General features: G+C 44.5%; 2 protein-coding genes across 7 annotated transcripts; both read right to left on the bottom strand.

Moving 5' to 3' along the window:
* Positions 1-33,756: 33,756 nt before the first annotated feature.
* LOC148517603 (cocaine- and amphetamine-regulated transcript protein-like) lies at positions 33,757-51,818 on the bottom strand. The gene is made up of 3 exons (XM_088478543.1): positions 51,678-51,818; positions 44,169-44,252; positions 33,757-34,224 (listed from the first exon to the last, which is right to left on the bottom strand). Exons 1-3 carry the CDS (start codon positions 51,807-51,809, stop codon positions 34,117-34,119), a joined length of 324 nt encoding a protein of 107 aa, XP_088334669.1. The 5' UTR covers positions 51,810-51,818; the 3' UTR covers positions 33,757-34,116.
* An 11,463-nt stretch (positions 51,819-63,281) lies between these two features.
* Positions 63,282-103,212, bottom strand: LOC148517602 (survival motor neuron protein 1-like). 6 transcript variants are annotated; one of them, XM_088478537.1, is made up of 9 exons: positions 103,126-103,212; positions 94,591-94,662; positions 93,580-93,813; positions 92,329-92,523; positions 91,225-91,419; positions 90,481-90,663; positions 87,070-87,138; positions 86,836-86,985; positions 63,282-63,356 (listed from the first exon to the last, which is right to left on the bottom strand). In XM_088478537.1, the coding sequence occupies exons 1-9, from the start codon at positions 103,177-103,179 to the stop codon at positions 63,291-63,293; spliced, it is 1,218 nt and encodes a 405-aa protein (XP_088334663.1). In that variant the 5' UTR covers positions 103,180-103,212; the 3' UTR covers positions 63,282-63,290. The 6 variants fall into 6 exon arrangements, with proteins under 6 accessions (XP_088334663.1, XP_088334664.1, XP_088334667.1 ...); XM_088478538.1 differs by lacking the exon at positions 103,126-103,212 and adding an exon at positions 102,677-102,791; XM_088478541.1 differs by lacking the exon at positions 91,225-91,419.
* Between the last annotated feature and the right edge of the window lie 33,799 nt (positions 103,213-137,011).

The raw sequence follows: 137,011 nt of genomic DNA, 5'->3' as shown, positions 1-137,011 counted from the left end.
TTTATTTTAATACCCTTTATTTTACGAGGGTTGTTAAAAAAAGTAATGCCTTAATGCTCACATCTCAAATTTTATTATAGATACAGATTTGAAAATTTGCAGTAAAATACTTTGAAGTCTTAGTAACAAAATGACTCTACTCAAAAAATTCACCATCTGCCCTCAAACATTTTCTCCACCTCTCAACCCAAGCTGTGAATTCACTTTGGAAAAATTCCAGTGGTTGGTGTTTGACCCAGGAACGTATGGTGTTTTTAACAACCTCTATAGCTGCATACACATGCAACGATTTTTTTAATGATTATCGTTAAACGATATCGTTTAATGATAATTGATGGCAAAAATCGTTCACTTTCTGAGTCAAACGATGAACGATTATTGTTCATGCGCGTTCACGTTTGTCGTTTGTAGTTTGTCGTTCAGTCAGACTTGTCAACTCAACGATTTTCATTAAGGGAATATGCAAAAATCGTTTGTAGTTCATAAAAATCGTTCATGACATTTAGTAAATGAACAACTTTAGTAAACGATTTTAGTAAATTTTTTCAAGGGAAAAAATCATTTACTCAAATCGTTCATTAAAAAAATCGTTGTGTGTGTATGCAGCTTAAGTCTTCAAAATGTTGACCCCGGAGACAGTATTTGAGAGGGCCAAACAGATGAAAGTCAGAAGGGGCCAAATCAGGACTGTATGGTGGATGTGGCATTATTGCCCACCCCATTTTGGCAATGTCCGCAGATGTTGCCATCGAAGTGTGAGGTGTGGCATTTTCGTGGTGTAAGATGACATTTGACAGTGGAATTGTTGACCTTTTTTTGCAGATGGCTTCTTTCAGCATCTTAAGTGTAATAATGTATCGATCACTGTTGATTGATTGGTTTGGTTCCAAGTAATCGATGAGAATAACACCTTGGCAATCCCAGAAGAATGTTGCCAGGACTTTGTTTACGGATCGCTATGATTTAAACTTTTTTGGCCTAGGTGAACTTGGGTGTTTCCATTGTTTTGCTTGGGCCTTTGTTTCTGGGTCATAAAGGAATACCCAGGTCTCATCTCCTGTAATTACATATTCCAAAAACGTCTCAGGGTTGGCTTCAAAGTTGGTCAAAAGGTCATTGCACACTTCCACCCCCTGGGCCTTATGATCCATGGTTAATTGCTTTGGAACCCATTTAGCACACACTTTATGATATCCAAAATCATTGATTAGTGCTTCTACAGTGCCATGGCTACATTCAAGTTCATCACTGATGTCTCTGATGGTCACAGAATGTTTTTGAATCATGGTGTCGACTTTGTGTTGGTTCTCTGCTGTCACTGCAGTTGATGGTCTGCCAACACGAGGTTTGTCGCACACGGACAATTCTCCCAATTGAAAACGCTTCATCCACCTTCTGACATTGCTATAGTCAATTGTTACCTCACCATACACTTTTTTCAGTCTTCTATGGATTTCTGTAGCACTGCAGCCTTCTTTTTCCAGAAATTCAATGACGGCTCTTTGTTTCATCTTGGATTTCATGGTATTTCTTGGACTACCTAAACAAAACTATATATATAGCTAGCAGACATATTAAACTACAAACTGACAAAGTTTCAAATAAATATTGCATATTATTTCAGAGTTATGAGCATTTAGGCATTACTTTTTGAACAACCCTCGTAATTTAGTGTGGCCAGCATGTGCATTAGTTGCAGATACCCAAATAAATGGGATAAGATCTGTGAATTAAAAAAATAACATGGCTGTGTCGCCTCCTCATATTTCTCAATCAACCCCAGGTTATACGGCCTGGACTGGTCCATTAAGGTATGGGGTCACTTTGATAGTGTTGAAATTAGCCCCAGACAGGGCTGGACTGGGACTAAAAATAGGCCCTGACATTTAAAGCACACAGGCCCAACTCGCGTCAGCATCTAGCTCCTGGCGTAGACTCTTCCCCTTACTATTTCTGATTCCAACCTCTTATCATTCACTAGGAATTTTTTACGGCAGGAGTGCTGAATACAGAGGACAACATCTGTGTAGAAGAAGCAGAGCCTTAACAACATTGCTTAATTGATTGATAATGAAATAACGAGGGAATAGCCACACCTGTCCATGAAATAGCTTTTGAGTTGATAGTCCCATTACTTTTGGCCCCTTAAAAAGTGGGAGGCACATATAGAAACCGTTGTAATGCCTACACCGTTCACCTGATTTGGATGTAATTACCCTCAAATTAAATCTGAAAGTCTGCAGTTAAATCACATCTTGTTTGTTTCATTTCAAAACCATTGTGGTGGTGAATAGAGGCCAAAATATGAAAATTATGTCAAGGGCCCTCATTCAGAGCCATACGCTCTGAGCAGAGCGCACGCTCTGAATGAGGGCCGGCCTCCATGAAAATGGAGCGTCCTTCTGGACGCTCGTATAGCTGTGGGTCACCACCCACAGGCTATACGAGCGTGCATTTTGATGGACGCGATGGTCGAGACCATCGCGACCATCGAAATTGCGAGCCGGAGCCTGCGGTTGAGGTTTTCAACCGCAAGCTCCGGAGTGATTTCGGCTCTATCAGAGCCAAAATCACTCCCACTGACATCACTAGTGATGTCAGTGGGCCGGCTTTTGACGGGAGGCGTTCCCGTGGGAACGCCCCAGTCAGGGAGGCACGCCCCCGGCACGCCCACCAAAGGGGGCGTGATGTCAATCAACATTGACAGCACGCCCCCTTTGATCGGACACAACAAGCGAAGGACTTTCCTTCGCTCGTCGCGTCTGGCGCATGCGCACGACGGAGCTCCTTCCGTCGTGCGCATGCTCAGTCCAGAACATCGACCCACTTGCGAGCGGACAGCCGCTCGCGAGTGGGTCTGAATCAGGCCCAATGTCCCAATATTTATGGACCTGACTGTATGTTAGAAGAATGGTCCTAGTGAGACAAGGATTAAAATTCACAGCTTAGAAATAATATAACCATTGAGTAAAATGATCATATTCTGTCACTCCTAAGTGGAGCCAGAGTTTCTATATTGACAATGGTGTGGTGTCACCCTTGATAGGTGGATGAATCAAAACATAAATGATCACAAAACAATACTATATTAAAATAAAACACTCATCTGTTCATTCAACATAATTAGCAGGTTGGATATATAATGTAAATATAGTCAATATAGTCCAAGTTGATTGCAGCAAACGTGTAAAAAGTCCAGGAATGTCTTTTAATAAATTTGTTGTAGATAATAGAATCCCAGTCTAATAAATGTCTTATGGATCCTTGCTGCATAGAAACATAGAAAAAAATCATTTCCCGAAGACTGTTAAAAAACGTTGGTCGGTGCATGCACCTCCTACCTCCGTGCCAGTAAAGACAGTGATAGCGGTCTTTACTAATGTGTTGTGTCCTGCCTCCTTGCGGTTACTTCCCGGGTCCTGTTGGAGACCCGTCCTATGTGGGTCCCGTGATGTAGCAGCCGGGGCGGTGGAAGTCTTCAGCCGCTGTGGAGGGATTGTTACCGGCGGTGTGCGTGCACGTCTATGTCACCGTCGGGTTCCCTCTTCCGGGTAGTGTTCCATACAGGGGGCGTGGCCTACGCATTTCTCCCGTCCAATCAAATGCGGGCTTCGTCAGGGCTAGCGAAGATGACGTATGATGCGAACAGCCGGGGGAGCTTTTGCAAAATAGCGAGCGCATATTTCGTTCGCTCGCTCAGACATAGAGGCATCAACAGACCGCAAAGAGCGAGCTCTCTATTTAAATATCCGGCCCCTTTTTCTGAACGAGCGAGCGCAAATAGCGTCCGGCTCTGAATCAGGCCCCCTGGCTCCACTTAGGAGTGACAGAATATGATCATTTTACTCAATGGTTATATTATTTCTATGCTTTGAATTTTAATCCTTGTCTCACTAGGACCATTCTTCTAACATATATGTAGTTTTTAATAATTAATTCTTTTTATCACCTTTTACATATGACCTAATAAATATCCTTATTCTATTTGCGCCCTGTACGATCCATATTATTTATTCTAAACTGAGTGGTACAGGAAAGCCACAGGTATTTGAGGCAGCATTAGGATATAGATAAAAATTAGATAAACAAGTATCCAATATAAATCATCCCACATATAAGCTTACTGTTTAAGAGCGCACCGGACCACCTACATACTTTCTCTATATTTGTTAAAACAAATTGTATTTTTATAATATCACCCACTGGGACATGGCAATTTGGAAACTTCCTAAAGTTGGGAGGTTTGTAAGCCAACAGTGATAATTCCTTCCACTTCATAGGACACCTGCTCTACAAATTATAATTGTTGTGGATTAGTAAGTCACTAGAGTGCTGCACAACACCAGACAGCGGGGAAACAGGACACAAATAAAACAGGGTGCACAGAATACAAAATAAATGCACACATGACAGCAAAGGGTTGCGAGGGCCCTGCCCATGAGAGGTTACATTATATTTAGATAATACAATGACTTCGTGAACACTGAAACTCTATATAACTTTGGGCCAACCTATCTGTTGCCATCTTTTTTCAGCTGCTCATACATACATCTACCTATAATCTATTTATTTAAAAATCCCTCAACCTCTTTTCTAGCTCACTTGGACATTCAGAGCACAAGGCAAAATCATATGTGTCATTAACACATCAATACCCTGTCTGGCTTCAGCAACTGATTATTCTAAAATAGCCCTGTTCTAGATGTGAAGACACTCAAATATCCAATGTATAAACTTATGAGGAAAAAAAATGTGTGAGGTAGGTGTTGAATTTGTAAATAAACCTTTTAATACATTCCTGCCTATAAACCTCTAAGATTCACCTGCCTAGAACCTCTAAGACAAAACCTGCCTATAAACCTCTAAGATTCACCTGCCTAGAACCTCTAAGACAAAACCTGCCTATAAACCTCTAAACACAACGCTAATTGCGTACGCAGTATGACCGCAAATAAAGACAGGAGTGGAATCTGTGGTTCCAACGCCCAAGTATTATTCAGGTAAAAGTACAGTCAGTTACACGCAATCTATACATACATAATTTAGGCGTAAAAAGGAAATAATACAGACCCAAGTACGGTTATACATACGCTGCGCCTCTGGACCCAGAGATAGACTTCTGACTAGATATCCTCAGTTCACCCAAAATTCAGCATGAACTGGCAAACCAGTGTTCGGACACATGTATTTATTCCCCCCCAGACTGAAACAGGACAAAGGGAGAACTTCCTGCTGATCTCATTGGTTCCCAGAGGAGAAGCATATGTAACGACACATTTAACAGGTTGTTTCAAATAGACTTTCCCTGCCTCTAACAGCCGGAGTCTTTCTGGTAATGCCTCCTTTAGCATCCTAACAGTTGAATCTAAAATATAAATTTTGGTTGCTTGTAGGTTCTGCGGTCCATAACTCGAGAATGCATAATGCGATCTCCTCACCGATAGCACCGGGAAACTGTGGAAAGAGTATGCATCAGAACAACTCCAAGAATGACATGTTTATCTTGTATAATTCCTTAGTTAACAAATATCTTTATTTCTTAACATTTAAACTAACCGAACCTTCTTGAATCATACATTTTGATGCTTATGGAACCTTATGTGCGAATATGTAGTGTGTGGGTTTTCGGGGTTTGGTATAAGGACGCTAGTTATTAATGAGTGAGATTTAAGTGCATAATCTCTCATACACGAAGTGAACATCCAGCAGTGTGGATGGCTGAGGGTTGTAGTTCTACATGCCCTCTGTCAGCAGGCCCCCACCTGTTGTGTGTTCAAAGGAAAACAAAACCTCTTTTGTTCTCACAGACTCTTGTGTGAAATGCAAATGTATTATCACCTCAAACTGTGGGATTTGGGGCCATTCTGTCTAGGATTCAGAGAAATCCAATTGTGTAGATATTATATTACAATTGCCACAACTATACTTTATCTGCATCCAGGGATTCCCAATTTGTATGTAAAAATACCCATTGTCTCTTCTTATTTACTTTTACTCAGAAAGCTTGTTTTTTTTCAGTTGCCCTTGGTAGGTTAACAAAAACATTGCCATCTGTTCTTAGCTCCTGAGTTATAACTTGAATTTCCAAAATGGAGTCTTGCGGCCATTCGCAAGATGGCGTTGCCGCGATTAAATTTTAAACTGAACTTGTCTCACTCAGTTATTCAGCTTCGACAGTCCACCCTTTGATAGCAAACAACATGCTATCACAACCTACTTTGAATCTGTTTAGCCATGCATGAGAATATACTGTTCAATGTTATTATGGTATGACACAGTATGGTCATTTGAACCATTCAGATAATGCGTTTCCGGGAGGGACATAAAACTGCCCTTATACGCACACCACGGATCCTTAAGGGATCATGGGAAAGATGTGGGGTTGCACCTATCCTATAAGGAGAGCCTTGGAAGTTGTTGGGACTGCATTACCTAAGATGATTTAAAACAACATAAACGTTATATCCATGCACGACCACTCAAACTCAGGCTACATTGTTATACACTACGTCATAACTCAGGATTGAATTACAGTTCTTCCTTATTATTGTTATTCACATTTTCACAACAATTTACTGTACTGAAATTGGACCGGCACTCCCCTGATTTGGTATAGCACTCCTCCTCCTGACTCCACTCCATCAGCTCCGCCATCAGCTCACATCTCCTTTATCGGTCCCCCATCACAAACACCGAGCATCCCCAAACAGATCATCATGACAAAAAAAATAAAACTCTGGAAAAAAAAAAAAAGAACTAGGATGACCACAGCAGACCACTCCATTGCTTGAAGCACTGATCTACACATTTCTTTAGCTCAGATATCTCACCGTCACCTTTTTAATCCTTCCGGCACAAGCTCGCAATCGACAGGTCCACGTTATCGGCCTTGTCTCTGCCTTGTATCTACATCGGTTGGTTAACCTCCCTATAGTGAGCGGAATGGACCCACGTATCTTCCCTGGCCACCCTTTGAGGATGCTGTATCGTCAGATACTGACCTTTCCACCGATCAGTCAAACAACCTGAGCTAAAAAAAAATTTGGATCATAACAAATTCTTCCAGATTTGACATCATGACAGTTTGCATTAGACATGTTAGTTAATAACACTTCCAATTTCGGTTATTCTCATTCATCTTCGTGAGACCTTGCACAGTAACCTCATTATCATATTTTCACATGAGGCTGCCTGTTTGGACAGTATCTCAAAGGGGGGGCAAATAAAGGAAAAGACAATCTGGGATAATCTCAGTGTTGTTACCCATCATCTTACACATGTTCTTGGAAACGTCACCTATAAAATAAGTCCCCCTATCATTTTTAATAATTCTAGGGATATAGTATCTGCATGCAGGTTCCTGCAATTAAATCTTGTTATTAATAGCTACTGCTCTAAATAATGCCTGTGCCGCTGGGTTGGATAGTTTTCCGAGTAGTCGACCTCAGCCTGGCATGGCTGCCGTTTATCCTTAGCAACCTTGTGTCCTATGAGTGGGAGATAAAGCACAACAGTTTAATATCATTTAAACATTAACCAAAATACAACAATAAATCATCCACATTTTACATTAGAACAGATCCATTGATAGGTTGAAAAGATTATAAACAGTCATATAAGGCCTGGGAGAAGATACTGGGGTTACCTATGAACTCATGGGAAACTCGTGTTCCTGTGTGGTGTTCTTCGCTTTGCAGTACTTACTTATGTGTCCCACTTGGTGACAGTTAAAACATAATTTTGAACGTGGTGGATGAAAAGATTGTTGTGGGATTTGAGCAAGAGGGAAAGGTGGTGGGTATGGGTAAGGATAGGGAGGGTAAGGATATTGTGGGGAATATGAGTATGGGACCTGTGGTTGTGTATGATATGTGGGGTAAGGATGTGTTTGCTGTGGTGTGGGATTGGTGAGGACGTGTAATTGTTCAGGTGCAGGTGTGTGTGTGGGTGCAGGTGTGTCGGTTGGCTGTGATGTTAACGTCATTCTCTCCAGAGCTTGTATACTGACAGCCATTAATTTTTCACTCTGGGTCTCCCTCTTTTTTGAGATGTTTTTGTCATGTTCTATGGCAGACTCTATGAGGTTATCTATTGTAAGTCCCCGCCAGCCAGGCTGTGAGGTCTGAACCCGAGTCTTTAAATCGTCTTTCAGACCATCCATGAGTACCGTGACTATCATTCCCCTGTGGTGAGTGCTATCTTTAATATCTTCTATCCCAGTGTACTGGGTGATAGCCTGCAGAGCCCGGTCGCAATATTCTTCTGCAGTTTCACTCTCTTTTTGCTTAATTGTAAAAATTTTGTTCCAGTTAACTACTACTGGAAAATATACACCCAATTGAGTTACAATGCGGGAAATGTTACCTTGGTTTACTTGGTCTGTTAAGGGAACGTCACTATCCAATACACAATCCGTGATAAATTTTGTCACGTTGGTGTTGCGTGGTAGACAGGCCCTTAACACCACACGCCAATCTTTATTAGTTGGCTCATGTGAACTACCTAAATTTTGCAAAAATCTTTGACATTTGGCTAGTTCCTTTTTGGGATTGGGGAAATCATTTATGATGGAATTTAGTTCTGCTCTTGTCCATGGACAATGCATTACTACTTCCCTCGTGGGCACTACACCGTTTGCACCTGCATTTCCATTTGGAACAGTTATTGTCCGAAGGGGATGCAGACCGGCAGCGTTGCTACTTCTGACCTGGTTACCAGGCTGGGGGTTTAATCTGCTGCTGCTACGTATGGTATTAACAACTTCCTCAATGGGTGCACAGGGTATTAACACTTCCCTTGCTGTTACCGATGGAGACGGCGGCACCACTCGTGATTGTGGTGATGCAGCATCTATCATTTGTACAGCATGGGAAATAGCAGCCATTACAATAGGCTCATCTTCTACATCATAAACATTTTCTTTATGGTTACTTAAGAGGGGGTACAAATTACTTGTTACATTTTTATTGGTATTTTTGGTAACCGTACTTGCACCTCAATCCACATAAGGTGGGGGAGGTGAGCGTGAACTGCTGGCAATACTCTCCACGACACTACTTTGCAGCACGTGCGCGCCAATTTGCGGCTCGCCCGTATTGCATCTCAGCGTCGTGGATGTATTTTCTGGCAATGCGTTCGCAACGCTAGTTTGTGTCGTTTGCACATTTTTAAGCCAAGCATCCCCTTCATGCTGCCATATTTTTAAACATTCAAAATACTTAATATTTTTCTCTCGGGATCGCACCATACTGATGTGATCCTGGACATTATCTAACACATTTTTATCAAAACTACCAATTCTGGGAAACGGTCTAACACTCTTCCTCGTCATATTAAACCATAAATCACAATACCTTATTGCATAAGTACCGTACTTAGTATGCATAATACGACGGGCTGATCCAATTGGAGCTTTCATTAGCAGCACATCATTGTCTAACATTTCTACTGTTTGCGTGGCTCCCATTCTGAGACAAAGTCCTACGCTTTTCAATAAAAATTTAAACTGGTGAAAGACAATCAAGATACTTTCACTTACCTACGGACGAAATTTCTAGATGTGCCCGCTCACCTACGGAAGAAATTCTAGATGCTCCCCGCTCACCTACGGAAGAAATTCTAGATGCTCCCCGCTCACCTACGGAAGAAATTCTAGATGCTCCCTGCTCACCTATTATCTCTCAGCTCACAATCACACCTAGTGCGGCTCAACTACAATGCTCAAATATTATTGAACACTGCAGTCACACTGAGAGCCGGTCCCTAACAAAAATAACAAACCATACACCTGCTCTGTGTACTGACCGGTAAGCTGCTTACCGAGCGGCTAGGCTAACCCTTGCACCTAGCCCTTAAGGATCATACGATACCCTAAACTGTCCAACACATACTCACTGTTACACACTTTTTCTCTGCGCAGAAAATAAACGTATAACCCAGATATTGGTAGATAGAAAAAAAATGTAAACCTTAATGGCTTTTGTTCAAACACGTGGCAGCAGAACCGGAAGTGCGTATACGCTTATTGTGCGACCGGCCGCATACACAATTATGCGACTGCCACACAAGCGTATAATGACTTTTTAACTGTGTACACAAAAATGCATCTCAGCCGCATACTCAATACTGCGGCACCCCTCTAAACGTAAGGTTCTATCAACAGAGAAAAAAAACTTTTTTTTTTTTTTTTTTCTCTCTTGTCCCTGGATTCTGATCAGCGCTTCCTCTACACAATAACCGACAGTACGCTCTCAGCAACACTGTGGTAATGAAAGACTAATGCGTCTCTCAAAAGGCGCCTCCACCCTTTTGCTGAGAGAGGACTGACCGAGTGTTATCGTGTATCAGATAGTGTGATAAACCGATGAGCCCCCACTGTTGAATTTGTAAATAAACCTTTTAATACATTCCTGCCTATAAACCTCTAAGATTCACCTGCCTAGAACCTCTAAGACAAAACCTGCCTATAAACCTCTAAACACAACGCTAATTGCGTACGCAGTATGACCGCAAATAAAGACAGGAGTGGAATCTGTGGTTCCAACGCCCAAGTATTATTCAGGTAAAAGTACAGTCAGTTACACGCAATCTATACATACATAATTTAGGCGTAAAAAGGAAATAATACAGACCCAAGTACGGTTATACATACGCTGCGCCTCTGGACCCAGAGATAGACTTCTGACTAGATATCCTCAGTTCACCCAAAATTCAGCATGAACTGGCAAACCAGTGTTCGGACACATGTATTTATTCCCCCCCAGACTGAAACAGGACAAAGGGAGAACTTCCTGCTGATCTCATTGGTTCCCAGAGGAGAAGCATATGTAACGACACATTTAACAGGTTGTTTCAAATAGACTTTCCCTGCCTCTAACAGCCGGAGTCTTTCTGGTAACGCCTCCTTTAGCATCCTAACAGTTGAATCTAAAATATACATTTTGGTTGCTTGTAGGTTCTGCGGTCCATAGCTCGAGAATGCATAATGCGATCTCCTCACCGATAGCACCGGGAAACTGTGGAAAGAGTATGCATCAGAACAACTCCAAGAATGACATGTTTATCTTGTATAATTCCTTAGTTAACAAATATCTTTATTTCTTAGCATTTAAACTAACCAAACCTTCTTGAATCATACATTTTGATGCTTATGGAACCTTATGTGCGAATATGTAGTGTGTGGGTATTCGGGGTTTGGTATAAGGACGCTAGTTATTAATGGGTGAGATTTAAGTGCATAATCTCTCATACATGAAGTGAACATCCAGCAGTGTGGATGGCTGAGGGTTGTAGTTCTACATGCCCTCTGTCAGCAGGCCCCCACCTGTTGTGTGTTCAAAGGAAAACAAAACCTCTTTTGTTCTCACAGACTCTTGTGTGAAATGCAAATGTATTATCACCTCAAACTGTGGGATTTGGGGCCATTCTGTTTAGGATTCAGAGAAATCCAATTGTGTAGATATTATATTACAATTGCCACAACTATACTTTATCTGCATCCAGGGAATCCCAATTTGTATGTAAAAATACCCATTGTCTCTTCTTATTTACTTTTACTCAGAAAGCTTGTTTTTTTTCAGTTGCCCTTGGTAGGTTAACAAAAACATTGCCATCTGTTCTTAGCTCCTGAGCTATAACTTGAATTGGCTGACCACAAAAATGGTGTCTTGCGATCTCATTTCCAAAATGGAGTCTTGCGGCCATTCGCAAGATGACGTCGCCGCGATTAAATTTTAAACTGAACTTGTCTCACTCAATTATTCAGCTTCGACAGTGAATATAGAGCTAATGTGCAGCCAACATGCCACACTGATTGATCTAGATTGGTTTTACTGCCCTAAACATTTCACTCACCAAGATCTCAAGGTCTCCTTGCCCAACTTCTCTGGTCCTCCAGAAGAACTCTCACTTCTCTGCGACTCATTTCCTTCAGATGTTAGTATAGAAAATAAATAAAAAAGTTCAGAAAAAGCACAAATGTTATAGTGCATGAACGCAGTTTGGACATTATTGTGGAATGATGTTATCAGTTATACCTTGGATATTATATTCTGGAAGAGCTCAGATTGTGTCCCTATGTATGGCACGTCACAATGTATATTACCAGCTTCAGTTGGGGTATCCACATCATGACATAACCTCTGGTAACTGTCTCAAGCATTAGAATTTAGGAAGGGGAATGAAAAGTAGACAATTCACTTACAACAAATTCTTTACAACAAATATATAGAAGTAAAAAAGTCTACCTTGTTGTAGCTGTAGTAATGACTGACTGTAATAAAAAGCATAACACAAATAACAAGTAATGTGAGAGAAGATATGACTGCTCCTGTACCTCATACATACATTCTAGGATTTACCTCCTCCAACGTTATTTAGGGATGTAACGGGGAGTGTTGGATAAAAACACAGGCATGTTGTGACTCACAGATTGTGGGGCATATCACATCCTGCATCTGCGATCCTGAATGTAAGTAATAGGGCTCCGGCGTCTCAGTACCTGCAGCCATTCTGTGTGACCATAGAGTTACTTAGGACTGCTAACATCGAGGAATCTGTGACCGATGCTGTGTCTTTGTATGTAGATACTTGGATTTGCAAAGATGTCTGTGGATGTCTCAGTACATATCCCAGCGTCGTCTGTGACATTTGCATATTTTTGCACAGCAGCTGCGTATGGGACCGGGGGGCTGAATCAGCTTGGATCGCAATTTTGCACTTAGTGCGTACATATGCAAATAATAGCGTACGCTGGTCGAGCACTGTAAAACAGAAAACCATCCAAAATTGAATGAATCCGCCGACCTCCCCTTACATGCGCACTTAATATAATAGCATTTGCAATCTGAATCATGAACGAATGCAATTGACCACAGGTTCTGTACTGGAAAGGGGATCTCAACCATTCTTTATACAGCATTCGATGTTAGGTTACTATTGATTGCTTGTTGTGCGCAGGCAACTGATGCTAATTGTAACTTTGAACTTGACAATTTACCAATTTATAGTCTATTGCTCTACATGACAGTCGTTTTCTTCCACTTATTTCCATATTAATCTGTTGTTTGTTTAAAAAAAAGAAATAAATATATATATATATATACATATATATATATATATATATATATATATATGCAACAACGGCTTGGCACTCTTCCTCTTATGTATGAATGGGTGCCCTCTGCAGATAATCACAAAACAGGCAGCAGTGGCAGCGGCACTCCTCAGTAAAGAATATGAGACTGGTTACAAAGAACCTAATTTACTTCTTCAACGTTTTAATCACAATAATGATTTTCATCAGGAAGGTCTTCCTGATGAAAATCATTATTGTGATTGAAACGTTGAAGAAGTAAATTAGGTTCTTTGTAACCAGTCTCATATTCTTTACTGAGGAGTGCCGCTGCCACTGCTGCCTATATATATATATATATATATGTGTGTGTGTGTGTGTTTCCAACATATGTATGTGTATATATTTAAATATATATATATATATATATATATATTAGGGGTGAGCGGGTTCGGATTTCTGAAATCCGAACCCCCCCGAGCCCCCCCGATCCGAGGCAGATCCGAGTCAGGCTCGACTTTTCCCGCCTGACTCGGATCTGAAATCGAGGCAAAACGTCATCATCCCGCCTTCCGAGTCTCTAGGGTTTTGGATCCTATATAAGGTACCCGCGTCGGCGCCATTTTCTCACTCGGCTGTGGACAGTGAAGAGGGAGGGTGGGAGTTAGGGCTGGCTAGGCTGTGTAGTGTAGTGTAGTGTAGTGCAGAGTAGTGTTGTGCTGTGCTGTGCTGCGCTGTGCTGCTGTTGTCCACTACTTCAAAGTCCATAGGGGCTGGCTGTGTTGTGCTGTGCTGCTGTTGTTAATAGGGGCTGTGTCCACTACTTCAAAGTCCATAGGGGCTGGCTGGACTGTGTTGTGCAGTCAGTTCTCCATAGGGGCTGTGTCCACTCCAAAGTCCTGTGCAGTGTCCCAGTCCTAAAGGGGTGCTGTAGTGTTGTCCAGGGGGTGCTCTGTCCATCAGGGGTGCTCCCCCCAAGTGCTAAAAAAATAATATTTTCTGTGTGTTTGTGAATTGTGTGCGCAGTAGCCGCACGTGCATCAGCAAAGTAGTGCCAAGCGTGCGCCTGTGTCATAAGTAAAGGGCCAGCTGGCTTGACCGTTAAAGGGTGCTGTAACCCCCAAAGTACACTCCAAACCAAAAAAATATATATTTTCTGTGTTTGTGAATTGTGTGCGCAGTAGCCGCACGTGCATCAACAAAGTAGTGCCAAGCGTGCGCCTGTGTCATAAGTAAAGGGCCGGCTGGCTTGACCGTTAAAGGGTGCTGTAACCCCCAAAGTACACTCCAGTCCAAACCAAAAAAAAAATTATTTTCTGTGTTTGTGAATTGTGTGCGCAGTAGCCGCACGTGCATCAACAAAGTAGTGCCAAGCGTGCGCCTGTGTCATAAGTAAAGGGCCAGCTGGCTTGACCGTTAAAGGGTGCTGTAACCCCCAAAGTACACTCCAGTCCAAACCAAAAAAAAAATTATTTTCTGTGTTTGTGAATTGTGTGCGCAGTAGCCGCACGTGCATCAACAAAGTAGTGCCAAGCGTGCGCCTGTGTCATAAGTAAAGGGCCGGCTGGCTTGACCGTTAAAGGGTGCTGTAACCCCCAAAGTACACTCCAAACCAAAAAAATAATATTTTCTGTGTTTGTGAATTGTGTGCGCAGTAGCCGCACGTGCATCAACAAAGTAGTGCCAAGCGTGCGCCTGTGTCATAAGTAAAGGGCCGGCTGGCTTGACCGTTAAAGGGTGCTGTAACCCCCAAAGTACACTCCAGTCCAAACCAAAAAAAATAATATTTTCTGTATTTGTGAATTGTGTGCGCTGTGGCTGCACGTGCATCAACAAAGGAGCAGCGCCAAGCGTGCGCCTGTGTCCCATAAGTAAAGAGCCGGCTGGCTCATTTCTTAAAGGGTGGTGTAACCCACAAAGTGCACTACTCTCCAGCAAAAATAAAAAAATATTTTCTGTGTTTGTGTGCGCTTTAGCCGCACGTATATATCAATATAACATAAATGGAGGACCAAACTTTCTCCGATAAAAATAAAATAGGGAAAGATCAAGAACCACTTCCTCCTAGTGCTGTTGCTGCTGCTGGGAGTTGTTCATCATCCCAGAGAGGAAGTAGGAACACCACTACTTTTACTAAACAATTGACCCTCCAACAGTCCCTAGCGATGAGGATGAAGTACGACAGCAGTCATCCTGAAGCAAAACGTATAACTGAGGCCTTGACTGCTATGTTGGTGTTAGACGTGCGTCCGGTATCCGCCATTAGTGCAGTGGGATTTAGACAATTGATGGAGGTAGTGTGTCCCCGGTTCCAAATCCCGTCTAGATTCCACCTGCATCCTCAAAGCAGCAGCGACAAGCGTGCGTCTGTCTGTTAAAGGATGGTGTAACCCTCAAGGTGCGTTCCACAAACAATAAAAATATTCTTCTTTTTTCTGTCTTTGTGAATTGTGTGGGCTGTAGCCGCACTTGCATCCTCAAAGCAGCAGCGACAAGCGTGCGTCTGTCTGTTAAAGGGTGGTGTAACCCTCAAAGTGCGCTCCACAAACAATAAAAATATTCTTCTTTTTTTTTCTGTCTTTGTGAAATGTGTGGGCTGTAGCCGCACCTGCATCCTTAAAGCAGCAGCGACAAGCGTGCGTCTGTCTGTTAAAGGGTGGTGACACCCTCAAAGTGTGCTACACAAACAATAAAAATATTGTTCTTTTTTTTTCTGTCTTTGTGAAATGTGTGGGCTGTAGCCGCACCTGCATCCTTAAAGCAGCAGCGACAAGCGTGCGTCTGTCTGTTAAAGGGTGGTGACACCCTCAAAGTGTGCTACACAAACAATAAAAATATTGTTCTTTTTTTTTCTGTCTTTGTGAATTGTGTGGGCTGTAGCCGCACTTGCATCCTCAAAGCAGCAGCGACAAGCGTGCGTCTGTCTGTTAAAGGGTGGTGACACCCTCAAAGTGTGCTACACAAACAATAAAAATATTGTTCTTTTTTTTTCTGTCTTTGTGAATTGTGTGGGCTGTAGCCGCACTTGCATCCTCAAAGCAGCAGTGACAAGCGTGCGTCTGTCTGTTAAAGGGTGGTGACACCCTCAAAGTGTGCTCCACAAACAATAAAAATATTCTTCTTTTTTCTGTCTTTGTGAATTGTTTGGGCTGTAGCCGCACTTGCATCCTCAAAGCAGCAGCGACAAGCGTGCATCTGTCTGTTAAAGGGTGGAGACATCCTCAAAGTGTGCTACACAAACAATAAAAATATTCTTCTTTTTTCTGTCTGTGAATTGTGTGGGCTGTAGCCGCACTTGCATCCTCAAAGCAGCAGCGACAAGCGTGCGTCTGTCTGTTAAAGGGTGGTGTAACCCTGAAAGTGCTCCAAAAAATAAAAAACTATTTTTTTAATGTGTTTGTGACTTGTGTGCGATGTAGCCGCACGTGCATCAACATAGTAGCAGCACTAAGCGTGCGCCTGTGTCATAAGTCAAGGGCTGGTTTGGACATCTGGTCCGGACTGAAGGACGTGCCAACAATTTCTGACAAGTCTACTGTCACTGCATATGATACTGTCCTCAAAGCAGCAGCGACAAGCGTGCGTCTGTCTGTTAAAGGGTGGTGACACCCTCAAAGTGTGCTACACAAACAATAAAAATATTGTTCTTTTTTTTTCTGTCTTTGTGAATTGTGTGGGCTGTAGCCGCACTTGCATCCTCAAAGCAGCAGCGACAAGCGTGCGTCTGTCTGTTAAAGGGTGGTGTAACTCTCAAAGTGCTCCAAAAAATAAAAAACAATTTTTTTAATATGTTTGTGACTTGTGTGCGATGTAGCCGCACTTGCATCCTCAAAGCAGCAGCGACAAGCGTGCGTCTGTCTGTTAAAGGGTGGTGACACCCTCAAAGTGTGCTACACAAACAATAAAAATATTCTTCTTTTTTTTTCTGTCTTTGTGAATTGTGTGGGCTGTAGCTGCACTTGCATCCTCAAAGCAGCAGGGACAAGCGTGCGTCTGTCTGTTAAAGGGTGGTGACACCCTCAAAGTGTGCTACACAAACAATAAAAATATTCTTCTTCTTTTTTCTGTCTTTGTGAATTGTGTGGGCTGTAGCCGCACTTGCATCCTCAAAGCAGCAGCGACAAGCGTGAGTCTGTCTGTTAAAGGGTGGTGTAACCCTCAAAGTGCGCTCCACAAACAATAAAAATATTCTTTTTTTTTCTGTCTTTGTGAATTGTGTGGGCTGTAGCCACACTTGCATCCTCAAAGCAGCAGCGACAAGCATGCGTCTGTCTGTTAAAGGATTACATCGGTGACAGCATCCAAGTAGGCATGTCAGACAGTCCGTACCTGTACTGGCAGGAAAAAGAAGCAATTTGGAGGTCCCTGTACAAACTGGCTCTATTTTACCTGAGTTGCCCCCCCTCCAGTGTGTACTCCGAAAGAGTGTTTAGTGCAGCCGGGAACCTTGTCAGCGAAAGGCGTAGGAGGTTGCTTCCACAAAATGTGGAGAAGAGGATGTTCATAAAATGAATTATCAACTCTTCCAGGGAGACCAGCCTCCAGAACGTACAGAGGGACCTGTGGTTGTGGATTCCAGCGGGGACGAATTAATACTCTGTGAGGATGAGGATGTACACAACACTGAAGAGGGTGAGGAATCGGTGGATGAGGAGGATGAGGACGACATCTTGCCTCCGTAGAGCCAGTTTGTGCAGGGACAGATTAATTGCCAGCTTGTTTTGTGGGGGCCCAAACGAACCAATCATTTCAGCCACAGTCGTGTGGCAGACCCTGGCGCTGAAATGTTTGGTTTGTTAAAGTGTGCATGTCCTGTTTATACAACATAAGGGTGGGTGGGAGGACCCAAGGACAATTCCATCTTGCACCTCTTTTTTTTCTTTGCATTATGTATAGTTTGGGGCCTAGTTTTTCAAACTGCCATTCTGTCTGCCACTCGCCCACTCGTATCTCTTAGCATAGTCATCCAGCTACCTCGGTGCAACCTTTTGGACATAAAAACACTATTGTGAGGTGTGAGGTGTTCAGAATAGACTGGAAATGAGTGGAAATTAAGGTTATTGAGGTTAATAATAGCACAGGAGCAGAAAAACCCACAAATTCTGTGATTTTAGCTGTTTTTATGCTTTTTTTAAAAAAAATACAGATCCAAAACACAAAACCCAGAACCCAAAACACGGAAGGGTGGTTTTGGCAAAACCAATCCAGATCCAAAACACGAAGAAAGATCCAGATCCAAAACCAAAACACAAAACACGAAAAGTGGCCGGTGCACACCCCTAATATATATACATACATGCACGCCTTTTGGAATTAAATTTAGATTATGACCAATCATGTTACATCAATAATTTTTTTTCTATTTACTTTACACCACAACAGCAAGCACTACATCAAAGTGTTTGTGGTGAGATGGAGTGGCTATCTGTGCCTCCCCTGAACCCTGATTGTAAATGGAATAATGTTTACACATGTAAACTTTATTTTGTAATGGAAAATAATTACATCCCCCTCTGAGTATGCTAAATGCAGAATCACAATTATTTTGAAGTTGCACATGTACAGGACCCATTATGCGACTGTGCAGAATGGGTCATGCTCACACATACATAGGCCAGGCACCGTACACCATTGCAACCATCGCACACCGGATGGTCATGATGGTTGCAATGGTGATCCCAACCTGCAACCTCTGTCACTGTGCTGACATCACAAATGTAGCAGGGGGTGTCATACACCTCCTGCTTTATTGCATAATAGCAAGGATTGCAACTGCAAAGCTGCCTGCGTGCGTGCAGCTTTACCATTAACATCCTTGATGAATATGCCCCATAGTATAGAATATGCAAACCTAAGTTACAATATTGACACAACACATCGTATATATAAAGCAACTTTTTTTGCAATTATTTTAAACACAAGAAAAAAATTTTAATAAATGTAAAATTTGGTCAACAGACCCCAACTTCTCCACAATAGTTTCACGCAAATTTAGCCCTTCTCCCTGAAGAACCACATCCCTATCATGCCTCTGTAGTTCTGCATCTGAAATGTAAAAATACAGATAATAAAAACATTAGATTTTGCACACTTTTGAATCATGTTGCATAAGCCAAAATATTACATTTTGTAGATGATTAGCAGGAGCACCGTTGTCAACAAGTATCAAAATTTCTTTTTCAAATAAATGATAAATGAGGGCCTTACAATAAAATTAGGACTTGACTAAAGACTAATTCAGAGATGTATGTTCATCTCAGGGTATGTTATATACATTAAGCACATGTACAGGATGCTTTTTGCATTCTCCCTTGCAGACCAACCAACCTGCAGCATGATTGACAAGCCAAATCTTCTGTATACTAGTCCAGTGTCGCCCTGGAAACATGACAGGTGGCATTGTTGTCCTTATAAAAACATTTGTTGTATCCAGAGAACTGCAGGTGCATGGGCCGCCCTACAAAATGTTCTTATCGAAACCGCCATATTAGTGGCCATTTGGAAATTGTGTGCAAGGGTGGACATGATATGCATTTCGCTTGCGCGGAGGTGTCCAATTACTTTTGTCTACATAGTGTAAATCAATGGTGGCTAAGCAATTGAATGGTTTTCAAACAATAATCGTATGCCATTGCAAGGCATGTTGCAATTGTGGCACTGTCGCACCTACAGTATGTGATAGCACCCTTCAGATAGCCATCCCTAGGCAACCCTAGGCTCTTGGTAGCAGTGTGAATAAGTCACATAACTTATGCCTAAAAAGTCAGTGAATAATGTTGAAGTGTTTGATATAGACAAACATGTCCATGATGTAAATCAAACAACTGTGCAACTTGCTAATGTGCTTAGTTTAGATCTTGAAGTCTAAGATATTGAAGAATTAGTGGAATATGTCGAGGGAGAGCTATCTAACAAAGATTTAAAAGAGTTGGACGCGCAGCAGCACCTGGAAGAGGAGGAAGAAGGAGAAGAGGAAAGAATGGTACAAAAGAAAGTACAAAAGAAGTTCACAATAAAGGGGTTAGCTGGTGTGTTCTCGAAAGTGAATGTGGCTATGTTACAACTAGATGGTATGGATCCAAATGTTGAAAGCTTCACGAAAGTGGAATGGCAAATGAATTAACTTTTACGATGCTATCGTGAAATTTATGAAGAAAAAAAGAAAATTACAAAGCAGACCACACTAACAGCAGTCTTTTCGAAAGCTACACCCAGTACCCCTACAAGTCCTTCCATTTCCTTGCCGTCATCTCCCTTACCCGAGCCCTCTACAGATCCTGATAACACCAATGATGACGCATCACATGATAAAAGATTTGTTGGCTAAAATGTCTGTTTTTTATAACTTTATTTTCTACTGCAGGGTGCATAGGGCTTCACAGGAGGGGTATAGGCGATGACGTAATCGGACACCTCAATAGTTAATTTTCAGCCTCCCAGGATGCACCGGGGCCCCTCTCCTATACCCCGCCCCCAGGCCAAGGCATCCTCAGTTTCATAGGTGGCTGGCCTGAGTCGGGTCACTTCAAGAGGGGCTGCGTTAAGCAGCCCCAGAAATAATTTTATCCTGCAAGACAGGTCAGTATGGGCAGTCCATGGGACGCTTATGCTGCCACTCCGACACCCCACTGGTGCCGAGACACCGGCACTGTGCTTGGTATCGCGGCGGGTGTCTGGGGGTTTTGGCTAGCAAAAGCCCCTGGACGCCCAGGACTGTGGCCGGATTGCACGGGGGATGTTGCAGGTAAGCAGCGGGCTGTCCACGGTGGGCACCTGCTGATAGCACAGTCCAATTTACTTCACAGGGATGGGGACCTTGGGAAGTGGCTGCGTGTGACACCAGGCACTGCGCCTGCGCTGCTACTAGACCACCAGGGTTGTAGCACCCCAGGGGTTAATAGCATGCCAGGGGAACGAGCTTTCCCTGTACGGCACAGCCAGTCTCTCCCCCGCTGCACTATGTGCCTTTCCACTGCGGTCTGGCAGTTGTAGTCAGCGCTCCTCCCACAGACACGTCTCCCTTGAGTCCTCCGGCGGCCATTTTATTGTGCATAGACGCTGGTCTCACCGGGAGCTGAATTGCCTGGGTCCCGATACATACCTCTCCTCCAGCAGGTCGGTGTATGTAGCACTATTCCTACTAGACTTTAGGTCTAGTTAGTTGATAGTGCAATATAGTGCAGGTTGTATGTCTTGCATTGTATGTGTCTGTTGCTAGCGCTACCTATGTTTTCAGCTTCTACTGTCAGCCATTTTTGCTATCCCTGTACTTTCACTTTCACTAGCCCTTGTGGTGTCAGTGCTGGCAGGGTGTTAGTTTGCTTCACAGTTCAAGTTAATTGATCTGGAAGTGTGACACATACATTCAACATGTCTGGTAGTGAATCTGGACAGGCTGATTTCCCTCTACAATTGCAGTCCTGCACTAAGTGTTTTGCAGGTCTTGAATTGATTGTGGGAGGACTGTGTACTGCATGTACCAGAAATGCAGCTTCACCTGCTGGGCCTAGCTCCTCACAGGAGCCACCCTGGGCTTGTTTTGCACAGGCTCTAAATACCCTGGTGGGACAGCTTGTGGCACCTCCTCTAGTGTCCCTACTGTTGGGGTATGCTCCGCAGGTTGCTATGCCTTCTTCCTTACAGGGTACCCCCAGACAGCTGGTTGTGGCACAAAATATGCCTATACAACCTACACCTTGTCAGGTGTCCACTAAACCCGTGTGGGTCAATTCTCTTTCCACCATGGTGCAAAACCAGACGGAGATATTACATAATGAATCTGTCCTACGCCCTATGGCTAGGAAGGAATTGCTGTCTTCTCAATCCACGTATTATGATGTGTCGACTGATGAAGGGGAATTTCAGGACTTATCGAAGTCAGTGCTCCCTCAGAAGGAGGCTGGACCTAAGTCTAAAATCTATGTACACAGCCTCATCCACGCGGTCCGTGTGGCTATGGATATTGGGGATGAGGATACTCCGGCTGCTAAATCCAAACATGCTTTCTTTAAGGAAGTTAAGAGTTCAGCTACAGCTTTTCCCCTGTCGGATCAGTTGGTGGAACACTTAGAGGAAGCCTGGAAGAGACCAGGCAGGCGGTTCCAGCCGCAAAGATGTTTGGAGGCCACTTACCCATTTGAGGAATAGTATTTCTCAAAATGGGAAACTCCTTCTCAGGTGGACTCTCATATTACTCGCCTTACAAAGAGTGCGACCCTTCCTATGCCGTCCATGTCATCCTTAAAGGATGTTACGGATAGGAAAGTGGAGGCCAGCTATGGCTATTTGCTGGGAGGCTAGAACCATGGAACGTTGGGCAAATTCCCTGGAGGCATCTTTGCCTGCGGAGGCTACCAGTGAGCAGATAGAAGTGGTAGGTTACCTCAGAGATTCTGCCACATATATTAATGAGGCGGCTCTGGATGTTAGTCTCCTAACATCTCGTATTTCTACAGCTGTTATGTCTGAAAGATGCTCTCTCTGGCTGCGGTCTTGGAGAGCAGATGTGGAGTCTAAGAAAGGGCTAGAGTGCCTCCCTTTCAATGGACAGGTCTTGTTTGGGCCAGATTTGGACAAAATAGTGGACACCTTGGTGGCGGCCACGTCTGCCTGTTTACCCTCGGCTCCGGTGCCTTCGTGTTCTGGGAATTCGTCCTTTAGGACTTACCGACCTCAGGGTAAACCTAAAGTCTAGTCCTTTCCAAGACCCTCTGGAAACAAGAATGTCGCAAAGTCCAAGAAACAGGCTTGGAGTACTAGACGTCCTGCTGCTAAGCCCGACCCTAAACCTTCAGCCTGATGGGACGGGCCTCTCCTTGGGGAACTCCAAGGTGGGAGGCTGACTTTTTCAGTTCGCCCAGTGCTGGTGTCACACCACCACAGACACTTGGGTAAGGAAAGTGGTCTCTCAAGGGTACAACCTCTCTTTCCGCAGCAGACCTCCTCATCAATTCTTCCCTATGGGACTTCAGATGGATCAGGAAAAGGCATTGGAACTTCAGAAGGTTATACGTTCTATGCTCCGGGCAGGAGTTATAGTTCCGGTTCCTACTCCCCAGAGGGGTATGGGATACTATTCAACCTCTTTCTGGTTCCAAAATCGAATGGTTCATAAGGGCCTATCCACAACCTCAAGTCCCTGAACAAGTTTCTCCGAGTGCCTCGGTTCAAGATGTAAACCCTGCAGTCTATTATACTGGCTATGCAGCCTGGGGATTTTATGGTGTCTCTGGAAATTCAGGATGCATATCTACATGTCCTGATAGCTTCAACTCGCCAGAGGTTCCTCTGGTTCGCAGTGTTTCACCAACACTTCCAGTTTCAGACCCTGCCGTTTGGTCTGTCCATGGCACCCAGGGTATTCACCAAGCTGATGGCAGTTATGGCGGCCCATCTGCGGCTACAGGGACATCCGTCTATTGTCTTAACTGGATGACCTGCTGTTGCTGGGCAGGTCTCTAGAGATACTTCTGCAGCATTTGCAACTGACAATCTCAGTGCTGCAAGCTCACGGATTGTTGATCACCTGGAAGAAGTCCTCCCTGACACCCTCACAGAGGATGCTGCATCTCGGGGCACTGTTGGGTTCTCAACAGCAGAGGATCCTCTTAACCAGGGACAAGATCTCCAATTTACAGATACAGGTACGCAGCTGCCTGCACAGTCACCGGGTGTCGATTCACTCGACAATGCAGTTACTGGGTTCCATGGTGTCGACATTCGACATTTCATTTTCATTCCGGTCTCTACAGACTCTGATCCTCTGCAGGTGGGATGGATCTCCACACCGGATAAGAACCCAGGCATTGGTGCTTTCTCTGCAGATGCATCTGTTTCTGACTTGGTGGCTTCACACAAGTCATCTCACCAAGGGGTGCCCCTTTTAGACTCCGGTTTGGGTCCTCCTGAAGATGGACGCTTGTCCCATGGGTTGGGGTGCAGTGACAGGTCCACACTTCTTCCAGGGTGGACGCCGGAAGGGTCCATCCTCCAATAAATATATTGGAACTCAGGACGGTCCTAAAAGCTTTTCAGCAAGCAAAGCTACTGCTTCATGGAAGACCCGTGCAAGTCTAGTCAGACAACACAACCACGGTGGTTTACATAAACCGCTAAGGAGGAACTCGAAGTCAGGCAGCACTGGTGGAAGTATCCCGCATTCTGACTTGGGCGGAAGCCAATCTCCCAGCCATCTCGGCAGTGTTCATTCCAGGAGTGCTCAACTGGGAAGCGGACTTCCTCAGCCATCAAGATGTGCATCCAGGGGAATGGTCCCTTCACCAGGAGGTGTTTCAGCTCCTAGTGGACAGGTGGGGTCTTCCAGAAATAGACCTCATGGCGTCCCGACACAACCACAAGTTGACGGTGTACGGGTCAAGAACAAGAGACACGGAGACTCTACTAGTGGACGTGCTGTTGGTCCAGTGGACCTTCAAGTTTGCGTACCTATTTCCTCCATTCTCCCTTCTTCCTCGAGTGCTTCGAAAATTCAAGCAAAAAGGAGGCACGCTCCTGCTGGTGGCTCCAGCGTGGTACTCAGATCTTCAGAGTCTCTCCATTGCCTCAACGTCCGGACCTGTTGTCTCAAGGTCCTTGCCGGGCTATAGGAGAGGGGCCCCGGTGCATCCTGGGAGGCTGAAAATTAACTATTGAGGTGCTCGACGACTACATCATTGCCTATACCCCAAGGTCTCCTGTGGATCCCTATGGACTTCGTAGAAATAGAGATAATAAGGTAAGTTCTTACCATATCTCTTATTTTTTTTATGCCGATTGTCCTGTACATGTTTTGTAAAGGTACAGTACGCAACAGTTATGCTAAGTCTAACTAGTTTTGCAAAGTAATAAAAAAATATTCTAAGCAAAGTTATGCAAAATAAAACAAACGAGTTCTGCAAAGTACTGTACTGTGCTGTAAAGAGTTATGCAAAATTACTGTATGCAAAGTAAAAACAGTTATTCAAAATAAAAGTTTTGCAAAGTAAAAGAAAAACCAAAATAAAACTAACAAGTTATGCAAAGTAAAGTTTCCTTTTCTTTATTCATAATACAGTACCAGTAAATTATTGCTGTGCATACTTTATACAGGTACAGTACAGTATTTTGTACTGTACTACTGTACATGTATTCAATACTGTACTGTAATATAAGTATGCATATACATATCCTGTTGATGCTTTCACTCTATTTTTACCATTCAGAATTGTTGAATGTGCCAGCTTCCTTGCAGCTTCATTTTATAATTGCTCGTTTAACGACCAATTCGTTGAACGACCGAGTCGTAGGAATGGAGCTTGGTTGTTAAGTGAGGAATGTCTGTACTGAAGTGCCAGAAATCATGGGATAGATGCCAGGTATCGTATACGACCCCCTCTAGCCTGGCAACGAAGTGCAGCAACTCGACGTGGCATTGATTCTACAAGTGGACAAAAGACCTTTGGAGAGATGTTGACCCATGCCATCTGGATAACTTCCCACAGCTCCCTGAAATTTGTAGGAGCAGGATCTTGGGTACGAATGGACCTCTTCACCATGTTCTAGAAATCTTTCATTGGGTTCATGTCAGGCAAACATGGTGGCCACACCAATTCTGGACAACTTGGGACCGATGACACGGTGCATTATCCTGCTGGAATATTCCATAGTTGTAGAGGTATGTAAAGTCCATGAAGGGCTGCAAATGCTCATTAAGCAATGCGTCATCGCTATTACCAGTCAATGACGTGTTCAGACGGACGAATGCATCCTGATGGTTACTGCCGGGAGTTGCATAACAAATTTGAAAACAGAGGCATGCATTTTTAGTAGGCGTTTACAGGTGGTAACAGGGGGTGTATGGCTAGCCAGACAAGGACGTGTTGCAAGCATGTTGCAGTCAGCGACTGCATCTTAAGTCGCAGTTTCACTGACCCCCAGCTGCACTGTTCAGATGAAGAAATTACACCTGCCGTGGGGCTGGTGCAATCTCTGTTGGTGCAACTGATGCAACCAATGGTGCATCTTAATGCGCACACTGGCGAATTAGCAGCCATTGGGCAACTCTGTACAAATCCCATCAGTAGCGGCACTAGCATAAAGATTCAGTTGCGATGCTGCAAAAGACGCAGTCGTGGCTGTAATAGCGTGCACCTCTGAATCAGACCCATAGTCTCTTTCAGCCATAATGCTTCTTTGGCTGTTTCTGTAAGAGTCGTTTATTCTGCCTCGGTAGTAGATAAGGCAACGGTTGACTATATTCTACTCTCACAAATGGGGATAAGTTTAATATCCCGACAGTGGTGATTCCGGCAGTCACAGTGCCAATGCCGGAATCCCAACACTTAACGCAATACCGATGCCGGCATCCTGACCGCCAGAATCTCAAAGGTAAGTAGTGGGGATTGGGGAGGGTTAGGGTCAGGCACCAAGGGTAGGGTTAGACACTAAGGAGAGAGGGTTAGGTTTAGGCACTGGGGAGGGTTAGGTTTAGGCACGAGGGGGGAGGTTAGGTTTAGGCACTGGGGAGGGAGGGTAAGGGTTAGGGTAGAGTTAGGGGTTAGATTAGGGATACTTCATTTGAGTCGTTGGGATGCTAACCTAGTCAGGATGATGGCATCGGGATTCTGACAACCAGGGTCCCGAATGCCGGCATCCCGTACCCAACCCCCCAGATGACAGCTGCCATAGCAAATAGGTATTCAGTGTAGGATCACCTGGTTTTTTCATCTGCTTCCCAGTCTGCGTTCGAGATTCTGTTTTCATGTACTTTAGCTTTTGGAATTGTTCCCCACAGGTATCAAAAGATACGCCTACAGCTGTCCAGTGCTCTTTTCCTGGATTGTTTGCAAATTGACTCACACGGTTGTCAGCTTGGGTTATGTCTGGTCATATGTCAATGCTTGTATACAACAAAGTTTCAACACTTTGGTAAGGAATATTTCTCAATTCTTCAATTTCTGTGTCTGTTGTTGGACACATAGTTTTTTAAGTTTACAAGCTTTTGTTTATTGGTGTGCTGACTGCTTTATCATCTGTCATCCCAAATTTGTTAAGCATAGCTTCAATGCAGCCTTGTTGAGCTACAGTATGGTAACAGTGGCACTTAGTTTTTTTGTTTTGTATAATTCTCAAACCTAACAATTGGTGTGCAAGCCCAATGTCTTTGGGACAAATGTAATAGGGTGAGAGTTTACAAAATGTAAGAGTTTAGCAGTAATCTCTCACATTGGTCAAGTTTTATCTTCAAAATGAGAAAACATCTGTATGAAAGTTTAAATCGTGAGTTTTTTTTATTCTAAAAACATGCTAGTTTGCATGTTCTTGGACTCTATTACATATTTACTGCTAAACTCTCACATTTTTGAAACTCTCACCCTATTAAATTTGGCCCCTTGAGTTTGAATCTGTCACTTAGTAACTGCTTAACATTTGCTATTTGGTTCTCAAGTCCAGCTAGCAGTAGGTCATCTACAGTATATAGACAATTATGATGAATAGTTCTTTATCTTTCCGCTTGTAGTATATCAACTTTTGACCAAACAAAGTTCATTTTCAGTAGTATACTGTTTATTATGATGTACCAGCAATGGCCACTTTGTTTAAGCCCATACAATGATTTCTTCAGAAGGCATTCTTTCCCCCCTTGGAATTTATCTGCATTGCAATGTTCTGGTGGTTCCATGTAAATTTCCTCTTCTAGTTCACCACTTAAGTAGGCAAAGTCAAAGTCAGCTGATATAGTAGTAAATCGTACATACTATATATGGCAATGACCATGAATAGTATAATTTATCTTGCAATAGACAAGAAGATCTCTCCAGAGTCAATGCTGGATTTTTAAATATATAACTTTGCAAAAAGTCAGGCTTTGTAACGTGTTAAGCTTCTTGTAGAAAACCCACTTGTTTTTGACAGTTTTTATGGTCACTCTGTCTGTCTACAATGTGTGTCATTGTTAAGCTGTCAGCTCTTTATCTATAGCTGATATTCTCTCTTGCCAGTTGATTCTTGACTTTGCTTCTTGGAGTGTTCTTTGGCTTATTGGACAGTTTGCAAATTCTTTTCTGTCCCTTCCATGATAGTGGTTTCCAAAACTTTCTTGAATCACTTCACCCTAGTGTATCAGCATGTTTTCAGGGAACCCCTGGGCCATTAGATGCTTACCTGTCATCCTTGGGTTCAGTTATGTGTTGGTCGAGAAGGTTGCCTTTGTTTGTTCACACATACCTCTTCTGACTAAGCTCCTCTTTTACTCTCTTTTTGCTAATTATATTTCGTTGGTAATTTTTCTTTTACCTTGTTCCTGGTTACCAGTCAATATTCAACCACTATCAATCCCTTCATAGAAATGATGGGTCTCATTTAGTGCCCGTTACAAGGTTTGTGAATTTTATTTTATAATCGTCCCATTTATTATTAGGGGCTTAATATTCAGCAAACTCCAAAACAAGGCTGTAACTATGGGTGTGCGAGAGGCTCCCTGCATCTGGCTATCAGGGTGCAGGGGAGTAGCGTGGAACCATGGCACCCGGAGGAAGAGCATGTCATAGCGCCCCCCAAGGACTGAACTGTGCCAGTGGGGTATGGCCAGCCTGTGGGGGAATACTAAAGTGATGAAAAATCAGCAAACAGTGGCAGTATCACGCTGGGCGTTGAGGTACCATTGGCAGAATGGAATGCTTCTGACATTAAGGAGTAGCTCCTTTGGCACTGCTTTATTTATGTATAGCACCTAGGATCTGACTTTTAGCTCCTTAGAATCATTGTTATTACTCAATAGAGGAGATTGTATTATATATCCTGACCATGTAAATTAAATTGACAGAATACATGTGTAAGAGTGAAATGTCACAGGATGCAAAGCTTATTACTGCAATTACTGCCCCGAGCAGCTATCACTGATGTGGGAACACCTATCGGAAGTTCCATTCTCAGCTATGCTCCTACTTAGCAAATATACATTGCACCTATATTAATGAGAGTACTACTAATCATGTTCTGTCTACCACCATTATTATTATTTTAGGTCTCCCAATATTGTTTAAAATACCTTTCAAATAACACTGTGTGGTCATGTGGTCATCCCTGGGAACACCTCATTACTTTAAATAGCAAAGCAGTGACTCTTTTTAATCTCATACGTTATAATTGAAATTCGAGATTTTACCTCAGATGTGTAACTATTAAGACCATTGAAGCACAATGAACGAATGAATGAATGAATGAGGAGAGAAGGAAGGAGGGAATCAAAGAGGAGAGGGGAGAGGAAAGTGCCGATCAGAGACGGGAGGTGACAGAGGCCAATAAGAAAGGAGAGGGGAAGGGCAAAACCAATCAGAGAGGTCCAGTGACAGAAGCCAATAAGAAAAGGAGAGGAGAAGGGCAAAGAGCTGATCAAAGAGTATAGAGGGGAGAGAATTAAAGAGGTGAGAAGTGAATGTAATCAATCAATCTTGACTCAGTGAACATATTTGTGTACTTATTTATATATCTATTGGGAAGCAATATCTGTAAGGTATAACTGCCATACTGTACCACTCATAGGGGGGCAATTGAATCCCTACACATCTTTTCTGTTATTTAATTACCGGTATTGAGTGCTGATCAATATTTTTTGCCATCATATTAAATGATTACAGGTTACTGAGCTTAAATTATTATATTGAAAATAGGGGAGACTCACCCATGTGTTTAATAAAATGTTGAGTCTTAAATATATCACACAATTTTTTACTAATATAACAACAATAAAGGTTACATTTTAATTTTATTATCATTTCATATCATATATTTATTTAAGAGTGCCCCAAAAAGGGAATTTCTTTTCTAGTTCTAATCTAGAGGTTTTTTAACTGTATGATGTATACTTTTCCCAGGGAGCACCACCAACAAAGTGGATTATTCTATTACTAATATATTGTGATCATTGTTGGTTCCAGAATTATCACACTACGGTGCAGGTTTGTTTTTACAATGAAAGGGGAGGTGACAAGATGATCACAGAGGAAGGAGGGCCAGAGGGGAGGCAATCTGGGAAGCTTGAGGGAGCATGAAATGTAGAAACGGATCTCAGATCCGTAACTTATTTAGGATATAGAGCAAACAAACCGAGAAACTAACATGTGCCCATCATACTGTGCAGCACCCCATGAATTCTGGAACCCTGGATGGCGCTCGGAGCTCATACTCCACTGGAGCCACCCTTGCTACACCCCTGTCAGGATGCCTAGAATGGCACCCTGCAGCCAGAATCTCTGCAGCAGTGCCGCCTGGAACATCCTTACAGCCCTTGGAGCATCCTGGGGATGCTCCAAGCATTGCTGAATTCACTAGCAATCGTGGCCCCTCCCCCTCTGCATGACATCACACAGAGGGGCGTGGCCTGCACAGGGAGCACTAGTTACGGCGCTGCTCCAAAAATTAAAGCTTTCGGAGTTTGTTTCCGGGAATCAACATCATCTTCACATGGCTCTGATTTCTGGCGCTCTGTTCGGCAAATTCGGCAAAGTGACGTCAAGGCAGGCGATCGCACGGCAAGTCATAAGCACGCCCACTATGTCTTGGCGAGCGATCACTTTGTGTATGTAGATGTCCCCAGCCTGTCTTAAGACGCCCACTTGTGCACGTCATATCCAGGAAGTGAATGCAAAACATCGGTACGTCGGGTACCATCGGATGCGATCGCAGCGCTTGTGGCAGATCATACCCTACAGCAAGCACTGCGAGCACTTCAGTGTAAAAACCAGCCAGGTGATGTGTCCTATGACGCTGGCTGTTAATTATGCACGCCTCTGAAAAGGTGTTAAGAATTTCAGGCATGCCTGCGTTCACACCTCCACTCCCCCGTTTCCTGCCCCTGTTGCAACCGAAAATCTGCTCGCAAGGACTTGGCCGCACATGCGCATAACGGACCATACGCATGTGCGGTTGCATAACAGCGGCTGCGTACGAGCAATCGGCCTCTTGCGAGAGGGTCTGAATCAGACCCTTGGTTTGCAACTAGTCATCATCATCAGTGCACATTTGCATCTCCCTATACATGGTACAAGGGAGTTACATGGAAACAGATATCTATGCTTATGTGCCCACAGTTCCATCAACACACCCATAGGCAAACACAGGGGGGGTTTCCGTCTGCCTGGAAACCCCCCTCCCCAGCCCACACCATGAATAGTAATATAATGGAATTTTACTAGCGCTGCATGTTCTTCTTAGTATCATAAATGAAATAAATAGCACCACCTATGGATCTTTTAACATGTATCAGCCAGTAAAAAATACACCTGTGCACCAATTAGGGGATTTCTAAAGCATGCACCATTAGGGATGCACTGCTATAGAGTCCAATATTTACATATATGTCCAGAGCAGTGCTAGGTTCTTCTGCTGCTCCCCCAGACTCTCTGACTTGCTCCCATGACCTGGAATGGTGCTCACATCTAAAATAAAAACATTCAGCTCAAGCAGAATGGCCCTACTGCCGCATTTAATGGCTAACTGTGATCTCTGATCCTTTATATGCTGGAATTATGACACACAATACACTTTGTATGACGCATATTAAAGCTGGATCAGTGCTAATTATGCCCTCTTCATGGATTGGCCACACTCACTCTAAAATCAAGCATTTCCCCTCTAGAAATCCTGCGTTTGCCACTGACACCCTCATTCACTTTCCCTATGTGAGAGTGCCTAGTTGCACCATGTTCCATAAGTGAAAATGCATTTGAAATGCTCATAACGCTGCATCATCCGTACTTGCATACATCTGGCCCATGCAGTTCAAAAACACACAATATCCACTCTGCAAATAGGTGTGGGCTGAACTGCATTACCCACTATACAGTATGTTTGTTTTGTCTGGTTTGTGTTTACCAAACTGTCTTATTTCCTTTTCTACCTATCCTATGCCTTCTTAAACTATTTTATGTGCCTATAGTGATTTTTATTTGATTTCCCCTCTATTACTATCTCTTTAAATTATACCCCTTTTTACCACCACCAAAATGATCTCCCAATCAGACCTCACTTTCACATGGTTGACATTTACCATGTTGACATTCATAATATCAACACCAGAATGTCAACATGGTTCAACATGTCAACATACACCAGGTCGACATCTATCATGTCGACATGCCATCTGTGTAGACAAAACTGTTGACATGGTCACATTTTGACCATGTCGACATAGGAACTATCGACCTAACGTACCAACCCCATGCACAGAACTAAGGGCCTGATTCAAACCCGTTCGCTAGCAAGTGATCACTCGGAGTGAGCGATGTTTTGAAATCTGTGCATGCGTATGCATCGTATTGCGCGTGCGCCAACTAGAACAAGCGATCGGGAAGCCCTTGCTCGCCCAGCATAGTCAGCCCAGCTGAATGAGTGACAGGTCAAGCCGTTTGTGGGTGGTAACAGGGGCAGGCCACTGGAAACAGGAGAGTTGAGGTGCGAACGCACGCGTGCCTCTAAATCTTTACGCCGTTTCAGAGGCACACATAATTAACAGCCAGCGTCATAGGACACGTCACCTGGCTGGTTTTTACATTGAAGTGCTCGCAGTGCTTTTGGTAGGGTATGGTCTGACACATGCGCTGCAATCGCATCCGATGGTACCCGATGTACTGATGGTTTCGAACACTTCCTGGAAATGACGTGCCAAGTGGGTCTTAAGACTGGCTGGTGGGCATCGGCATACACAAAGTGATCACTCTCCAAGACATAATGGACGTGCTCATGCCTTGCCGTGCGATCGCCTGCCTTGACGTCACTTAGCTAAATTTACATATGCTGGGAGCGAGAGTCCGTATCTTGCGAACGGGTCTGAATCAGGCCCTAAATGTGGATATTCACCCATATGCGGAGTCGTACACATCTATGTAACAGCGCCGCCCCAACCCATACACCTAATCAAATAGCTGTCATCATTATCAATGTACTCTTATACTAGCCATTCTCCTGGTACAAGACATGCGGCTGAAATCAGAAGTATCTCTTCATATAAACAACTGTATAGCCCATTAGTCCGACTCCACGCCTTTACACAAGCTCACTATACTTAAGGGGCATAGACATGAGACAATATCTTTGAATGATATGAGCGATGATATTGTTCAACGATATATCGTTCCTATCATTCGGTGTGTATGCAATGAACAACCAACGATGCGCTCTCCCGCTGGACGATAACAATATCTTTAGTCCTCGTACATGCAGGCCAATCTGACAATATCGTCAAGAATTGGCTGTTCAGAGATGTGGCAGGATGACTTCACTGAAAGATATCTTTCATTGTGTACACCCAATATCGTTTGTCCTGCACTACAGAAAGTTCAAGAGAAATCTTTCACCAATATCGTTCAAACAGTACATTGTCCCATGTGTATACGGCTTTAGCCTACTTGCAAATGCCCCATTACCATACAGTTATGTAAGAGGAGATGCAATAGAGATGTATGCGACATGGAATTGCCTACAGATGTGTACGCTTGGCTATGTAGCATGTGCAGTGCTAAAAATCGCAACATCCATCCGTATAATGGACCTGTGTGTATTATTACCTACCTAGTCATTTTAGTTGTTGAATTTCTGTGTTATCAAGAGATAGAATGATGCAATCCTTACTAAAGGATAATATCACACAGTCTTAAAGAATTCACTCTGAAATGTCATACAGTACTTTTATTTATTTTAAAAAGGTGTATGAGCAAAAACAAGGCATACTTCCAATACTATTCCATACGTCACATCCCCACACCAGGGGGAAACCCATGCTCCGCACAAATAACACATACAGAAGGGCAAAGAGTATGCAGTAGGAACTCACAGCAGAGATTAATGTTTATGCATTTACTATATATCCCCTTTTGGGTTTAAAGTATGAATTAACACCCACTGATGTTTAATAAATTGTATATAGTCTCTATTCTTTATTTGAATACATGAAAAGGATGGAGTGAAAAAGGGAACACTGGATAGGTCAACACATCTCCGCTGCTTGCTTCATCTCTTCTCTCCTGATCTCATCACGTCTCACTTTCCATCTCAGTAATCTCTTCTGCTTACAAACATTTGAGGATGTAGAAGTTACAAGCAGTCCCTCTTGGACAGTTACACAGCTTCCCAATCCGTGCTCCTTTTCTTATAGCACATTGCTCACCGGCATCACACTGCAGAGGATGAAAAGAGAATCAATGTACAAACAAGCACAAAACATCCGTTAGTCCTAAATAGTCCTAAATTACTGAGGCATGGCCTAAATATGATCACTCAGTATCAAAGGGTTGTCCAGTAATACACCCCTCCCCCCCACACACACACCTCTCCATGTACAAATCCTCCAATAATAATCATTACTAATATTTTATTTGTAACTAACCAGTGATTCGGCACCTATCAATAATGGTGCATACACACGGTCAGATTTTTCTTCAGATCTGAACAATAACGATTTTAAAAATCGTTCAATCGTTCATATCTGAAGGAAAATATGACATATCTGACATGTTTGAACGATGAACGATGCACGTTCCCGATGGTCAGATAACGATATCTGACAGCTGATGTGTTTGCAGTCAGATTTGGACGATTCCATTCATTCTAATGCAGTCAAAAATCGTTCGTAGTTCAAATCGTTCGTCAAATCGTTCAATCGTTCATCTGACAAATCTGACCGTGTAAAAAAATATGGTAGTTGCTCAAATCAGCTTAATTGCATAACACAGGTGCTTGTAAAGGGCGGGGTTGCACATTGCCTGTCATTTTACTTTTTCTTTTGTATTTACAACTGGGTTGTTTTCAAAACAGAGGGGACTGAGGAGCAGCAATTACCAGGAAGTCCTCCGGGGGGATCTCTATACTACTGGTCAGGGACATGTGGTCAGGGTAGGCAGCATTCCCTGTCATACTCCCTCCCCTATCATGCTCCAGAGTTTTGATATAAAAACTGTGTTTTCATACATCTTTGCCTCCCCAGCCATTGACCTCACTGCATGTCATTGCTACTGGTACATAATAGCATAACCCCAAATATGTACCCTGAATTTAGTTGTCAAGAAAGCTAATGGCAGTGAGATTAAAGGGAGGAGAGAATGCTGTTTACGGCATGTAAACAATTCCGTTGTTGGTGGTGATGACTACATTTTTAATGTGTAGCAACATGCTTTGCACATCAGTGTTGTACTTTGGGGAATAAGCACATTGTTATTACATAGCTCACAGAGTACCTAGCAAACACATAACAGTGTCACGTGAAAATAAAGATACAGTAGTCCCCATGTCTCTGTCTTCTTATGATTACTATACACCAATGCTTTCCAAACTTTTGAGCTGTGGCTCATCATGGTTCCGTGTGGAACTCACAGCTCTAGTAGTTCATAATTTCTCTGTAAGCGGTCACTGATTGACAGCCAGGAACAGTGAAAAGTGCATAAGTATTAGGGGTGAGCGGGTTCGGATTTCTGAAATCCGAACCCCCTCGAGCCCCCCCGATCCGAGGCAGATCCAAGTCAGGCTCGACTTTTCCCGCCTGACTCGGATTCTGAAATCGAGGCAAAACGTCATCATCCCGCCTTCCGAGTCTCGCGGGTTTTGGATCCTATATAAGGTACCCGCGTCGGCGCCATTTTCTCACTCGGCTGTGGACAGTGAAGAGGGAGGGTGGGAGTTAGGGCTGGCTGGGCTGTGTAGTGTAGTGTAGTGCAGAGTAGTGTTGTGCTGTGCTGTGCTGTGCTGCGCTGTGCTGCTGTTGTCCACTACTTCAAAGTCCATAGGGGCTGGCTGTGTTGTGCTGTGCTGCTGTTGTTAATAGGGGCTGTGTCCACTACTTCAAAGTCCATAGGGGCTGGCTGGACTGTGTTGTGCAGTCAGTTCTCCACAGGGGCTGTGTCCACTCCAAAGTCCTGTGCAGTGTCCCAGTCCTAAAGGGGTGCTGTAGTGTTGTCCAGGGGGTGCTCTGTCCATCAGGGGTGCTCCCCCCAAGTGCTAAAAAAATAATATTTTTTGTGTGTTTGTGAATTGTGTGCGTAGTAGCCGCACGTGCATCAGCAAAGTAGTGCCAAGCGTGCGCCTGTGTCATAAGTAAAGGGCCGGCTGGCTTGACCGTTAAAGGGTGCTGTAACCCCCAAAGTACACTCCAAACCAAAAAAATATATATTTTCTGTGTTTGTGAATTGTGTGCGCAGTAGCCGCACGTGCATCAACAAAGTAGTGCCAAGCGTGCGCCTGTATCATAAGTAAAGGGCCGGCTGGCTTGACCGTTAAAGGGTGCTGTAACCCCCAAAGTACACTCCAGTCCAAACCAAAAAAAAAATTATTTTCTGTGTTTGTGAATTGTGTGCGAAGTAGCCGCACGTGCATCAACAAAGTAGTGCCAAGCGTGCGCCTGTGTCATAAGTAAAGGGCCGGCTGGCTTGACCGTTAAAGGGTGCTGTAACCCCCAAAGTACACTCCAGTCCAAACCAAATAAAAAAATATTTTCTGTGTTTGTGAATTGTGTGCGCAGTAGCCGCACGTGCATCAACAAAGTAGTGCCAAGCGTGCGCCTGTGTCATAAGTAAAGGGCCGGCTGGCTTGACCGTTAAAGGGTGCTGTAACCCCCAAAGTACACTCCAGTCCAAACCAAATAAAAATATATTTTCTGTGTTTGTGAATTGTGTGCGCAGTAGCCGCACGTGCATCAACAAAGTAGTGCCAAGCGTGCGCCTGTGTCATAAGTAAAGGGCCGGCTGGCTTGACCGTTAAAGGGTGCTGTAACCCCCAAAGTACACTCCAAACCAAATAACAAAATATTTTCTGTGTTTGTGAATTGTGTGCGCAGTAGCCGCACGTGCATCAACAAAGTAGTGCCAATCGTGCGCCTGTGTCATAAGTAAAGGGCTGGCTGGCTTGACCATTAAAGGGTGCTGTAACCCCCAAAGTACACTCCAGTCCAAACCAAATAAAAAAATATTTTCTGTGTTTGTGAATTGTGTGCGCAGTAGCCGCACGTGCATCAACAAAGTAGTGCCAAGCGTGCGCCTGTGTCATAAGTAAAGGCCCGGCTGGCTTGACCGTTAAAGGGTGCTGTAACCCCCAAAGTACACTCCAGTCCAAACCAAATAAAAAAATATTTTCTGTGTTTGTGAATTGTGTGCGCAGTAGCCGCACATGCATCAACAAAGTAGTGCCAAGCGTGCGCCTGTGTCATAAGTCAAGGGCCGGTTTGGACATCTGGTCCGGACTGAAGGAGGTGCCAACAATTTCTGACAAGTCTACTGTCACTGCATATGATACTGTCCTCAAAGCAGCAGCGACAAGCGTGCGTCTGTCTGTTAAAGGGTGGTGTAACCCTCAAAGTGCGCTCCACAAACAATAAAAAAATTCTTCTTTTTTTTTCTGTCTTTGTGAAATGTGTGGGCTGTAGCCGCACCTGCATCCTTAAAGCAGCAGCGACAAGCGTGCGTCTGTCTGTTAAAGGATTACATCGGTGACAGCATCCAAGTAGGCATGTCAGACAGTCCGTACCTGTACTGGCAGGAAAAAGAAGCAATTTGGAGGTCCCTGTACAAACTGGCTCTATTTTATCTGAGTTGCCCCCCCTCCAGTGTGTACTCCGAAAGAGTGTTTAGTGCAGCCGGGAACCTTGGGCCTGATTCAGACCCACTCGCGAGCGGCTGTCCGCTCGCAAGTGGGTCGATGGTCTGCACTGAGCATGCGCACGACGGAGGGAGCTCCGTCGTGCGCATGCGCCAGACACGACGAGCGAAGGACTTTCCTTCGCTCGTTGTGTCCGATCAAAGGGGGCGTGCTGTCAATGTTGATTGACAGCACGCCCCCTTTGGTGGGCGTGCCGGGGGCGTGCCTCCCTGATGGGGGCGTTCCCACGGGAACGCCTCCCGTCAGAAGCCGGCCCACTGACATCACTAGTGATGTCAGTGGGAGTGATTTTGGCTCTGATAGAGCCAAAATCACTCCGGAGCTTGCGGTTGAAAACCTCAACCGCAGGCTCCGGCTCGCAATTTCGATGGTCGCGATGGTCACGACCATCGCGGCCATCAAAATGCACGCTCGTATAGCCTGTGGGTGGTGACCCACAGCTATACGAGCGTCCAGGAGGACGCTCCATGAAAATGGAGCCCGGCCCTCATGCAGAGCGTGCGCTCTGCTCAGAGCGTACGGCTCTGAATGAGGGCCCTTGTCAGCGAAAGGCGAAGGAGGTTGCTTCCACAAAATGTGGAGAAGATGATGTTCATAAAATGAATTATCAACTCTTCCAGGGAGACCAGCCTCCAGAACGTACAGAGGGACCTGTGGTTGTGGATTCCAGCGGGGACGAATTAATACTCTGTGAGGATGAGGATGTACACAACACTGAAGAGGGTGAGGAATCGGTGGATGAGGAGGATGAGGACGACATCTTGCCTCCGTAGAGCCAGTTTGTGCAGGGACAGATTAATTGCCAGCTTGTTTTGTGGGGGCCCAAACGAACTAATCATTTCAGCCACAGTCGTGTGGCAGACCCTGGCGCTGAAATGTTTGGTTTGTTAAAGTGTGCATGTCCTGTTTATACAACATAAGGGTGGGTGGGAGGGCCCAAGGACAATTCCATCTTGCACCTCTTTTTTTTCTTTGCATTATGTACTGTTTGGGGCCTAGTTTTTCAAACTGCCATCCTGTCTACCACTGCAGTGTCACTCCTAGATGGACCACGTGTTTGTGCCGCCCACTCGTATCTCTTAGCATAGTCATCCAGCTACCTCGGTGCAACCTTTTGGATATAAAAACACTATTGTGAGGTGTGAGGTGTTCAGAATAGACTGGAAATGAGTGGAAATTAAGGTTATTGAGGTTAATAATAGCATAGGAGCAGAAAAACACACAAATTCTGTGATTTTAGCTGTTTTTATGCTTTTAAAAAAAAAAAAAAATACAGATCCAAAACACAAAACCCAGAACCCAAAACACGGAAGGGTGGTTTTGGCAAAACCAATCCAGATCCAAAACACGAAGAAAGATCCAGATCCAAAACCAAAACACAAAACACAAAAAGTGGCCGGTGCACACCCCTAATAAGTATATGTATTGTCAGTGGTTCTCAACTCCAATCCTCAAGTACCCCCAACAGGTCATGTTTTGTGATTTCTATAATCATGTACGGATTCAGTATGATTGAATCCGGCCAGCGGCATCCCGTCAGTTGTAAGTATTCACTAACCTAATTCTACCCCTAACCTCCCCACCAAGTGCCTAAACCTAACCCCCCCCTTCCCCGCCGCCTAAACCTAAGTCCCCCAGGGGAGTGCCTAACCCTAACCTCCCCCCGGGGTGCCAAACCCTAACCCTCCCTTCCCCTAACCTAACCCTAAACTCCTTGGGGAATGGGGGGGTGCCTAACCCTGAGTCCCCCCGGGAACCCTCCCCCCGCGCGGCTGTCCCCGCCCAGCTTACCTTTGATCGGTAAGCCGGGTGCGGCCTCCCGGTGTAGGTAAAATGACGGGCGTCAGGATTTCGATTCCTGTCATTTAACCCCCTGCCAGGATTAGACAGTAGGGAAGCCAAAGGTTGGGGTTCCGTCCGTCGTCTTCCCGACTGCTTCCCTCATGTACAGGTGAGTTAAACTATTTTGCTGGGTCAGTAAATATCCCACCTGCTTCCACAGACAGAAATCCTTAAAACATGACTAGTTGAGGTTGAGAACCACTGCTCTATGCATTGGAACCTGGTAAACAGGGAATGGCACAGGACTCTGGAGATAAAAAGTGATTGCATTATATGCAGTAAATCAGTCGTGTGTCTTTACCCGCAAGTGCTACAGCAATTTTTATACATGCCTGTCATTGTCTTGGAGAGACTCTTTCATATTTGTACTACTTGAAAATATGTTGGACGTAATAAAAAGGGTTTAAAAAAAAAAGTAGTAGTTAAATAAAAATATTGTATTTTCTATCTATTTTTGTGTATTATCCTTTAAAATGGCTACTAGCACAAAAATAGTTATTGTAGTGTTAAGCTGTTTGGAACTAACTACTTAATAAAAGTGTGGCCTCCCACATTTTGTGCAGAACCTGTATAATTCACATGTGTTCCAAATTAAAGGGATGATATGGCAAGCCTACGCCCTTTGGTACTGCCTTATTGTAAGCACGCACCCATTTTTTTAAAATTTTTTGCTATTAAATATTAACACTATGTTGGCCAGGTATGGCATGGGATTTATTATAAGAAGGTTTGCCATATCATCCCTTTAATTTGGGACACGTGAATTACACAGCTTCTGGGGCTGATTAAAACCAAGTGAAATGGAGACGTGAAGTAAGCTATCACAGAACCTATGTAAAGGCCCCTATACAATTGCGACAAATTGTCGCAATGTAGCGATCCTGCAACCCGGCATCGCAGGATCGCTGAAATCCAACATGTTGGATTTCACAGATATACCAATAACGATAAAAAATTGATCGTGATTGGCAGATTGGTGAAATTTTGCATGTAGAATTTCACCGATCCTACGACTGATCGCGGAAAAACGATGGCCGCGGGTCGGCATTTCCGATCCCATCGCAACATCGCGGCTGTATGGGATCCTTAGTTCATATGTGTCCCGAATTATAGGGATGCTATGGGCAAGCCTATAAGCCAGCCCTTGTTTGAGATAGAGACCTAAGCCTCAAATCTGTTATATAGTGATGAGTAAATTGATATGCCCTTTTTCCACAATATTCTTGTACATGTACTAAAATACTATTCCTAGTTAAATATGTACATACACAAATATACACACTTTTTTATTTTACATATTTGTATTGTTGTATTTTAAATAATTTCTTGTGACGTTATCGATGGGTGTAAGGGTGCCAGTAATAATGCTCATGTTGGCTGGGGTTTTATTATTGAAGTGCCTGAAAACTAAGTGAACTGGCCAGGCCTGAAACTAAGGTCTTTTGTCACCTGGGGCAAGGCCATAATTTGGCACCCCAAACCCCCCCCCCCCCCAAAAAAAAAAATACAACATAGAGGACGAAAAGGGTGTGCGGTTTTGTGACACAGTAATGTTATAACACATTATGCCACATGTTAATGACCCTTATAACACATTAATCCACAGTAATGCCACTTATATATTATGCCACAGTAATGCCCCTTATACTTTTCTGTTACAGTAATGCCCCATTTACATTATGCCACAGTAATGCCCCATATACATTATGCCACAGTAAGGACCCTTACACATTATGCCACAATAAGGCCTCTTTTACATTATGCCACAGTAAGGCCCCTTACACAATATGCCACAGTAAGGCTCCTTACACATAAAGGGGTCTATGTACTAAGCAGTGATAAGTCTGTGATAAGTGCCCGCCAATCAGCTCCCAACTGTCATCTCACAGGCTGTGTTTGAAAAATGACAGTTGGGAGCTGTTTGGCTGGCACTTATCACTTTTCACTCTGTCACTTATCACTGCTTAGTACATAGACCCCAAAGCCACAGTAAGGCTCCTTACACATTAAGCCACAGTATGTCCTCTTTTACATTAAGCCTCAGTAAAGTCCCATCTCCCTTCTCTTACCTGCCAGGGCCGTGTGTGAGCATGGGGTGGAGTGGGATGGGGCTGCCACAAGCTGGGGAACTGTCAGTACTGCCATCATTGTAATGTGGCACTGCTCGCGTACCAATTGGAGCTCATGGACCGGCAGCCTCTGCTGATTGGCTGCTGGTCGATGAGCACCGACACCACATTAGACTGAGGGGGTGCCTCTCAAGGCCGGGATGCGGCTCCAAACCTACAAGAGCAGCAACCTAGCCTCCAGGCAGCCTCTCCCCGGCACCCCCTCAAGTCCGGCACAGGGTCTCGTGCCCTCTTAGCTTCCCCCCATAGTTGCGGCCCTGAATTGGCTCTTGGCATTGCACTACAACCAGAAACTATTGGTCTACTTCCAGCACAGTCTACATAATGTACTTGATGGGTTAGGGTGTTTAATATTGCCCATTTTGTGCATCATCTATCTATGTGCTCTGAGACTATATCGTAGCTACAAGGTTAACAGGTGATTATAAATGTGTATGTTATAGTAAAATATCATTGTCTATTTTATGGTACATAAACATTCTGCTTTCGGTAAAAAGCTGCTTATCCCAGTTATAACCATGTATGCCAACTTTGCTTTAGTTATTATCATATTCTTCTGCCTCCACCTCTGCGGCTGGCAGTTCCTGCCATAAAGTACACACGTGGCATTCTACTCAAGTAAGAGAAATTCAAATCAGAAGAACCCAAGGAGTTTAAAAGGAGAGATTGTCTCTGACATTATAGCCTAAGGAAACTGAATTAAGAGATCATTTGTTAAATCCTTTTCTATATCAAGCAGACATTCAGTAGAAGTAATTCATTTAACCTTTTTTTGATAAGTTAATGGGAAACTAAACCCGAAAAGAGGAATGTGGACATATCCAGTCTACGTACATTAAAGTGAAAGTCAATGCTTAACTCAACCGGACTTTGTAAGAATGCAAAGCCCTAGTTGCTGCCATGTAGAAATCAGTTATAAACTGATAGATAAATATATCTTCTGGCCATATGTATTTTCCATTTCAGAATGTATTGGCTGGAAAAAACCTTGCAGTAAAAGTTCCACTTCTCTTCCTTATATATCTTGGACAAACTTTATGCCAAAGATCCTACAACCCTTATGTAGTAATAGTTAGAATTTATATGATTATCCTTTATTTATTTACTCTATTTAATGCATTATTCCTTTATCTGATTTTAGTTGTCTAGTGACATATATATGGCAGGAGCTTGCAAGTGGTTGTGATTGGGGAGATTATGAAGTAGGGGTCGCCATTGATGGTTAGCAACCATCGATAGTCTGATGCCAATGGTGAGTGTTTTCACCATCGATGAGAGGCCACCAGTGGTAAACCATCAATGGCTGATCCCCGATGATGACTGCCGATCCCGCTGTGTGCATGTGCAGAGCACAATCTGAGCTTGCACATATCCTAACCATGGATGGCTCACCATTAATGGTTAATTATCGATGGAGAATGCCATCAATGACAGAGCCATCTATGGTCATCACTGTTTTGAAGAGAAAGCAGTAAGAATGCCAGTAAATAATAATCCACACCCATAGAGGTGTAACTATAGGCAGGAACACAGGCCACAGACTAAATGAATGTGACATTGCATCCACTCTGCAACTCACCTAAAAAATGTAATCCAATGGGGTCTATACAATGTGTCTTGCTTTGTGACTGTAAAGAAAAGGTGCAACACACAGAGGACCTGATTCAGACCCGGTCGCAAGCGCTGAGCGCTCGCAACTGGGTCGATGGTGGCCCACAGCGCATGCGCACGACGGAGCCGGCTCCGTCGTGTGCATGCACGAGACCCGGCTAGCGACGGGCAATCCGTCGCTCCTGGTCTCACACCAAAGGGGGCGAGCTGTCGATGTTGAGTGACAGCTCGCCCCGTTTGGTGGGCGGGCCGGGGGGGTGGCTGCCCAAACGGAGGCGTTACCATGAGAACGCCTGCCATTTGGGGGCGGCCCCAATGACATCACAATTGATGTCACTGGGAGAGCTTCCGGCTCTGTTTGAGCCGAAAGCTCTCTGGGGCTTGCGGCCACGAGACCCTACCACAAGGGTCTCGTTGCAAGCCCGATTGTCGCAATGGTCTTGACCATCGCGACCATCATCCTGGCTGCTCGCAATAGCTGTGGGTGGTCACCCACAGCTATGCGAGCGGCCAAGAGGCTGCTCCAAAAAAAAAAAAAAGCCCTGCCCTGATTCACAGCGAACGGCTCTGAATCAGGCCCTGAGTTCTTTTTTCCTCTTTCTCCTAAATAGTAAATGCATGATGAAATGTAACTGAGGGGTAATGCAAAACTCAACAAGATTTCCAGCTGCATCTCTGAATGCTTAGCATATGAAGAGGGTAGCAACACATGAATATATAATAACCTATGACATGAACATTATACTATGAAAGTAATGTGGTGAAACTATGTGAATACACCATAAATAAAATAAATAAGTAAATAGTAGACATTATGTGCTTGGGTTAAAGTGTGAATTCCCAAACTCTATCTGATACCCACTGGAGCCTGTATCTCCCAGCAAGTGTTACCTTACCGAAGGCACCCATCCCAACTTCTTGTCAAGAGGAAGAATTCTTTTACTTTTGAGTTTCTCCAGGACTTCCTGTAACGCTTCTATCTGCAAAAGTAGCACAGAACATTTTGTAAGTGTATTAAACAATTTAATTTAAGAAATACTAATACAATAGATTAACTTAAATTCTTCCATTTGGTTTAAATCGAACAGTAAAAATAACCTCATGAAGCATTGGTCTTATTATGTGACATGGTTTAAGAACACTTGTTTACACATAGGGGACGCTAACATTTCTTTTGGTCTGAGCCATATGGAGCTTTGTCAGTTTAAGGACCCAATGGGCAACATTACTGAGACACTGGTTTCCATTCATGGGTTAATTCCTCGAAGTGCACCTCCTGGTCGTCCTATAATTTCTGGTAAGTGCACCTCCTGGTCGTCCTATAAATTCTGGTGTTGGGTCCCTCACAGTTAATTTATCACATTTTTGTAGATTATTTTTTACAACCTTACGCAGCCTCTCAATGTTCTCATATCAAGGACACCACTACTTTTTTAAATCTTATTTCCAAAATTAAATGGAAAAAATCATATTTTTTTGTTACAAGTGATGTACAAGCACTCTATTCAAACATTCCGCACTGCAAAGGTATTGAGGCTGTGAGGAATCGCTTGGTGAGATCTGATAGTGTGACGGAGGGGCTGCGTAAATTTATTTTGGATTCCATCACGTTTATATTATCACATAATTATTTTATTTTTAATCACGTATATTATTTACAGACACTTGGGACGGCGATGGGGACGAGGTTCGCGCCTAGCTTTGCCAATATCTATATGGGTGCGTTCGAGGATGCGCACATATGGGGGAGGAGCTTGGGCGCGGACCTCGTCCTATACGGCCAATGTATAGATGATTTGTTTTTTATTTTTGGTGGAGATACACATGATTTCACATCATTATTCACTAATACACTTAATAAAAATTATTTTAATTTAAAACTCACTACTTGTGTGCATAAGGAATATATTTCGTTTCTTGATATCTCATTGTCCATAATGAATGGTAACATAGTCTCTAGAACCTTCAGGAAAGAGGTAGATAATTTAAATTTTCTACATTTTGATAGCTTACATTATAAGCCATGGATCTATAATATACCTCATGGTCAATTAAGACGCATTCGTAGAAATTGTACTGACAACGAATCTTTTGAAGAACAAGCAAGAGAACTAATCAACAGTTTCAGATCCAAAGGATATCCTGAACATCTTTTAGAAACAGCTATAAAAGAAACTAGGAATTTAAATAGAGAGGATCTACTAGTCTATCGGAACAAGAAATCATCTTTTAGTTTGGATCAGCCTATGTCTATCTCTAAATATAATGCTACGTCTAGTAAGATTAAGACTATTGTAATGAGGAACCATAGTATCCTACAAACCGACAGATAATTGAATACTTGTATTTCTAATAAACCACAAGTAGTTTTTAAAAAAGCAGATAATCTTAGGGACCGACTAACACAGAGCTTGTTTACAGATAAAAGGAAACCCTCAACATCTTCTGTGATGTCTCATTTATCCTGATTACCAAGTAAAGTTAAGGGATGTTACAAATGTGGGTCTACAAACTGCATCACCTGCTCCTTTATTAAGAACAATACACATATTTTTAAAACCTCTGGAGATGATGAATCATTTGAGATACAGTCACATATAAACTGTAGGTCCACGTTTGTGATATATGTGCTGATATGTAAGTGCAAATTAATAGATGTAGGCAGAACTTCACGTTGTCTGAAAATAAGATTCCTTGAACACAGGAGGAATATTCTAAGAGGTCTTTGTACACATGGCTTTTCTAGACACTTTGTAGAACTACATGGGAGAAATCCACATGGATTATCCCTGGTAGGAATAGAATGGATTAAACCCACACTTCGGGGAGGCGATAGATTTAAAAAACTATGTATTAGGGAAAATTTCTGGATACATAAACTTAGGACTCTCGTTCCCAAGGGACTGAATGAATGTATAGAAATTGACCCCTGAATCTATTCTTCTCCCCTCTCTTCCTCATTAAATCATCTTTTGGAATTAATTAGATCTACTAGTTAGATTTATGTCTGTCTTTTTATCTTTAATTCCCGATTGTTCTTCTATATAATAGATATATGTATTTTTTTTTTATTATCTGATTGTTCCTTTTTTTTATGCTTTAGATATGTAATGTGTTTCACCCTCATATTATGCCTATTACTTAGTAATAGGCTCTCTGTGGAGCTATACATTTTAATGTGTTTATTTTTTCATTATTTATCAATTATCTGCATGATTGATTCTTTATTTGAATCTTTTTTGTGATCAAAATAGAATTCATATTCTGCTATATTTAATTGTTAATATGTTATTATTTATTTATTTTATATCAGTTGTATTTATTTTCCTTTTTTATTTTATTTTATATCTCCTTAAAATATTAAGGTGATTTTATCTAGCCAATTTTGCACCAGCTAGCATTTAGCATCTTCTGTTTTACTAATTTTGCACCTGTTAGCACTTAATGGAGGCCGTATATAAGGTACATCTGAGGTCTGGAAATACACCTTTTGAGAAAGTCACGTGTGAGTGACGAAACGCGTTAAGGGTTAATCAGCACTCGACCTCCATTCGTACTGGAAGAACCCGGCTGCCTTTACTGCTCCCGCTTACAGCTATAGCTACCGCTGCTTCCGCCTACAGCTACTGCTGAGACTGGCGGTCTGCATGGTTTAACCTTTATTTGACTCCCATCCACACTGGAAGAACCTGGCGGCTTGCACTGCCCCTGCTAACAGCCACTGCTGTTCCTGTTTACAGTCACCGCTGGTACTGGCGGTCTATACTACATACAGATAGAGCGGAACATATTGTCCTATTGAGAGGACCTCTTTCCACCTGCTGCTCCATCTCAGGATCAGTGCCCGGAATCCCGGATAGGCGCTTCCCATCTAGCTACAGCTGCAGGTGGAGCCTCGGTTCCTGCATCATTCCGAGGACGCTCAGAAGAAGTAGACATCCACCTGGACCTAGTCTATTGGATATTTTTCATGTGCACACGCTATCTATTGGGCAAGGATTGCCTCTGGCCGCAACCTGCCTAGGTTATTACGGCATACACCAGAATACCGGAATAGTCCATTAAACCGTGAGTGCATTATACCAGCTGGTATTACTCAAACAGCGGGATCATCCAGTATTTAATTGAGCTTTTTACTCTATTTAAGGAACTTATTCATACCTTTAATAGACTCTGTTTGTTCACTCTCACAGGAGACTTATGACTGGCTTGATACAAAGTTACTGATTGCCTCATGAGGAGTTACACTGTTCTGAAATATTTTTTAGGTTTTTGATATCGATACCTTACTTTTTTATTTTTATCTGTGTAAGCATAGCTGTCTTTTTACATCTGATATTTTATCAGTAATAAATTCTTGAATACTATTTCTAGCTGCGCAAGACATTTGTGTGTTTTTTCTGTTCGTTTGATATGTAACCCTCACAGTAGGTTATTCTTGGTTTTGCAGCGCTAGAAATACGTAATACTGTGCATATATATCTATTGATTTGGACTGTATCGATAGCGCTCTGTTTTTTAATAGCTTTCGTTAATTCCTCGATGGCTGCTTTCACTGTGTGTCAGACAAGTGTCATTTCATCCATTATTTTATATTCTTAGCCATCCTACTGCCAATATAATTTTCTCCACCAGCATCACTTATCGCTCTGAGGCGTCCCATGTTATCATGGGTATAAATGCATCAGCAGTGATGTAACTAGGGGGGGGCAGAACGCACCTCATCAGAAGGGGTGACGCCAAAATAGCAGAGCAGCAGGGATGGATGTCGTGCATCATCCACACTGTGCCATGAGTCGGGAGAGGCTGGGGATGATGTGCATCATCCACACTGTGCACTGTGTCTGGAGAGGCTGGGGGCTGCAAGAATAGGGGCGTGACACACGGTGCAGGCAAAATGTCATACACCAGGGGGCGGGATGGTGTAGACATGAAGCCATGCCCCCTTTCACGTGCATGAGGAGACCACAGTAGCACACTGAGAGATACCAACCCAGGTAATGCCACTGTATTGGTATATTACTATCAGTGCTGAAAGGGTAAATCGTAAAAGAAAATTGGAATAAGTGCAGGGTAGAACAGAAATATCACTTTAAATTGATTAAAAATAACAATAAGATGATGAGGCGTATAAGCCAAAGAGCCACAGCCACATTACCACAACAGCTGAGTCTAAGATGCAAAGGCCAGAAAAACCCACAGACCATCCCCCATAAATAAGGAAACCGAAAGAGCAGCAGTTGCCCCGCGACCATATCGGAACATCCGTGAGCACTCATTGTTGCCTACTATAACCAAGAAAAAAAAACTTGGGAGGGTCCCTCCATAACCGTTAGAACTCACATTATTTTGCGGGTATAGCCAAAAAAAGACTGTTGCATTACTACTGCCCTAACATCAAATAACAGCTGCTGACACTGGCCAATTTGGAGTTTGCAAATAGGGCTAAACGCACCGCACTGTAGCAGGACTGTTTTATTTATCTTTGGAAAAAAAATGTTACTAATATAGTATTGTTGTGTGGTGTTTTTTTTTTTTAACAATTTAATGTGGTAAATAATAAAAATTCATATAGTTATTTTTAACAGTTTTGGAGTGATATTTATGCTCTACCCTGCACTTATTCCAATTTTCTTTTACTAGTTACCCTTTCAGGGATGGTAGTAATATATCAATACATTTGTACCTTTGGGAGATCCCAATTCACTACCTAACAGCTTCTTTTCTATTTTCTACACTTCTCTTCTTACTTGGGGCTTGCACATTTTTCTTCCTAGTTTTCTTCCTAGTTTTCATGGCTATACACAAAACTTTTCAGGCATAGGATAACAAGAGCTTGCCCTGGAGCAGTTTTCCTGCAGCGTCTATGAAACTGAATCGGTATGTGAGGCCGGCGGTTGAAATCTCGATGCCAGCAGCCCAATGGGTGAAGATCCTGACAGCGGAGGTAAGTAGGCTATCCCTACCCCTTTTTCTCCCCCTAACCCTCCCTTAGGGGTGCCTAACCCTAACCTCCCCCCAGTGGTGCCTAAACCTAACCCCCCTCCCCGCACCCTAAACCTAACCCCCCCAGGGGGGTGCCTAACCCTAACCTCCCCCGGGGGTGCCCAACCCTAACCCCCCCTTCCCCTAGTCTAACCCTAATCCTTCTGGGGACTGCCTAACCCCCCACCCCCTATAACGGCTAAGAGGTCCCGGCGCCCGGCTTACCTTCGTTCGGTATCCCGGGCGTTGGGTGGATAATGATAGGCATCGGGATTTTGACCCCCATCATTAGTCCCATGCCGGGATTTGACAGTCGGGACTGCATACCCTATGAAACATAGTAAGTGTGGTTAGCAATGAATTTGCAGTTTCCAGTCTCTCTGCATCCAAGGCAACTGCCTCATCTGCCTACCACCACAACCCAAACAAATAAGAGAAATGTTATACTTAAATCTAATGGCCTCCTCCAGTGGCGGCTCCTACCTTTAGGCTTAAGGGGGGCTGCAATTGCCTAGCTACTGCTGTTTGCACATGGTACACCACATGCAGATAATCTCACCTTAAACTATGGCATACAGGAACACTCCCATAACACACATAGGACAGTGCATCTCCGTGCGTCTGAATAGCCACCTCCCAGTCACTGCCTATGAACACCCAAAACATTTCCGAAACTGTGCGTTTCAAATGCAACTGTGAATCTGTGCGCACAATGTGGGATGCATGTGCAATGTGACTTTTTAGAGACTTAGACAAATACAGTTTAAAAAAAATTACCATTTGTGCGAATATCGGCATTGTGTGTGTCACATTGGTGGGTCGTCTACTGTGTACCTAGCCTTAGTGTTCTTAAATAATTTTCCTTACTAAAGTTCAAAGATTAATCTTCCACAGCAACAGATAAAAAATTTATCCTATAACATTAGTAAGCAACATTAATTATCTACACTAAGTCACTGTTATTGAGAAAAAAAAATCAATGTACATTTATAACAGTTCAATTAATTGTATCTGAAGTGACTTATTTTATATAATAGTGAATCAGTCAGTGTTTGCTCATGCACAGCTGCAGCGAAACAGCTTCTAGGGCTGCACAATCTGCAGCCCCTATAAGCACATTATAGCTGGCGAATCAGCACAGTGTGGGCTTCCTACTGGAAGCTCTTACTGTTAATCGCACTCTGGACTGGCAGTCCCACAGGTGGGGGAGCTTCCTCCCTTCGAGACTGCCAGCACTGTGTGGGATGATGAACAGAGAGTTTCCAATCGGAAGCCACTCCATAGCCATCTCTGTCTCCTGCCCCCTGCCTGATCATACTCATGGGGGTGAAGCCAAGTGCTAGAGGCTGGGCCGACTGCCGAATTGGAGCGCTCACTGGGAGTGGCAGCGCAGTGGCAGATTTTCTCTGGGGGGCTGGAGCCTCTAGGTAAAATCTTACCTGTCATATTATCACCTCACAAAGTTAAGGTTTGGGAATGGGGAGTGGAGTTCCACAAATGGGAGAAAAAACCCACCAACAAACAACTTTCACCAGATGAGCTGAAAGGCACAGCTCACACATTGGGTAGAAAATACTAGAAACTAATCTGCAGTCATTTATCTATGGTTTGTTTAAATATTCAGGGGTCTATTTACTAAGCAGTGTTAGGAGATAGAGTGATAAGTCTGTGCTAAGGTGCCAGCCAATCAGCTCCAAACAGTCATTTTTCAAACACAGCCTGTGAGATGACAGTTGGGAGCTGATTGGCTGACACCTTATCACTTTTCACTCTGTCTCCTAACACTGCTTAGTAAATAGACCCCGCAGTCATAAAGTACTTTAATAAGTGTGTCCAGTAACATACTAGTCTACCTATACATTTCTTCCCACTGTGCCAGATTTTAACAATGTAAGTATCTCATTTTGCTAAAATGTATGCAAGTTACATACTGTATGGCCATAAGAAAGTCATTTTTATATTCTTTAGTGATAACTATATTATTAAGTGACATCAAATAGAAATAATCTAACTATAAATGTTTTTTTTATACATCATGCTTCATATATTGTATAAATGTTTTCTCTAGTCAGTTGTTATCATTTTTACTGTAAACTATATACTTAAATATGTTGATTTGGACAAACATGATAATCACTACAGTGGGTCAGTATGAATCAGTGTTGAATACTAGATATATAAATGCATATAGAAACAAACAAATACAAAACTGAATAGCTACAGAATAACACATATATATATATATATACATACACACACACACACACATACATATATATTTTTTCCTTTAAAAAAAGAAATGAAATAAAATGATAACATTGGCAAATCACTTTACGCACAACTTATACTGCAAATTAAATGTTATTTTATATCTTTGTGTGCAGTACAGATACCTAGACGGGAGAGATTAAAGCCCTTACCAGTTCTTTCTCTTCGTGGCTGTTGTTGTCAGAGATTTCTACTGACCTGACCCCAACTGTTTCTTGGCTGCATGCTACCAGCATTAATAGAGATAAGGAAACACAGAGGAGAAGGAGTCGGCAGCTCACCATGGTGCTGATCCAGAGAACGCCTCTTACTGAACTGTCTGTGGTCCTGATTTGCACTTTTATACCTGACCATTATTATTAAACTTACGTCAGCCTTACTATACAACCCTATTTGTATATGTTTATTTTTTGCTTACACCCCTTCGTGGAATTGTTAATGTTTACTGTTTGTCGACTGATTTCCCATTTTTCTGATGCTCACATTTTCTTATTAACCCATTGACTTTTACAGTAAACATGTGAAACACAGATTGCATATTATTTATTAAGCAGCCCCACAGTCATTCCCCTGAGAGACTTAAGAGGTGGAACGTTTTGTAAACATTATGTAATCTATTACCCAATGCCATGCATGCATAACCCCTTTGTCTCTGAAGATTTACAAGATACAAAAACACAGCTTATGCACTGAAGAAAATTGCAATGAGTATTAGTTTCCAAATACATGGATACGAACAATATCCAATTAGCATATCTATCTATCTATCTATCTATCTATCTATCTATCTATCTATCTATCTATCTATCTATCTATCTCATACTCAGTGACCTCTTATTAAGTACATAATTTTAGCATTGGTTAGAACCTATTTTGTCCCCAGAATCATTTGTGGAATGGAATCATTCCACCACATAATTCTTGATTGGATTGCAATCTGGTGACAATGGCAGGTCATGTTTCCTTGATGGAAGTAGAAATTACAAGATGGGGATTGTGGCCATAAAGGAATACCCATGGTCAGCAGATATACTCAGGTAGGCTGTAGCCATTAAACAATATTCAATTGGTATTAAGGGTCCTAATGTGTACTAAGAGAACATTCCCCACACCATTACACCACCACCTGGCTGAACTATTGACACAGGCCAGGTAGATTTATGGATTCATGTTGTTTACACCAAACTTACTATACAGCAGCAGAAGTCTAAGGGCCTGATTCATTACGGATCGCAACTGCAATAGCGATTGTGCACATAGTCTCATTGCGATAGTATGCTAATCCATTACAATCACTATGCTGCCGCAGCGCAACATAAGGACGTCCACTTTACCTTACACACATCCGTAATCCTTAGCAAGACTGCAAAACCATCTGTAACATCAAATATTGCTAACCTCATCGCACGCTATGAGTACTCAAGCTGCGTATGGCATCGCAGAGGATAATTTATGCATGCCCCTGCAAGGGCATTTTCAAATGCACTGGCACGCCATCGTTTTGCTGATGCCCCACCCCTCCCACAAACAGCACACTTCTTGTAAATCACTCTGTGATGGGTCTGCATAGTCACTGCGGTCGCAGTGACCGGTTCGCACACACGCACTGCGATGCATACACATGCATAGAACGTGACAATCGACCGATAGCGTGCGTAATCGTAGTTGCTATCGGTAATGAATCAGGGCCTAAATCCATTAGAACTGTTCAGTGTTGATGAGCCTGTGCCCTCTGTAGCCTCAGTTCCTGTTCTTAGCTGACAGGTATGAGACCTGGTGAAGTCTTCTGCCACTGTAGCCAATGTACTTCAAGGTTTGCCATGAAATGCATTGAGAGAAGCTCTTCGGCATACCACTGTTGTAACATATGTATTTGAATAACTTGTCATATCAGGATGTATTCGCTGGGGCTATAAGACTCTTTTTCATCATTCTCACACATTGCAAGATAAATTGCTATACAGGTGGAGTCTCCCATATCCAAAATGCTTGGGACCAGGGGTATTTTGGATATTGGAATATTCCGTATTTTGGAATAATTGCATACCATAATGAAATGTCTTGGGAATGGGACCCAAATCTAAACACAGAATGCATTTATGTGTAATATACACCTTATACACACAGTCTGCAGGTAATTTTATAATGTATTTTAATAATTTTGTGCTTTAAACAAAGTTTGTGTACATTGAACCATCAGAAAGCAAATGTTTCATTATCTCAGTCATGCTAAAAATATTCTGTATTTTGGAATATTTGGATATGGGAGACTCAACCTGTACTACAATTGACAGGCTATTGCCATGTGCTGGCTTTCTCCTCAACCCAGCTTTAAATTATATGAACCACATATACAAACATTGCCAATGTTCTCAATAAGTTCCATGACATTTGGGAGGTTTGGCTAGAATTCCAGAACATTTAAGGAAATGGGACTGGTTGGCATAGTGTGAATTTGGGAAAGATATGTATATATAAAGTTATTTCATCCTAAAGGTTCTTTTTATTATTAGAATTTGTACTTTTAACCTTCTGTTCTGCAATTTTTTGCTGAGAAAATTTGACCTTACTATTAAGTATGTGTTCTGTACAGTGTATCATTATCCATACTTTGTACTGTCTTTACTTTATTTGTACATGCAACTAACTTTGGTTTAATTCAGGTATTAATAAGCAACATTACCAGAGATTCTTAAGAATAATACAAGTTTCCAGATGAATCACTATGGTCGAGAGGTACTAAAGGGACAAATGCGGTATTACCCCGAAAATGCTGTTTTCAGGGGTTTTCCGCATTCCCCATATTTACAAAGTACAGTGGGTAACGCCGCCTTGAGGTGGTGTATGGTATATGGTCAAATATACACATTTTTTTCTGTTCCAACTTCCTTCTAAGCTATGTACACCCAATGTACTTTCTACTCTGCATCAGTCCCAGAATGTGCCCAAGTGAAAAACATAATTTTTAAAAATATATTTTTATTAATACATCCATCAAACATATATACCCAATATCAAGAGTTGCCAATAGAATATAAAATAATCCCTGTAAAACAACAATGAAGGAGATTATTTATACATATGTCCATACACCTGTACATGAGGTTTCAGATCAATAACCAAAGATATAAAATTCAATGGAAGTCAATAAAACACCTCTAAATTCCCATGAGTGTTTGTGCTTCTATCGTTGAGACTGCAAATATTTATTTTTACCATCTGCCTTAATATTTTATATTGTTTGATAAATCTATACATTTGTTTCCCTTAAGGTTTATTTCTATTTATTAATGTATACAGAAAGTAATATTTGCAGAGCTTTGCATTTCATGAATAATCTATTAGCCTTAGTATTATTCATTTTCTTAGTCCCCTATTATCACCACTACCTTCATCCACAATTGTTTTCTCTTAGCACAGCTAATAAATAACATCCCCTTATAACGATGCTATTGTTGGGGCAACACCTCTGAATACAGGGCCTGATTCAGACCTGGACTCTTTGCTGCGCTCGCTCGCATTGAGCGATTTTTCGCAATCTGCGCATGCGTGAACCAGTTATTGCGATGGGAAAGTGCTCGCCCGTAGCCGGGCCGCTATTTTGAGTGACAGATAGTGTCGTTTGTGAGTGGTAACAGGGGAAGGTGCTTGAAAACGGGGGTGTGGATGTGCGAACGCAGGCATGCCCGACCGTCAGACGTTTAATGGGTGTGCATAATTAGCAAAGTAGCGTCATTACACACGTGACTAGGTTGTATTTTAGCCAGAACTGCTCGCAATGTTGTGGTGGGAAATGGCTACCACAAGCACTGCGAGCAGCTCCGATGGCTCTCGATGTTCCCGATTAAACCTACAACTGCCGGAGATGACGTGTGTTGCGAGTGGCAAAGGGGCGTCTTTATACAGGTGCGAGTGCATAGTGCGGCCGCTCGCTGGCTAAAAGGGGCCGGCTATTTAAATCATGCGCTCGCACTGCATCACGTAAAGCCGCCCACTAAGTAACAGCGAGCGCATGATTTAAATAGCCAGCCCCTTTTAGCCAGCGAGCGGACGCAAATAGCGATCGGGTCCGAATCAGGCCCACAGTCCCTTAATAGTGAATGACAAGGGCACCTCTGTAACTTCACAATTGTAATTTTATAAGAAAGGGAGCAAATATACAATATTTATATCCGTTGTGTCCTAGTACTATACTTACTATAATCTTTATATAAAATGTAAAAATTACAATAAACAGTACATGATACACCTGTATTGGGTTTTTATGACTTTCCAGTAACTGCAGTGTAGATGTTTGTCATGCAAGCAATTACTGGCCACTGGTACAGAACATGCTGCTTCCCAACCAAACATTTAGAAAAGATGCTGCTTCCATTTAACTAATTATTAACACCAAGATATTTGGAAAATTAACACTGAAGAACACTGAGATTACAGTGTAACTGTGCCATGCCTTAAAGTGAAGGTACAATATTCCAATTTGATAGCCCTTAAAATTGTCACTAAATAAACTACATAAAAATGTACCAGTCTCTAATAATTACATGATTAGGTAACATTATTAATGTCATCTGTCAATTATACATATGAAGTCATGAATGAGTATAAGTTACTTTAAGAATGCATGGTACCTCATTCTAATGTGCAATTACATTTCTCAGAAGTATTATCTGAATGAAAAGAAAACATGTCACATTTTAGGTGACAAAGGTTCTGATTCAGCAAGGAATGCGAGAGAACGTTTTCGCACTGCACATGCGTGAACTAGCCAGTGCAATCGGGTAAGGGTATGCAGACTACACGCAGTGCGTACGCAGACCCTTTCGATATTGGCAGGAAGTGCCATTTGTGGGTGGTAATGGGGGGTGGTTGGGCGAATGCAGGCGTGCCTGTACGCTGGGACGCTGTTATAGGGACGTGCATAATTAAGGCAGCGTGGCGGCATACACAGCCAGACAACGATGCACGCTGGAAGTGGCCAAAATCCTGCATGACATCAGGTCAACCTCTATTGTGCGTATGGTTCCAATGGTTCTTGATGTTACCAATGTTTCGGCTGTCTTGCGGACCACTCAGGCTTTGAGTAAAGGGAAGTGGGCGACATTGTGTAGTGCTGGGCATCTGCATCTTTTGCTGCAGTTGCCGTGCGTATGCATTGATTAGCATATACACGCAGCAGCTGAGTGCGTGCGATCTCACATGCGTCCCTTGCTGAATCAGGTCCAAAGACTTGAAGCACTTTTGTGTGTATTTCGCAATCTATCATCATTGTGAGCCCTTTCTATTTACATCATAAGTTGTGTTCCTTGATGCATTTTTCAGAACACGACTACATACAAATGTCAGGTCATGCACGCGAGGTTTGGTTGAGGAGGCCTGCGCTTGTAAATAGTATAAGTAGTAGGAGCTGCCTAGATAGAAGCGTTCTGGGGTTCCAGTAATGGTTTTCGAGACCTGAGATTGGTTTCCATTGCGCAGAGAGCATGGTTGTCATAACTGTGTGCCCTGAGTCACACTGTGCATACAGTACATCCCCATTGTTACCGCTTAGACGCAGTATAGATACAGATGAAACTTTGTGGATTTTAGTGGGCGTACCTGAGAGGTAAAATGGGGTTGGCTAAGCAGATGCGGGCATGTCGCTGAAACGATCATACTGGAGGCCATACTCAGATGAAGAAACTGCACCTGCCGTAGGGCTTGTGCAAGTGATGATGGTGTGACCAATGGTAGGCGTGTAAAGATATTACAAGACAGAAATGCACCGTCTCAAAACAGTGCAAGCGGGCGTCTCAGTTTGTAGAAAATTGGCAGCGGCATTAGCACAAGAGGCAGTCACAAATGCGGCAAAATACGCAGAATTGGCAGCTAACACAGCAAAAAAGTTTCTTAATCACCAGAGAGCTATATATATATATATATATATATATACACAGTATATAACACCACCAGAGGACTAGATACAAAAACTCAGCATTAAATTACTTAAAAGCTATAGCTACAACTAAGCAAAGAGTTTATAGTTTCAAAAGTGCTATAGACACAATATATGTTATAGCCACAAAAAACCTATATATTCCATGTTGAAATGAACTATAAATGCAAAAGAGCTATAGCGGTAAATGTAATAGCCTGCAGACTTCAAGCATCGGTGAGTCCTGTGCGAGACTGCCCGATGTTTTAAAGTAGCAGTCACTTAAAGGGCAAAACCAGGTTGATTTAGCCTTTTAAGTGACTGCTACTTTAAAACATCGGGCAGTCGTGCACGGGACTCACCGATGCTTGCAGTTCGCAGGCTATTACATTTTCCCCATAGGCTGAATCTGGCAAGTTCTATAGACATTCTCCAAAAGCACAAGATCATTCCATACAGTGGTAACAGATAAGATATAGAGCTATACTTCTCTTCCAGAAGCCATTACACGCAGGGCCGTTTCTAGGGGCAGGCGACCCGTGCAATCGCACGGGGCGCGCTGCCTCCTACCCCTGCTGCAGAAACAGCCTGTTAACTGCCAGGCGCCCGCTGAGATTCAGTTACCAGCGGGCGCCCGGCAGAGCAGCCGGAGACGGAGGCTCCTGCTTCCAGCTCCCACAATGTGCACTATGGGAGGACGTCATGACGTCTTTCCCATAGTGCAGAGAGAGGAGCAGCCGAGCGGAGCGGACGCCAGAGCGGTTCTGAAGGTATTACTGTTTTTTTTTTTTTTTTGTGCAGGCAGCCTGAACAATACTTGGGGGGGAGGCACTACCACTGGGGGCACCCGGGCACTACTACTGGGGGCACTTCTGCTGGGGGAGCCACCACTACTGGGGGCACCTGGGCACAGCTACTAGGGACATTACTCTGGGGGCACTTCTACTGGGGGAGACACCACTACTGGGGGCACCCGGGCACTACTACTAGGGTAATTACAAGGGGGGCACTTCTACTGGGGAGACACTACTACTGGGGGCAACCGGGCACTATTACTAGGGACATTATAAGGGGGGCACTTCTACTGGCGGAGGCACTACCACTGGGGGCACCACTACTGGGGACATTACTCTGCGGGCACTTCTGCTGGGGAGACACCACTACTGGGGGCACCCGGGCACTACTCCTGGGGACATTACTCGGGGGGCACTTCTACTGGGGTTAATGCTTAGGAGGCACCACTACTGGGTGCATTACTCAGGGGCCAGGGGCACTACTACTTGGGGCTTTTCTACTTGGGGCACTACTACAAAGGGAGCATTACTATTGGGGGCATTAATACTGGGGAATTTATAAAGGGGACACTACTACAGGGGGCAATACAACTGGGGACACTACTACTGGGGCACTACAACAGGGACCATTACTATTGGGGGCATGACTACAGGGGACATGACTACAGGGGGCACTACTAGTGGGGGCTCTGCATAAGTTACACTACCACTGTGGGCACTGCATAAGGGGCATAAATACAGGGGACACTGCATATGGGGACAACTACAGGGGGCACTGCATAATGGGCACTTTTGCCTGAGAGCCAGTGGGGGGGAAGCCTAAGACCTGTCGGGATGGAATGGCAAGGGAGGGGGCTGGAATGAAGTGTGTATTATGTGAATCATGTTTTTTCAATGTGTTTTATGTGGTTCTGGATTTAATAATGTATTTGAGGTGGATGTGGTTTTAAAACGTAGTTTACGTGCCTCTGGCTTTTCCAATATATTTTATGTGGAAGTGGTTTGTTGCAGTGTATTTTACGTGGATCTGGCTGGGCTCGCTCCCAACGCGACTAAAACCGTGTGTGATGCAAGGTCATACTTCTGCAAATGTCACACCAAAGGCATGCACACAGAAATGCGGCGTGGGCTTGTGACAGCTAGGCCACATCCCATTTTTTGAGCGCGCGCCTCATGCTGTCTATCTTTTGTTTAGCTACATATATTTTTCAGCGCTTTGCCTCTGACAGGTTAGACACCCCTGTACTCAGTAGTCATGGTGGCTGTCATTCTGTGGTCTTTCTAGATCACGCTCCCTTACTGTGATACCACACCCCCTCACGATGACGCCATGCCCACTCCACAATATTACTGCTTCGAGGGGGGGGGGGGGCGCATTTTGACTGCTCGCACTGGAAGCCTCAGACCCTAGAAACTGCCCTGATTACACGCCTCCCACACACTGCATATACCATACACGAGCTATGATAACCATGCTCTAGGCACCACAGGCAATCACACCCATGCCTCATAAAAGCATTTCTTTTTTGTTTTTATTTTCACAAGGGCTAACTGAAAATGTGCAGGTAGATTTCTGTGTAACTATACTAGTGCTGTACAAGAATTTACATGAAAAGAGCCTTATTTGGTACATTGTCATGAGCCAAATGCAACTAAAAAAAAATTTCCTCAAGCATACTCTATGGAAGCTGTCTGGTGGGTGCGGGCCCTCAATGGCAACAGTTTAAACAGGCCGGAAAGATATTCCAGTCAATAATATGCCCATTCCTCAAATAATTCAGAGGTAACGGAGACCAATGTACAAACTGCTAAACTAGCATGGTAATTACATTAAGGTGGTGATTATCTCACTATTTTATCCATTTACATGATTGCGGTTTATCAGAAAATGGTATACTGAACAACAGGATAAATGCCTCAGGACACCCAACCAATGTCTGAAATGTGTCTATAGAGATTTTACATGCTTGTACTTAAAAAATATTATGCAGGCTAGCTTACTTAGACGTAGAATATCTGCCTATCTACTGTATTCAACCACTGTAAAGCAGTTGTGTTATAGAAATGTGCCTGCTCTGATTTATTATTAATAAGTCTCTTGTTTAAGGCAGAAAATACAAAATTGAATGGGGTGATGTTTGCAGAAACTGGCCTTATCTGAGAGGCAATACACAGGGTCACAGGTAATGCGTCATTGCCTGTCCTGCCTCCTCCCACCTGTGACTTCTGATCCTGGCACACTGCCTGATCCCACATGTTTTTACAATTCCATTCAAACTGTCAAAGCAACATGACGAAGACATTATGTTAACACCATTAGTTACCTTTTGTTTTGGTGGAATCAGTATGTAATACCGGCCGCCGGTTCAAATCCCGACACGAGAAGCCCGACAGCAGGAGATCCCAACACCGGCTACTAAGTACCCTAACCCATCCCTCTCCCCCTCCCTTAGGGGTGCCTAACCCTAAAACTCCCGGGGTGGTGCCTAACCCTAATTCCCCCCCTGGGGGTGCCTAAACTTAACCCTCCCGGGGGGGGGGGGGGTGCCTAACCTTAACCTTCCCCCCTAGGGGTGCCTAGCTCTAATCTTCCCCCCTAGAGGTGCCTAACCCTAACCTTCCTTGTTCGGGCTGTCATCCTTCACTGTTCCGGCGTCAAGATTCAAATAGGCGTTGGTATTTTGAAACCTATCTGAAGTCCCCTGTCTGGCTTCTCGTGTCGGGATATAGACAGGCGGCATTTAGTCCGCCGGTCTATAAACTGCATCCCGTTTTGGTAGTGTAATGGTTTAAGGACTTGTTTCCCTTTTGTGTCCACTAATAACCAGTTTAGATTGTAAGTGCGTGGAAGCAGGGCCCTCTCCCCTTTGTCTTCCCTACATAATTATGTTAACTGCTTAATTACCTGTAGTGATGTATTTATGTTAAACTGTTACTTTATTTGTACTAGTCTGTACTCATGTATCATATTGTTAGTTGTATTCCTCCTGTTTTCCGTGCTATGGAACCCTTGTGACACCTATTAAATAAATGATAATAATGCATGGACATGGACTTAATTTAGTAGGAGAGAGAAACATATCTATCACTGATATGGTTGGCATGGTAAAGAAAATATCTATCACTGATATGGTTGGCATGGTAAAGAAAATATCTATCACTGATATGGTTGGCATGGTAAAGAAAATATCTATCACTGATATGGTTGGCATGGTAAAGAAAATATCTATCACTGATATGGTTGGCATGGTAAAGAAAATATCTATCACTGATATGGTGTGCATGGTAAAGAAAATATCTATCACTGATATGGTTGGCATGGTAAAGAAAATATCTATCACTGATATGGTGTGCATTGTAAAGAAAATATCTATCATTGATATGGTGTGCATGGTAAAGAAAATATCTATCACTGATATGGTGTGCATGGTAAAGAACATATATATCACTGATATGGTTGGCATGGTAAAGAAAATATCTATCACTGATATGGTTGGCATGGTAAAGAACATATCTATCACTGATGCGGTGTGCATGGTAAAGAAAATATCTATCACTGATATGGTGTGCATGGTAAAGAAAATATCTATCACTGATATGGTGTGCATGGTAAAGAAAATATCTATCACTGATATGGTTGGCATGGTAAAGAAAATATCTATCACTGATATGGTTGGCATGGTAAAGAAAATATCTATCACTGATATAGTGTACATGGTAAAGAAAATATCTATCACTGATATGGTTGGCATGGTAAAGAAAATATGGCAAGAAATGGAAACAACATTTTATTTTATTATAGTACTTCAGTATTTGGGTTTCTCAACATGTGTGAGAGCATATACAGGGGACGGGGGGAAAGGAAGGCAGAGGAGGCTGTCCAAAAGGCAATGAGGAACCTAGCGAGGTGTCCTGCCTTCTCCATGGGAGAGATAATCCTTTTGTTCTAGAAAGAAAAACAGAATAAGAGGAATAAAGAAAAATTGAGCATTTTACTATTTAAATAATGGCCTGTCATTCTACCACACTCATCTCTTTATACAGAGAATATAAGAAACTGAAGTCAAACACATCCCTATGTGAATCACAGATGAACATTCAACTTATTTTTGGAGAAGAGAGGGCTGTCTGTGGAGAAGAGAGTGCTGGCTGTGGAGAAGAGAGTGCTGGCTGTGGAGAAGAGAGTGCTGGCTGTGGAGAAGAGTGCGCTGGCTGTGGAGAAGAGTGCGCTGGCTGTGGAGAAGAGTGCTGTCTGTTTAGAAGCGAGTGCTGTCTGTTTAGAAGCGAGTGCTGTCTGTTTAGAAGCGAGTGCTGTCTGTTTAGAAGAGAGTGCTGGCTGTGGAGAAGAGAGTGCTGGCTGTGGAGAAGAGAGTGCTGGCTGTGGAGAAGAGAGTGCTGGCTGTGGAGAAGAGAGTGCTGGCTGTGGAGAAGAGAGTGCTGGCTGTGGAGAAGAGAGTGCTGGCTGTGGAGAAGAGAGTGCTGGCTGTGGAGAAGAGAGTGCTGGCTGTGGAGAAGAGAGTGCTGGCTGTGGAGAAGAGAGTGCTGTCTGTGGAGAAGCGAGTGCTGTCTGTTTAGAAGCGAGTGCTGTCTGTTTAGAAGCGAGTGCTGTCTGTTTAGAAGCGAGTGCTGTCTGTTTAGAAGCGAGTGCTGTCTGTTTAGAAGCGAGTGCTGTCTGTTTAGAAGCGAGTGCTGTCTGTTTAGAAGCGAGTGCTGTCTGTGGAGAAGCGAGTGCTGTCTGTGGAGAAGCGAGTGCTGTCTGTGGAGAAGCGAGTGCTGTCTGTGGAGAAGCGAGTGCTGTCTGTGGAGAAGCGAGTGCTGTCTGTGGAGAAGAGAGTGCTGTCTGTGGAGAAGAGAGTGCTGTCTGTGGAGAAGAGAGTGCTGTCTGTGGAGAAGAGAGTGCTGGCTGTGGAGAAGAGAGTGCTGTCTGTGGAGAAGCGAGTGCTGTCTGTGGAGAAGCGAGTGCTGTCTGTGGAGAAGAGAGTGCTGTCTGTGGAGAAGCGAGTGCTGTCTGTGGAGAAGAGAGTGCTGTCTGTGGAGAAGCTGCTCACCTGATCATGCTATTTCCTCCTGGGCCCTTTTTTAAGGTTGGGTCTCAAAGCTTCAGCACGACCCTGCTTCAGACCCTTAAAAACAAGTAGTATATTAATAATAGTAATTAAGAGACACATTACTATGAGTATTAATAAGAGCAATACATTTTCTGGAATTATAGGGAGATTGATGTACATTCAAATACAGTAGTCATGGAATAACAATATGCTTGCACATTTATTTGTCAAATACAATTTCATACACAGTTACATTAACTTTTATTTTTTAAATAATGTAATATCAAACATATGTATTGTATTTCTATACCTAGAGTACTGTGCATGTATTTAATGGTAATCATGTTAGATGTGGTTGAGGAAAGTACTGTACACAATGCACTGAAGATAAGAAGTCTGGGGCTGGATGTGAGAAAGATACTTAGACATAATACCACACATAAATGGAGAACATTCACGTCTAACTCTCTGTGTGCCTGGTGCTAGTTAAGAACTGCTCTTTACCCCAAAAGTCTTCATGAAAACATTGTTAGGTATTAGTGACTCATCCCCATAAGGCGTATGCTTATTGATACAGTAGAAGCGCAGAAGATAACAATGTTTGGGACAGTCCCTCTTCCTTTACTAGCATGATAAATACAGCTCTCCAAAGGATGAATAACAAATACTTGTATGCAGCCTTTAAAGCTGGGTACACACCTAAAGATTTTCTGTCCAACCATCCAACTAGTTGATTGGTTGGAATGAAAATCTGGTAACGTATGGGAATAAATAATGATCAGCAATTTGCTCCTAAATGCCAGAAAACAGATGAAAATGGTCGTCACACAAGTTTGTTATATGTTTGATCTAAACAATATCTTCAAACAGTTTTTGTCCATTTTCCGGCGTTTGGGAGCAAATTGCTGATTGTCATTTGCTTTCATACCTTACCAGATTTTCATTCCAACCAATCAACTAGTTTGATGGACAGGAAATCTTTAGGTTTGTACCCAGCCTTACTGTTGTTTTTTTATTTCGGATTATGGCTTAACATAATTAAAGTGATATACTATCTGATGCGGATGGTTTACACATACCGATGTGTCCACATTTATCTTTTCGTTCGAGATTTTACCTACAAATGCGTCTTATTCACACAGCGACGTGAATAGGACGCACAAGCAGCTTCTGCAGCATGCCTATATTCTGTGTGCGACTACAGGTGCATCTGCATGCAAAATGCTAGGTTACAGTGTCAACGGTGTGCGAATAAGACGCATTTGAAGGTAAAAAGTCACACAAAAAGACGCTCACCGTTACAGTCATGCCACGGCAAAGCGCAACTGGAAGAGATGTTTAATGCGCAATTAGGCTAGATGTGGGATTACACATCTGCACATCTGTACTTGCTGACTTTGGAGACCTCCCATCTGAGATCTACAGTAGAAGTGGTCCAAGTGACAAGTACAGGGGGATTGCATCCACAATGCTGGCCCCACAGTGTAATTGCAGAAATCACACAAATTCGTAATGCAAGTATGATTTACAGCCAAGGTTAATTTCTGAACTATAAAATGAAAAACACAACATAAATGTTCTTCAGTGAGGTCACATGCCTACTTTGGCCCAGCTGGAAAGCACATAGATTTATATGGAAATGTCTCTGGTGGTGGTGAAGTTTGGACTGGCCGATCATGGATGTATTTCTTGGATTAGGTACAAAAATGCACATTAGCACCAAATTAAAAGAGGTATTTCTATACTCTGTAGGAATCTAGGGGAAAACTGGCAAGCTGTAATAGAGGTGTTCCTTGAATGAGTGATTGCAAAATACGCTAGCACGTTTTTACGCGCTACAGGCAGAGAGGGACTGTTAAAAGTAGCCCTTGTCCTGCAGGACGTGCTGTCAGCATCTCCCTAACCAATCACCTCGGCGGCAGTGACTTCTCACCCAATCGCCGCCTGATACCTCCGTCCTTCCCTCCTCTCAGGTGTGACAAGGTAGGAGGGGCCCGGCTCTCCACCCTCTACACGCCCATCAGCCACACTCAGGACGCCGCCTGAGACCTCTGTGCTACACTCCTCTCAGGTGTCGTTAGTAGGGGCCACGGCACTCTGCTTCCATCGGATGTACTCCAGGCGGAGCACCGGGCGGGCAGAAATGGGCTTCAGCAGGTAACAGCTCCCCGCAGGGGGGCCTCGCATACTCTCGGTTTAGGTTGCACAGTGTCTTCTTCTCCCATAGCCATCTAATACCCCACAGGACATGTAGGATCCCCCCACACACACACGATACATTGTATGGTCGGTAGCCCACAATCATACAGCCCCCCACACACTAAAGGTGCCCACACACATACCGATCTGCACACGATCCCACGATGTGTGCGATTTCCCCTGAACTCTCCCCCGGCAGCTCCTACACACGATTTGGAGTAAAAAGCATAAGATCTATCGTGCTTCTTAACTTTTTTTTTCCCCAGTGCATTTGGTCCCAGATTGTCAGATCTGCCCTACTGCACGGCAGATCTGACGATGCGATGTGCGACCAGCGGGGATGCGCATCGCATCGTGATCGTGAGTTAGGGCTCACGATTTCCTCACGATTTGGCCATATTTTACACGATCTGTCATCACGATTCATCGGAATCGGCCAGATCGTGTAAAATATCGCTGTGTGTGGGCACCTTAACAGTTATGGCACAGATACCACAGACACATGCTATACAGATAAAACACATTATTAGTCACACACACTTCATGATGATCAGTCTCTATACACACAGCAATTCACTTACCCTTTTATTACATTTTTATTGTGGTGTTGTACTACAAAACCTTTACATACAACAATTTGCACTGTTAAGTTTAGGTTTTCACACTAAATAAATATGGACTTGTAAAGAAGAGTATTTAGATGGCTAAAATTACAGTGTCTTTTCTGCTTATTTCATGTTTTATTGATTTGGGTGCTGTTATGGCCATGGTGTCTGCAGGGCTTCCGACATTGCTGGCGAGCCCTGGTACTGGGGGTGGTGTGTGGCCAATTTGTGGAGGTGTGGCCAGGCTTCTTCCTTACAATTCATAAAAAAATAATGGGGCGCTGGTGTCGGATCCGGAGGGGGGTGCGACTGCGATCACGTGCTGGCCTAGGGAGAGAGGATGCAGGATCCTGGCCCCCGCCGGGCCCGGGTAAAGAGTACCTGCTGCCCCCACCTTTCAGCAGTCCGGGGGGATGGGGAGATCCCAATGAAGACACTAATAGGATGGGGAAGGGATACCCCAAATTATGGGATTTCCACTTGTGAGGGATGCAAACGTTTCTTTAAAAGGAATATACATAGAAACCTCAGTTACTGTCATGGATTTGAAGGCTGTCATTCTATCTGTGAAAATGTTTTGTATGCTTAAAAATGTACTAAAATTTTGGAAGATCACTGTCCCTAGTTTCTTTGCTTATAGTGACTGATGCAGATTATTCCATTACCATGGACAATAATATTACCTGCTGTTTGGTGACTGACTTTCCATAGGGTCCTGAGTGTTTAATGTATGTGGGGTGATCTCATAACATATGGGGAGTTTAAAAGCAAAAATTGTGATGGGACCCAGAAACTGTGGAGTAGGACCCCTATTTTAAAAGTGAAAGGTCCCTGGGATCCACATGTTTTTCTGCTCAGCGTGATCACTGTCGAATGCAAGCGGACTGAAGTGAAGATTCACGCTTTGCAGCATATTTACCTAGCCCCGATAATTATCTCTTATCTCCGATTCTCGCGGCAAAAGAAATTAGCTAACGTCCGGATGTATCATAGATCACATGCAGGGGCCCTTCCCTGAGATGTATAAAAGTCAAGTGATTATACTTATTATTTGCTGTCCCCAGGGGATATCTCGCAAATAATAATAATACACCAAATGCACTGTCATATAAAGTGGGCAGGCATTGTCACATGAGCTAGATAGACACACGTAAAAAAGTATTGCAGATCCACACTTTATGCTTTTAATATAGAACTTTTTCTGTGTCCCTATTAGGATATTATTAAAACTACTGCAGATAAAAAATACAAGGGAACTTTTTAAAAAAGTATTGGCCTGTACAATGTAATCTCCTACAGGTTATGGCAGCAAGGAGAAATGGTTTCTGTATAAATCCACACAGACTAACGCACTGTCACAAAGTATTATAATCTGCTGCAGAGATGGCTTCAACTGTGCCACAAATCATAGATGTTAAATGTTTTCAACACCAGACATATGTCACATATCCTTACACCCATGTTTTTAACTGATTGCTTTGCTTGAGAAATCCGCATTCACTATGAGGCTTCAGTAAAAAAAAAAAAAAAGATCTGTCAAATATAGCAGGTAAAAGATATACAAAAAAATCAATACACATATAAACAATGTACAAAGTGTCAGCAATGCATTTGCAATCAGGTCTTCAGAAGTGGTTGGCTAGTGCTGGCGACCATCGTGATTGTTGTGTATTTTAACCTGCAAATATATGGATTTTTCAAGAGTGTGTGTATGTATGTATTTGTGTATGTGTGTGTACCAGTCTGCTTCTGTTTGTAATTGTGCTATGTTGGACCACCTCTCCTCTCCCCTCATCCATACCACTTTTCAAGACGTAAATGAAGTGCCACAGTCACTCAGGTCTGCATAGGTGCTGCCACTTTTTTATGCATGCGCAGAGCAATTTTTATGGAAGTTACACTAGGCAAAATGGTCTCATTTAGTATTCGTCCGTATTATTGACTTTTGGTGGACATGTGTCTAAGTCAGTTGGTATATTGTGCAAACTCCAGTTCTAGATTTATATGTACTTCCCTATTGTAAGCTTACAGATCTGCAGTCATTAGACTACATGTAACCAGGGCCATCTCTTCCATTGGGCTTGTTGGGCAGTTGCCCAAGGGCCCGAAGCTTGTAGGGGCCCACCAACCCACCCGCCTGCAGCCGCGGCCAGTTGGTAAATTTGTGATATTTTAGTAAGCCGGCTGCCGGTGCACTGTATTCCGATCTAACCTCCCCCACCCCATTCCCCCCTGGGACAAGTACTTGCCTCAGTCCCAGTTTCATTTCATCCGCCGGCTTCAGACCAGTCAGAAAGAGTCTTTCTGCATGTGTGGGAGGTCTGATGGGCATGCAGGAGGGTTTGCCCAGGGCCCACATTGCTGTTAAGACAACCTTGCATGTAACCAGCCAACCCACCAAAGCAGACGCAACTCTGGGAAATCAATCATGCTGGCAGATTTTTGTCCCAAATCCCAGCATCCAGCAAAAGTACAAGTATGATAAATGAATTACAAGTACATATAAAACATATAATTACAAATGGCCATATAAAACTTAGGTTGGGTAAAATTACTAATAGTTGAGGGCAAGCCAGATGGATTGAAATGTCAACCGTAACAAAGTACACAATATAAACCGCATGGAAACGATTCATATACTATATTTACATTACAAGGTAAAAATACAGGTCCCAAAACTGTAGAAAATAACTAGGCTCCAATGGAAAACATTTTCTGCTCAATCAATGGTGCAAATCCACTACTACTAGTCACTGCCACAACAAGGAAAAACTACTATTTTACACTCGCCTCCTCTGAGTCCATCTGGGGGACAATGGAAAGCCTGAGGAGTAGGCATTAAATTGTTAATTCTCTTGAGGATGGGCTCCCCTCTCTCCTAAACCCTTCCCATCTCCACCTGCAGCTCAGTTTTTACTCTTCAAAAGCCTGATGGAGAACACAAGTGTGTACCACAGACAACAAAATTAACAAGAAGGAGGGAGTCCAACGTCCCCCAGAGGAATTGATTTTACAGGTGAGTTTATCATCTTTTGTCCTCTTTCATTTTATCTGGGGGACACTGGAAACAATGGGAGTTCCCAAATCAAGCCCAAGAAGGAACGGTACACTCCGGCATTGACGTGTGTAAGACTTTGTTCCCTAAACTCTCGTCTGTAAAAGCAAAGTGTGGAAACTGTACAATTTTGTAAAGGTGTGCACAGAGGGGGTCATTCAGACCCGCTCGTGAGCGGCAGTACGCTCGCAAGCGGGTCGATGTTCCCCACTGCGCATGCGCACGACGGAGGGAGCTCAGTCGTGCGCATGCGCGAGACCCGGGGAGTGACGGGCTTTCCATCGCTCCGGGTCTCGCACCAAAGCTGTCGATGTTGATTGACAGCACGCCCCCTTTGGTGGGCGTGCCGGGGGCGTGCCTGCCAGTCGGAGGCGTTCCCATGGGAACGCCTACCGTCTGAAGCCGGCCCCACTGACATCACTAGTGATGTCAGTGGGAGTGATTTTGGCTCTGATAGAGCCAAAATCACTCCAGGGCTTGTGGCAGGGAGACCCTACCGCAGGGTCTCCGTCGCAAGTCCGATGGTCGCGATGGTCAAGACCATCGCGACCATCATCATGGACGCTCGCTATAGCTGCGGGTGGTCACCCACAGCTATATGTCACAATTGGTGTCTGCGAGTTACCTGTCTCAGGTGGTGATCGGATTTCAACGGAGGCCGACATGACTGGAATCACAGATAATGTAAATAGCTCTATTTACAAGACTTGGGTAGCAGTGAAAACTGCCTTTGATGATTAATGACAGGAACTGGAGGGACCGGACTGGGACCGGCAGGAAGACTTGTTGAATTGAACTGATGAGCTTGGAACTTGACTCTGGACTGGAACAACGTGGACTGAACTGATGAGCTTGGAACTTGACTCTGGACTGGAACAACGTGGACTGAACTGATGAGCTTGGAACTTGACTCAGGACTGGAATGACGTGGACAATGGCTGAAGGGAAGTCAGGTAATGCTGAGACGAGGGCTAAGCAGGGTAATCTGGAATTACTATGACAAGGGCTAGAACTCTGGTGCAGGCTGGATTGGATAATAGGAAATAACAGGTTTCAGGAAGGAATGGGTAGGTTTGGGGATTTGCAGGCTGGACAGGATAATTGGAAATAACAGGTTTCAGGAAGGAATGGGTAGGTTTGGGAATTTTAGGTTCAGGGAGGGAATAGGTAGGTAACAGGGGCAGGAGTTGATCCACAGCAGGAAGCAAGGCAGGGTAACACGATGCAGGTTTACAGAGTGCCAGGGACCAACCAGGAGTAGGACTAACAGCAGAGCACAGGACAGGTATTGCTGTAACAGGACGTCTGGATGCCAGGTATTACAGTAGCAGGTTTTCGGGATGCACCAGAGGTTGCTGTCAACAGGCTTACTGGATTTACCAGGTTTGGCAGTAACAGGTTTTCTGGAAGCACCGGGGGTTGCTGCCAGCAGATTTACTGGATTGCCAGGTACAGCTGAAACAGGTTTTCTGGATAGCGCCAGGGATTGCTGTAGCAAGTTTCAGGGACAGACTTGAATGCATGAACCATACACCACGGGAAGACGAGATGTTCAGGCCCAGAATGCTATCAGGAGAGGATATATATATATCATGGGTCTGGCAGCAATTGGTGGATACGGACAGGTGGTCTGGTAGTAGTATTCTGAGTGGTGGAAGGCACAACATGCAGAGGGAGTATTCATCTCTGCAGCTCTGAGAATCAGAACCACACCTGTGATTCCAATCAGGGCTAGCAGTGCTCACAGACAGAGGAGAGACCAGGTGCAATAATCAGAGCAAATCCTCCAGGCAAATTACACACACAGATCCATGGGGAAGCTGACAGGGGTAAGTCTCAAGGCAAAAAGGTAACAACTAGACAGGGTCGTGACAGTACCCCCCTCTTTATGGGTGGACTCCGGACACCAAAACAGAACTTTCAGACATCTTCCCAATTCTCAATTTCTTGGGATACTTGGAGTGGAAAGTCTACAAAGGAGATAGTTCAAGACCTTCGCCGATTCTTCTTTTTGCTGCGAGAACGTTTTGTGCCAACCAACGGACCAGGAATCTTTGGTAACTCCTGTGGAAATATGTGGCTGGGAAGGACAGGATCAGAATTTTGGGAGGAACAGTAGCAGAAAGGGGACAAGGAGGTGTGTGCACAAGTCATGTTCTGGGTTACAGATTCAAAAGTGCTGCTCTCTTGGGATGCCTGGAATTCGGCACGCTGGCCCTTGAAAACTTGACCTTGTTTGGATTTTAGAGGAGTGGAGGACGAATTCTTGGTAGCACAAACAGAGTGCTTGGACAATATTTTGGAACTGAGAACTTCACTAGAATTCTGGTTTACAGGGTAAGGACCAAATTCTTTGACAACAGCTTCACTGAAAGTCTTTATATTTTGAAGCATTGGATCTTTGGAGTTGTAAATAGGAGCAACCCAGTCCCAAGCTTTACCATGAAAAGATGAGATAACAAACTCTACAATATTAGTAGACTTGACTCCACATGGCAGGGAAGAATTCATCATACCGAAGAATTGTTTCAATAAGGCATAGTATTGAGTTAAGTCCCCATCAAAATAAATGCATGGTGAAGTATCTGACGAATCCTGTGTGTTCAAGGATTGTGGAGCACTTTCAGGTGCCTGGCAGGAGGAAATTTGAGGATGCTCCGATTGACGAGGAGTCGAAATAACTGAAGCTGACCGATGTTCGGAATTCGGACCAATTGATGGAACTGGAAGGAGTCCTGGGGAGCTAGAGACAGTAGCATCAACAATCAAAGCTGAGAACAGACTACAGAGATTGTCATCTTCTGGAACAATATATGCAGGAGACGGTGAACAGGAACCATAATCAGATTTTGTAGCACAAGACACTTCTCCCTGATAACAGGAACTTGAGACCCCCTCCTGAGGCATGAGACTTGAGACCCCCTCCTGGGGCGCGAGACTTGAGACCCCCTCCTGGGGCGCAAGACTTGAGACCCCCTCCTGGGGCGCGAGACTTGAGACCCCCTCCTGGGGTACGAGACTTGAAACCCCCTCCTGGGGTACGAGACTTGAAGCCCCTCCTGGGGCTGCTGACTGGAGTCCCCTGCTGGGTCAAGCAGAATCTGGGCTGGGACCAGAACGGGCAGAATCCGGGCTGGGACCGGAACGGGCAGAATCCGGACTGGGACCGGAAGGGGCAGAATCCGGGCTAGGACCGGAAGGGGCAGAATCCGGGCTAGGACCGGAAGGGGCAGAATCCGGACTGGGACCGGAACGGGCTGCGAGATTTGAAACCCCTTCCTGGGGTACGAGACTTGAAACCCCCTCCTGGGGTACGAGACTTGAAACCCCCTCCTGGGGTACGAGACTTGAAACCCCCTCCTGGGGTGCGAGACTTGAAACCCCCTCCTGGGGCGCGAGACTTGAGACCCCCTCCTGGGGTACGAGACTTGAAGCCCCTCCTGGGGCTGCTGTCTGGAGTCCCCTGCTGGGGCAAGCAGAATCCGGGCTGGGACCGGAACGGGCAGAATCCGGGCTGGGACCGGAACGGGCAGAATCCGGGCTGGGACCGGAACGGGCAGAATCCGGGCTGGAGCCGAAACGGGCAGAATCCGGGCTGGAGCCGAAACGGGCAGAATCCGGGCTGGAGCCGAAACGGGCAGAATCCGGGCTGGAGCCGGAACGGGCAGAATCCGGGCTGGAGCCGGAACGGGCAGAATCCGGGCTGGAGCCGGAACGGGCAGAATCCGGGCTGGAGCCGGAACGGGCAGAATCCGGGCTGGAGCCGGAACGGGCAAAATCCGGGCTGGAGCCGGAACGGGCACTGAGACGTTGACAGTTGGAACCACTGCTGGAGTTGCAAAGGAAACAGTCTTTAATGAAGTGGTCAGAACTCCCACAATAGAGGCAGAGCTGTAAATCTTTTCGCCACTGGCGTTCGGCCACAGAGAGCTTACGGCGTGGGTAACTACGATGTCTGACATTACTTGGTTCGGAAGAATCCTTGTTTCTTAGGGATTCCAAGGCAGAGGATTTAGTCGAGACAGAGGCAGCTCTAAGAAATTCAGGAATGATCTGAAAAATTTTGCTGAGTAGAGCCTGAAGCTGTTCCAGCAGCCGATGGAAGGTAGTTAGGGGTTCAGGTAAGGTTTGGGTAACATCTAGCCGGTTATTCAGGATTTGCAAAAGCTGTAGCACTTGATACTGTACGGCCTCCTGTGAATCCAAGCGGGTGACCAGGTTACGGAAAGCATCTAGTCCCTTAATAGGTGCTTGATCCGCCACCATCGTTGGGCCTGAACATTCTGTCACAATTGGTGTCTGCGAGTTACCTGTCTCAGGTGGTGATCGGATTTCAACGGAGGCCGGCATGACTGGAATCACAGATAATGTAAATAGCTCTATTTACAAGACTTGGGTAGCAGTGAAAACTGCCTTTGATGATAAATGACAGGAACTGGAGGGACCGGACTGGGACCGGCAGGAAGACTTGTTGAATTGAACTGATGAGCTTGGAACTTGACTCTGGACTGGAACAACGTGGACTGAACTGATGAGCTTGGAACTTGACTCAGGACTGGGATGACGTGGACAATGGCTGAAGGGAAGTCAGGTAATGCTGAGACGAGGGCTAAACAGGGTAATCTGGATTTACTATGACAAGGGCTAGAACTCTGGTGCAGGCTGGATTGGATAATAGGGAATAACAGGTTTCAGGAAGGAATGGGTAGGTTTGGGGATTTGCAGGCTGGACAGGATAATTGGAAATAACAGGTTTCAGGAAGGAATGGGTAGGTTTGGGAATTTTAGGTTCAGGGAGGGAATAGGTAGGTAACAGGGGCAGGAGTTGATCCACAGCAGGAAGCAAGGCAGGGTAACACGATGCAGGTTTACAGAGTGCCAGGGACCAACCAGGAGTAGGACTAACAGCAGAGCACAGGACAGGTATTGCTGTAACAGGACGTCTGGATGCCAGGTATTACTGTAGCAGGTTTTCGGGATGCACCAGAGGTTGCTGTCAACAGGCTTACTGAATTTACCAGGTTTGGCAGTAACAGGTTTTCTGGAAGCACCGGGGGTTGCTGCCAGCAGATTTACTGGATTGCCAGGTACAGCTGAAACAGGTTTTCTGGATAGCGCCAGGGATTGCTGTAGCAAGTTTCAGGGACAGACTTGAATGCATGAACCATACACCACGGGAAGACGAGATGTTCAGGCCCAGAATGCTATCAGGAGAGGATATATATATCATGGGTCTGGCAGCAATTGGTGGATACGGACAGGTGGTCTGGTAATAGCATTCTGAGTGGTGGAAGGCACAACATGCAGAGGGAGTATTCATCTCTGCAGCTCTGAGAATCAGAACCACACCTGTGATTCCAATCAGGGCTAGCAGTGCTCACAGACAGAGGAGAGACCAGGTGCAATAATCAGAGCAAATCCTCCAGGCAAATTACACACACAGATCCATGGGGAAGCTGACAGGGGTAAGTCTCAAGGCAAAAAGGTAACAACTAGACAGGGTCGTGACACTATACGAGCGTCCAGGAAACCGCTCCATTTTCATGGAGGAGGGCCCTGATTCAGAGCGAGCGCTCTGGTCAGAGCGTTCAGCTCTGAATCAGGCCCAGAGTTCCAGGTAGCACCCCTGCACAACTGCTCAAACGAGGCACCCTGCCGCACTGATGGGATATGGACCTGGCTGTCCCTCAGACAAATAAGCCTGCATAATAGTAGATCTAATTCAACGGCAAAAGACTGCATTGGAGCCGGCCAGCCCTGCTTGTAAGCTTCAAATAAACTATCTAGCTTGTGAAAAGAAAAGATCCATGTATAAATGCGCAATGCCCTGACCACACCCAAGAGATGGATAGAAAAATTCCCTTCTGAAGAATTTAACTGTTGAAATGAATCCCGGCAAAACAATCTCCTGATTTTCTGTATGTGAAAACTCAAAACCACCTTTGGCTGAAATGACGTGCTTCTACAGTACATAAAATCACTCTATCCCAGAGAGCAGAAAGCGACACTCAAGGCAGAAGCGAGGAACCGGATGGGTTGTGACAGGTGCAGGGTGCTGGAATGAACACTAATTATCCAGCATGACAAGGAGGCCTGATGAATCCACACAGACTGTACACCCTGTGTTAACTGATCCATCCATTTCTCCATGGCCTTGTTTGCCCAAGCCAGAGTCAGTAACAACCGCAGAGCTGTCTCTGCAAGTGCAAACAAGGACTTGTCAGGTTGCGGCCTTAGCATCGGCCGTTACTCACCTCTGCGCCGGCTTCCCCTGAACTCTCGAGCGGTCGGACGCCAGATGCGGCAGCAAGTGATGCGCTGAAGAATATGCCCGGGGTCAGCTAGGACATCCATGTGTTGCTCCGTTACTTGGTTTCTGCGGTTACCGTCATGGACACAGCCATGACGGTCTACATCGCCTGATTAGCCCTTCACCCAATGGTAGCATTGTTTGCTGTCAGCTAACACTGTCCTCCAATGGACCACTACCGCTACCTTAGGGTATTTAGCTGGGCTTTGGACAACAGGAAGTTGCCTGTACAACGTCGCTACTTCCAGTGAATACTTGCTGTTGCAGCGTTCCGGGTTCTACGCTCCTTTCTTCTAGTGATTCACTCCTAGTGTTATCTTCAGTGTATGTACTGAGTACGTCATCTGAGTACAATCTCGTAGTGTCATCTTCCTGTGCCAGTTCTGCGTCTGGAGCCATAGTGTGTGTACTCAGTACTTCATCCGAGTACAATCTCCTAAGTGACATCTTCCTGTAGCAGTTCTGCCTCTTTAGCCACAGTGTGTGTACTCCGTACGTCATCCGAGTACATTTCCTAAGTGCCATTCTTCTGTGCCAGCTCTGCGTCTGCATCAACAGTGTGCGTACTCATTATGTCATCCAAGTACTGACTCCTAGTGCCTTTATCCAGGGCTTTACCTGGATTGTGTTGCACTGTTTCTCACTTGTGCCAAATACCTGACCAAAGGGCAGTGACCTGCTTACTGGGTGCAGCTTAAACCCAAATCCCGCTTGGAGGGGTCATTGGTAAACACCTCCCAGTAGGTTAGACTCCGCACCTTTGGTCAGGTCTCACCAATATCCGGTACTTGAGAATGAGAAGGACATACATCCAGGCCCCTCACCTGCGGGTCCTTTCCCAACCCGGGACCACGACTTCTAATCCCCCAGAACAAGAACTCCATAGCCCAAACGTGACAGGGCTTCAATATAGCCGGTCCATTGAATCTCTCAGCGCTGTCGAAATTTGAAGTAGGGATGACTGTAGCTTTCACCAGTCTATCACTAGGATGACACCTCCAATACATTTTTTTTAGACACCTCCAAGAGAGGATATATAAATTTGTCAGAATCTTAAACATTTTGTCTGACTTTACCCAGGTCATCTTCAAAATGTGAAAATGCAAGAAAATAAACTGCCTGCTTCTTGAAGAATGCAGAGGTTTCCTGCCCCAGTAGGGGCATCGTCCGAGATCTGTAAAGTCTGGCGAATAGCCATAATCAGATCCTGGACTTCCACACTATCTGGCGAGACCTTGACCCATTCAGAATGGTCAATCTAGTCCTGGACTAAAGTTTACTCCTCCTGAGAAGAATATTCCGAGATTTCTTCACATGGAAAGGGCTCCATGGTATTACAGTGGTTCTCCCGACGCTTCTTAACCACTTGCCTGGCATGGTCGTATCAGATACGACCATACCAGACTGGGCTTTCCCTGACATGGTCGTATCTGATACGACCAGTGAGAAAAGCTTTGTGGGCGGCTGCTGGAAAATCAGCTTCTAGCAGCCGCCAATCACAAAGGGATCTCCTGGTCCCTTTGCACACTGACGCTCCCCGTGGGCCGATCACTGCTAGCAGTGATCGGACAGCCCAGCACCGGCGCACCCATCCCTGGCGGCTGCCAAGAGGACAGAGCAGTCGCCGGGTAAATAGAAACAGCAGCAAGCCGCCAGGGCTAAGAGAAGGCAGCGCTGACGGCTCTGTCCTTCTCTGACTCCCACTAGCAGCAGCACTGTGGCTGCTGACAGGGCAGAGAAGACAGCGTTGTCCTCCTCTCCCTCCCCCTCTGGCTAGCAGCAGCTCGGCGGCTGCTGATAAGGCAGAGAAGGCGGCTCTGACAGCGCTGTCCTTCTCTCCTTCCTCCTTCGCCTAGCAGCAGCCCGGCGGCTGCTGACAGGGAAGAGAAGACAGCGCTGTCCTTCTCTCCCTCCTCCTTCGCCTAGCAGCAGCCCGGCGGCTGCTGACAGGGAAGAGCAGCCTCCGGGCAGAGAAGGACAGCGCTATCAGTGCTGTCCTTCCCTCTCTATCCAGGATGTAGTCCGGAAGCCGACGGTCTAAATACCGACCGCCGGCTTCCAGACACTTTAATCCTGACTAGGGACGAATGACAGGCATCTAAATCTAGACGCCTGTAATTTGACTGACGTCGGGAAACCGGCGCCCGGCATCCCGATCGAGCGGATGCCGGGCGCCGCAGCTGACAGCCGAGCGCATGAGTGTTAGGTTTAGGGCTCCCGGGGGGGGATTTAGGATTAGGCCCCCCCCAGGGAGGTTAAGGTTAGGCCCCCCCACGGGGGACTTAGGTTTAGGCAGCGGGGAAGGGGGGGGTTAGGTTTAGGCACTTAGAGGGGGGGATAGGGTTAGGCACGGGGGGGGGGGGGAGGTTAGGGTTAGGCACCCTAAAGGAGTGTTAGGGTTAGGGGGTAGAATTAGATTAGTGTACACTTACCTTTAGGGCGATCGGGATTACCTCCTTTGTCGGGCAGCCACTGTCGGGGTTTGAACCACAAATCACGCCCCTCTCTCCACCCCCGCTAGCAGCGGCTAGCAGCAGCATGGCAGCTGCAAACAAGACAGAGCAGCCACCTTTTCTCCGCCCAACCGCCCTATTAGCTGCTCCCCAGTGGCTGCAAATAGTAGAGGGAGCAGCCGCTGGCCAAAGAGCATTCCCCTCCTCTTCCTCCTCCATTTCTGCAAGCCCTGCCCCCATGAATAAACAGCAGAACCCTGGCCTATATATATATATATATATATTATATATACACACACACATGTGTAATATAATAATATGTAGCGTTCCCGCTAGGCTGTTTTAGCGGGGCGCGGCGCCCTGCCCTCCTTCTGGAGGGCAAAAAGCACCCTGCCCTCCAGGAGGAGGGTAAAAAGCGCCCTGCCCTAACAGCCTGCGGGAGCCGTTCTCACCCGCGGGACGCAGTGTCCCGCAGGTGGACAAACATGCGATGACCTGGTCACCGCCGGAGAATAGACGCCGGGCGCATGCGCCCGGCATCTATTCTCCCTTTCTGCAGCGCTTGGGGGCTGCCCGGCATGTCCGTAAGCGCCGGGCACGCCCCCAAGTATGACGAAAAGGGGACGCGTCTTATAGACACGCCCCCTTTTCATAACCACGCCCCTTTTGGTCGCGCGCGCGCACAAGATTGCCCTCTCTAGCTCCAGCGCCCTGCCTGCCGCCAGAGCTAGAGGGAACACTAATATAGACTGTAAGCTCCACTGGGGCAGGGACAGATGTGAATGGGCAAATATTCTGTGTAAAGCGCTGCAGAATATGTGTGCGCTATATAAATATCTGATAATAATAATAATACACATGGATATATACATATACTGTGTATATACTATATATATATATATATACCGTATCATATAGATTGTGTGTGCAGCCCCCCCAACTGATCAAACAATCGATAGAAACAATCGGCCATCTGTATCATATCGGTACAGCTGTCAATGACCAGAACTACAGCAGTGTTCTCCCCAGAAATTTATTCCAGCCGGGTGGCATCCAAAAGTAGCCGGGTGGGGGCCTTCGCAATCATGCGTGCGCCGGGAAAAGGGGTTACCAATCCAGCCCGACAGGTCTCAGGCTGCTCCCCCACTGGCTCTCAGGCAAAAGTGCCCATTATACAGTGCCCCCTGTAGTTTTCCCCTTTATGCATTGCCCCCTGTAGTTTAACTTTGCCCTTATGCATTGCCCCCTGGCAGAAGTAGTGCCCCCAGACTGGTCCCTTATATAGTGCCCCAGGCTTAAATAGTGTCCCTTATGAAGTGCCCCCAGGCTGCCCCTTATGCAGTGCCCCCAGGTTTAATAGTGTCCCTTATGCAGTGCCCCCAGGCTGGCCCCTTATGCACTGCCCCCAGGTTTAATAAGTGTTCCTTATGCAGTGCCCCCAGACTTAAATAGTGCCCCCAGACTGGTCCTGGCCCCAGCCCAGCACTAACCTTTACTTACTGGCCACTCCCGCGCGCTGACTGGATCTAACTAGATCCAGCAGGCGCGCGGGGCAGGCTCCTCACTGCCTGCCCTGCGCGCCTGCTGGATCTAGTTAGATCCAGTCAGCGCGCGGGAGCGGGAGTGGCCAGTAAGTAAAGGTTAGTGCTGGGCTGGGGCCAGGACCAGTCTGGGGGCACTATTTAAGTCTGGGGGCACTGCATAAGGAACACTTATTAAACCTGGGGGCATGACGTCACCCGCGCAGTGCATCATTGGGAAACGCTGGCCTCTGAAGCGGTCACTTCAGAGGCCAGCGTTCCACAGCGGGGGTCGGCGGGGAGAAGTGCCGGGCGGCAGGTTGTTTCTGCCGGGCGATGCGCCGGGCGATGTACTGTATACCATAAAAAAATTTATTTATACTTATTTTTATGGTATATGGTTTTTAAAACAAAAAAAATTTGCACTGGAATAGTTTTAAAAGGTTGTTCTTGACCTAATTCCATCAATTTCGGAGCTGTTTTTGGAAAAAAAATGTGTCAGTTAAGTGGTTAAAGCGCATTGCCACAAAGCAATGAATCTATTTGTCTATAGCATTACAAACAGAGAGTCCCTTCTCAATGTTAAGGGCTCACCCCAGTTCTACCATATAACCCTGATCCACAGGGATAGGTGACCTGGGAGCTAACAACGGATGGAGTGGAAACACCTCTGTTTGCCGATTTACCTGACGGGCCGAATCTGCAAGGGACTGAGCCATGACCTTCGCATCGCCTCTAAAACCGGCAAATCCTCAGACATGAGCTGACTGAGTATATCAGCCTCGCATGCCGCACAAAGGGCATCAAGATTTGTGCTTCCATCCATAATGCAAAGCCTGAGCAGTCTCCTGCTTCACTTTGGGATGTTTACCAGCCAGACATTCACAAAACATACTTTAAAGAGAGAGAGACATAATATACATTAAATATAAATATATATATAGTTGTAGCAAAAGTAAAGTTCGAACACCAAAGTGTTTATTTAGGGCATATGTCCAAACAGATACAGCGACGTTTCGGGCAGCAAAGTACCCTTTCTCAAGCTACCAGACCAATTGCCTGTTTTGGCAGTCGGTCTGCTAACTTCGAGAAAGGGTACTTTACTGCCCAAAACGTTGCTGTATCTGCTTGGACTTAAAGTTTTAGCTAACAGTACAATTTAAGGAAAAAGATAACCCACTCCTGGTAACCTATGCAAATATTAGCAGAACCAAGCAGCCTCGTTAGCCAGTCAACCCCAGAGACATTCACAAAAAAACTGCAGTTAGCCCACTCCTCACCTTAAGCCACAAACAGGCATGAGGTCCCTGCTTCCCCAACCAAGATGGCTGTTCCCATCTGCCATTTCCAATCACAGTTCACCAGGAGTTAAACAAACAAAAATGTGCAGCACTTACCGGGGAGGGGGGCCGTAGGCCTCCGTTGTGACTCCGGTCCCCCAAATGAGCTTCCTTTCCCTCAGCCCTACTCGGCAGGAAGCTGTAGCAGGATGCAGCGGCTCCATCATGATGGTACCATTTATTACCAGAAGAGGCTGACAAAGTGACTGCATCTGGAGGAGCATCCACAGGACCTCAGCATCCTTCCACCGCCACCTATCACCTTGCCAGAAGCCCACAGCGACAAGCTTTGGTCGGTGATTCTGCCCCTCCAACACATCCAGACAGTTCTCGGGATGGGTGTCTTCTAAAGTTGCAGTACTTTGGCACCCATTCCTGCCCTTAGGGCTATTTGGAGTGGGTTGCCCCCAATTTGGAACCACCAAGCTACTGGTGCTGTAACCCCGCTCCGTGGGCACATTGAGGACCTCATTCAGAGCTGCTCGCAAAAAGCGAGCGCTCGCTCTGAATGAGGGCGGCCGCTTTTCTTTTGAAAGGCGGCCTGCCTGCTCGCTAAGCTTTAGCGAGTGGCTAGGTGATGGTCGTGACCATCGGGGCTTGCGACGATACCCTTGTGGTAGGGTCTCGTCTACCGCAAGCCCCAGGTAGCTTCCAGCTCTAACTGTGTCAACATCGACAGCCGCCCCTTTTGTAGCGAGCCCCAGAGCATTTGTCACTCGCTCCGGGGCTTGCGCTGCGCGTGTGCAGGCCCTCACCATCGACCCGCTTGCGAGCGCATAGCGCTTGCGAACGGGTCTGAATGAGGTCCTGAGTCCCATAAGGGGGCTGAGGTGCCTAGGGAAACTATTAAACCAAAAGACTACAAACAAACAAAAGCCTTCTAACATCTTTGTGCCTCTCCTGCAGGCACTAAATAAATAAAAAAACTGAGTTGCAGGTGGATGTGGCAGGGTTAAATAGGGAGGGGAGTACAGCCTCAGTAGAATTAACTATTCCTCAGCCTTCCAATGTTTAATCCAATGTTTCCAGTGTCTCCCAGGTAGAATGGAAGAGAAATAAGGAAAGACCCACTAAGAAATTGCAGAGAAAGTAAATTTATTTAAATAGTATAGCAGTGCTCTAGAAAAGATGTGGTTTGGATTTTATCTTCTGCCTTTGTCCTGTTCTACTATTTATATAACTCAGCTTTTCTACAATCGTTAAGAACTGTAAATGTTTTTCCTTAAAATACAAGCAGTGGGAATATCTGGTTAAATTAAGGGCACAGAGTTTACTCCATAGAACAATACCATAATTATGACAGCAAAATCCTAGCATACATAGTATCAGAAATAGAGTATAAATGATGGCTAAAATCAGTACATAGAATGACCTCAAGTTTCCCCTTTCTAACTGGAAACAGTCTTCAGCTGAAAACTCCTAATTAGGCCCAGCCGTTTTAAAGTATAATCGCCTTCAAGCTTTATGCCCTCAAGCATCACAGTCTTGCTCTCAAAGGATCTGGCTCCTATGTTTGAAAAAAGAAGGGTGCACGAAGTTCACCCTCAGTCATATGTTTCATTTCAAGATTGCGTAATGCTTCGCAAAGGGGAAAAGCAGCACTTTAGCAATCTCCTCAGTAATACCCTGTAAAGGACATGGATATTTTCAAATATAAGAGTAAATTAGTGTTTAGCCGTAAATACAACTTGTTCTTCCTCAACCAACTGTCCATTTTTTTGTATATGGAGACTGTTCTCCACAAACTTCTGAAACATTGGAGATAGTCCTTTGGTGACAATACATAATTGATATGGTCATGATGTTGCAGAATGAGCTTGTTTTCAAAAATGTTATCGTAAAGCAAAAATATCAAGAAAAAATAAATATTAAGCAAAGCATACGCATAGTTCAAACTCTTTTAAAAAGAGCAGAGCAGACGGTAGTAACCGGTACTACAACTAGGAATGGCAATCCCCAATAACTATGTCCTGGGGATCTTAATTGTGGCTTCTTCCTTAAGCACACCAATTATCTACTGAGCTAGAATTGGGAATGTGGGATTAATGTATCTCTACCAATTTACTAAAACAAATGATGGGACAGTAGAACTTACCCTATTTATCCTTGTACCTGTCATGCTTTGTTAAAGCATCCGTGAATACTGTACCTCTTTATATATCTGTATGTGAGCATCTGCTTTCCCCTCTATTCACTCCTGGCAAGGTGGAAAGCATAAGACGCACACACTTACATTTGCACTTCAATAACTAGCCATTTAAACTGGTATTTGTATTTAACTTGTCTATAAAAATGCCCCCCAAATTCTATATGTAATGGAACACAAAGGCTTCTCAGATCAAGGTAATTACATCTTTGCCAGCAAACCTGGCTCCTTTTTAATTAGCAAGGAGTCATTGCACTCCAAGACTGCACATCTAATAAGGCACAATGAGGGTAAGACCTGCTAAATATATGCTGTGTGTCAGTTTTGGGACTGGGTCTGGGGCGTGGGGCTCTCTGGGCTGGTGTAGCTGGACTGTTTCATGGCATCATAATGTACACTTTTTATCACCTCTTTAGTGTGATTTTATATATGTAGCACTTTTCACACTATTAATTATAACCTCTTACTCATGTAAGACTTCACACATAGGAGTTTCTCTAACTTTCACTTGTAATCTCACACTAGTGTGATGCCATGGGGCGGTTCTGCTGAGTTGGCCTTGGAGGTCCCGTGCCCTATACTAGTTCCATAGGAGTGTTAGGGACCTGCCTAATAGAGGTCACCCGGCTGCGGTGGGCAGGCCCATAATTATGGCCATTATTATGTTAAGAACCTCTTTGATGCAATTTAGCAGTATTATTATTAGGTTTAGCATTGTTAGAGTGTACACTCTTTCCCTTTTTTTTCTTACGCATACCAGCAATATGGTCTACAATTCCCTTGTTATTAACCACTGGAAAGATTTACTCCTCAGGGATTATACCTATTCGTGGAGTTCTGCCAGAATTATGTTAATCTGCAGACTATCAGCGTTGTAGTATTGATAATCTAAGAAATCCATATATCACTATACACTTGTGTTAAATGAATCCATATAGGTGCATTTAATAAAAATTAATAATATAAAAATCCATATGGAAATTCTGTAGAAACAATGTACAGTATATAAGGAACATTATATAGAAAAACAGTATATAAAAAAAAATAGTATATAAAAAAATCAATATATAATAATTAATTCATAAAGTGGCTAGCCTTCAAATTCAGAGCAACAAGACACAGGGAGGGGTAAACACATAAGGTAAGGGAGTTGAACTTGCAAGGTGGGGTAAAATGTAAAATATAAAATGTCCCAGTTGAGTTTTAATTACTGTACTGTATGTCCCAAAATAGAATCCTTATTCCTTAGTCCTGTTTACTCCTCCCCGTATCTTGTTGCTCTGAATTTGAAGGCTAGCCACTTTATTAATTAATTCTTATATATTGATTTTTTTACATACTATTTTTTTATATACTGTTTTTGAATATACTATTTTTTTATATACTGTTTTCTATATAATGTTCCTTATATACATTGTTTCTACAGAATTTCCATATGGATTTTTATGTTATTTTTTTATTAAATGCACCTATATGGATTTATTTAACACAAGTGTATAGTGATTATGGATTTCTTAGATTATCAATACTACAATGCTGATAGTCCGCAGATTAACATAATTCTGGCAGAACTACACAAATAGGTATAATCCCAGAGGAGTAAACCTTTCCAGTGACTAATAAGGGAATTGAGGGACATGTAGAAAGAGTGGGTGAGCGCTGTCTGGAGATCTGTTTTAACGTATTGTGTTTATTTGTTTATAAACTAAAGAGGTTTGAGGTGCCTTACCAGCACGACAGCCCCCACATCGATATTGAATGAGCCCGCCTAAGAACAGGAGTTTCTTTCTTAACAGTATGGTCTACAAGACTATTGTCATAGGAAAGAGAACCCAATGTAAAAGTATTATGCTAGTTACATTTTCAATAACATAAATATTACAACATGACATAAATATAAATAAAGAAACTACAGAGGCAGCGGCACACCAGGTAAATAACCAGACAGACACAAGGCTATGAGTTTCAGTAAATCCAGCAATGCAATACTACACAAGCATTTTAATGAAAATGCATGTTTAGCATTGATCAATTGGATCGTTGAAACTCACAGCCTTGCTAAGTGAGTGGTCAGGCAAAGACTTACATCTTTCTGAATGTAGTAAAAAGCTGTTTGAAGTGATGAGAACTGTTGGCAAATCCAAAAGACAAAAGCATTCCAATTAATAATAAAGTTAATCAAAAACTATCTGTGCCTCAAGCAACTGTCCCCAGAAACCTATGTAGACCAAAATCCAGTGTGTAGGCTTGTTGACATAGGAAGGCATGTATCTATATATTGTTTTAACAGTGAATGTTTTAGATCTCTTATTGACCTTTTCACCCTCTTGTAAAAACTGTTCGCAGCAATATCCACTACAGTGAAATGGAGAAGTGACTGAATACTGAAACTAGGATTTTAAAATAAGTTCTAGACTACAATTTTAGCCATTCCTTTGCTTGTTAAACTTCCAGTCATCTCACTTTTGAGAAACAGGAAATATAAAAAAGAAGAAAGAGAGCGCTGATTACAGCAAGATTATTGAAAATAAATTGAATGAAGATAAATAACCCCTTTTATAAAAATCTATAAATAAATAATTAATATATTAAATCAACCAAATGTCAGCCAGCAATATTTTATCCAATGATTCAACATTTACCTCACACAATTAGCATGAACCACATATTAAAAAACTAATCGAATCACAAAAGCATACAATTAATGTTGCCAGTGTTAGCATGAAATAATGCCTATCTGGAATTGTGACATAGAATATTGGATTTCAACAGAGGGTTCAGCTGATTTCACTCAATGTGCAGTTGTAAGTATGTTGTTGTAGCAATTTCTTGTACTTCAAATACAAATTGATACACAATGTTTCACCTCCGTTGTCCTGATCAAGTTTAAAACAGTATATTGTTCATGAATGTCAGCATATTCATACGGAGAAGCGGTTGCAATAAGTTTATTATCTGGAGGACTTCCAGAAAACATGGACTCAACATCCCGGTAAAATAAAAAAAATTTAAAACTTTTTATTATTTATTTTTTTCTACTTCTCTCTATGCTCTCTATTTCCACATGGCCATGATGGATATTAGCCAAAAATATATATTTTAAATATTATAGGAATATTCTTTAGCTAAATATACAAGTCAAACGGCTGCTAAAGGTAATCGTGGACTTTTAAATTGTATGCATGTTATGCCTCTGTAAGCAGGGAAGAGAAGTACAATATACAGCTCAAGAAATTAACTAGCTGCTATAATATATTTAATATTGTATGTTAAAATCGATACACAGGAACAGCAGCTTAGTAGATTTATATGGAATATGCTGATATTCATGAACAATATACTGTTTGAAACTTGATCAGGACAACGGAGGTGAAACATTGTGTATCAATTTGTATTTGAAGTACAAGAAATTGCTACAACAACATACTTACAACTGCACATTGAGTGAAATCAGCTGAACCCTCTGTTGAAATCCAATATTCGATGTCACAATTCCAGATAGGCATTATTTCATGCTAACACTGGCAACATTAATTGTATGCTTTTGTGATTCGATTAGTTTTTTAATATGTGGCACATGCTAATTGTGTGAGGTAAATGTTGAATCATTGGATAAAATATTGCTGGCTGACATTTGGTTGATGTTAATATATTAATTATTTATTTTTAGATTTTTATAAAAGGAGTTATTTATCTTTATTCAATTTATTTTAAATTATCTTGCTGTAATCAGCGCTCTCTTTCTTCTTTTTTATATTTCCTATGTGCTAGATCAGGAGGCTGTGAGTAAATCTCCTACATAGAGAGCTGCAGATTCAGCATATACTGTGTTTTTAGATTGTGATTTTTAACAAGATTAGCGCCAGGTTATTATATTTTTTTTAAGAAACAGGGCTGCCATGCTATCATAAAGCAAGTGTGCTTACCTTGTAAAATCCAGTGTGATATCCAGTCATGTACCAAGCCATCAGCATACAAGCTAATACATCTTCATCTTCCTGTTCCTCTTCATCATAATCTTCCCATTCTGTGCTGAAGAAAGGTGGTGGTGGTGGAGGTGGAGGAAGGGGAGCTGACTGGTAGAAGAAAAGAAAGTCACTTTACAAGTAGGTCTAACAGAGCATTGGGCAAGTTGAATATATAAAGTGAAAAACACATACTGGGGGCCAGTTGTGCCAGGCAGGAAGATGTGCCCTCACTGGTGGTGGTGGTGGTGGCCAAAAGCAACCCTAAAATAAAAAAATAAAGATCAAGTTATCAGCAACTTGTTTTCCAGGAATCCTCCAGGACAGCACCACATTGTTGGGAAATGTATGTACAAAACATATTATACACTCCCACTTTATTTGATCTATAACAACTTCAGTCAGCATTGAAGCATGACTAGCAGCAGATGGTTAGATGTTGACACATGCCATCCTGATAGTTTCCCACAGCTTCCTAATATTTGTAGGTGCAAGATCTTGGGTGTGAATGGACCTCTCCACCACATCCCATAAATGCTCAATTGGGTTCATGTCAGTCAAACGTGGCAGCCACACCATTCATCGGAACTCTCCAGAATGCTCCTCGAACCAATTCTGGACAATTTGGGATTGAAGACACTGTGCATTATCCTGCTGGAATATTCCATTGTTGTGGGGGGGTAAATGAAGTCCATGAAGGGCTGCAAAAACGGTACAGTTCGTGGTGTAAGCTCCTAAAGAAATGTTAAAATAAAGACAAGACACACCGTAACAGTATAAGTTTATTACACATATACACACTCACACATACTTGCCTACAATACCTGGACCGGTCCTCTTCTCCAAGTAGGCATCCACGGTCTTCTGAAAACAAAAAAAACAAGGAGCCTGAACCATGAACTGTACCGTTGCACGGTACTTCCCGAATGACAGGGCAGCCGTGGCAATTCTCTTAGAAATGCCAGGGCTGAGCGTTCATTGGCTGAGAGGTGAGCCTCCGCCTCTCTCAGCCAATGAACGGCTCCCACCATTGACTTCAATAGTGAGAACTTTACGGTTACTAAAGGTTAGCTTGTGGCACTCACTATTGAAGTCAATGTTGGTAGCTGTTCATTGGCTGATAGAGGCAGAGAAAGAGATTATGAGAAATGCTGTGGCTGTTCTGTCATTCGGGCTCCTCGTTTTTTTGTTTTCAGAAGACCGTGGATGTCTACTTGGAGAAGAGGACCGGTGTCCAGGAATTGTAGGCGAGTATTTGTCAGTGTGTATGTGTGTAATAAACTTATACTGTCACGGTGTGTTTGTCTTGTCTTTATTTTAACATTTCTTTACAGCTGAACTAGAGGTACCAGTGGGCCCTAAATACCCTGCATGCTGGTACTTATGGTTTTCGAAATACCAGCATGCGGGGGAGGCTTACCTGTAGTTCTACTGTTATAGATAATGTTTTTACATCTATTTTTACACTACACTTTACACCGCCCAGGGGTGCCGCGGATAGCCCAGGACTATCAGCCCAGGCCTGGGGTGCCCTAGAGAGGGGGACCCCTTTATTGGGGGGTCCCCACCTCCCCAGGGATCCCCAGCCTGAGATGGCTGGCGGTCAGGCATAATGCTTTGGCTGGGGGACCCAGTGAACGGATTCCCTTGGCTGTGGCATTACACCCTCCGCTGTTGGTTTTGGTAAATACAGTGGACCCCTACTCATTTTGTCCCCCGTGTTTCCAAAACCAGGACTGGCTCGCTTAGCCCAAGGCTGGTTGTGGTAAATAGAGGGGACCCCTACGTCTTTTGTCCCCCGTATTTACACAACCAGGACTAACTCTGAAAAGTCCGGGGCTGGTTGTGCATTTAAGGGGGGACCCCACGTCATTTTTTTTTTACATTTTAACACTTTTGAAGCATTTTACACACAAATGCATGCACAAATCTCACTGATCTGTGCATGCATCTGTGTCAATCAGGCCTGCACATGCTAAAATCGAAAGCATGAAGCAGGTCTATTAATTTGGGGATTTGAAAATCGATTTCAAATCGAATATTAGTAAATAAGGGATTTGTGTGTTGGTCTATGTAAAAATACTGATGTTTTTCCGATGTTTGATTTTGAGTGGGATTTGAGTTAAATTTGGTTTTATGTTCGATTTGACATTCGATTTTGCCTTTAGTAAATCTCCAAATGCAAAATTGAATGAAAATCGAATGTCAAATCACACTAAAATCACAATTGAACATTAGTAAATATACCCCTTAGTTTCCAAAGTGATTATGCAATATACTTAGATTGCACAACTGTAAATTCTTGTATGATTACTGCCAATTACCCCCTTGTAAGGTGGTAGGATCATAATTCAGGATCTTATTTAAACACCCTAGGAATTAGAAGATTGGAGAATGTGATCTGAAAATACCATTACTGTAGTAATGTATCTATCTCCATTGGAAGATGAAGTTAAATATATTGTTTTTTCATTATATCACATGGCAAGTTAATGGATGTTTGTCCCATACTTTGTTTAGATGGAAAAATCTCTGCTGGTGCAAACACCATTCTTCTTGGTGCAGCTCATGAAAAACTACCAAAATGACGAGCACATTCACTTCTGTTCAGTTTAAGATTCTTGCTGCTGTTAGTTTAAATAAAACACCAAAGCAATATTGGGGTGACAGTCTTCTTTGTGACCTTTCGTTCTTTTTTCTTTCAATATGTGAGGGATATTCAGACAGCAAGAAGCTCGCAATACTTTGCATCTCTAGACATTTTATCAAGTCCTGTCTGTTCTTCCCTAATTCTAAATCATTTCCATTTGAAAGCTAGAGCCTTGCTTCATGGCCTTAGGCCATAATTGCCATTTTGCAGGATGCTATTTCTCGTTCTGGTCTTAATGCTGCAGTGTAATAGAAATACATTTTGTTTTTCCTCAGCAAACTACTAAAGAACTGGTCTTGCACTGACTAACAGCTCTTCTTAACTCCTCATGGTCCCATAAACGGTCTCTCATAACTCTTCTTTACCTTCTGCCTTAAAAAAAAACAGTATACTCTTTTTTTTCTTTCATGGATGAATCTCCAGATTCTTCTTCTGAGACTTACTTTCCTCCCCTTTAGGTTCAGATTCTTATAGCTCCTTAGTTCTGAATATAGAAGTAAAAACCCATGAAGTGGAATTTCTGATGGTTGGAAAAGTGCTCCTCATCTCTGCTTTCAGCCAAACCAGGAACTCCTCTTTCATTACCTGCAGTATTTACGCTGTTTCTTTGTAGAAGTGAGCAAGCTATTCTGATACTATCTCAATTTAGCAGAAGATTTGCTAGATTTCAGGGGATCCTTATGAATAATTTTATATATCATATTAGATATGTGTATTTGCATATATACAGAACACATACATATATAGATGATATTGATGTATTTAAAATATATTAGTGATTAAAGTGTTGTTACAGAATTCAGAACTGTGGATAGGAGGATCTTCATACAGACTTCAGAGACATACAATGACCATGCTCCCTTATCTTGTCAGAATATAGAGGTGACTGTTCATAACAGCATACAAATATTACCTTCTGTATAATGCAATGCACTAACCAGGTGTAGGATACTCACCTTCGGTGGAGGAGGAGGAGGTAATGAAGGTGGAGGTGGTGGAGGGGGAGGTGGAGGCGGTGGTGGAGGTGGAAAAGTGTACATCCAATCAGATTTCTTCCCCTGTTTCCTCCAATGGCGAGATAGGTCAGGTGAAGAGGTAGAACTCCTCCTTGTGTACAGCCAATCTGTGTCTTCCTCATCCTGCCAATCAAAGCTGTTAAATGTGAAAGCCAGCCAGCCTCTGATGCACCATGCTCAGTCTTCCCTTATTCCAATTCTACAGGTGACAAGCTTAGTCTCCCCTTGTGACAATCCTAACCCTTTTAGCACCAGAAAGGCAGTTTTGTAGCCACAGGTGACTCGGCAATTCCAGGTCATACAGTCACAATAAGATACTACCTCGCTGGACATATAGAATTAGGGTTTTAATTCTTTGATGGCAGGAAAAGGGTTAAAAGTGATAGTTTTCTCCCCAGTCAGAACTAGAACCTAATACTCTCTCTTTTGTGTCAGCCATGACCATAATATGCCTGAAGTCTTTGTTCCGTCTTTCACTATACCAAGCACGACGCATTGCCTGCCTGGCCTTTAGTCTTAGAAATGTCAGGCCTACCACCCCAAGCACTTGCAGAACAACAACAAATGCTTTCATACTCAATCCCTTTGCCAGCCCTAATGAGTCCAGGCACCAACCACATTCAGCCCCACACAAATCAGGCTGTGTACCCCTGAGCTGTCCAGTCTTAGAGGTGCAGGACTCGCCTGCTTCTTGCTGCGAGTGCGTGCTTGGACACTGGATGGAGGCATCAGATCAGCCAAGTTCTGCTCCTCCTCATTCTTATATCCCTCATACACCAACACACAGGTGCCCAACACCTCATCCACAGAGCGAATAACGGCCAAGTATAGCTGTCCGTCCTCAGACCACTGCACTGAACAACGGTCACCAACCTTCCACTAAATGAGAGAGAAGAATGAGAGATGGTGGACTTGTAGATATTATAATAAAATTAATAGATATAACAGCAAAAGAACGTTAACTCAAATAAGTAGCTGATCTGCCAATTTGGAGAAAATGACCTGGAAGGGAGCAAAGTTGTCACCCACTAGACAGTATACTTTGGAAGTTATAAGATGAAGTAACAATCAGTTTGTCAGTGAAAGTTGCAGTAAAAGGTGTCATGAGTCTGACACTGGAAGGAAGGGGAAAAAACGGAGTGACCAGTCTAGCAAAGATCAGTGATAAGCTGGAGGGCTAGGGGGGGATCAGAACTAGAAAGAGTCACCTATGATGTAGTGGATATTGTGAGGTCTATCATGTTATGAATATGGTTGTGGAAATGGATGATAAAAGGTAATAATAGTATGGAGCTAGAAATAAATTGGACTAAAGATGTTACAGGTTAGGCAGTTAAAGTAGTGGGCACTGAATGGTGTAATCTACGTGGCAAAGGTGTGGGAGTACTGAAAAGGCCACAAGTGTGACAGTGGATACGCTGGATGACAGATGGTGTCATCAGTGGAAAGGGTTGGGTTAAGCCAGCGTAGATAAAGATCGAAGATTCCAAACTTGCAGTGAAGATGGTAGTGCAGGAGTTTAAAGCTTGGTGGTGGATGTACAGTACATGTGAGGAAAGAGTAGAAAATGTAATCAGTCTGGCAATATAGAGAGATACAAAGGTTAATAAGAGATGCAGTGGAAGAGATTTGACAGAAACATGAAAAGTCATTTAAAATATCAATTTGACAATATGCACTGAGGGGGCAGAAAGTGTCATCAGTTTGTCTCTGGTGGAAAAGTAAGAGCAATATGCAATAAATGTCATTTGGTTACTGATATAGATTCAACAGGAATGATTCAGTCACCTTTCCAGCAGGTGGAGTGCTGTCTCCACTGCTCCCCACAGACACTATTTCATCCAGCTGATGCCTCTCAGTATTTCCATATCCATCATATTGTACCACACATGTGCCAGTTTCTCTGTCAATGGATTTTACTGTAGCAGGGTAGACACATCCATCTTCTGACCAAACGGCACTACAAGGGTCTCCCACTTTCCACTAAGACACAAGGAAGAAGCAAAAATAAGACTATAAGCACAGGCACTTATTGTTATGATAAAACAATCCTTATGGTGCGTACACACGGGACGATCGACAACTATAACGATACCGCTGTACGATCTCTCGGGCGTGCTGGATGATCGATATCGATCATCCAGCACACCACCAACTCACCAACGACTTAAACGACCCGCAATCAACGATCGCGGGTCCGTATAGTAACCTGGTCGATATTGACCAGGTTGGCCTGCATGCACCGTCGATGGACAAAATCGATATCGTCCATATGTGCCCACGTATCGCAGGTCGTTGGGCACAGGAAAATGAACTATATGATCGATAACGTTATCGATCATATCATCCATTTTAATCGTACCTCGTGTATGCACCATTACACATAAGAGTCCTGTGCCAGAAAAACAAATACATAAAACATAGGGCCTGATTCAGACCCACTCGCGAGCGGCTGTCCGCTCGCAAGTGGGTCGATGTTATGGACTGAGCATGCGCACGACGGAGGGAGCTCCGTCGTGCGCATGCGCCAGACGCGACGAGCGAAGGAAAGTCCTTCGCTCGTTGTGTCCGATCAAAGGGGGCGTGCTGTCAATGTTGATTGACAGCACGCCCCCTTTGGTGGGCGTGCCGGAGGCGTGCCTCCCTGACGGGGGCGTTCCCACGGGAACGCCTCCCGTCAGAAGCCGGCCCACTGACATCACTAGTGATGTCAGTGGGAGTGATTTTGGCTCTGATAGAGCCAAAATCACTCCGGAGCTTGCGGTTGAAAACCTCAACCGCAGGCTCCAGCTCGCAATTTCGATGGTCGCGATGGTCTCGACCATCGCGGCCATCACAAAGCACGCTCGTATAGCCTGTGGGTGGTGACCCACAGCTATACGAGCGTCCAGGAGGACGCTCCATGAAAATGGAGCCCGGCCCTCATTCAGAGCGTGCGCTCTGCTCAGAGCGTACGGCTCTGAATGAGGGCCATAGTTTTAATTGGTGATTGGAAACTTTGGTGTTTAAGCAGGGTACACTTTCAATTGTGTTACTCACTTTGGAAGCAAGGGAGCGAGTGGTGGGCTGAGAAGAAGGATGGATGAGAGGTGGAGGAGGCTGTGCCTTCTTCTTCTTGCTCCATTTCTCTCCCTCATCCTTTGGGTAATCCCTATGACCATCTCTCTCCCATTCTGACTCTCTGGAGGTCTCCCGCTGACAATCTTTCTGGGGATCACCAGGTGCATTTGCTCCTTCTGGTCTCCGGTTCTTATCACTGCATCTAAGCATATCCTAAAGAGCAGGGATTAAAGTGGTTAAGTTTCCATTGGGTCTTTGCCCATTTTTTGTTTTCACTTAATAATGCCAAATTAGTAATAAGATGATTTGCAAGTTATTGTGTTTACGTTTTCTGTCTTTTGTTAAAAATACGGTATAACACTACTGAATGCCTTTCATCACTCCATTAGTCTCCAGCATTTATTGCTTCTACTGCTACACTTATTGTGTATAGTAAAGAATCACAGTAACTACTTTGTTATGTACAACTTTCTATTGGATAGAACATCCTTGTGTTAGCAAAACACAAATATCTAGAACAAAAGCATCCCATCAATTGCTTCTATGATACCTAGAAACAGAATGGCTGTAGTAAAGGAAATCAGCCGTGAGCAACAGGGGAGGAAGTGCACACAGGTCCTTCCACACATTACCATACAATGCACTTCATTTTAGGGATAAGTATGTCTCAGCTTAAAAAGTACAGTAGACCAATGACTTAGAATTGTATATAGATGCCTGAAAAGGACTGTTGTAATAAAATAATCAGAAACGGATATAATTGGACGGTGCTGTGAAAATGCTGTCTTGCTTATTTACAATTTTACTTGACAAAGATCGGCTGGAAATCCAGTTACAGAAAAGTGGATACGTTTTAAAAGCATTTATAAGTGATTTATTATACCACAAAGCAGAACAAATATATAACAATTATTTATAAGTAGGGACTACACATTAAAAATATGCATTCCCTTAAAAATTAAAGGGTCAATATAGCTATGTGGTAGATACCTGGAAAGACTGGACAGCCTTTTCATAGGATTTAATAAGAGCGGCATCGTCCCACTCATCAATATCTTCACTCTGCAAGACCCGGGAGAAGATATTTCAAGACACATGCATTTCTCCTCTTCCTAATCCACATTCAACTAATAATGTACCTCTCACCTTCTCATAATTCAGTCACTAGGTCACCTACATCTCCATTCCTTCTAATTCACAGTCACAAGAACACATATTGCTCCATTCCTTCCTAATCCACAGTCATCAGGACACCCAATCTCTCCCCTCTGTCCTCAGTCATCAGAAGACATACCGCTCCATGCCTTCCTAATTCAGTTATCAGGACACCAACCTCTCCCCTCTGTCATCAGAAGACATACCTCTCCATTCCTTCATAATTCAGTTATCACAATATCTACCTTTTCTATCCTTCCTAATCCACAATATCAGGACTCTCCCCTCCTTCCTAATACACAGTTATCAGGACACCCACCTCTCCCCTCTGTCATCAGAAGACATATCTCTCCATGCCTTCCTAATTCAGTTATCAGGACACCCACCTCTCCCCTCTGTCATCAGAAGACATACCTCTCCATTCCTTCCTAATTCAGTTATCACAATATCTACCTTTCCTATCCTTCCTAATCCACAATATCAGGACTCTCCCCTCCATCCTAATTTACAGGACACCTACCTCTCCCCTTAATCCAAATTTAACTGTTAGGACACCTACCTCTCCTCTCCTTACTAATTTACTTTCTTAAGGACACCCTCCTTTGCCATACTTCCAAATTTAGAGTTATCAGGACACCCACCTTTCCCCTCTGCCCTAATTTAGTTACCAGGACAACTACCTCTCTCCTACGTCCAAATTCACTTTCATCAAGACACCTTCTTCTGCCTTTTATCTGAAGTTACAGTTATCAGGACACCTATCTCTGCCTTCCCTGTTCTTATTCAGTCATTGGGAGACATATCTCCCCCTCCATCCTAATTCACAAACATCAGGGCACCTACCTTTGCCATACGTCCTAATTCACAGTCATCAGGACACCTACCTCCTTCTTCCAAACTACTTCATAGTCATTCAGGACATGTTTTTCTCACTTCCTTATCATACACAGTAATTGTTCAACTACATCTCACCTCCTCCGTACATGCGCAGTAATCAAGCCTGTACCTTTCACCACGTCATAATGCACAGACATCCAGCCATATAACTAATTTCATGCTACACACACAGATATAAATTACATAGGTTTTAGTGTGGACACTTATCTTTACTTTCCAAAGTTACTGTGGCAATTTTACTTATCAGATGGCATGCGAACTGCATAAACTACCTATTGCACTCATCTTTTGTATCTCTCCATGGGATGTAGTCACTATCCTGTAGGGTCAGAATGCCGGCACCAGAATCCTTTCAATAGGCGAAATCCCAGCGCCACAATCCCAGTAGGTAAGTATTAGGGTTAGGGGAGGGTTAGGTTTAGGAGTGTGGGGTATGGTTATAGTTAGGGTGCGGGTTTAGGGTTAGGCTACTTACCTTCAGGTGTTGGGATTCTGACTGTCGGGATGCCGCTGTCTGTATTCTGACCGCCGGCAATCCAATTGCCGTGATCCCGTACCTAACCCCTCTCCATATATACTGGATAAACAGGCTTTATAAAAGTATATCTGATTTAAAGTGTCCAATAGTAGCGTATATGCACAATATTTAGGGCAAATACTCTTCAAAAGAGGATATCATACAGTGAAGATGGCAATAAATAAAATAGTGACTACTATGAACTTGGTTTTATACAGAGGCGCAATTCACACAAATTTGAGACATTTATGAAAGCTGGTTATACTTGTTATAAGTTATTGTTATCCATAACAACAAATCAGACATAATGTGGTCATTAAGGAATTATGGAGCACTACAGTAGTCAGCAAATGAGCTTAATGGAGGGTTTATAAATATATTTAATATAGAAAAAAAACAGTAACAATTACATATACACAAAGTGAGTCTCAACTGTGAGGTGGTATGCTGTTCTATATGTCATCAGCAATATCAGTTGGAAGGAAGTGGCCAATGGTGAGGTCTGTATCGAATGCCCCAGACCATACCATGTTACTTTAGAAAACGGAGAACAAAACAAAACATATACTGTAGCAAGGCCCTCGCTCTGTGTTACATAAAGTGAGACATTGTCTTTTATCATATTGGTAACTTAACATCTCCTTAGACATTGATCCTTGGAGGGACATCCTTGTCCTGGAATATATTGGGGATTATCTTCCACTACAAATATTATAATCTATATATATATATATATATATATATATATATATATACACACTCATTTAATTTATTATCTTTGTGTATATATGTGTTATTGTATTTTTTCTTAGATCAAATATATTTATAAACCATTACTCATTTGCTGTCTACTATTCTACTACTATAGTGCTCCATCATTTTTTAATGGATCACTTTTTGGTGGGTTGCAGTTCTCACTTTGTTAACTGCTGTGGAGGCAGCATACTGCTAATGCACAGACTAGTGCCCCTTCTTTCTTTACCTGCTGTGTATTGTTTTCATGTTGTAAACACTACTTGGAAAATACATTTGTAATCTGATTGTTTGCTACAGGTTTTAGTACATTTTTCCCATGCACAGGTTTTTATGACTGTGTCCAATATAATGGACTGTTTTTCATTATTCTCCGCTTTCTTGCGGAATATTTTACTGCTTTTTACGGATGCTTTCACCAATATTTATCAAGATTTCATTTGCTTGGGAGGTGTTGCAGAAAGTCACCCCTTTAAGTTCCAGCTCATCGTTCTGCTGATGCTATCTCTACTGCTGTGTCTCTGTCGCTCTTACGCTCTGCGTGATTTCTAAAGGCTGTGCAGCCCAGTTATTTTATGCGTAGCTATACTTACCTTTATATGCGTATATGGAAATATTTCCCATATTCCCTTGCATACTTGAATTACAAGACTGATGTTTTCTGAAATGCATCAATCCCCCTATAATTTACACACACTACGCATAAAGGTCTCGATTTAGTTCAACGCGAACTGAATAGCGCCGGGAAGATCTCCCGAAGCTATTCAATTCAGCACGCTGCTAAGCCAGACAAAGAGTTTCTTCTTGCATCCCTCCTGGGATGAGAGCAGATATCCGATCAAAGTACAGGGCGATACGGTTTTCTGCCCATAGCAAGGTGGAAACAGCATCACGCATGGAAGTTTAGTCGGAGAATGCACGTTCTCGTAACTAAACACCCTGTTTAAGTTGCGAGGAGCGGGAGAATGGGCATTCCCCGAAATAACAGCGCACAGAATTGAATAGCTTCGGACCTCATTCCCGATGCTATTCAATTCACGTTTAATTGAATTGAGACCAAAATATGCATGCTGCACTCACCACTGGCTGGCCGTTCAATGAGGAGGAGCAAGTCCAGGAGCTTCCAGGAAAAGGGGGAAGATTGCCTACCCAAATATTCTCCATTCCAGGCAGTAGGTCAGATTGCATAACGACCATTCAGAGATGGCATTAAGGGGTACATTTACCTAGAATAGAAAAGCCTTTTTTCTTACGTTTTCGCAAGAAAATGGCTTTTTATTATGTTTCTCAAAATCTAACAAGTGGCATTCTTTGGAGAAATGTCTGACTTCTCCATTGGCGATTATATTGTTCATATACAGCCTCTATAGGGGTGCCTCTTTTAAGAAGCGTTAAAAAACCCCTTTCTTGCAAAATTGTCAGTTAACTTTTTTTAATCTGATCATTGCAAAGTACTGGTACAGATTGAGCTAACATTTTAAAGTGACCTTGATTAAAAAGAATAAAAAATAATTAAATATAATAGCTATATCCGCCGAAGTGTAGGTAGTAATTTCTCAAACAAATAGCCCTATATATAAGTCAATTTTAACTCCAAAGTTAAATGAAGAAATGGGGTTATCTATTAAATTAACATTAGTGACATATACACTAAATGGACAAAGGGGATGTAGTCAGGATGCCGGCCGCCGGCATCCCGAACAGGATGAAGATCCAGACGCCAGCATCCCGAAGAGGATGAAGATGCTGGCGTTGGCAACCCGACCGACGGCATCCCAAAGGTAAATATCAGGTTTGCATTTAGTGTTAGCGCAGGGATGGGGGGGTTAGGTTTAGGCACCCCCCAGGAGGGTTAGCCACAGGGAGGGGTAAGTTAGGCACCCCAGGGGGGAGGTTAGGGTTAGGCACCACCCAGGGAGGTTAAGGTTAGGCCCCACCAAGGGAGGGTTAGGGTAGAGGGGGGGAGAGGGGGAGGGTTAGGGTAGAAGGGGGGGAGGGGGGGAGGGTTAGGGTAGAAGGGGGGTAGGGGGGGGGTTAGGTTCTTACCAGCCGTAGTCAGGATTTTTAACAGTTGGGCTTCCGGCATCAGTATTTGAACCGGCGGCTATTCTGCCGCCGGATATCATGCCGAATCCAGGCAAAAGTATTTGGGCACCCCTTCTAATTAGTGTATTTGGCCATAGCCATAGTTCATAGGTGGATAAAATCAAGCATACAGGCATTAATTCTCAATAGTGAAACATTAGTAGTAGAATGGGCCGCACTGAAGACCTCAGTTCCAATGTGGCACTGTCATAGGATACCACATTTCCAATAAGTGAGTTTAAAGTTAAAGTTTTTACTCTGCTGGGACTACACATGTACACTGGTATTGTAGAATGGGAACATCTAAAAGAAACAGCAGAATGAAGCGGTAAGCCACAAACTCACAGAACAGTGTCGCCAAGTGCTGAAGTAGAAATGTGTGCATACCCCTGTGTTTTGCTTCTATATCAGCGTGTTTTGGTTTTGGCAACACCACCTTCAAGTGTTTTGGGTTAGGTTTTTGCTTTTGGATCTAGATTTCTATAAAAATGTAAAAGTAGCTAAAATCATATAACTTGGATCTGTTTTTGTTCCTATGGCAGTGGTTCCCAAACTGTGTGCCGTGGCACCCTGGGTACCTCTGGTCTATTGCAGGGGTGCCTCAAGTTGGTGGTCCAGCACCAAATCAAATTCTTTATGGTCAATGTAATGTACATAAGTGGACAAACAGAAGCACAAAACTGTCCACCACCACATAAACTGAACATCAGGTAAGCACAATTTACTTCACTTTACTACGACTGTCAACTGTTAGAAAAATGATAAATGGGAGCTGATTGGTTGAGCACCATTTATCATACACAGTGAAATTTATCACTCGTTTTGGTGATAAAACTCGTTAGTAAATTGGGGGCTTAAACTTAGGGGTGCTGTGAAAACAATGTTGATATTCTAGGTCGCCGTGATTCAAAAAAGTTTGGGAACCACTGTCCTATGGTATTATTTATATCAATAAAAATTAATTTACAGTCAATTCTAATCACCTCACAATATTGTTTTCACCAATATTGACCAAAGGCTGCAGTGAGCTGGCTAAACTAAGCAACAGAGCAGCGGCAGTTTAAAAGAATATATCACATCTATGAAACAATTGAAAGTGCAGCTCACTTCAAGTTCACATCTGACAAACATACACGCCAGGCAGGAAAGAACTGCACGGGTTGTGACAGATGCACGGTGCTAGAATGAACACTATTAATGCCTTTGGTTTTGGAAGAATATTTTCAATAATCAGATACGTGTGATGTTCGGGTGTCCACATAAGGAATTTGTACCGTTTGCCGACAGTGGATATGCTGACGGGAGAATGATGGCGGCATTATGCAGACATGGTTGTAATGCTAGTTACACTGGAATTCTCCCGTTGGCATATTAACTGTCGACATATTGATTGTTCACAAAATGACTGTATATCCACATGCTTTTTCTCCAATATTAATAGGCCATATAAACCAATGTACATTCCTATTGGTTTGAAATTGTAATGGTGCTTTATTCAGGATACATGACATTACAGTTAGGGTTCTGGTGGAAGAAAGAAATATGGGTAGGAGAAGCAATCCCTACACTGACTTGCTTGAATGCATCCACAATGTATAAGGTTTGTTTAAATGCTGTTTTTAGTCAATATTAAGCTTATAAAAAAAATCACATTCTACAATAATGGATCAATTTATATTCTCCTTTCTTTGGTGACAGAATGGTATATTACCGAGTGCAATAAACAAGGAAACTAATAAGAGAATGGCATACAATAAATGTGTTTTAGTGTGCTGAGGATAAAGGCAATATATATTCCTAACTAAAATGTATACACTAATTTACACTATAATCACAGCAGTTATTTATACATATATCATTTGAACATTAAGTGAGGTCACCGTCATGGGCAATTAAAAAATGTAATTCACAATTAGATGTTGCATGGGCTATTAGGTGAAATGTCATAAACTCAACCAGAATGTCAATTGTTTGCATTTTAATGTACTCTTCATTATCCAGCCATGTACAAGTAAAACCATTATGGGCACCAATAGGCTGTTTCTAATGTCTGTCAAAAGAGAAAATGTATAATACAAGAGAAATAAACTTTTCAGGGTAAGCATTGTGACACAATTCATGAAAGCCCCTGAAAAAGTAGATTAAATAAAGAATTTTGTATAAAGTTATGCGGCCCATACATGGTTTGATAAAGTAGCCGATCTGATGGACTGGTACGATATCACACCGTACATCACATCGTACGTCGTCGTACATCACATCGTCTGATCGCACTGCAGAACCATGCAATCAGGGCATGCGATGTGTGATCCCATGTATTGCTACGCGGGTGAGGGAGGGGGGAGCTGGCATATCGGACGGTCGGCCACCCAATCGTACCGTGTGTGCGGACCGCCCGATATGTCGGACGTCGGATCCCCCGCCGCCTCATCGCACCGTGTATGGCCGGCCTTAGACATTACCAAATGTAGCATTTTTGTGCCAAATCTCTGTGCTTTGTAATATGCTGGTCTTCAACATAAAAATAACACATTTTGTACAAAATTATAGACAAAGGGCTCGATTCAATTGAATGTGAATTATATAGCGCCGGGAGGAAGCTCCCGGAGCTATTCAATTCTGTGCGCTGTTAAGAGAATGCCCGTTTTCTCGCGTCTTAAACAAGGTGTTTAGTCGCGAGAAAGGGCATTCTCTGACTAAACTTCCTGGCGCAATGCTGTTTCCTCCACGCTAATGGCAGAAAACAGCATTGCGTCTGTATTTTTGTCAGATTTGTGCTGGAGGGGTGCGAGACGCTGCACAGAATTGAATAGCTCCGGAAGCTCCCTCCTGGTGCTATTAATTTACATTCAATTGAATCGAGCCCTATGTCACTTTTAAACATGTAAAATTATTTGACTCTTTCACAGTGGCTATATGGTAAGGTAATGTCACTTGAATTATAAATTGCCTTTGTAGAAGCAGCTATCAGTGAGTATATTATATACACCAGTATACGTAAACATAAAACTCAATCAAAATGTTTTTGTCTTCAATCAGATGAAACTCAACATTTTGAAACAAGACTGCTGGAAAATCTTCTGTTTGAAGAATAAACCATTCCCATTGCATTGTATATTGATGTGTTGATTTCCTTGTCATATTGGTTTTAGTTGGGCCAAATTGCATTCTTTCCATCCTACATAAAATTAGTTTGTGACCAATGTATTAGTTTACTCTCAATCTCCTCCATGTTGTTGCTAGGCAGATAAAATAGGTTTCCTTTATTCCAGAACACAAGCCAGTTTCTACAGTGTTTATATGGAACAGCTTGTCATATAGCAGCATCCAAAATAAGCATGGGATAGGTCATCATGTAATGCATTTCTGCTATTTTAAATGATCTAACCTGCAACACTTATATTGTATGAGTCCATCAACATGTACCACGTCCCACTCTCCTATACAGACATCTCCGTTTTGTATCTGAATTGTGTGATGCCTTTGCGTCAACTGGTGTGCACTAAAATCCAGCGTACATTTAAATGCACACTACATGCATATACCCATACAGAGACCTGTGACAATCATGCCTAGATAGATGTCTGAACAATATGCATACGTAATTTACCTGCACATACATACACATCCTTTTCACATACATAACATGTACACTTCGCTATTTGTCACCTGGGAGCTGTCCTTGTGATACACTATCTCCCTGTCACAGGCTGCCATCCTCCGGTCAGTGCATTAAACCCATCCCAGCAACCGGCACCCCATCATTGCACTGGTGCTGCAGCCAGTGGTCTGTACGCAAGGCGTTCTGGGAAACGTAGTCCTGTTTCCATCGGCTGTAGTGCACTGCAGCACCGGGAAACACCATCTCCCATAATGCAGTGCACTGAAGACATACCGAACTAGACAAAAGGACAGATGAGTTGTTAGACGGCGCAGCGCCACCTGGTGCTACAAAGAGGCGCTTCACTAGTCTGATTTGATATTAATACAGTATAACTGATGTGTGACTGATCTCTTTTTCATTTGTAGATCAACGTTAGACATACATTCATAGGCATATTTATAATGGGTGCAGGGTGTGCCCAGCACTGCATACCCTGCACCCAGATTATACATACCTTGTACCGGCAAGGGGGTCTCTCCTCCTCCGTGGCTCCTCTTCCCTGTGACATCGTCAGAAAGGTGGCGGCGCACAGAGACTTTGCTCTCTTGTGCAAATGCGCCATCATCGGAATTCCACCTAGGGATGGACATCGGAAGCCCGGCATCGAATAGTTGCCTGGCTTCCGACATCAAATCATGCGATGCGATGGCAATTAACCATTGCATCGCAAAAATTCACTGTGGGGGCGTGCCCAGCACATACTTGCCTACCCTCCACGATTTGGTCGGGAGCCTCCCGAAAATTGGGTGCCGCTCAAGACCTCCTGGGAAGGCAGGCAAGCCTCCCGGGCACCAGCAACCCGCCCGCCCCCCCCCCCCTCCACTTACTATAATAATCCTGGCAGCGGAGGGGCCAGTGACGTGATTCGTGCTAAATCGCGTCATCACGGCCCCCACCCCCTGCCTCACAATGCCTTTAAAAACGGCATTGTGAAGAGGGGGCGGAGCCGCGATGGCGCGATCGCGTTGCCACGCCCCCATGCTCCGCTCCAAAATACTCATCACCACCGGGCCACGCCCCCTTTTTGCTGCGACCCGCACCCCGCCGATAAAGCCCGACAGCTCCCTCCCGGAAGGAGGGAGTGAAATATCGGCATGTATGGCCCAGCACTCTCCGAGACGTTGGGCTGTCCCCAGGCACCCCTATACAGAGAACAGATGCCGTGCGTATGCACCAGGCACCTATTCTTCTGCTGCACACCCGCAATGCAGAGCAGCGGTGTGTGCTCCCCCTCCACAGCCAGCCATTGAATGGGCATCGGAAAGCTGCATCCGATGGCTGGCAACCATCAAATTTCCGGTATTCGATGGAAAAAGTACTTACATCGAATCAGAAATATTGATGGTTGCTAGCCATCGGCTTCCGATGTCCATTCCCAATTCTGACAATCTAGAGCCGGTACAAAAAATGTACAAACCCTATAGCGCTGCACTCCAGTGTTGCAGAGGTTAATAATAAGTCACCACCTTATATCTAATAACATATAACAAAACAAATCAACCTCACTTGCGCTCTGGATTGTTCCAACAAGTCAACAAAAGTCCATCAAGGGAATTGTCCCACGTCCTTTGGTATAGCTAATTTTCCGGTATAAAAAAGAAGAAATGGAAACAAAATATAGTGTTAAGACGTCACTGTATGATGAAGCCACCCGGGGATGTGAATATGAGGATAATATGGTGGTCTATGAAGATCTTCTCCAGGCTTAGTATGGGCCCAACTCCTATAAGAATCACCCAGATGTGAATGAGGATGTCTCGTGTGGAGTTCCTTACATGTATGCTTACTTGTAAGGGCGATGTATGGACATTTAAAGGTATCTTTATTTTCAGAAACTTCGACTTGTGGTCCTTAACGGAATGTGGGGACATCAGATGGTAATATTATGCAGATTCCTATTGCCCTGCAGAAGATGGACCCGGATCAGTAAGGGCAAGCTGCTGAAACATAGCTTGCATCAGGGAGTGAAAGGACACTCATCTTGAAAAAGGCGCCGCAGCGCGCCGAAACACGTTGAAGAGTGTTGCTTCATCCATTGTATGCAGTATCCCATCCATTCTATATGCTGCCCATTTGCCCTTACTGATCCGGGTCCATCTTCTTGACTTGTTGGAACAAACCATAGCGCAAGTGAGGTTGATTTGTTTTGTTATATATTCTAAGCAAATGCCTAGGCGACTGGAATGCCTAGGGGCATCCACGGCTCTGCAGCTCTGCCTCCCACTGACGCAAATGGAGCTCAGCTCTGATCGGGCAGTGCAGCAGTCAGCCAGTCATTTGACTGTGTTGATAGCTTAGCCATGCTGTGCAGGTGCCTCGGCTGCCATTTTGCTTTCTGAAAGTGCCGCTGGCCATTCCTTGAGGACTGGAGACGGAGCATGGCACTCTGCCCCCTGTGCAGAGACACTCTCCAGCTTAGCCACACAGCATTGGGCTTGTTGTGTTCCGCTCCTCCTTCCTCTACACTGAGCGCCCATCCACCAGTGAGAACAGGCGTACAGCATACGCAGAGTGGCCGATGTCTATACATCGAAACACAGCTACTACATTAACTCTAGAGGTACTGGGGGTTGTTTGTTTGAAAAGTATAAAATTAGAGATAATAAAAACTCTATTTGTGAGTTTGTGCCCTTAAACCACACGTGCTAAGCACTATGGGAGATGCAGTTCATTGGTGTTTCTATATATAACCTGCACAGAACGGGATTTAGACCTCATGGGGCCCTAGGCAAGATACCAGTTTGGGGGGGGGGGAGACTGACTAGGCGGCACTCACAGGTCTTAGTAGCAATAGTAGTAAATAAGGAGACACTCAGGGCCGGCAACAGAAATCTCAGGGCCCGGTACACTGTTGTCTCTGGGGGGCCTTCTCACCACCAGCCCCGACCTCGCACCCACACATAACTCCCCTGCATGTGTGATATGTGAAGAATGATAATGATATGCAGGCCTTTACATAAAATAAAAATGCACTTACTTACCACACTGACACTGATGACACAGTCAGGTCTTGATCACAGTGCTGTAGATGCCTCGGGGTAGGAGAGATGGTGTCTATAGCCAACCATCCTTAGTCAGCCCCTCATAACCTTCCTCGGCCTCAAACCCTCATCACCATGCTCAGCCCAAAAGTCCCTGATCACCTTCCTCACCCTCAGACCCTCATCACCATCCTCAGACCACCATCACCTTCCTCAGCCCCCTTCACCAGCCCTCAGCTCCCTTCACCTTCCCCAGCCCTCAGCATCCTTCACCTTTCCCAGCTCATAGCCCCCTTAACCTTCCCCAGCCCTCAGTCCCAAACCCCCTCACCTTCCATAGCGGCTGCCCCCAGCTCCTTCCTCCGCACCCAGCCTCAAACCCCCTCACCTTCCATAGCCACTGCCCCCAGCCCCTTCCTCCGCACCCAGCCCCAAACCCCCTTACCTTCCATAGCCGCTGCACCCAGCCCCTTCCTCCGCACCCAGTCCCAAACTCCCTCACCTACCATAGCCGCTGCCCCCAGCCCCTTCCTCCGCACTCAGCCCCAAACCCCCCTACCTTCCAGAGCTGCTGTCCCCAGCCCCTTCCTCCACACCCAGTCCCAAACACCCTCACCTTCCATACCTGCTGCCCCCAGCCCCTTCCTCCGCACCCAGACCCCCTTACCTTCCACAGCCTCTGCCCCCAGCGCCTTCCTCCACACCCAGTCCCAAACCCCCTTACCTTCCATAGCCGCTGCACCCAGCACCTTCCTCTGCAAACAGCCCCAGTCCACTCTGAAGGGGATCTCTACTTCTGTGCCTGACAGTGGGGATGATGTCTCAGGACAGACATGACCTTTTCAGCATACAACACAGCGGCGTGACATCATAGGTCACGCCGCAACGTTGCATACTGAAAAGGTCATGTCTGGCCCGGGACATGTCTGAGCTACATGCAAGTGAAGCCCAGCGCTGCCCAGGCAAAACTACAAAGGAGCTGGGCGGCGGATATATGGGTACCGGCGGCCGCAGCTGGAGCACTGAGTCTGCTGTCCGAGGCCCCGCTTTGTGCCTGTGTAATAAATGTGTATTGCATTTTACAGTTTTACACTATGTATCGAATTTCTTTTCTTTTCTCCGGTTGTGCCTAATACAATTGAGGTGTCTCATACACCCTGTCTATGAGGCGGAGAGTATTATACATGAAATTGAAGGAATCCATACAAACTGCTGTGATATAACAAGCACTAGTGGAGTGGTATTCTTTATATTGTATGTGACTTTGTTTTGTGGTGGAGGTAGGAAGAGCCTCTATAAGAATTGTTTATGCACTACTAGCTGCTGTGCGCACTGTGTGGTATTTCTATCTTTTTGGTATATTTGTGTGACTTTTCTTTTGAGATATCTATGGTGTTGCAAAATGTTTAAATATAGGGAAAATAGAAAGATTATATTAGAAAATGCTTTTAAGGAAGAAGGGGAACACATATTTCTCTTGGATGATAATTTAGAGAATATAATGAGAAAATTAGAGAATGTTTTGCTGAAAGAAAACCGTATCTGGTGGGAGACAGTAACCTTGGAGAGGTACATCTCTCACCAGATTGTACCAAAGGGTTTAATAATAAACAAAACAGCATATTTCTTTACAGCCAGTGAGGACTTCCAAGAATGAGTGGGAGAATATTTTGAAAGAGTGCTCTCTCGCCCTTATGGCTTTGATAATTAAAGATAGAAAAAAATATTTGAATAACTCAGGGGAAGAAACTCTAGCTTACAGGGAAATGGTCTCACCTTTTATTGATACCCAGGAGTATAAAGAGTTGGAAAAACAGATTAAAATGATTATCAAGAGAAATGAGAAGATCCTTGTGGAACATAAAATTAAAAAATGTAATAGGGATAAAAAAGCTTCGACTGATAACTACATAACCCTGGAGGTGGGCTTTGAAACAAAAAAGATAAGAAAAAATATATACTTTGTAATTCCATCAAAAAAATGTAATCCTCTAAAACAAGGGAGAAGGAAAAAAGTGCCTCCTGAACAAGAAGGTACTACACCACCATAGAGGATCAGGAATAATGCATTTCCCTATAAAGAGAAATATAACAGTAGAAATAATAAATATGAAAAAAGGGAGCATAGGAAATAACCCTCAAGATATAGAATTGATCATAGGGAAAATATATTACCAGCAGAATGGAAAAAGATCCCATATACTAAAAGGGAAGCATACAAATGAGAGACCCTTATATGGGAACTCTCAATATCAAATAGAGTCTCACTGTTAGATAGGGAGGAAAGTCCTCCTTTTTTTAGGGTGGAACCAAGACATATGGCCGAACAGATAGATACCCCTAGGAAAAGAGGAACTAGAGGTGGCAAACCCAATAAAAGAATACAAAAATGAGAAAAAAAGAAACCGCATAATAAAAAAAGAAAGATAATTAGAAAGGAAAGGAGTAGTAAAGAGAAGTAAATAAGGAAGGGGGAAAGGTAAAGATTTTTTTTATTTAAGTTCGCACCTTCTAACAAAAGAAAAATTGTCTGTGCTAGAAAAAGGACTAAAATATGCTCCATCAACTACAATTAACAAATTTTCCACTTTTTTTCCACTTTTGTGGACTTATAAAAATATATTATAAAATTAACAGTCAAAAAGTTTTTTCTTTGCAAAGAGACGGACAAATCCCCTGTAGAGGAATATGCTAACAATACTCCATACAAACCCAAATCTATATTTTATCCCTCACACATTAAAGGGAGTTTTATAGAAACTTTCTATACTTTGGTACATGACAATATCAAAAAATAGAAACAAAAAGGGAAAAATTCAATTTGTCGTTTAAAGATTGAGGAGCTCTTAAACGTTTAAGAGATAGGCCCGAAATAATAGTTAAAACTGCTGATAAAGGTGGAGGAGTGGTGGTGCTAGATAGAGCTATGTATGATGTGGAAGTCCTTTACCAATGATAGAACCACGTATCACAAACTGCAATCAGACCCAACGGAAACTGTGAGGAACAAACTGAGAATTCTATTGGACAGATATAGACTTCTTGGAGTCCTAAATGAAAAGGAATATTAGTATGTATTGGATTTGTAACCTGTCATTCCGGTGCTATACATCCTCCCTAAAATCCATAAGGATCCTAACAATCTGTAAGGGAGGCCTATAGTATCCGGGATAGACTCAGTGACAGCTAATCTGTCGAAACTTATAGACTACTATCTTCAGCCTCTGGTTCTTTATAACAAATCTCATTTAAAAGAAACTACAAGTGTCTTGAAATTGTTAGAGAAAATTGAATGGCAGGAGGATATGATCATGATAACTGCTGATGTACGGTCATTACACATGTCATAGACCATCAAGAAGGGGTTAAAGCAGTAAGTAACTTTCTGTAAGAAAGCAATTTAGACAAAAATCTACAAAACCTTATACTGGAAGCAGTGTATTTATTTAGCAAAATAACTACTTCTCCTTTAAGGAAGATTTTTACCTGCAGAAGATTGGGAACGTGATGGGCACCAGGTTTGCTCCGAGTTATGCTAACATATTCATGGGCAGTTGGGAGAAGGAGTATGTGTGGAGTGAACATCGATTCGGAGTGAGCCTGGTGTCGTTATCCCGATATATAGATGACGTGCTTTTCTTTTGACAGGGAGGAGAAGATTCTTTGAAAGAATTCTGCACATATTTAAACGATAACACTCTAAATATTGATTTCTCTTTTGCGAGTAGCAGGGAATCCATAAACTTTTTGGATGTTGCTGTTTATGTGGAAGATAAAAAATCGACACAAAAATTTTTACAAAGCCACTGATTCTCTAAACTATATTAATGCGGGTTGGTGCCACGCCACCATCCTAATTGGCTGCAGTCCATTCCTGCAGGCCAATTGAAAAGAATCAAAAGGAACTGCACAAAGGAAAGTCAGGCTAAAGAAATACAATCGAAATTTATAGCCGGTGGATATAAAAAGAATTTGGTGAACGAGGCAGCATTGAGAATAGAGAGAGTGCAAAGAGAAAGTTTGCTAGAATTTGAAGGTATAGAAAAGCAAAACACTAAGAAAGATTCAAGGGGCTTCAAATGGACTTTTGTAACTACTTTCAGCAATCAACATAAAGTTATTGAAAAAGCAATTGAGAAGCATTGGGAAATACTAAAAAAAGGATCCAGTTTTAGGTGAACACTAAAATGTATATACAGGAGAGCCCCAAATTTAAGCAATAGCCTGGTACGGAGTGAATTATCTCCGGGAGAAAAATGTGCAGGTATAAGAACAAAAGAGTTCTACCATTGTATGTCATATATTGCCTGCAAAGAAATTAAAAATGAAAGATCAAACTAAAACCAGCGAAGTGAAGATAAATGGAATATATTTGTAATTAGGGAGTTTATCACATGCACCCCCAAAACGTGGTTTACGCAGTAGAATGTGAATGCAACCTGTTTTATATAAGGAAAACCTCCAGGCCACTTAAAGTGTGACTTGGAGAGCACATAATATAAAAAAGGGCTTAGAATTTCACGCGCTCTCTAATCACTTTAGAAAACATCACAAGTGTTCCATTACCGCCGTTAACCGTATGGGTTTAGAATGGGTTAAAGGACATTGGCGGTGAAAAGATATAGCAAGCCAATTGGCGAAAGCAGAGAGGAGGACAATATATGATTTAGGCACTCTGCAACCGGAGGGTCTGAATATGGACTTTGTGGTTACCGTAAATGGTTTCTATGAAAATATGTGGTTTTAGTTTTTACTGCTTTTATTTGTTTTAGAAATTGTGATTAACAGTGTTCCTAGGAGAAATCCCAGAAGAAGTAGAGGACATCTCCCGAATGAATACAATTATAAAGTGAATTCACATCGTATTGTATAACCGCATCATTGAGGAGACACGGGGATAAGTAGCATCTGCAGGCGCCATGACAACCTTCACTAGAAACATCGCAATAGCAGTATGACTACTATAAAAAACACCCTGTACCAATTATGACGTAGTCGAGACCTTCCCGGAAGAGGGCGGCTGCGTCTGAAATCACTATAGCAACCATCAATGTAAACTAAGCTGATCACGTGACCCAGAGATGGAGTAAGATGATTGGTGCTTCCATAATAATGGGGGCAGATTGGTGAAGCCCGGCACACAAGATCACAGACTTTTAGGAGTGATTGTGTATATAGATCAGATGTGTTGGGGCCAATCAGGGCCTAGTTACGTGGATATATGCAGAGGAATCGGAGTTTCGGACATACACACTTGGAGCTGACCTTGAGAAAGACCCGAGGAGGGTCGGAATGCGTGGGTGCCCATATGACTGTACCAATCCTGATGGTGATAGACATGGACGAAGCCAGCATATGTGGAGGAGAAGTGAGGCCAGGAGGACCCATTGCTACAGCTGGGGATTTTCTCTTTATAACACATGCTCATAAGAACTGACTGTTGCCAGTTCTCTTCTACAGACAGTAATTGCCCATTTGTCTCAACAATATATGGATACAGACTAAAATGTGGATGTCTATCTTTTATTGTGATTGCTTTTAGTTATTGTCATAATTTTTATTGTAATAAATGTGTACTGCATTTTACAGTTTTACGCTATGGGCCATATTAAATTTTTGCCTATTGTCTTTTTCCCCATATTCAATTGCAATGTAAAAAAACAGGGATCATTTTTTGCTTGCCTTTAGCAGGCGAAAAAAGTGCAGAATTGGGGTTTAGGGGTGCAGGCTATTTTTTTAAAGCCTGGGAATGATCCCTAAAAATGATCTGTGTAAAAAGAATTTTTTAAAAAAAATCGAGACAACCCCAAATTTTTTTTACATTTTGGGGTAAAAAAAAAAAAATAATGGGAAGAAATCCAAAAGTACCCAAATAGATTCCAGAGGGGTTCGGAAGTATGCGACAGGTGTTTTCTTCATTGCGGGGAGTAGCGGCAGGTGCATTTTTTAATAATTTTTAAAAATAATTTAAGGGACTTAAAAATATGCTTGCACCCATTTTCATGTACCCCAAATTTGATGGCCATAGTTATTTTTCCCCAAAAAATAACCTAAGTACTATTCTTCACCACTTCTTCATAGCCGCATTTATGCACCTGCCGCGGCTATAAAAACCCGACTTCCTTCAGCAGGCAAAAATGGGGAGACCCATAGTGATTCCCCATGTCTGGACATCTTTAGGGGGGTACTAGGATGATTTCCCGAAAATTCCATTTTTTTTTCGCTGACCAAATGTTTCGCAGGTTCCCGTTTTCGCCTACTTTGAAGTTTAATACGGGGAATAGCGGGCACGCGTGCAATACTTTTAATACGAAGAAGGCGAAAAGTCCAGCAGGCGAAAAGTCTGGACTTTTCATCTCAAATTGAGTACGGACCTATGTATCGAATTTCTTTTCTTTTCTCCAGTTGTGCCAAATACAATTGACAGGTGTCTATGAGGTGGAGAATATTATACATAAAATTGACGGAATCCCTACAAAACTACTGTGATATAACAAGTGCTGGTGGAGTGGTGTTCTTTATATTGTATGTGACTTTGTTTTGTGGTGGAGGTAGGAAGAGCCTCTATAAGAATTTTTTCTGCACTACTAGCTGCTGTGCGCACTGCGTGGTATTTCTTACTTTTTGGTACATTCAGTTTAACCCTTCCCCCTCACCCCCCAATATATAGGGGTATTCTTGCTATCTTCCTGTTCAGGTTTGTTGTGCTGACACTGTTGCGCTTCCGTTTGCCCAATTTGATCTGCTGCCCTATCACTGCTTTTGCTGCATATAACCATCCAATCAGTGCGGAGATGTCAATCAGTCTTTCTGCTGCTGATTAATAAGAAAGTGCTGCACTGATTTCCTGGGTTACATGAGGCTGCGGCTCAGCCAAATCAGTGCAGCGCTTTCTTATTAATTAGGGGGGTGAAGGCGATGATTTCAACTAAATATGTGTTGACTGGCTGAAAATTACCCTGAAGAGGAGGACATAATATTTTATAAACTTGGAACCTTACATAGAAGCACAGAAATCTCTTTTTCTTTTGCATGTATATTGATTTTAGGTTTGATAACACCTTTTTATTTCTTTGGGTGCTCTGGTATATTTGTGCAGTGAAATACCATATTGTTCATATGGCTACATACAGTATGTTAATATGTGTTATTTTTGGTGTCCGCGTATAAGCATCAAGATTTTTTGTGAGATTATCTGCTAAGGGGCACCAGCCAAAATTTTACCTAGGGCACCAAATTGGCTAGGGCCGGCTCTGCTACTCTCGCTGGGAAGATGGCGCCGTGGAGGAGGAGGGACTTGCTTGCTGTCCGGCTGGAGCACCACAAGGTGATTTGTGTGGCTAAGAATAGAGGAAAGGGAATGTTTAATTCTTTATAAAACCTAACATTAGATCCTCCCTTCTAGTTCAATTTTTTTCATATCTAGTAACACTAAAGCTGGGTTCACATTAGACAAATTTTGTGAATGATTTGGCAGATTCCGACAGATCAGAACAACAAATCTTTCAAATCATCAAGTGTGTACGCACTATGAGCCTGATTCAGCAAGGAACACATGGATGCAGATGTACGCAATCAATGTTTTTGCTCTGTGCATGCGTATGTATCGCAGTGCGTGTGTATCAGGGTTCAGCCTAGGATCAGCCGGGATTTAGCTATTCAATTAAATAGCTATTTCCCCGTGTCATTAGACCGGGACTCCCGCGCGAGAACACACTGATTCCGCGAGAACTGCAGAATCAGTGTGTAATACCCTCTCGCGAGAGGCCGAATAGGGCGGCCTCACTCTGATTTTACCTCGCACCTACATGAGGTGCAAGGTAAAGTCAAACAGCGGGGACTCGCGCGTGAGGTCTCAGGGACACCCGCACGTGAACTCCCCGCTAATTGAATCTCATCCAGCGCGACAATTAGCTGATAGGGGGATATGCCCCCTAATGTGCTAGTAGAGTCTTTGTTCCAGGTTCCCTTTGTTTTCTCGTTTTCCAGTGTTTCCTCGAGCAACAATGTGACCAACATTCCTGCCTGTGTGCAAATTACTAGTGTCTTTTGGAGCAGCAGTGCAACTAACATCTTTGCCTGAGTGCTTCACTTCCAGCGACAGTGCTATTACATCTCTGCCTGTGTGCATTATATGTGCCATTACTTGGTGCAAAAGTGTGTCGGCACACCATTACCTGTGCATTCCTCAAGTGCCACCCCATGGTGCAAAAGTGCGTCCGCACGCTACTTCCTGTGTATCCCTCGAGTACCATCCTGTGGTGCAAAAGTGTGTTCGCACGCCACTACCTGTGTATTCCTCGAGTGCCACTCCGCGGTGCAAAAGTGCGTTAGCACGCTACTCTCGGTGCATTTCTTAAGTGGCACTTCCAGTGTACCTCTCAAGTGTCAATTCCAAAGTACCTCTCAAGTGCAATCCAGTTGTGCAAAAGCTTGTCAGTATGCTATTCCTGGAGTACTCCTCAAGTACCGTCTTCTGGTGAAACTCCTTGTTTACAGTGCCTTTGTTAGGCACTTCCCCATGGCCATTAATATCTTGAGTCTCCATTCCCACAGATCTTGGATACCTGGTCAAAGGACCGCGACTTGCCTGCAGGGTGTGGCTAAACCGATATCCCGCTTGGAGGGGTCACTGGTGAACACCTCCCTGCAGGTTAGACTCTGCACTATTGACCAGGTCTCACCAACGTCCAAGATCTGTGGATGAGGAGTTCTGATATCCATGCTTTTCACCCCAAATTCTTCCAAACTCAAGATCGCAACCCCTCAGTATGGGATTCCACAATGGCGAACCTGACAGTTTGATCAGGCCAAGAAATATGGAGTCGGTGGTTCTCTGGATATTGGAGCCATTCAAGATCTTGCCTCTCGTTTATAAAACCAGGAAGTAGCACAGCTCAAACTTGCACAGAACTTTCAAGCATTATCAAAACAATTCAAACCCCTCCAGTTTTCTAATGTCTTTTCCTCCGGGCATCTGACGACTTTCCAGGACAGGAGTCCCTCATAAATTTTTTTAGATTTATTCCTGAGCTTCTAGGTGTTGCCTCTAATTCCTCTGAATCCTTCTCCGCACAGAATGAAGTCAGGCATCAGAGTTTCCCATGTCCTAAGCTTTCTGAGCGCCAATGGCGTAGATAATTTTTTCTGTGTCTATATTGTGGGAGCTCTGACCATTTTATCAGAGACTGTTCCATTCACCAGCCTAACTCTGATACCAAAGGCCTGCGCTTCAGAGATCTTGTTCCTCGTTCCCTTTGTTCCCCATCGGCAACTAAACTTTCCTCAGTTTAAGGTAAGGGGTTAAGATCCACCATGTTAAAGAAGGTTCAACTATTTGATGGGGGCCCCTAACAAGTCTCTCCTCCTCCAGATCTAGGAGTCATGGGGTAACACCCAAACCAGCTGTATCCAGACAGACATCGGTGCCATCCCTTTCCGAGAAGTGTTCTCAGCCGACTCCAGGACAAGTCTCCCAGAGGTGGTAATACCGATAACCCTTATTGGTATTACCAAGTCTGGGAGACTTCTCCGAGTGTTCTATCCCAGTTGGAGAACGGACTGCTAAGGAGGCAGTCATGGACTTTGATCAGAAGCTTATGGGGGGCACCAATAGGTCGGTTCTCAAAACAGCTCTGGTTCAAGAAGAACATTCAGATTTAGTCCCTACCGATTTGAACATCAAACTCCATGAGAGGATTCCTAGTACCACACCACATGTGGGGGTCTCTGTTTCGAGTCTCATACTCCAGGAGAGGATTTCAAAATTTTCAGCCCAGGAGGGGGTCTCGAGTGTATCTACCCAAATGAGAGTTTCAAATCGCTCTCCCCAAGAGGGAGAATCATGTGTCCTATCTCAGGAGGGGGTTCCAAGTGCTGTGCCCTGGGAGGGGGCTTTAATTTCTAGTCTCTCACCCCAAGAGGGGGTTACAAGTCTCATACCTCAGGAGAGGCTTTTGGGTGTTCTACCCCAGGATGGGGTTCCAAGTGCTGTGCCCCAGGAGAAGGTTTCAATTTCAAGTCTCTCACCCCAAGAGGGGGTTACAAGTCTCATACCCCAGGAGGCATTTTGGGTGTTCTACCGCAGGAAGGGGTTCCAAGTGCCGTGCCCAGGAAGAGTCTTCAATTTCAAGTCTCTCACCCCAAGAAGGGGTTACAAGTTTCATTCCCCAGGTGAGGTCCTCCAGTGTTATTCCCCAAGGAGGGGTTACAAGTCTCATGCTCCAGTAGAGGGTCTTCATTTTGAGTTTCACGCCCCAGGAGGGAGCTCTCATTTCGAGTTTCATGCCAAAGGAGGGGGCCTTTGTTTTGAGCTTCATGCCCCAGGAGGGGGCCTTCATTTCGAGTTACATTCCGCTTGAGAGGGTTTTCAATTCGAGTTTCACACCCCAGGAGGGGATCTTCATTTCAAGTCCTTCACCCCAGGAGGGGATTACAAGTTTCACACCTCAGGATGAGGTATCCAATTTGCATTATATACCCCAGGAGGGGTTCTCTAATTTCCATTCCCAAGACAGAGGTTCAAGGGATGTACCCCAACAGGGGTTTTCGGATGTTATAACCCAGGAGAGAATCCCTACTTCTTTGTCCCAAGAAGGGAATTCCAGTTTTATTCTCCAAGAGGAGCTTTCAAGTGTCAAACCCCAGGAGAGGGTTTGTGTTTCAAATTTCACTCCCCAAGAAGGGGACTCGGGCCCTGATTCAGAGCCGGACGCTCTTTCAGAGTACTCGCTCTGAATCAGGGAATTTTTCTTTTTTATTGGAGCTGGCCTCCTGGCCGCTTGCTAAGCTGTGGGTGACCACCCACAGCTTTTACGAGTGGCCAGGTGATGGTCGCGATGGTCTCAACCATCGCTACCATCGGGCTTGCGACAAGACCCTTGTGGCAGGGTCTCGTCTGCCGCAATCCCCAGTGAGCTTCCGGCTCTAATAGAGCCGGAAGCTCACCACTGACATCACTCGAGATGTCAGTGGGGCCGCCCCCAAACAGCAGGCGTTCCTTAGGAAACACCTCCATTTGCAGAGCCACCCCCCTCCCCGCCTACAAAATGGGGCGAGCTGTCAATCAATATCGACAGCCGCCCCATCTTGTAGTGAGCCCAGGAGCGTCGGAGCTGCCGTCGCTCACTGGGGCTCGCGCATGCGCAGTGGGGGACCATTGACCCGCTTGCGAGCGCTGTGCGCTCGCGAGCGGGTCTAAATCAGGCCCTCAGCCTTAAGTTTTATGTCCATGGAAAGGGTTACAAGCTTCATGCCCCAGGAGAAGATTCCAAGTATTATTCACCAAGGTGGGGGTTCAAGTGTCATTTCTCAGGAGGGATTTACAAGTGTCTTACCCCAGGAAGGGGTTTTTAGTCACATAATTCAGCAGGGGTTTTCAAGTTCCTTACCCCAGGAGGGGGTCTCAAGTCTATTACCACAAAAGGGGGGGTTCAAGTTCTGTATCCCATGTAGGGGTCTCAAGTCTCTCACCCCAAGAGGAAGTTTCCATCTCAAGTTTCACATCCCAAGAGAGAGTTTCAAGTCTCTCATCCCAAAAGGGGGTTACAAGTCCCACGCCCCAGGAGAGAGTTTTCATTTCAAGTACCACACCCCAAGAAGGGGTCTATGACTCAAGTTTCATCCCCCTAAAGGGGATTTCAGATGTTGTACCCCAGGAGGGGTTTTCAAGTACTATGCCTCAGGAGGCAACCTCCGGTGATCTATCCATCTCAGCTATGAATTCTTCTTTTCCTGCTTCCGAAGGATCTTTGCAAGCCTCTATCTCTCTAATAAACTGGGCCTAAAGTTTTTGAAGTCGAACAGACATCCCGGGGAGTGGATAATCACATGGGAAATTTAACATTTGTGATCTCGGAGTTCTCTGGTTTTCTGGGGAGAAAAGGACTTAAGGCCCTGATTCAGACCCACTCGCAAGCGGCTGTCCGCTCACAAGTGGGTCGATGTTGTGCTCTGCGCATGCGCACGATGGCGGGAGCTCCGTCGTGCGCATGCGCCAGACGCGACGAGCGAAGGACTTTCCTTCGCTCGTTGTGTCTGATCAAAGGGGGCGTGCTGTCGATGTTGATTGACAGCACGCCCCCTTTGGTGGGCGTGCCGGGGGCGTGCCTCCCTGACGGGGGCGTTCCCATGGGAACGCCTCCCGTCAGAAGCCGGCCCACTGACATCACTAGTGATGTCAGTGGGAGTGATTTTGGCTCTGATAGAGCCAAAATCACTCCGGGGCTTGCGGTTGAAAACCTCAACCGCAGGCTCCGGCTCGCAGTTTCGATGGTCGCGATGGTCACGACCATCGCGGCCATCAAACTGCATGCTCGTATAGGCTGTGGGTGGTGACCCACAGCTATACGAGCGTCCAGGAGGACGCTCCATTTTTATGGAGGGCGGCCCTCATACAGAGCGTGCGCTCTGCTCAGAGCGTACGGCTCTGAATGAGGGCCTAAGTCTCTAGTAGAGGCCGTTGGCCGTAGCAGCGAAACCAAATACCTCATCATGAGCCGTGATGGTGATAAATCCAAACTGAAAACGGAGAGTCTTGGTATCAAGGTCATAGATGAGAATGAGTTATTGTAATTAATGTATTCCTCATCCAGCGATAAAGTGTGTACTGAACATATTATCACTGAGAATAATGAATTATGTGACACTGGTACAGGTAAAGAACATCAATTAATGCCAATCACGTCTTCTGTGGATTTTCAATGTAGTTCCATGTCTACTACTGATAGTGACTTGTCCATTCCAGTTTGTTTGACTAAAATATCTGAGGTATCTACATTTCTGAAAGGAAAAGGCTCCAAATTAAAGACCAAGGAAATTTCATGTTCACAAACAGATCTTCCACCTTCCTCTATAGCAGCGTTTCCCAACCTCGGTCCACAAGGCACACTAACAGTCCTGGTTTTGGTGATATCCAGGCTTGGGCACAAACGGTTAAATCAAAATAACTGAGGTACTAATTAAGGGCCTGATTCAGAGCCACTCGTAAGTGGCAGCTCGTTCGCTCCGAGCGATGTTTGCCCAACTGCGCATGCGTACGGATCGTTATACGCATGCGCGAACCAGTCAGTGCGGCCGAAATTCATGTGCTCGCAAAATAGCGAATGCCTGCTAATTTGAGTGACAGGATGAGGCGTATGTGGGTGGTAACAGGGGAAGGTGCTTGAAAATGGGGAGTGGAGATCCGATCGCAGGCGTGCTTAAAGGTCAAAACGGGCGTTTTATGGGTGTGCATATTTAAAACAGCAGCGTCATTGACCACGTCACTGGGTTATTTTATAGCCAGAACTGCTCGCAAAATTGTGGTAGCAAAAACCAATCACAAGAATAGCGAGCAGCTCATACCCTGTTCGATGTACTCGATTAATCTAATAAATAGCGGACATGACGTAGGATGTGAGCGGACAGGGGATGTAGTTTCCCAAAAAACGACCGCAAGTTTTGTTCGCTCGTTCAGACCTAGAGGCGTGAACAGACCGCAAACAGCGAACGGTTCATTTGAATAGCCACCCCTATTTTCTGGACGAGCGAGCGCAAATAGCAACCGGCTCTGAATCAGGCCCTAAGTCACCTGTGCTCCAGTGTGGCTATCCTCAAAACCTGGACTGTTAGTGTGCCTTGAGGACCGTGGTTGGGAACCCCTGCTCTATAGATAAAACCAGTTCTTTAGCTAAGGTTCTTAGCACTAAGCAAAATTTTCTTGGAATAGGTAATTGTTTGAAGGGCTTGACCTTGGTAATCACGGGAGTCTTGGAGTCCATTGAGAATGATGAAGCCAAGTCATTAATAGAGAAGTATGGAGGCAAAGTTTTTGGCAAAAGCAAAAAGTTTTGGAGGTAAAGTCATTAATGAGGATGGCTTCTTTAAATTGATTGACATTTTGTTCAGCAAGCAATTATATCTTGAGCAAATTACCTCTGGAAGTAATAGTCCAGCACCTTCAGACTCTAAAATTGGATACGAGAGTTGGGAAGATATCTGAAAAATTTATTTTCAAGTCTTGTGGAACCCAATTCTTCTTATGTTTTCAAGCAAGATTTTTTGATTTTCTTGTGTTTTCAAGTAAAACATTTTTTGTACTACTAGTGAAGATCTCTTCAAGGTTTTTTGGAAGTTTTGGGCTCAAGAGGATTATCTGGAAGATATTCACTTTTCGTAGTGGATAGTTGATGTTCTGTCCTTCTGAGAAGTTCCAGCCGAGCCTTTATGGGTGTACGGTGTCCACCCTGAAAGGGGGGTACTGTCAGGGTTCAGCCTAGGATCAGACATCTCTTACCTCCAGGCCGGCTTCCCCTGACTTCTCATGTGGTCAGACGTCTGGCTCAGTGATTGGCGAGGTACTGAGCATTCTGCCTTAGGTGCTTGCAGACTTCCATGGTCGGCTGTGTGTGTCGGGGATCGGAGTTCCCGTCATGGGCGCCGCCATGACAGTTCCTCTCATGTGACAGTATCCCAACCAATGTTAGCATGGCTTAGGTCAGCTGACGCTGTGCTCCAATCATCTGCTACCCCTGGGTATATATCCGGCTCCAGAACATACCTGCAGGTTGCAGCTAAGCCCATCTCCCACTTGGAGGGGTCACTGGTGAACACCTCCCTGCAGGTTACACTCCACACCATTGACCAGGTCTCGCCAACGTCCAAGATCTGTGTATGAGGAGTTCTGATATCCAGGCCTCTCACCCCGAATTCTTCCAAACCCAAGATTGCAACCCCTCAGTAGTGGATTCCACAACAGCAAACCTGACAGTGTGCACGAACCGGCCATGGCAATGGAGTATGCGTAGGAGGGAGTCTGCAGCCCCAGGGACAAGTGCCGTTTGTGGGTGGTGACAGCGGAGTGGTCGGGCTAACACAGGCGTGCCTGTGCATTTGGCAGCATTTCAGGGACGTGCATAATTAAGCCCTTGCGGCGGCGGATGCAGCCTGAAGCCTAGTTGCATACAGGAAGTCTCACTATGCCTGTGGGAGGGTCAAGTGTGTATGCACTATGGGCCTGATTCAGCAAGGAATGCACGGATGCAGACGCACGCAATCAGTCGATGGTTTTGCTCTGCGTATGCATCGCAGTGCGCAGGTGCGATCGGCCAGTGCGATGGAGTATGCGTACGCAGGGAGTCTGCAGCCCCAGGGACAAGTGATTTACAGAAAGTGCCGTTTGTGGGTGGTGACCGGGGAGTGGTTGGGCTAATGCAGACATGCCTGTGCATTTGGACAGTGTTTCAGTGGTGTGCATACAGGACGCAGCCTGAAGTCTAGTTGCATACAGGAAGTCTTGCTATGTCTGCAGGAGGGTTCTCAATGTTACCGATGTTACCGCTGTTTTGCCAGGTATAGAGGATACAAGTAAAGGGAGGTGGGTGGTATTATGTAGTGCTGGGCGTCTGCTTAATCTGCTGTGATTGCCGTGTGTATGAATATGAATTCATTAGCATATTCTTACAGCGGCCGGGTGCGTGCGTCTGCATCCATGCATTCCTTGCTGAGTCAGGCCCTATGCACACTCCCGCAACGTTGTCCGATGCATCTTCAGGTCGCCCTAACATGCAGCTCAATCTGACAATCACTTAAAGATTTTCGCCAAATTGTGCAGAGTGTATGCACTACCAGACAACCAGGCGATATGTTAACATTATATAGTAAACGATTCAACCACCAAACAATGCAAGATATATCATACGGTAGTTTGTGTATGCACTATGGGCCTGATTCAGAGCCGGACGCTATTTGCGCTCGCTCGTTCATTAAAAAGGGGTGGCTATTCAAATGAACCGTTCGCACTTTGCGGTCTGTTCACGCCTCTATGTCTGAACGAGCGAACAAAACTTGCGGTCGTAATTTTGAAAAAGACGCCCCCTGGCCGCTCACACCATACGTCATGTCCGCTATTTAATAGATTAATCGAGTACATCGAACAGCGTATGAACTGCTCGCTATTCTTGTGGTTGGTTTTTCCTACCACAATCTTGCGAGCAGTTCTGACTATAAATCAACCAAGTGACGTGGTCAATGAAGCTCCTGTATTAATTATGCACACCCATAAAACGCCCGTTTTGACCTTTAAGCATGCCTGCGTTCTGATTTCTACTCCCCATTTTCAAGCACCTTCCCCTGTTACCACCCACATACATCTCCTCCTGTCACTCAAAATAGCAGGCAATCGCTATTTAGCGAACAAACGATTTTCAGCCGCCCTGACTGGTTTGCGCATGCGTATTAAAATCCATACGCATGCGCAGATGTGCGAACATCGCTCATAATGAACGAGTGGCTGCTTACGAGCGGCTCTGAATCAGGGCCTATATTGTTTGTCAGAGAGTTCAAGGGAAATATGGATGACCGTCACATTGTTTGTTGATCATCTAATGTGTAACCAGCTTAAGAATGGCTGACCATTAGACTTCATAAGCAAATTACCCATAATTTTTGTTTGTATTAAATACTACCACACATACTGTATGACTTTTTTTTTAAAACCTATCCTGGATATACAGTAGGTAAAGGTTGTGGTCAATATTTTCTAGTAACATGGAAATTAAATGCAGTGTATTGCCTGCTGTATCTTTTTTATTAATATTTTCAAAAATATAAATAACATAAATATAGACTATACAGTAGTTAAAAATGTGTAGAGATAACAGGTGTAACAAATATAAATAAAAAGGAATGAATGGAACGGTACAAAGTGATAGCACCCTACAAATACTGTATACTTAGGGGTAAATTTACTAAGGTTAGATTTGACTTTCGTTTTGTAGTTCGATTTAGCCAGGGCCGGGTTAAGGCTTGTGGGGGCCCCAGGGCAACTAAGTTGCGGGGGCCCCCTTCAAGCCACACAGAGCCAAGCCCAGCCATGCCCCCAGTAGCAGTCCCCCCTCAACAGTAGTCCCCCCTAGGAGTACCCCTAGTAGTGATCCCCCCTCTATTCTTGTCCCCCAGTAGTGGTCCCAGCAGTGTGCAGTGCCCCCAGTTGTATCCCCAGCAGTGCTCCTAATAGTACCCCCAGCAGTGCCCTTAGGAGTAGTCCGTTCCCCCCCAGCAGTGCCCTTAGGAGTAGTCCGTTCCCCCCCACAGCAGTGCCCTCAGGAGTAGTCCGTTCCCCTCCAGCAGTGCCCTTAGGAGTAGTCCATTCCCCCCACCCAACAGTGCCCTTAGGAGTAGTCCGTTCCCCCCCCAGCAGTGCCCTTAGGAGTAGTCCATTCCCTCCCCCAGCAGTGCCCTTAGGAGTAGTCCCCCCCAGCAGTGCCCTTAGGAGTAGTCCATCCCCCCCTCAGCAGTGCCCTTAGGAGTAGTCCGTCCCCCCCCCAGCAGTGCCCTTAGGAGTAGTCCTTTCTCCCCCAGCAGTGCCCTTAGGAGTAGTCCCCCCCCAGCAGTGCCCTTAGGAGTATTCCGTCCCCCCCCCGGCCAGACACACACAGGAAAAAAAAAAAATCTCCACTTATCTTAATCCCCGCTCCGGCATCTGCTAATCCATCCAGCATCCTCCTGGGCCAGCCCGCTCTGCATGATGGGAGAGACGGCGATGTCTCTCCCATCAGCCACTGCGGGAGCCGGAAGACGGAGGCTTCGGCAGTGGGCCGCAGCCACTGAGAGTCTGTCTGACTCTCATCGGTTGCTAAAACAAACACACAGCTGCCGGTGCCGGCGGCTGTGTGTTTGTGCTGTGTAGTGCGGACGGCACTTATGTGCCGTCCACACTACCGCCCTGCCCCAAGCTGATGCAGCAGCACTGAATGTGCTGCTGCATGCAGTAGTGTGGGGGCCCTCTGAGTGTGGGGGCCCAGGGACGACCACCCCTGTCGCCCCCCCTTAATCCGGCCCTGGATTTAGCTCACCTCAAACCGACTCAAATCGAAAGTTCAAATCCCTCATTTTTTAACATTTGATTTGAGAAGTATTTCCCAAATCTAATTCGATTTGGAACAGTGATTTGCTGTTTGATTTGGCATGTTCATGTACAAATCGAGCAGCAAATCCTACTTAAACTGAACTGCAAATCACCAACTGCATAGACCTACTTCATGCTTTCATTTTCAGCATGAGCAGTTCGTTTTCATACAGATACATGCATACATCAGTGAGATGCATGCATGTATCTTACTGTAACAAGCTTATAAATAGTTAAATTTAGAATAAAAATGATGGTGGGTCCCCCCCCCCCATAACAGAACCAGCCACAGACTTTTCATAGCCAGTCCTGGTTGTCTAAGTACAGGGAAAAAATTACATAGGGTTCCACTGTACTTAGTTCAACCAGCACTGGGCTCTGGGAACCAGTCCTGGTTCTGGAATTAAAGAGGAAAAAATTGCATAGGGTTCCCCTGTGAGCTCCAGAACCGGCAACGGACCCTTACTAGCGGGGAGCTGATGCCACAGCCAAATGAGCCCTTTCACGGGCCCCCCAGCCACGGCATCAGCCCTAGTCAACCCAGGCCAGGGATCCTTGGGGAGTTGGGGACCCCTCCAATAAAGGGGTCCCTCCTTAGGCTGATAGCCCGGGGCTTACCCCCCACCCCTGGATGGTGGGTGGCAGGTTGATAGTGTAAATGTAGTGCATTATATATAGTTTTAAATATAGTCTTTTGCTGTGGAACTGCAGGTCCCAGCAAGTCTCCCCCACATGCCGGCACTTGGAGAACCAGAAGTACCAGCATGTGGGGCATTACGACCCACTGGTACCTGTAGTTCCACTGCAAAAGAAATATTAAAAAAACACAGGATACACACACCATACACAGTATAATTTTATTAAACATACATGCACATATGTACACACACACATGTACTCATACTCACCTATGTATCCCTGTAGCATCGGTCCCCTTGTCCAGTAGAAATTCCATTTGGTACCTGTGGGAAAAAAACATACTCACCTTCTCCTATGCGTCCTCTTTGGGCCAAAGTAGGCATCCATGGTCTTCTTAAAACAAAAAAATGAAAAACACGAACCACGCACTTAAGTAACAACTAGGATGGTTGTTAATTCCCGACTGAAGCACTCAGACGCGGCTTCTTCCTTTGAAGGTCCATGTCTGAGCGTTCATTGGCTGAGAGAGGTCAGCCCCCGCCTCTCTCAGCCAATGAATGGCTTCCTCTATTGAAGTCACTGTAGAGCCGCAGGGCAACTAAAGTTTATTCTGCGGTTCCCACCACTAACTTCAATGGAGGAACCATTCATTGGCTGAGAGACTAGCACTGCGTGTACGCAGAGGTCTGCCAGCGTTGGGCCATCCTGGCAAGGGTAAGTCTAGTGGCGTCTCCACGTCACGGCTGTATGGGCCCCACCATGTTGTCTTTGGCCATGTGACATAGCAGGCCAATCATGTGTGGGTCACCTGCTCTCTCTGGCCTATCACATTCTGGTACTGGGTACTTAAGGGTGTTTGGAGCACCCTGTAGTTGCCAGTGCAATGTGTTCACAGCGTCAGCTGTGAGAGAGAGTTCTTTGTGCTCTTGAACCTTAGGCTTGTGCTTCGGTGCTTGCCCTAGCTCCTTGTCAGCCTCCGGCTCCCTGCATAGCCTGCACCGCTCTGCCTTGCCTCGCACTCCACTGGGATCAGCCCTGCACCTTCCACCTGACCCCCTCCTGCCTTAACCTGTCTCCTCAGTTAACCCATTCCTGTGCAGCCATCATCACAGCATTACCGGATTCTCCTTTCAGCCATCATCACAGCATTACTGGATTCTCCTTTCAGCCATCATCACAGCATTTCCGGATATCCCTCTCAGCCACTATACAGCATACCAGGATATCCACTTCACTCTTACAGTCTATCTGGATTCACCTCATTCATCTCTGTAACTGATCTGGACATTCGTTTATTCCCACTCACTACAGTTCCCTCCTGCCACATATATTAGTTGTTATTCCTGGACTTTAAATACTAGAAGAAAATTATTCAGAACAAGTAGGGCGCAAAACTAAATGATAGCTGCTCCAAAACTTTACCTTGTCTTGCCCCAATTCAAGAAACTTATGTATACAATTTAAAAAAACATTACTTTAATTTTTTGAAATTACTGGACTTTAGATTATCTTATTGCTCATGTTTACCAACATTCATTAAACAATCCACCTTGCAGTTTAAACCTGTTCCGGTGTCTATTCCTGTTACCACTCTGGGTCCACAACAAACACAGGGCCTGATTCAGAGCCACTCGCAAACAGCGAGCGCTCGCTCTGAATCAGGGCGGCCGCTTTTTTAAAAAAAAAACAGCCTCCTGGCCGCCCGCTAAGCTGTGGGTGACCACCGCCAGCTTTCGTAGGGTCTCGTCTGCCGCAAGCCCCAGTGAGCTTCCGGCTGTAATAGAGCCGGAAGCTCACTACTGACATCACTCATGATGTCAGTAGGGCCGTCCACAAATGGCAAGCGTTCCTTCAGGAACGCCTCCATTTGTCCAGAACGCCTACAAAACGGGGCGAGCGGTCGATCAACATCGACAGCCGCCCCGTTTGTAGCCGCCCCGGAGTGAGAGAACTTCTCTCTCGCTCCAGGGCTTGCACACGCGCATTGTGCATGCCGTGCGTGCACAATGCCCCACCATCGACCCACTTGCGAGCGCATAGCGCTTGCAAGCAGGTCTGAATCAGGCCCACAGTCTCTAACACTCTCTCGGCATTGGATAAATTGTCTGAACAGGGAAGCACTATTGGCTGCATGTGTTCCTGAAGTTGCACGGTAGCGCTGTGTTAGTGTTGTGTCTGTGAGTGAGGAGAATGGGAGAGAGCAGTGATGTCCGCATATGGCGCCAAATCAGCAAAAACAAAGACCCCTTAGATTTACTGGCCTCTGTCATCAGGTAGGTGGTGTGGCAGGTTACTCCAGCTGCCCCTGAGGGGACGACATTCAGTGATTTAGGGACGCCAAAATTAAATATCTTGGCTCCCCTCCAACCTAAAAACATTGCGGTGCCCCTGGGAACACACTGTGAATCCCACAAGGGTCCCACCAAAGAGCTTAACCCCAGGGGCGCTGAGAGGGGGGGGAGCGGTACAAAATACCCTGGCCCGGGCTTGCTGGATGGGCCCGGCGGGGGCCCGGGTCCGGTGCCTCTCCCCCTGTCTTTCGTCACAGCAGCCCAGCACGCGCTGCTGTGTACTGGGCTGCACTGGGAGACTGCTCGCAGCTGCTATGCCTGTGGGGGGAGCGATCAAGCTGATCACGCCCCCACTGGTTATTAGCTGGGCTGCAAAACTTGTTTTTTTGTGTTTTTTCCCTCGAAGGGGGTGTGGCCACACCTTCCGCAATTAGGCCACGACACCCTTTACCCAGGCCCGCCACGGCTCTCGGCGGGCCTGCTTACCCCCACTAATGGTTTCTTATCAAACACAAGACCTGCACAATGATATAATTGCTTTGTAAAGAGCAAAACTATAAACCTATTCTTTCCTTCAACAGTACCAGTAACATGCTGTAGCTCCCCTGTAGAGGTCAACAATACCAAGACTCACAAGTTATCTCCCACATATCGCCACTGTCTACTCCCCTAGGGGCCTAAGATGTTAATTATCAAGGTCTGAACGGACCCGATAATTAACACACTGACTCGCCGTGGACACCGGAGCAATTCATCATTGCTCTGGCGCTGAGACAGCTGATTCGAAAATCAGCTGTCCCAGCTAGCGGCTTCACTGCTCCTTTTGGAGCAGTGAATCTTTTCACTGCTCGTGAGAGCAGTACGCATGCGTGACCTACAGGTCACGCATGGGCACAAGAGCCCCGACGTTCGGTGGAAGGAGCCAGACAGGGGCGGAGGGATCCAAAAGGATCCCTCTTCGCGACCCGGGACTCTTCCCATAGGGAAGGAGCGGGTAGCGATAGCAAACGCCATCTGAAGATGGCAAATGCTACCGCAATCAAGCTCTGAAAAAAATATATTTTCGGAGCTTGATGAATTCTGTCCCCATACTAGTGTATAGGGACAGTGGACCATTCTGCAAGAGGAAGGTAAGTAGGTGATATCTGTGAAATCTCCTGCTTTACCTTCGTGATGAATGGCCCAAACACTTAATGTTTACAATTGCAGGTGAAAATGTGCATTTTCACCTGCTTTTGTAAAAATTAAGTGATGATGAATAGGCCCCTAGTGTTTGCAGTAAGCTTGCAACTAAATACTGCAATGTATACCAACCTCACAATATATGTCAAACTGCACATTTTTTGAATTTCTTTGTAAAGGGAAGAACATGAATGCATAGTCCAAGATATGGATAATCATCTCCAAAAATATATCTAGACATGAGACTGAGGACCTTATTCAGAGTTGGTCGCAAGCACCGATGCACTCGTAACCGACTCGATGGTTAGGCCTGCGCACGCACAGCGCCTGCACTGCGCGTGCGTGAGCCCCGAAGCGACAGAGAGACTCTGTCGCTCCGGAGCTCGTTACCAAAGGGGCGGCTGTCGATGTTGAACGACAGCTCGCCCCGTTTGGTAGACGGACCAGGGGGGTGGTTTGCAAAAACGGTGATCACCATCGCGACCATCAACCTGGTCGGTCGTTAAGCTGTGGGTGTTAACCCACAGCTTAACTATTGACAAGGAGGCGGCCGTTCAGGATGCAAGCGGCCGCCCTGATTCAGAGCGACCGCTTGCATCTAAAGACCGCCTCTGAATGAGGGCCTGAGAGTCCAGTGGCAAACACAGGATTTCTAGAGGGGGTTTCCAAATGCTTGAATTAGAGTGAGTGTGGCCAGTCCATGAAGAGGGCAGAATTATCACTTATCCAGCTTTAATATGCGTCATACAAAATGTATTGCGTGTCATAATTCCAGCATATACAGGACCATAGATCACAGTAAGCCATTAAATGCGGCAATAGGGCCATCCTGTCTGAGCTGAATGTTTTTATTTTAGATGTGAGCACCATTCCAGGCTATGGGAGCAAGTCCGGGAGTCTGGGGGAGCAGCAGAAGAACCTAGCACTGCCCTGGACATATATGTAAATATTGGGCTCTATAGCAGTGCATCCCTAACAGTGCATGTTTTCCAAATCCCCTAATTGGTGCACAGGTTATTTATTACTGGCTGATACATGTTAAAAGATCCACAGGTGGTGCTATTTATTTCATTTATGATACTGAGAAGAACATGCAGCGCTAGTAAAATTCCATTATATTACTATTTCTATTGTGGTCATGGTGTGGGCTGGGGAGGGGGGTTTCCAGGCAGACGGAAACCCCCCCTGCGTTTGCCTATGGAGCCCATTTCTGGATTTACTGGGAAAACATTTTATATTTATCCTAGTTGGCTGTAAAGTCTGAAAGTGAACAAACTGTATGTATGGTATGGTTATAGTGTACTGTATACATAGCATCTGAATACATTGGTAAAAATGTTCTTCATGGGTCACATAGCTCTGGATACACCACTGCAGCAAATGATTTACACTATAGCATCAATGAATCCTGACAAAACTTTCCTTTATCATGCAGCGGAAATACATTTTGTACAGTCTTCTCAGAAATTTCTGTGGATTAAAATGGCATGAAGCCCATTTCAGCTGAGTGAACAATATCAGCTACTATTTTGTGTAATCATAAAAAAAGAATACATTACATAATTTTGTGTTTCCATTTATGAGTAATAAGTAGGGATGAGCGGGTTCGGATTTCTGAAATCCGAGCCCCCCCCTGAGGCCCCCCAATCCGAGCCGGGAACCGAGTCCAGCTTGGGTTTTCCCGCCAGACTCGGTTCCCGGAACGAGGCAAAACGTCATCCTCGCACTGTCGGATTCTCACGAGTTTTGGATTCTTAAAAAGGTCCCCGCGTTGGTGCCATTTTTCACTCCGGCTGTGGACAGTGAAGAGGGAGGATGGGGGTTTGCTATGCTGGTGCTGCTATTGTCCATGGTGGCTGTGTCCAAACTCCATAGGGGCTGGCTGGGCTGTGCTGTGCAGTGCTGTTGTCCCATAAAGGCTGTAGTCCTAAAGGGGTGCTGTAGTGTTGTCCAGGGGCTCTATCCATCAGGGGTGCTCCCCCCAAGTGCCAAAAAAATATATATTTTTTTTCTGTTTGTGTGCGCATTAGCAGCACGTGCATCAACAAAGTAGCAGTGCCAAGCATGCACCTGTGTCATAAGTCAAGGGCCGGCTGGTCTGTTGAAGGGTGGTGTAACCCCCAAAGTGCCCCCAAAAATAAAAACATTTTCTTTTTCTGTGTTTGTGTGCGCCTTAGCAGCACGTGCATCAACAAAGTAGCAGTGCCAAGCATGCACCTGTGTCATAAGTCAAGGGCCGGCTGATCTGTTGAAGGGTGGTGTAACCCCCAAAGTGCCCAAAAAAATAAAATATTTTCTTTTTCTGTGTTTGTGACTTGTGTGCACCTTAGCCGCACGTGCATCAACAAAGTAGCAGCGCCAAGCGTGTGCCTATGTCATAAGTCAAGGGCCGGGTGAAATGTTGAAGGGTGGTCTAACCCCCAAAGTGCCCAAAAAAATTAAAAAAATTTCTGTGTTTGTGACTTGTGTGCACCTTAGCTGTAAGTGCATCAACAAAGTAGCAGCGCCTAGCGTACACCTGTGTCATAAGTCAAGGGCCGGCTGGTGGATTGAAGGGTGGTGTAACCCCCAAAGTGCCCCAAAAAATTAAAACATTTTCTGTGTTTGTGACTTGTGTGCGCCTTAGCCGCACGTGCATCAACAAAGTTGCAGTGCCAAGCGTGCGTCTGTGTCATAAGTCAACGGCCGGCTGGTCTGTTGAAGGGTGGTGTAACCCCCAAAGTGCCCAAAAAAATTAAAACATTTTCTGTTTGTGACTTGTGTACGCCTTAGCTGCACGTGCATCAACAAAGTAACAGCGCCAAGCGTGCGCCTGTGTCATAAGTCAAGGGCCAACTGGTCGATTGAAGGGTGGTGTAAATCCAAAGTGCCCCAAAAAATTAAAACATTTTCTTTTTCTGTGTTTGTGTGTGCCTTAGAAGCACCTATCAATATCACATAAATGGAGGACAAAAATTTGGAGGATAAAATAGGGAAAGATCAAGAACCACTTCCCCCTAGTACTGAAGCTGCTGCCACTAGTCATGACATAGACGATGAAATGCCATCAACATCGTCTGCCAAGGCCGATGCCCCATGTCATAGTGGAGGGCATATAAAATCCCAAATTCCAAAGTTCAGGAAAATTACCTTAAAAAATAAATGTAAATATTCTGAGGAGAAACGTAAACTTGCCAATATGCCATTTATGACACAGAGTGGCAAGGAATGGCTAAGGTCCTTCCCTATGTTCATGACTAGTGGTTCAGCTTCACATGACGATGGAAGCCCTCCTCCTCCAGCTAGAAAAATGAAACGAGTTAAGCTGGCTAAAGCACAGCAAAGAACTGTGCTTTCTAATTCTAAGACGATATCACAAATCCCCATGGAGAGTCCAAGGGCTCTATTTATTAACATTATTTTTACCAAAATAAAGTGAAAAATAGTGTTTTCACACCCTTTTCACATTATTTTAGTATCACCTATAGTTACTATAGGGCAATTGGAGTAGAATTCGTAAAATTCTACTCCAACCCCTAAGTATCACTTATTTTTAGTAAAGCAGATCGCATTTCCCATAACTGTAATGGGAAATGTGATCCGACCAGAGTTACTAAAAATAAATGTGAAAAAAATACCGGGGAAAGCCCTGTGATAATAACGCCACCTGAAGGTGGCGTTACCCAGGGTCTCCCCCAGTTACCGGCCTCCTGCTCTGCTCTAATGGGGAGAGCAGAGCCGGGAGTCGGTCCCAGAAATCAGCTGTGTGGTCTAAACAGACCGCAAGCTGATTACTGTAAAAAAGAGAAAAAAAAAAGAAATAGTAAAAAAAAAAATTACTTACCTGACTCCAGGGACCGGTGATCGGGCCTCCGGTGATGTCTCCCCTCTGGTCAGCTGGTCTCCCACAGTGCACTGTGGCCCGGTCATCAGGTGATCGGGCCCCAGTGCAGTATGGGAGATCACCTGACCGGAGGAATGGAGGACATCACCGGAGGCCTGGAGCATGCAGGTAAGTGTAATTAAGGGAGGGGGGGGTCGCGGGGGGGGAGGGGGGGTCACGGGGGGTCCGCGATCGCGTGGGGCAGGGCTTAGCGCCGGGGGCGGGGCTTAGCGCCGGAGGGAGGGTAGCAGCGGCGACCGGTCGGCACATGCACGGGCACTTAATCACGGTATTTTTTGCAAAAATACCGAGATAAGGCTCTAAGGGGGATTCGCAGGGACAGAGCTTTATCGCAAGCTCTGTCCCTGCAAGGGATTTGTAGTAAATCCCTGTGATATTGCCTGAATTCGCAATGCGAATTCAGTCGGTAATATCACACTACAATCTGCATTACCAATGCGGATTGTAGTAAATAGAGCCCCAAGTGTGGCGACGGTTGTGATGCCTGACCTTCCCAACACTGCACGGGAAGAGGTGGCTCCTTCCACCATTTGCACACCCTCTGCAAGTGCTGGAAGGAGCACCCACAGTCCACTTGCTGCTATTCAAATTGAAGATGTCACTGTTGAAGTACAACCGGATGTGGATATTGGTGTAACTGGCGCTGAGGAGGAAGTTGACAAGGAGGATTCTGATGGTGAGGTGGTTTGTTTAAATCAGGCACCGGGGGAGACAGTTGTTGTCCATGGGATAAAAAAGCCCATCACGGTCATGCCTGGGCAGAAGACCAAACATTCCACCTCTTTGGTCTGGCAATATTTCTATCCAAATCCGGACAACTGTCTTGCCATACGTACCATATGTAAAGGTGGAATAAGTAGGGGTAGGGATGTTAACCACCTAGGAACATCCTCCCTTATACGTCACCTGCAGCGTGTTCATAAAAAGTTACTGTCAAGTTCAGAGACTGTGGCTAAGACCATAAGCAGTCCAGGGACACCTAAATCCCTTGACTCGCAGCAGCAACAGCAGCAGCGGCAGCAGTTGGTGTAGCAATGCAGGATCCTCCGGAGGAATCCCGGATAGGAGAGTCAGTCATGCCAGTGACATGGCCTGCAGGACTACTTCTGATCCTGACTGTGGAGGAAATTGATGAGGAGGGAGTTGACGGTGTGGTTTGCAGGCGCTTGGATACAACAGGAAAAAGGGATTTAGGTGTCCCTGGACTGCTTATGGTCTTAGCCACAGTTTCTGATATTGACAGTAACTGTTTATGAACGCGCTGCAGGTGACGTATAAGGGAGGATGTTCCTAGGTGGTTAACGTCCCTACCCCTACTTATTCATCCTTTACATATGGTACATGTGGCAAGACAGTTGTTGTCCGGATTTGGATAGAAATATTTCCAGACCAAAGAGGTGGAATGTTTGGTCTTCTGCCCAGGCATGACCGTGATGGGCTTTTTCATCCCATGGACAACAACTGTCTCCCCCGGTGCCTGATTTAAACAAACTGCCTCACCATCAGAATCCTCCTTGTCAAATTCCTCCTCAGCACCAGTTACACAAATATCCTCATCTTGTTGTACCTCAACAGTGACATCTTCAATTTGAATATCAGCAAGTGGACTGTGGGTGCTCCTTCCAGCACTTGCAGAGGGCGTGCAAATGGTGGAAAGAGCCACCTCTTCCTGTCCAGTGTTGGGAAGGTCAGGCATCGGAACCGTTGCCACATTTGGCCTCTCCATGGGGATTTGTGATATCTTCTTAGAATTAGAAAGCACAGTTCTTTGCTGTGCTTTTGCCAGCTTAACTCGTTGGATTTTTGTAGAGGGAGGAGGGCTTCCATCGTGATGTGAAGCTGAACCACTAGTCATGAACATAGGGGAGGACCTTAGCTGTTACTTGCCATTCCGTGTCCTTAATGGCATATTGGCAAGTTTACGTTTCTCCTCAGATGATTTAAATTTATTTTTTAAGGTCATTTTCCTGAACTTTGCCATTTGGGATTTTATATGCCCTCTACTATGACATTGGGCACCAGACAATGTTGATGGCAATTCATTGTCTATGTCATGACTAGTGGCAGCAGCTTCAGCACTAGGAGGAAGTGGTTCTTGATCTTTGCCTAATTTATTTTTATCGGACTAATTTTTGTCCTCCATTTATGTGATATTGATGCACGTGTGGCTTTTTTTTTTTCAGGCACTTTGGGGGTACACCACCCTTCAACAGACGAGCCAGCCGGCCCTTGACAGGCGCACGCTTGGCACTACTTTGTTGATGCACGTGCGGCTACAGCGCACACAAGTCACAAACACAGAAAAAAAGAGCCAGTCGGCCCTTGACTTATGACACAGACGCACGCTTGGCACTGCTACTTTGTTGATGCACGTGCGGCTGCAGCGCACACAAGTCACAAACACAGAAGAAATTAGTTTTTTATTTATTAGAGAGTGCACTTTGGGGGTTACACCACCCTTTAACAGACAAGCCAGCTGGCCCTTGATTTATGACACAGGCGCACGCTTGGCGCTACTTTGTTGATGTACATGTGGCTACGGCGCACACAATTCACAAACACAGAAAAAATATATATTTTTTTTTGGAGTGCACTTTGGGTGTTACACCACCCTTTAACAGATGAGCCAGGTGGCCCTTGATTTATGACAGGTGCACGCTTGGCGCTACTTTGTTGATGCATGTGCGGCTACAGTGCACACAATTCACAAACACAGAAAAAAAATATTTTTTTTTTTTTTAGAGTGCACTTTGGGGGTTACAGCACCCTTTAATGGATGAGCCAGCCAGCCCTTGATTTATGACACAGGCGAACACTTGGCGCTACTTTGTTGATGCACGTGCTGCTACAGCGCACACAATTCACAAACACAGAAAAATAATATTTTTTATTTTTATTGGGGTGCACTTTGGGGGTTATAGCACCCTTTAATGGACGAGCCAGCCGACCCTTGATTTATGACACAGGCGCACGCTTGGCGTTACTTTGTTGATTCATGTGCGGCTACAGCGTACACAATTCACAAACACAGAAAAAAATATTTTTAAACATTTTTTGGAGTGCACTTTGGGGGTTACACCACCCTTTAACAGACGAGCCAGCTGGCCCTTGATTTATGACACAGGAGCACGCTTGGCGCTATTTTGTTGATGCATGTGCGGCTACAGCGCACACAATTCACAAACACAGAAAAAATTATTTTTTTGGAGTACATTTTGGGGGTTACACCACCGTTTAACAGATGAGCCAGCTGACCCTTGATTTATGACACAGGCGCACTCTTGGCGCTACTTTGTTGATGCACGTGCGGGTACAGTGCACACAATTCACAAACACAGGAAAAAATAATTGGTTTTTTTTGCACTTGGGGGGAGCACCCCTGATGGACAGATCACCCCCTAGGCAACACTACAGCACCCCTTTAGGACTACAGCCTTTATGGGACACTGCATAACACAACCAAGACAGTCCCTATAGACTTTTTTTGTGGACACAGCCCCTATGGACAACTGACTGCACAACACAGCCCAGCCAGCCCCTATGGACAACAGCAGCACAACACAGCCCAGCCAGCCCCTATGGACCACAGCAGCACAACACAGCCCAGCCAGCCCCTATGGACTGAGTGTACACAGGCCCTATGGACAACAGCAGCACAGCACAACACAACACAGCCCAGCCAGCCCTAACTCCCACCCTCCCTCTTCACTGTCCACAGCCAAAGTGAAAAATGGCGCTGACGCGGGGACCTTTTATAGATTCCAAAACCCGTGAGATCCGACAGCGGGATGATGACGTTTTGCCTCGATTTCAGACCCGGATACGGCTCGAGTTTTCCCGCCTGACTCGTATCCGACTCTCGGATCGGGGGGGCTCGGGGGGTTCAGATTTCATAAATCCGAACCCGCTCATCCCTAATATATATATATATAGAGAGAGAGAGAGAGAGAGAGAGTGAGAGAGAGAGAGATCCTGTTAGGTGTATGTGAAAACAAATACACCATGCCCGGCATTGCAGAAAATTTCAATGAAACTTGTATTCAAAAATAGAACATCATGTATACAGCAATCAGCAACGTTTCTGGACCGCGCAGGGTCCTGTCCTCAGGCTGTCAGATACAATAATGATATGAAGAAGAAAAGAGAAAACAGATTACCTTATATCCCCACCGCTGTGCATAAGCGCGCCATCCCGGAGGTCAGCGTTGCCCTTGTACACGTCGGGACGTCTGTCGATGACGTCACTCTGCGGTCTGGACTACCCGCATCACACGGTTGCTGAGCAACCAGACGCCATCTGACTCTCCGGGATGCGACTGGAAAAAATACAAACAACTGTTAACAGTCTCTCCATCCCATGTGGGCGCTGAACAAGCCACACCTCCATGGGATGCAATGAGACACAAGTCGCCAGTGCAGGTCAATGCAAGGCTGCAATCAGACACACTAAGCGAATATAATATGACACACATTATGAAAAACATAATGAAAAACACATGCTGTACATATACTATGCGCACACTATCTGCGCACTAGTATGTGAAATAGTGAAAGAACCACACTAATATAAGAAGAATAAATGCAATATGAAGCTAAATAGCGCTCCATGCCTAAAAAGGGAATAGGTAGCACTCCTTGTAGGAATCAATAGTTAAAAGAACACTTCTGTTAACGAAAAGCACTCCAATTAATACGTTCATTAAGCCCCTTCGGATAAATTGTATCAAGTTTGAAAATCCACCGGGATTCTAATCTGAGTAGTGCTGCATTCCGATCCCGCCTCGAGGAGATTTAGGCACGTGATCGATTATCTGATATTTAAGCGATGCCAATGGGTGTTGTTTAAGTTGGAAATGACGGGCTACTGGCTGGTCAGAATCCTTCCCTGAAAGCGCTGATCTAACCGCAGACCTGTGCAATGCCATACGTTCTTTAAACATGCGGCTGGTCATCCCATATATATATTAGAAATGAATAAACCGGCACACTGCTCAAATGGGGTTCTGTGCTCTGGTGCTCTCTGAGATTATGGTATAGTGTGGCAAAGAACAGTGGCAGTCTGAGGCTTTCAAAATCATTTTTTTAGTGTGATGAATCACATATCAAAATGACCAATGTTTCAGGGTGCACAAGCCCCTTTGTCAAGGTGAGAAAGTCCTCCATAGCTGAGCTCCACAGCCTGAAGTTAGCTGAGAGCCAGGAGGTAAGCGACAGTGGCCATGGAGGCGGTCCCCCATAGCCATGTTCCATTGCTTGAAGTGAAGTGGGTGCAGGGGGGAGATGGGCCTCTGCCATCAGGGTACCTCAGTAGCCACGCCCCTAAGAAGGAGACTTGCTGCAGAAGATCAGTAGAGGCAGCATGGGAGCAATCAGAGTGATACCAGGGGTGTCAGCTGAGTGCAGTGAAGTCATGCTGTGGTTGGGAGCAGGTGTGCAAGGGGCAGGGAGAGGTGGTCGGCTGCTTTCTTCCATGAAGA

The sequence above is a fragment of the Taudactylus pleione genome, unplaced genomic scaffold (genome assembly GCF_031769625.1).
Source record: "Taudactylus pleione unplaced genomic scaffold, aTauple2 ptg000214l, whole genome shotgun sequence".
NCBI classification, from domain to species: Eukaryota; Metazoa; Chordata; class Amphibia; order Anura; family Myobatrachidae; genus Taudactylus; species Taudactylus pleione.
Note: the sequence above shows the minus strand (reverse complement) of the source record. Positions and strands in the feature narration are given on the sequence as shown.

Bases quoted from the DNA above. Each gene is read 5' to 3' on its own strand.
- LOC148517602 (XM_088478537.1), bottom strand. From the start codon at position 103,179: ATGTCACAGGGAAGAGGAGCCACGGAGGAGGAGAGACCCCCTTGCCGG. The intron at 94,663-103,125 runs GTATGTATAATC...CGGGTCTTGCAG, and splicing joins GACCCCCTTGCCGGTACAAG to AGTGAAGATATTGATGAGTG. The intron at 91,420-92,328 runs GTGACTGAATCA...TCTCTCATTTAG, and splicing joins GCACTCCACCTGCTGGAAAG to TGGAAGGTTGGTGACCGTTG.
- LOC148517603 (XM_088478543.1), bottom strand. From the start codon at position 51,809: ATGGTGAGCTGCCGACTCCTTCTCCTCTGTGTTTCCTTATCTCTATTA. The intron at 44,253-51,677 runs GTAAGGGCTTTA...CTACTTTTGCAG, and splicing joins GCCACGAAGAGAAAGAACTG to ATAGAAGCGTTACAGGAAGT. The intron at 34,225-44,168 runs GTAAGGTAACAC...CATCCTCTGCAG, and splicing joins AGTTGGGATGGGTGCCTTCG to TGTGATGCCGGTGAGCAATG.